General features: G+C 43.8%; 4 protein-coding genes and 2 long non-coding RNA genes across 9 annotated transcripts in view; 4 read left to right on the plus strand and 2 right to left on the minus strand.

Annotated features, from left to right (window-relative positions):
* Nucleotides 1-1,346, plus strand: part of LOC111934318 (uncharacterized) — an 8,347-nt gene extending 7,001 nt beyond the window's left edge. The window contains exon 4 of the mRNA XM_023934368.2: nt 1-1,346. This exon is cut by the window's left edge and continues 567 nt beyond it. The gene's annotated coding sequence lies outside the window, so the exon portion shown is untranslated.
* An 18,905-nt stretch (nt 1,347-20,251) lies between these two features.
* LACTB (lactamase beta) lies at nt 20,252-39,628 on the minus strand. Of its 3 annotated transcripts, XM_086848840.1 has the most exons (7): nt 31,459-31,717; nt 30,424-30,490; nt 28,544-28,734; nt 27,861-28,206; nt 26,432-26,597; nt 24,073-24,163; nt 23,250-23,984 (listed from the first exon to the last, which is right to left on the minus strand). In XM_086848840.1, the coding sequence occupies exons 1-7, from the start codon at nt 31,705-31,707 to the stop codon at nt 23,955-23,957; spliced, it is 1,140 nt and encodes a 379-aa protein (XP_086704966.1). In that variant the 5' UTR covers nt 31,708-31,717; the 3' UTR covers nt 23,250-23,954. The 3 variants fall into 3 exon arrangements, with proteins under 3 accessions (XP_086704965.1, XP_023790149.2, XP_086704966.1); XM_086848839.1 differs by lacking the exon at nt 31,459-31,717 and adding an exon at nt 39,495-39,628 and having other exon boundaries at nt 20,252-24,163; XM_023934381.2 differs by having other exon boundaries at nt 20,252-24,163.
* A 97-nt stretch (nt 39,629-39,725) lies between these two features.
* Nucleotides 39,726-42,147, plus strand: LOC111946003 (uncharacterized). Its single transcript, XR_002871908.2, has 5 exons — nt 39,726-39,847; nt 40,007-40,155; nt 40,678-40,795; nt 41,306-41,422; nt 41,558-42,147. It is a non-coding gene; the product is annotated as an uncharacterized LOC111946003 (long non-coding RNA).
* A 22,040-nt stretch (nt 42,148-64,187) lies between these two features.
* Nucleotides 64,188-68,106, minus strand: LOC111922575 (uncharacterized). 2 transcript variants are annotated; one of them, XM_023918118.2, is made up of 6 exons: nt 67,588-68,106; nt 65,827-65,891; nt 65,568-65,717; nt 65,230-65,378; nt 64,799-64,855; nt 64,188-64,508 (listed from the first exon to the last, which is right to left on the minus strand). In XM_023918118.2, the coding sequence occupies exons 1-6, from the start codon at nt 67,712-67,714 to the stop codon at nt 64,454-64,456; spliced, it is 603 nt and encodes a 200-aa protein (XP_023773886.2). In that variant the 5' UTR covers nt 67,715-68,106; the 3' UTR covers nt 64,188-64,453. The 2 variants fall into 2 exon arrangements, with proteins under 2 accessions (XP_023773886.2, XP_023773888.1); XM_023918120.2 differs by lacking the exon at nt 64,799-64,855.
* Nucleotides 68,107-80,722: 12,616 nt separating this feature from the next.
* Nucleotides 80,723-86,256, plus strand: LOC147650761 (uncharacterized). Its single transcript, XR_015275782.1, has 10 exons — nt 80,723-80,947; nt 81,294-81,365; nt 81,751-81,822; nt 82,025-82,096; nt 82,184-82,285; nt 83,242-83,426; nt 83,767-83,837; nt 84,141-84,242; nt 84,872-85,037; nt 85,570-86,256. It is a non-coding gene; the product is annotated as an uncharacterized LOC147650761 (long non-coding RNA).
* An 8,161-nt stretch (nt 86,257-94,417) lies between these two features.
* LOC147650762 (receptor expression-enhancing protein 3-like) lies at nt 94,418-122,968 on the plus strand. The gene is made up of 8 exons (XM_086848859.1): nt 94,418-94,600; nt 94,715-94,948; nt 103,186-103,262; nt 103,758-103,878; nt 105,170-105,283; nt 111,269-111,416; nt 116,013-116,164; nt 116,906-122,968. Exons 2-8 carry the CDS (start codon nt 94,931-94,933, stop codon nt 116,960-116,962), a joined length of 687 nt encoding a protein of 228 aa, XP_086704985.1. The 5' UTR covers nt 94,418-94,600; nt 94,715-94,930; the 3' UTR covers nt 116,963-122,968.
* Nucleotides 122,969-142,502: the final 19,534 nt, after the last annotated feature.

The raw sequence follows: 142,502 nt of genomic DNA on the forward strand, positions 1-142,502 counted from the left end.
CATGGAGTTACTTTACCTTTAAGGGAGTTGGAGTTGCTGGGAAGTGCTTGGAGTCTTTTCTCCTGACCAATTATTGGTCATTGCTGGGAATTAACAGCAGTTTAGGCCATTGAAAAGTGGGATCAACTTGTGAACCCTACCTTAAAATGTAAAAGCAGAGCTCTGTGGGTTCTCTTTGTTTTCTGGCTGTGGAGGGTGGCGGAGGTCCAGGCCTCCCGTCCCTGCCCAGGCCATGCGGCCGGGCGGGGATGGGGCCGGGCCTGCCCCGTCTCCCGGCCGGGAAATGGGGGGGCCTGGGGAAGGTTTTCCCCGAGCCGGGCCGAGCCGACCTCTGGCTCGGCTGCAGGTTTTGCTGTAACTACATTCACTAGAAACTGCCCAGTGAAGAAAGAGAGAGGCCCTGGACTTGCAGCGGGTTGGAGCAGCGACTACACGCTCCAGAGCAGCCATGAGGAACTTCCCATCGCAGACGGCTCCAGCTCCTGTTCGGCAGAGATCCTCGAACCATCTACAAAAGCCTGGGCAAGATGTTAACTCTTTCATTACCCAGATGAGACTTGCAGATTAATCTTTTTATCCAGAGAGAGAGAGAGAGAGAGATCAACATGAAAAGAGACTTTATAAACTACCAGTGACAGGAAAGAAAAGAAGCTTCAGGAAAGGTAGAGAATTAAGAAGATGCTTTAATTAAGCTGAAATATCTCCCTGTTAAAACTATGGAGATGGACAATGAAGTCCTGAAAAGAACTCCTTTAATTCATGATATAGGATCTAGAGAGGAATAGTGTTCAAAGTGTAAATTTGAGTAAAGAGTAATTATAGTATAGTGAAGTGCTGGGAGATTAAAAGCCTTGAGAGGCAATGAGAAAACTGTTGAGAGATTAAAAGCCTTGAGAGGCAATGAGAAAACTTTTTTCTGGTGAAGCTCACAGAAACAGATGAAGAAGACTTTTTTTGTCTTTGAATAACTTATCCTTAAAAACGCTATCTCTAGACTCATGGCCCATACATACTTCAGAGTGATGTGAAAATGGGAGGAGTGAACTCTAATAATAGCAGCTCTGAGCAGCTAACATTAGATCAATAGAAAACTATAACAAAAACAGTTTTCTTGTGAAAAACTCCGTAAATTAACAGGAAGAAACCTCTGTTTCTCTATAAAGACTGGTGAAAATACTAGCAAGAATTGGGACTGTTTTAACCATCAGAGTTCCAGAGTTTTTGTCTCTGTTGTCATGTGAACAAGGGAATAGTGGGTAGATAGGGGATGGAAAGGTTTTTCTGGAAGTTTATTCTGGTGTTCTTATTATTGTGGTTTTTCAATAAACTTTTTTTTTCCCTTTTAAGTTGTATGCCTGTTTTGCTCTTGTTCTAATCCATATCTCACAGCAAGAAGTAAGTAATTTTCTTAGTTATTGGTTTAAAACCATGACAACTTGGTATTCTAAACTGAGATTTCTATCAAAAAAAAAAAAAGAAAAAAAAAAAAGGTACTCCTTTGCAAAGCACTGAAAACATTCAGTATATAGAAGGCTATTGGCATATAAAAGTCATGGAACCACACTAAGAGGTGTGAATGGTTATCTAGGCACTAGTACAGCAAACCCAAGCATATTGTTAGTATTGAATACTGTCATTAAATAATTGCCTTCTTGCAATAAGGAAAAGGGTTTAATTAGTTTTTGAAAGCCATGCCTTTCTAAATGGCTGGTAAAAATGGATTTTGTTTTTAACCATGAGAAAATATTCAAACAAAATCTTACATATGTAATACCTCAAGCTATGTATCAACATCTCTTTAAAAGTATCTGGTCTCTTGGTGAGCTAATTATTGTTGGGATTTTCTAATTAACTAGTATTCTTTTTATGACTTTGAAAAGTTGGATATGTCTAGTCATTAAAATAAACCAAAACCCTGATACCACAATTTGTTGTGTTTGCAAGGTAAGTTTTATTTCTGTTATTTCAAACAGCAAACATGTAATTACCATATGCAGAAGGAGGTGTTTGATACAGAAACAGGTGTACCAATGGAATACACATGCCTTCTAAGAAAAGTAGAGGTTTGTCAGTGCCACTCACAACAAAGGTTCACTGACAAGTGAGTTTATAGTGGAAGCTGCTTTTAATTGACCAGACAGTTTCCCACATACAATGCAAGCCCATCAAATTACTGGTTTTAGAGCAAAGTAGCAATATTAGTTGTGACCTGAATACCTATGCTAAGGCCAGATTGATTCCTAGTCTCTCGTATCTCTGCCTTCTCTGCTTTAAAAGATAAGAACTCATGATTAATTTAATACCAAAGCAGAGACTGTAAGGGACCCATTTTGTTCCAGGTAGGAGAAGATGAAATGTAGACACCAGAGCATCTCTAGTACTACACATGTAACATTACAGGCTTTTTAAAAGCCTTAACTTACAGGAGATCAAGTATAAAGAACACAGTGTGCAAAAAAAAAATAAATGGGTGGCTAAACATATTCTGTGTGGGGAGTGAGACACTGGCATTAATATCGTGGTATTAGCAAAGCCTTAGCTTTTACCTCTTACTCATTTTCATACATACTTCAAGTATTTACATTTGTTAATGTTTGGTCATATGCAAACAGACGTAACAGTAAACTTACACCTTCTACATTCTCAGTCTTTGTGTAATCTTTGTGCTGACACAACAGTCAGCAAGTGAAACTTAATTTCTGCCAAGTATGCAGAATGGTTTTAAAAAATAAGAAATACCATTTGCAAAACAGGTGTATCATATGTTCAAAATCCTAAAATAAGTGTTACTTTTCAGATTTTCTGTATTTAAAATATTGTGTTTGGTCTATTTCTATTCAGATGTTCAACACAAAACCAGAAGTTCTTATTCCCTATCTAAAACTAGCACTGAATTCTGCTGTATACCCAGTCAGTAGGTGCTCAAGGCTGGGGGAGGAACCCCAGTACTTCTATATTGGAACTGTCAGACTGAAACACAGTTTTTTTTCGTTGTTCGAATTTATTCTTGTTTGATAATAAATTTTCTCTTTGGCCACTCTTTGTCCTTTGTCGAGCACCCCCGAAGTACCCACAGTTAGGTTGTCCCAGCAACTAATGGGTAAAAATTCCATGGGCAGGCCAGAACAACAAAAAAACAACAAAAAAAGGACACCTAACCCTCAACAGGTTGGAAGGTCAAAATGAAGAGAAGCTGTATACGTTCCTCTCTTCCAGGACCCCTACTCATAAAAAGACCACCGACCCATTTCAAAGAAGAAACCGTGCATGCTTAATTGACTTTTACCTCATTAGCATGAGAAGCGCAGAGTGGGTGGTAACTGGGTTAGGAATATGTATTTGTATTCAATATTTCTGTAAATAAAAAGCCTGTAATCACCTGTACTCGGGGTCGTGCCTATTAGGGGTGATCCAGCACCAGTCCAGCGATGACTAAATGTTATAAATGCAAAGGCAATTTCGGGTTATATAAAAGAGAAAATTTATTATCAAACAATAATAAATTCGAACAACAAGAAAAAACTACAATAAAATAAGCAGCGCAGCGCTGGGTGGACAGGGTCTATACGCAAGGTATAGGTGCTCCCAAATCCACGCCTGAGAGTCCTTTGGCCTGGGTTTTTATAGGAAGTTTGTGTCCCGAGGCCAAATTCCAAGCAGGCACCCTTTGCTAAGAGGTTCTTGATTGTTCGAAGAATAGATTTCCTGGCACCAGAGAATAGGGTCAATAGACGTTGGGCAGAGGCTCCTCATATGTAAAGAGGTCCAGGATGTCTTTTTGATATCATTTTGGTCCGGGCCATTAGGGTGGAGTGGTGGAACCCATCCTGGAGCCGATGGCTATCTCGGCTGGCTCCTCTTCCTTTGTCTAGTTTTTCCATTTCCCCAACACAGGCGGGCAGGGCGGAGGTGCTCGGGTTCGGTGATATCTCGTCCGTGCCCGTTCCTTTGTTTGTTTGATGGCCCGTGTCCTGCCCACTCTTTCTGGGCTGATGTGCCTGCTTGTGATTGTTATCTGGGTACTTGGCTGCAATCTGTTGCCTCTCGGAGGAGAATCACGACCAGATCCGGAGAAGGACTTATTCCCATTATATGTTATATTTTTTATGACATCACAATCACATATATATTTTAATTATACTTTTACAAATTTTTACTCATAGATTAATTTATTACAGTCCCCCGCCTAATAATTTATCACATTAAAAATTCGTATTTTATTAAACTGTTACTGTAGGAGGAATATTTTACATTTCCCCTAATCTATTTTGTTTTCTTCCCAATCTGTTGGCGAATCCCTATTACTTTCTTGAGACAACATATGTTCATTCTCAAACTTTTCCAAGGCTTTAAGTGCATTTTTATTTTCCCTTTCCTCTTCTAACTTCATTAGTTTAGAAAGAGGGGCTGTTTTCCCTTGTGCTTTTTCCGGGTCTATTGGGAGGGCGGCAATTTGCATTCCTTGTACTACCGAATGTATCAATCTGATCAGACAAGGAATTAAACAAGGTAGAAAAACAATTCCAGCAACCGAACACCTTATAAAGAACACTAGTTTCTTCCACAAAGCCCCCTGTCCAAAGATTTGCTCCCACCAGGAGGCTTGTAAAATGGAATTCCATTTCTGGACCGGCACATGTGCCACCTTTTTTATTTCAGCTGCTAGTCCCTTTATAGTTTCTCCGTAATCATCTATCTCCATGCAACACTTGGATTCATTGTATCTTCCACACACTCCTCCCTCCTCTGATAGCAAATAGTCGAGAACCAATCTATTTTGATATACAAAGGCTCTCATCTGCGAATGTTGTTTTGCTAGGAGTCCTAGGGCTTCTGAAGTGTGGTTTGAGACTACTTCTACTACAGCCTGCAACCTAATAAGCCGATTGAGGAGATAAATGGGAGTTCGGTAACCCCAACTGCCGTCATTTGCCCATGTGGCGGGCCCATAATATTGAATGATCCTCTCTGCAGGCCATTCCTCCCCTTTCCACTTATGATTTGCCTCCGGCTATCGGTAGTTCTCGCTTTAATTCCCTCTTTTGTCGTGCTAACGTTTCAAAGAGGGGAGCACCTAAAGACTTACTTTCGTCTTTAGGTAACGTAAAGAAAAAGGGCCGAATTATCCCAAGTGTGCAGGATCCTTTCCATTTTCTTGGTAACTCACTGTATGCCTTTTTCCCGCATATCCAGTAAATTCCGTCCGGTGCCTCCCAACCTTGGTTTGTTTTCGCCGGATCCTCCCAATATTCCCTCAGACCTTTGAATGCATGGAAGGCATTGGCCCCAGGATTTTTATTCCAACAGAGTCCAATTATGTCTACCCATTCGCAGTTATTCTCCCGAGAGTGGCTCCAATAACCCTCGGGTGGTTCTGGTTGCCAGACCTTTGTTTTGCTATCTGAATTTACCGTGAGAGTATTCACACACGGGGTGTATCCTACCAAATCGGTAAATTCTCTCCCTTCCCGACTAATGCAGAAAGTTCCAATTATTCTTTTATCAATTACCCATCCCTCGGGTCTTCGTGTAGTTCTGGATAATTTTAGTCCCGTCCATTTTAGCAATTGTTCTGGGGTTATTTCCTCTCCCTTCCATGGCCATCTTTCGGCTGATTTTAAACCACCACATATCCAACAGTTAGATAGACCTAATTCGGTGGCAATTTCTTGCATCAGATCTATAAATAGGTTCTGGTTGGGGCTGGGCAAACCCCAATTATCATATTGTTTTTCTAATTGTTCATACTGCTCACTGAGAGAGCTTAGTCTCTCTTGTTCTAATCTTTTTTTCTTATTTTCCATTTCTCGCCTTTTTAGCTCCAGTGTTAGCTGTTTTATTTTACTTTCAGGGTCTAACCCTTCCTCATCCTTAGAAAAACAGAATACCTGGTCGAACTGTAAACATACTCGATCATCATTGCTTTTTAACAAATCTAATATTATAGGTTCGTTATTATAAGAAGTTTTCATTTCGTGTTTTAAATTTTTCCCTTCCCAATACATTTTTCCCCCAATAGTACATGGTTTTAAGTTTGCTTTATTGTAGCAAAGAGGGTTGACTTGGAAATAAGCTATAAAAGTTGATTGCCTCTTCCCCCCAATCCAGACAGTTTTGTTACACTGTCCGCAGACCGAAATTGGAGGGACTCCCTCTATCTCTCTTTTGTTTCGGAGGTGGGTCGTCTGAATCTTTTGTTCTTTTGGGATCCGAAATTTCTTTTCCATAATACTTGCTCCTGGGTTGGAGCACCAAACCTTCTCCTTTAATTTACACAGATTCAATTGGGAATCATTCGACCAGCATACCCCTGCGTGCAGTTCCGGAGGACAGTCGATCAATCGCTCGGTTTCTGTGTCAGTCTGGCACTGCTCACACTTCCCCGGGGGACTCTCCCCCAGAGGCGCCTCGGGACTCGTTCCCTCGGCCAAGCACATGGCTAGGTTCAGGATCATCAGGATTCCCCACCATTGCATCCCTCTGCCATGCCCTTCGCCCGTATAGGAACATACGGCGGGGGTAACCATCTTCTCGGCAGCAAGGACTGTCTTCAGGGGCCCTTGAAGTCCTGATGGCGTACCTTCTCTTAAAGGTAGCCCACCGAGATGCTTTGATCGGATCAATCCTACACGGTACTTTTACTGTTCGGCGGCACTCAATCACTAGAGGTTCTGCTTTGCAGTCGAGTTTCCCTCTCAGCCCTTTTTGGAAAAATTGAAACCACTCAGGAGAGTCTAGTTCCAACAAGCCCGCCCGGGTAGCAAGTATCAGGAAACGATTGGTCTGGTCTAATTCCTTTTCTAGGCACTGGTTACACAAACCCCTAGGTTGGTTCCCTCCCAGGCAATGAGCCACCCAAATTTGCTTACAATAAGCACACTCAAAGTGTACAAATGGAAAACAGTAACAATCGGGATGTATACAACTTATCTGTCCTTTGCTTGTCATTTGTGGTGACGCCGAAACTTGATTTTCAATTCTCCCAGAGGGGTAGTGACCTTCCACTCAGAAGAATTGTAATCCGTGACCTTTTTTGCCCGAGAAGAGTGTGTCCACCCCTTCTCGGCAGTTCGAATTGCGGTATCTGTAGTCAGAAGGACGAGAAATGGACCTTCCCAATGAGGACTGAGGGGGAGCTCTTTCCACACCTTGATCAGTACTTTATCTCCCGGTCGAATCTGATGTATTGGAAATCCCAATGTTGTGCTTTGGGGAATCAATCCTCTTCTTCTTAACTCCTGTAAGTTTTTATTGATAGAAATAAGATACGGTTGGATTCGCACATCCTCTACTTGAGGATGTGCTACCGGCTTATATGGCATACCATATAACATTTCAAAGGGGGATAATCCTGTTCCAGAATGTGGCATGGTTCTGATATTCAACAATGCCAGGGGAAGACATTTGATCCAGGACATCTTTGTTTCAATCATCAGTTTAGATAACTGTGATTTCAATGTCTGATTCATTCTTTCCACTTGCCCTGAACTCTGAGGATGCCAGGGGGTGTGATATTGCCATCTTATTCCTAATGCTTCTGATAATTGTTTTAATGATTTTTGAAGTAAAATGCGTGCCTTGATCTGAATCAATATGGTCCACTATCCCATATCTGGGAATTATTTCTTCTAGTAAAATTTTTGACACCGTTTGGGCGGTAGCCTTTGCTCTGGGAAAAGCCTCTACCCAATGTGTTAACTTATCTACAATTACCAGCACATATTTATTCCTACCAATTTTTGGTAGTTCCGTGAAATCTACTTGGATTCTTTCAAACGGCCGGTATGAGAGCGGCCTGCTTCCCCAAGTTGATTGTTTAAAATTTGCCCGATTCACCTTCTGGCATATCACACACCCCTGTACCTCTTGCTTTGCAAGTTCGAAGATTCCTTTGCATCCAAAAAACTTTAAGAATTGTTCTGCCAATGCCCTGGTTCCCCAATGTGTCTGTTCGTGTAACCTTCTGAGTATTCCCTTAGCTATTCCCTTTGGGACTAACTCTCTCCCGTCCGGTAACCACCATTTACCTTTCTCGAGGTAGCCTCCTACCCTTTTGAATTCTTCCAGCTCCTTTTCCGAGGGGAGTATGGAAACCTCTGGTGATTCCTTTGGGACTATCTCAGGAATACTTACTGTTAACAAAGCCGCTCGTTTTGCTTCTTTGTCTGCCCAATTGTTCCCCCTTGTGTGGAATTGCCACCCCATTTGGTGTCCTTTCACGTGAACAACCGATATCTCTTGTGGCTCTCTGACTGCTTCCAAAATTTGCCTGATTATTTCTCCGTGTATTAACCCCTTCCCTTTTGTGTTAATCAAACCCCTTTCTTCCCATATTTTTCCAAAAGTATGAACCACTCCAAATGCATACCTTGAATCCGTGTAAATGGTCCCCCTTTTTCCTTTTAAACCCTGAAGAGCTCTTAGGAGAGCATACAGCTCACAAGCCTGTGCAGACCAGCTTGCTTGCAGGGGACCTGATTCTATAGTTTGCCCTGTCGTGCCGTTTATGATGGCATATCCTGATTTTCGCTTTCCTTCAACTACCCTTGAGGAGCCGTCAATGAACCATTTCTCCCCTCCTTCCAGTTCCTGATCCTGCAAGTCCAGTCTTACCTTGGTTTGCAGTTCTACTGTCTCAATACAATTATGAATTAGCTTTCCTGTTGGTTCCCTGTTATAAATACAACGGCAGATTAAAGATTAACAAAGATAAATTTATTATAAATTAATAAAGCAACAAACAGTGAGGAAAAAACCACAATAAATGGACAGCGCAGCGCTGGGTGGACAGGGTCTATACGCAAGGTATAGGTGTTCCCAAATCCACGTCTGAGGGTTCTCTGGCCTGGGTTTTTATAGGGATTTTATGTCCCCAGGCTAGAATTCCAACCAGTTTCCATTCACCAAATGTCCCTGATTGTCTGGTGAATGGATTTCCTGGCCTAGAACATTGAGTCAGTAAGTATCCGGGCAGAGTCTCCTCAAATGCAAAGTGAGTCTGTATGTATTTTAACATATTTCATCACAGCAGAATCGAGAGATCCGGGCTAGCGCCGATGGATATCTCGGAGGAGTAGTCTCTTCTTTGTCTTTCTTGATTGAGTTTCTGTAGTATGGGTTTGGCGGGTGTGGTGTTCGATTCTGGCAACAACCATCTTCCTGGGGCTCGTCCCTTTTGTCTTGCTTGATGGTCTCCGGCCGAAATCGGCCGGGCGTTGCCTTTCTCTGGAGGTAGACTTTCAGGCTGGTTCTTTTGTTTCTATGATGGCCTGTGTCCTGTCCTTTCCTCCGAGTTGATGAGTCTGCTGAAGCTTGTTATCTGGGGGGGTTCTTTTGCAATTCGTGACTTTGGAAAAGGAATTCTACCTCGACCTGGAGGAGAATTCCTTATTCCATATTTTCATTTAGTTATAATTACACATACTTTATTTAAACTTCTTATTCCGAATTTTTATTTACCCAATTCTTTATTACAGTCCCCCACCTAATAATTTGAACACATTAAAAATTTGTGTTTTCATACTTTTTCAGAGGAATATCAGGTTAGATAATGTCGTTTTCCTCTCGGTCTAACTCTTCTATATTTTCTGGGGACAACATATGTTTGTTTTCAAATTCCCTCAATGCTTTAACCGCATTTCTATTCTCTTTTTCTTCTTCTAACTTCATGATTTTTGAAAGAAGGGTAGTGTTTCCTTGTGCCTTTTCTGGGTCTATTGGGAGAGAGGCAATCTGCATTCCTTGAACGACAGAATGTATCAGTCTGATCAGACAAGGAATCAGGCAGGGTAGAAAGATGACTCCGGCAATAGAACATCCTATAAAGAATACTAGCTTTTTCCACCATGCCCCTTGCCCAAAAATTTGATCCCACCAGGAGGCTTGTAAAATCGAATTCCATTTCTGGATGGGTACATGGGCTACTTTCTTTATTTCAGCAGCTAGACCCTTTATAGTTTCTCCGAAGTCATCTATCTCCATGCAACACTCTGACTCGTTATATCTGCCACACACTCCTCCCTCCTCAGCTAGCAAATAGTCGAGAGCGAGTCTGTTTTGGTAGACAAAGGCTCTCATCTGAGAATGTTGTTTTGCTAGGAGTTCCAGGGCTTCTGAAGTGTGGTTTGAAACAACTTCTATCACAGCCTGTAACCTAATGAGCCGATTGAGGAGGTAGATTGGGGTCCTGTATCCCCAACTGCCATCATTTGCCCATGTTGCCGGTCCATAATATTGTATGATCCTTTCGGCGGGCCATTCCTCCCCCTTCCACTGGTGGTTACCTCCGGCTATTGGTAGCTCCTGTTTCAATTCCCTCTTTTGTCGGGCTAGAGTTTCAAAGAGGGGAGCACCTAAAGACCTGCTTTCATCTTTAGGCAATGTAAAGAAGAAAGGCCGAATTATTCCGAGTGTGCATGACCCTTTCCAATTTCTGGGCAATTCACTGTATGCTTTCTTTCCGCATATCCAGTAAATCCCATCCGGTGCCTTCCAATCTCTGTTAAGTTTTGCCGGGTCCTCCCAATATTCCCTCAGGCCGAGAAAGGCATGGAAGGGATTCGCCCCGTCCTGTTTGTTCCAACATAAACCAATTAGATCTATCCATTCGCAATTATTTTCCCGAGATTGGCTCCAATAGCCCTCGGGTGATTCCGGCTGCCAAATTTTTGTCTTTTTATCTGAATTTACCGAGAGAGTTTTTACACACGGGGTGTAACCAACTAGCTCAGTGAATTCCCTTCCTTCCCGACTGACACAAAAAGTTCCAATGATTCTTTTATCAATCACCCACCCCTCTGGTCGCCGGGTTGTTTTGGATAATTTCAATCCTGTCCACTTAAGTAATTGTTCTGGGGTTAATCCTTCTCCCTTCCATGGCCATCTTTCGGCTGATTTCAGGCCACCACATATCCAACAATTAGTCAATCCTAATTCGGTAGCTATTTCCTGCATCAGATCTATGAATAGATTCTGATTAGGGCTAGGTAGCTTCCAATTATCGTATTGTTTTTCTAATTGTTCGTATTGCTCACTGAGAGAGTTTAACCTCTCTTGTTCGAGTCTTTTTTTCTTATTTTCCATTTCCTGCCTTTTTAGTTCAAGAGTTAATTGTTTTATTTTATTTTCAGGGTCTGAACCATCCTCGTCTTTTGCGAAACAGATCACCTGATCAAACTGCAGACACACTCTGTCATCGTCATTTTTCAGTAAATCCAAAACTATCGGTTCATTACTGAATGACACTTTCGTTTCGTGTTTCAGGTTCCTCCCTTCCCAGTACAATTTCCCCCCCATGGCACAATATTTTAAGTTTGCTTTATTGTAACACAAGGGGTTGACTCTGTGATACGCAATGAACGTCGACTGTTTCTTTCCTCCAATCCAGACAGTTTTATTACACTGCCCGCAGACCGAGATTGGGGAAACCCCTCCTATATCTCTCTTATTTCGTAGATGGGTCGCTTGGACCTCTTTTTCCCCTGTGTTATGGGGTTGCCTTTTTCCAGTACCTATCCCCGGGATGGAGCACCAAATTTTTCCTTCCAGCTTACACAGGTCCATTTGGGTACCGTTTGCCCAACATTCTCCTGCGTGCAATTCCGGAGGGCAGGTGATCCATGGCTCGGTTCGCGTGGCAGTTTGGCACTGCTCACACTTCCCCAGGGAGGTCGTCCCCGGAGGCGCCTCGGGGCCCATTCTCTCGGTCCAGCACATGGCTAGGTTCAGGATCGTCAGGATTCCCCACAATCGCATCCCTCTGCCATTCCCTCCGCCCGTACAAGAACATACGGCGGGGATAACCATCTTCTCGGCAGCAAGGACTGTCTTCAGGGGCCCTTGACGTCCTGATGGCAAACCTCCTTTTAAAGGTTGCCCACCGAGATGCCTTGATCGTGCCGCTCCTGCACGGTACTTTTACGTTTCGGCGGCACTCTATTATTAGAGGTTCCGCTTTACAGTCCAAATGGCCTCGTAATCCTTTTTGAAAAAATCGGAACCACTCAGGAGAGTCGAGTTCCAAGATACCCACTCGGGTAGCAAGTGCTAGAAAAAGGTTGGTCTGTTCTAATTCCTCTTTGTAACACGAGGCACACAACCCTCTCGGTTTTTGCCCTCCCAAACAATGAGTCACCCACGTTTGTTTACAATATGCACACTTAAAATGTACAAAAGGAAAACAATAACATTCAAAATTGGTGCAACTTATCCTGTCTTCGCTGCTCATTTGTTGTTCCGCTGAAGCCTGATTTTCAATTCTCCCGGAGGGGTTACAATTTTCCACTCAGGGGAGTCGTGAACCGAAACTTTCTTCACTCGGGAAGAGTGTGTCCAGCCCTTTTCAGCCGTACGAACCACGGTGTCTGTAGTCAGGAGGACGAGGAATGGTCCTTCCCAGTGAGGACTGAGGGGTTGCTCTTTCCACACTTTGATCAGTACCTTGTCCCCTGGTTGAATTTGGTGGATCGGAAATCCCAACGTGCTGCTTTGAGGAATCAATCCTCTTCTCCTTAACTCCTGTAAGTTTTTATTTATAGAAATGAGATAAGGTTGGAGTTGCACATCCTCTGTTTGAGGATGTTCAACCGGCATACCATGCTTGTATGGCATTCCATACAACATTTCAAAGGGGGACAGCCCTGTTTCTGAGTTCGGCATGGTTCTTATATTCAACAACGCCAAGGGGAGACATTTGACCCAGGACATTTTTGTTTCAATTGTCAATTTGGATATTTGTGATTTTAATGTCTGATTCATCCTTTCCACTTGCCCCGAGCTTTGAGGGTGCCAAGGAGTATGATATTGCCATCTGATCCCTAACGCATCGGACAACTGTTTGATAATCTTTGAGGTGAAATGTGTACCCTGGTCCGAATCAATATGGTCTACAATACCATATCTAGGAATTATTTCTTCCAGTAGAATTTTAGACACTGTTTGGGCCGTAGCCTTAGCTCTGGGAAAGGCCTCTACCCAATGTGTCAATTTATCTACTATGACTAACAAATATTTATTTCTGCCAATTTTCGGTAATTCTGTGAAATCCACTTGGATTCTTTCAAATGGTCGATATGAGATTGGCCGACCTCCCCAATTGGTTTGCCGAAAATTCGCTCTGTTTACCTTTTGGCATATCACACATCCCTGTACCTCTTGTTTTGCGAGCTCGAAGATTCCTTTACACCCGAAGAATTTTAAAAATTGTTCAGCCAATGCCCTGGTTCCCCAATGGGTTTGTGCATGTAGTCTTTTGAGTATTCCTTTTGCTATCCCCTTTGGGACCAACTCCCTCCCGTCGGGTAACCACCATTTACCCTCTTTGAAATGTCCCCCTACCTTTTTGAAGTCTTCCTGCTCCTTTTCCGAAGGAAGCACTGAAACCTCTGGAGGTTCCCTTGGGACTAGCTCAGAAATACTTACGGTCAACAATGCCGCTCTTTTCGCCTCTTTATCCGCTAAATTGTTTCCCCTTGTATGGAATTGTCGTCCGGTCTGGTGTCCTTTTACATGAACCACAGATATCTCCAGTGGCTCCCTGACCGCTTCTAAAATTTGTCTAATTATTTCCTCATGTACCAATCCTTTTCCTTTAGTGTTGATCAGACCCCTTTCTTCCCAAATTTTCCCGAAGGTATGCACTATCCCAAATGCATACCTTGAATCGGTATAGATGGTTCCCCTTTTTCCCTTCAAGCCTTTGAGGGCTTTTAGGAGAGCAAAGAGTTCACATGCCTGTGCTGACCAATTTGCTTTTAGGGGACCCGATTCTACAGTCTGTCCTGTTATACCGTTTATGATGGCATAACCCGATTTACGTTTTCCCTCCATCATTCTCGAGGAACCATCGATAAACCATTTTTCTCCTCCTTCCAATTCCTGATCCTCCAGATCGGGTCTTACTTTAGTCTGTAATTCCACTGCTTCAATACAATTGTGTAGTAGCTTTCCCGTTGGTTCCCCGTACAAAAATTGCGCAGGGTTTTGTGCAGAGGTTGTCCTTAATTCCAATCCTGGCGAACTGATTAACATGGCTTCATATTTCAGAAGCCTTGAATCGGTCAACCATTTCTCTGCTTTTTGTTGTAAGATGTTTCTTACATCATGTGGAGTATAAACTATCAGGGGAGCTCCAAACGTTACCTTTTTGGCTTCCCCAACCAACAGTGCTACTGCTACAATTGCTTGCAGACACGTAGGCCAGCCCCGACTAACTTGATCTAGGATTTTGGACAAAAACCCTATGGGTTTCTTCTTTTCTGCCCATTCCTGGGTCAAAACTCCCTGTGCTGTTTGTCCACTTATATCGACAAACAGTTGAAACTCTTTTCTGATGTCTGGTAATGTTAGAACTGGAGCAGTGACAAGGGCATTCTTTAGTTCTTGGAATTTAATTTCGTCTTGCCCTGTCCATTTTAATCGATCTGTATTTAGCCTTTCATACAGAAATTTCACCTTTTCACTGTATCCTTCAATCCACTGTCTGCAATATCCCATGAGCCCTAAAAATTGCCTAATTTGTCTCTTGGTTTGTGGGGCAGGAAGTTCAAGAATTCCCACCACCCTCTCGGGATCTAATTTCTTTTTCCCTTGTGATATCCAATGTCCAAGATATTTTACTTCGGGCTCTGTGAATTGCAACTTGGATTTAGATACTTTCAACCCTTTTTGTCCCAGAAAATTCAGCAGGGAAATGGTACATTTCTTCACCTGCTCTTCCGTGATTCCGGCGATTAGCAAATCGTCTACATATTGTAATAGTTTTGTCCCCTCCTCTGGAGTGAATTGAGTGAGTAGCTGCTCTAAGGCTTGTCCGAACAAATTCGGAGATTCAACGAATCCTTGTGGAAGGACCGTCCACCGCAATTGCTGATTTCGATTGGTATCTGGGTCCTCCCATTGGAAAGCGAAAAAATTCCTACTCCCTTCATCCAGAGGACATGTCCAGAATGCATCTTTTAAATCAATTACACTATACCATACATCCTCTGGTGAGAGTCTGTTTAGTAGAGTGTAAGGATTTGCTACCACCGGAAACCTGGTTCGGGTTCTAGCATTTACAGCTCTCAAGTCCTGAACCAATCGGAAGTTCCCATCGGCTTTCTTTACTGCCAGGATGGGGGTGTTATGTGGGGACATGCAGGGCTCGAGCGTGCCTCCTTTGAGCAGCTCGTCAATTATTAATTTCAAACCCTTCCTCCCTTCGGCTGGGATGGGGTATTGTCGGATCCTTATCGGATTCTCTGGATTTTCAATTTCAATTTTGATGGGAGCAATATCTAATTTTCCCACTTCCCCCTTTGAGTGCCATACTCGGGGGTCAATTTCTTTTTCATCTTTTGAAGTTAAATGCAACACCTTCACTACTAATTCTGAATTTTTCACAATGATATTTATTCCTAAAGCTATGATCATATCTCTTCCCAATAGATTGTAGTCTGCTTCTTCTACAAGCAACAAATTTCCTAAACATATCTTATTTTCTGACTCGATTTCCACCTCCTTGATTACCGAGACTTTAAATGGATCTCCTTTTGCGCCAATTACAATTACTTTTTCTTTACTCGTTTCACACCCTATAGGCAACTTCTGCAGGGTGCTTCTCTCAGCCCCGGTATCAACCAGGAAACTCATTTCCTGGCGGTGGGGACCCACCTTCAATTTTATCAAGGGCTCTTTTGCTGTTACTGTCCCCATTTGAAAGAGCCCAAGACTTCCCTAATCTTCTTTAAATATTTGTTCATCTTTTATTCGTTTCCTGCAATCCTTTTTCATGTGTCCTACTTTCTTACAGTAGAAACACTCTGGAGGATCCTTTCGAGGAGGAGTTTCCTCCTTTTGAGATCCTTTTTGTTTTTTAGGTATCTGTTTACCCTTTTTCTGTTCGTGTTTTTGAACTTCTTTTACTGCAGCCACTAATATTTTGGCTTGAAGTTTCTGTTTTTCGTCTTCTCTCCTCATATAAACCTTCTGAGCTTCCCTTAGAAGCTCTTGGAGACTCTTCTCCTGCCATCCATCAATTTTCTCAAGTTTCTTTCTAATGTCCTCCCATGATTTAGCCACAAACTGCGTTTTAAGCAGGACCTCCCCCACCGGAGAACTGGGATCAGTCCCGGAGTAAATCTGCAGACTTCTCCGCAACCTTTCTAACCATTCGGTAGGGGATTCCTCTTTTCCCTGACATTCCCCAAATACTTTGCTAATGTTCTGTCCTCTGGGGACCGCCTCTCTTATTCCTTGCACGATGATATTCCTCAAATCCATCATGCTTCTTCTCCCTTCCTCGGTCTGGGCGCTCCAACTCGGGCTCACACTCGGCCACTTTTGGTCACCGGGTGTTCCCTGCGGGTGCCACCTTTCCCAGTCAAAACTCCTTGTGCTGTTTGTCCACTCACGTCCACAAACAACTGGAACTCTTTATTGGTATCTGGCAAAGTTAATACTGGGGTAGTTATGAGGGCATTCTTTAATTCTTGAAATTTAACTTCATCCTGCACCGTCCATTTCAATCTATCAGTGTTTAACCTTTCATACAGAAATTTTACCTTTTCACTGAATCCTTCAATCCATTGTCTGCAATATCCCAGGAGCCCCAAAAATTGTCTTATCTGTCTTTTTGTTTTTGGGGCAGGGAGTGCAAGAATCCCTGCCACTCTCTCAGGGTCTAATTTCTTTTTCCCTTGAGATATCCAATGACCAAGGTATTTTACTTCGGGCTCAGTGAATTGCAATTTGGATTTAGATACTTTCAACCCCTTCTGTCCCAAGAAATTTAGTAAAGAAATCGTGCTTTTCTTCACCTTTTCCTCCGTTGTTCCGGCAATTAACAAGTCATCTACATATTGTAACAATTTTGTCCCCTCCTCTGGAATGAATTGGGTGAGTAGTTGTTCCAGGGCCTGTCCGAACAGATTTGGGGATTCTACAAACCCCTGCGGGAGGACCGTCCACCTCAGCTGTTGCTTTCGGTTTGTGTCCGGGTCCTCCCACTGAAAGGCGAAGAAATTTCTACTCTTTTCCTCCAGAGGACAAGTCCAGAAGGCGTCTTTTAAATCAATTACACTATACCATACATCCTCAGATGAGAGTCTGTTTAGCAAAGTATAAGGATTCGCCACTACCGGGAATCTGGTTCGGGTCCTAGCATTTACTGCTCTAAGATCCTGGACCAATCGGAAGCTCCCATTTGCTTTCTTTACTGACAGGATGGGGGTGTTATGTTGGGACATACAGGGTTCGAGAGTACCTCCTTTGAGAAGGTCGTCAATTACTACTTTCAGGCCCCTTCTCCCTTCTATCGGGATTGGGTACTGTTTGACCCTTATTGGTTCTTCGGGATTCTCTATTTCAATTTTAATGGGGGTAATATTCAGCTTTCCCACCTCCCCTTTAGAGTGCCACACTTTGGGGTCGATTTCCCTTTCATCTTTTGGGGTTAATTTGAATATCTTTATTACCAATTCGGAATTTCTTACAGCAATATTTATACCTAGTGCAATAATCATATCTCTCCCTAATAAATTATAATCAGCTTCTTCTACTAGTAGCAAGTTTCCCAAACATACCTTATTGTGTGATTCAATTTCTACATCTTTTATTACCGAGACTTTGAAGGGCTCTCCCTTAGCACCAATTACGACAACTTTTTCTTTGCTTGCTGCACATCCTTTTGCTAACTTTTGCAAGATGCTTCTTTCAGCACCCGTATCAGCCAGGAAGTTTATTTCCTGGCGGTGGGGACCCACTTTCAACTTTATCAAGGGCTCCTTTGCTGTTTCTGTCCCCATGTGAAAAAGCCCAAGACATCCCTAATCCTCTTGAAATACCTTTTCATCTTTTAATTTCCGCCTGCAGTCCCTCTGGATATGCACTACCTTTTTGCAGTAGTAGCATTCCGGAAGATCCTTCCGGGGAGCGGGACCGCCTTGATAAAACCTCTTTTGCCTTTTCGGTACAATTTTTAACTTACCGCTTATCTGATCTTTCTTTTGTACTTCCTTTACTGCAGCCACCAATATTTTAGCCTGGTGTTTCTGCTTTTCATCCTCTCTCCTCATGTAAATCTTTTGAGCTTCTCTTAAAAGCTCTTGGAGACTTTTCTCCTGCCACCCATCTATCTTTTCCAATTTCCGCCTGATATCTTCCCATGATTTTGCCACAAATTGGGTTTTAAGCAGGACTTCCCCCACCGGAGAGCTAGGGTCAGTTCCAGAGTAGATCTGCAAACTTAACCGCAATCTCTCTAACCATTCGGTAGGTGTCTCCTCCTTTCCCTGGCATTCCCTAAATGCTTTGCTAATATTCTGCCCGCGGGGGACTGCCTCTCTTATTCCTTGCACGATTAGATTTCTTAGATCAATCATGCTTCTCCTACCTTCCTCCGTCTGGGCATTCCAACTCGGGCTCATACTGGGCCACTTCTGGTCACCTGGTGTCCCCTGTGGGTTACGCCGTTCCCAGTCTCTGATACCTGCCTGTTTAATCATTTCTCTTTCTTCTTGACTAAACAGTGATCTCAGGATGGCCATGAGATCTTCGTATGTATATATGCTACTTCCCAAAAATTCATCCAACCTCTCAGCCACTCCAAACGGATCATCTAACAATTGCCCCATTTCCTTTTTAAACGCCCGCACATCCCCTGAATTGAGGGGAACATTTACAAATCCGATAACTCCTGGGGCTGTTGGTACCTCTCTGAGAGGGAACATATGGTGTCCATTCCCAATCTCTCCCCTCTCTTCACCTCCCGTTTTTACCTTTAACCTGGTTCTACTCGCAGGAGGGGAACTGTGGTTTGTGTGGGCTCGGTTTCTTGTCTGCGGGTATTCTGCTGCTACGTGATTACCCGAAGGGACTCTCTCATTTAGAGATGAGTGCCCCGACTGGGACAGCCAGTCTGGTAACTGTGGGTAACGTGCTCCCCAGCCTTGTGCCTGCAGTGACTCTGAGGAGATTGCAGCAGCTTGATTTTTCCCAGGCGGGGGCAAAGGAGTGCTGCCGGTACCACTGCCGGTGCAGACTCCCGTGCTAGAGATGTGAGTACCTCAGCTGGCTGTTCTGCGGAGCCTGCGGGTGCCGATGGCACCACTTGGTCCGCTGCAGGGGGCCCTGCCGGTCCATGGTACGGAGGGGGCAATTGATCAAGGGGTTCCCAGTTTTCGGCCCTTGATCCCTGCTTTTGTTTAACCGGGAATAGCCCTACTCTGGCGGTTAACCAGAGCCTGGCATATTCCTTCTCCTCGGGATCCGAGGGAACTTTGCTCTCTATATGAGAAAGCAACTCATTACAGGTCCACCTCTCAAATGTGCCCAACACGGGCCAAATGAGGTGGTTTCTTAGTTCTTGTCCTCCCCAGATCTCAGAACAATACTTGATCATTTTTGCTTTTGATCTCTTTTTCCTTTCAGGGCAATTTTCCCAGTATTTTAACATCTACCCCAAGGGACTTTCTGGTGGGATGTCCAACGATCCCTTCACTTGTTCGGAAGGACCCTTTTCGCCCTCTTTCCTCTGTATTTTACTTTTCCTTTGTCCCATTATAAAAAAATTCCTTACCTTTCCTGCGTTGTGTTCCTTCTTTTCCTTTTGCCAGAAAAATCAAAGTTTCTTGCCAATACTCACCACTCAGTTAGCTGTACTGGGGACTCTTGTATTCCGCACTCGATTTTCCTGCTGGACCTCTACCTAGGACCGTTGACTGAAAGGGTTTACTTATTCCCGAGCTCGACAGGACGTCCTCTTCCCCTTTCAGCCTCCTGTGATCAGTCCCCCAGGACCTCCTTCGTCCCGGGTTTTTACAACCGTGTAAAGAGAGACCTTTCTCACCCCGAATCGCTTCCTTCTCGGCCGGCCAATTCCCTCGCGGGAGGATGGAACCGCGACCTTGAAGTCTGCACTCACTTCGTGATCAGATCACGTCTCACACAATCGCCCAATCACCAGCTCAACCTCACAATACTTACAGCTATTTTCCTGCGAGGGTGTCTTCGTGCACAGATGACTTTTTACGAGCTACCAAGCCGCGGCTTTCTTGAAGGCTCCGCGCCTTCCCGAGCTCTCTGGATCCTTTCTCCCTTTTTATTGTGGTTTTACCTTAGCCTAAATTTGGTTCGGATATAGGAATGTGCTGCGGAGGTTCTCGGCTCACCAGGCCGCTAAAATCAGCGGGGGTACCCGTCCTGGGTAGCGAGATTCTCCTGCAATTTCTCCTATCTGAGTCACGGCACCAATCTGTTATAAATGCAAAGGCAATTTCGGGTTATATAAAAGAGAAAATTTATTATCAAACAATAATAAATTCGAACAACAAGAAAAAACTACAATAAAATAAGCAGCGCAGCGCTGGGTGGACAGGGTCTATACGCAAGGTATAGGTGCTCCCAAATCCACGCCTGAGAGTCCTTTGGCCTGGGTTTTTATAGGAAGTTTGTGTCCCGAGGCCAAATTCCAAGCAGGCACCCTTTGTTAAGAGGTTCTTGATTGTTCGAAGAATAGATTTCCTGGCACTGGAGAATAGGGTCAATAGACGTTGGGCAGAGGCTCCTCATATGTAAAGAGGTCCAGGATGTCTTTTTGATATCATTTTGGTCCGGGCCATTAGGGTGGAGTGGTGGAACCCATCCTGGAGCCGATGGCTATCTCGGCTGGCTCCTCTTCCTTTGTCTAGTTTTTCCATTTCCCCAACACAGGCGGGCAGGGCGGAGGTGCTCGGGCTCGGCGATATCTCGTCCGGGCCCGTTCCTTTGTTTGTTTGATGGCCCGTGTCCTGCCCACTCTTTCTGGGCTGATGTGCCTGCTTGTGATTGTTATCTGGGTACTTGGCTGCAATCTGTTGCCTTTCGGAGGAGAATCACGACCAGATCCGGAGAAGGACTTATTCCCATTATATGTTATATTTTTATGACATCACAATCACATATATATTTTAATTATACCTTTACGAATTTTTACTCATAGATTAATTTATTACACTAAACATATCCTTTCTAACTAAAACAGAGTCTTTGTCCATCATTGTTGGGTATTGATACTAGATCATATCCATACTTTTTGTAAATCAAGACAAAAGAAAAGACTTCAGAAGAAGAGGAGATAATTTATTGCCTGACCAATGAAAGTTAATTCAGAAGTATTCTCTCTGTTGTTTTCATTAATTGGATATTCTTGAGATAAAGACAATACATTATTAATGAATAAAAAAGAGAAATTTTGGTGAGTGGGCCAGAAACTCCAAGCAAATAATTTTTAAGGTACAACAATGATTGTAATTATGAAGAGTATACTAAACTAATCTTACTAGCTCCAATTTAAAATGTAGGTAAAACACTGACTCCTCAAAATACTAAATTTCCCAGTTTCTTGGTTTTGGGTAATAAATATTACCATAGGCATAGTGGAAACAGAGATGGAAGCATGATGTAGCATCACAGGGCAGGTAACAACTATGATGATAATACTAAAAGCATGGTTGTCTTCTGCTAGATGCTATCCAAGACATCTTGCTCCTTAAATTCAGAGAAGCAGAGCTGCTAAGCAGTGTAGAAAAGGAAGTAGTGAAACCTTTCCTGAAAGATACTTCTGTTTTGTCTCAGCCTGGAAATACTGTCTAATGTAACTGCAGGGCAAGTGAGGTGGGGGTAAATCTTTGAGATTCAAATCAATTCAATTGAAATTCAAGATCACAAAGATCTTCAATGCCATTGTGAAATATGTAAAATGAACACTTCAGATGCTACTTTATTCCCATCATAAAACTGAAGATTAGAAAATCTCACACCTCTAGTCTCACATCCAACTCTGGGCCCCTCACTTCAAGAAAGACATTGAGGAGCTGGAACATGCAGAGAAAGGCAGTGGACATTCTGCCTTCTCTGGGGGAAGGGTCTGGAGCACAAATCTGATGAGGAGAAGCTGAAGGAGCTGGGAGTGTTAACCCTGGAGAAAAGGAGGCTCAGGGGTTACCTTATCACTCTCTACAGCTCCCTGGAGAGCTGGAGCTGAAACAGAAATTAAGAATTTAAAAAAAAAAAAAAAAAAAAAAAAAAGCTTAACTAAAAGGGGTGTCTGACAAAAACCAGACCCTGACACCCTAATCCACAAGAAGAGGAAAAAGAGTCAGACTGCAAGATGAGATAAGGAGCTGGAATACACAAGCAAGATGCAAAGACAAAGGCACCACAGGATAAAGGAGATTCCTCGAACCCTAAGCCAGAAGAAACGGATTTAAAGTCCCAAAAAAAAAACAAAGCGACCTAAGGACTGAAAGGGGCACGGGGCTAATTGTAATATGAAGTGAAGACAGGTGGGGTTAGGAAATTAATATGTATTAGGCATATCGTGTAAACCTGGTCTGTAAAGGATAAAAAGGGAAAACCCAGTCAAAAAGGTGTGCATGCTTTTTGGAGGAGATATCCCCATGCACCTCAGCGCTGAATAAATTCATACCTGCTCTTATAACTACTCTGCGAGTTATAAGGTTCCTTTTATTCTGCACTTCAGAGCCAGGGGAGTTTGACATCTTTTCACAGAGAACAAGTGAATGGACAAGAGGACATGGCCTCAAGCTGTACCAGGTGAGGTTCAGGTTGTACAACAGGAAAAATTTCTTCACAGAAAGGGTGGTCAGGCATTGGAAGGAGTTCCCAGGGAGGTGGAGGTGTCCCCATCTCTGGATGCAGCACTTAAAGCTATGCTGCAGACACCGTAGCTGTGTTCCACTGGTGAGACTTTGACTCCTGACTTCAAGAATGGGCTTTAAGTTGTATTGAGCTATTTGACTTCCTAATTCCTGTTTACAAGGGAATATCTACACTACGGAATACAGTGTTGTTTCTGGCTACCAAGTTAGCATGTAGATCACTCAAATGGGACAGTTTGACAGCTTGCCACGCTGTGCTATTTGGGTGGGTTTGACTCTAGAAATAATACCTTTATTGCACAGCAAACTAGTTTCACACATTCTCTGTGTCCAATAAAAATGGATGACAGAACATCTAAATTACAAAGAGTTTCACTTACATTGGCTCTAGATTCATTCTTTTCTAGCTCTTAATCCACAGCTCTGATAAAAGCCTGCTTCTGGTTTAAGTCTGCGTTTTGGAGGTAGCTTCAAGGTTTGGGTTTTGTTGTTTTTTTAAGCAAAGAAGGGAAGTGGTAGGTGAAAACAAAAAGTAATGGTGACACATTTTTTTCTTCAGAAAGTAATACTGAATAGTTTTGGCAGACTGGAACTGTGCGAGTAATCAAGATGTGAAATTTTTCAAAAGTTTAATGTTCAAGGTAGATGATTTGTACTTAGTGCAAAAAAAAAAACCAAACAATTTTTTTAATCCTGGCCAAGTGTTTCACTAGTTGATAAAAATAACCTGCTAATATAATAATGTTTTATGCAGGTACTACAGAAAGTCACCTTTGACTGTTACATTCTCATTTTCTGTGAGTTAAGAACTTCCCTGAGAGATTAATTCCAGTTACACGTAAGTTTAGCACCACTAGCAAAAGTTAATTAAGTGATTTTTTTTTTTATGCTTTTTCTTCCCATATTCTTAGGAACTTGAAGTCAAATTACACCCTTCTCCCTTTGTTTTTCAGTACATTGAGTTCAGTCACATACATCTCTTTTAGTCCATATATTGTGCCCGTTTTTCTTTATCAAATTCCCTTGCAATCTTTAAGGCAGTGCTGTTGAGCGAAACCGACTGCATATTACAGATAATAGTGACAATGACTCCTCTTGGGGGTGCTACTGGCCAAGTACCCAGAGCTTCAGTATCCAGCTCTTCAGGCAGAATGAGGAGGACACTGCTGGCCCCCACGGCCCCCCCAGTATGGGATGCATAGTGTCTCTGCTGTCTGCAGCAGCCATACTGTTGGTTTTTCTCTACCACAGCCCAAGCCATGGCATATTTACCATCCCTGTCCCACGACACTTCTGTTTTTGGCACTGGGGTCCACATCATTGCAACCGTGCCTGGCTTGAGGTACCCTGGAAGAAGTTTGCAATTCCTGTTTTTAAATTGTCCGGCTTGATAACTGTACAACAAGGCATTTCCAAATTTCAGGAGGTCACCTACTGAAGACAGAAAGCCACCACCAGCCCACTTGTAAGAGTTGTCCACATACGGTGCATTTACCAGCCGTCCCTTTTTGTTGTAAACGTAACACCTAAAAATTCAAGAAAATTCATCTTGTCATTCTCATGTACTATGCACAATGATTTTAAGCTACCCTACCTTAAAAGAGCAGACAGAGCAAGTATTAGCTTGTTCTTGCAACCATTTAGGGGTTTTTTAATATATATTTTTAAAATATATTTATTGCAAAAAAAGAAAAATCAACAAGTAATTTAGACAGAAAAACAAAAATTAAGGTGACTTCTTAGGTTAGAAGCTTAACTTCAAGAAAAGTACTAATCCTTCTGCTTAGTCTTAGGATATACTAAGAATAAAGACAATATACAAATAAGAGATGGGACAGAAATAGATCAGCCAACACAGATTTTTTCTTAATCCCTATACTAGATATGAAGTGTTTTAAAGAACAAGGAATTCTACAGCTGAAGCTTAGGTGACTGCTCTCAGACAGTAGTTTCCATTTATGGCTGATTTCCCCCCAGTGCCCCATTATGGCTGCCATGCTGTACAACAAAGCAAGAAGCATTAAAGTCTTGCATAACACAAATTAGAAACTGCCAACCAGAGCTGCAGAATAAACTGTCAGGTGCAATACAACAGAAATGCAGAACAAATTATACTTTTGAAAGAAACAGTCCAATCATGACTTGACTGATTTCATACAACATGTGAAAAGGACTTGTTGAATAAGTATATAGCCCAAGGAATTTCAACCTTTAATATTTAGACCAAATAAGGTCCATGTGCTACTTGGAGAGTTATGAAATGGAAAAACCCTACTCAGATTGCACTTGTATTTGAAAGCCTTTTAGCAAACTTCTGAATAACTTGTAACACTGAAAGTCAGAGCTTGAAACAAAGGAAGAATGATGAATCCAGATCCAGGATGCAAGACTACCGTCAACTCTGACAGTGAGTTAGTATCTTGTCCCCATAATGAGTGTTTTGATCACAAAAAACCCTGTTACAAAGACATTGACTTAAACCTCTAAAAGATCTGGAACATGGATTTTTAAGCATTTTCTTATTAAATAAATATAGTATACCCAAACCATTAAACAAACCTTAATGCATCAATACATTCTATTTTGAGGCATCAAACTCCAATTTGTAGAAGCAAACCCATCAGTGTCTCAGTTTTGCTTAACAGTAAGTACCTATAAAAAGACTCCCAGAACAGCATCTGTCCAAATTCTTTGATCCCTCCCATATTTCAGTTTATAAAAAGGATGAACATACACATGTTCTAAAAAACCTTGACTGTACAGGGTTCATAATTTATGAGAACATCACTATCATCGAGATAAGCCTCTGAGCCTACAGCCAGAGAGCCTCTGAAATTTTGCAAGCAAACTAAACACCGGAACAAAGCATCTCAGAATAGATCAGTAAAGCTGTGCACACACTTTCAATATATACTTGTACTTAGTATAAACCTCAGCTTCAACATGTTCAGTATTCTTTGAGAGCATTTTAGAAACCAAACTTTTTAAGTCTGACTCTCATTTTCAGTTGAGACTGTTACTAGAATCTGTTTTGTCATTCAACAAATGAATTCTTGTCCCACACCAAAATTTAACCAGGGAGTCAATAATCAATTTCTAAGCCCAGACAGGAAAGTCGATAAAATAAGACAAGAAACTCTAGCCTAATTCCCTATATTGGAATGGGTTATCCAGTTACATAAATTTCCCTCAGCTTGTTGTTTTGTGGGCATCTTTTGCTTTCTTTGTGTAGGAGTAAGGGGGGCAGGGCGAGTTTTGGGGTTTTCTTCCTATGTTAAATTAATTTAAAATTCAATTGGTATTAAACAGAACTTTAATTCTGGTCAAGATTCATACTGAAATTTGATTTATGATTACCTTGTGTTACTGTGAGACTACTACAATTCCATGGAACCCTTTAAATGCCAGTATATTAAGCAAATTAAGGTAACTATATATTCCAACATAATCTAGTTACTCCTTATTTTATTTGCATTTATGTGCTTACTTGTACCCAAAGTAAATGTAAACTTTGAAGTCACTCCTATTACTTCCCATGCCTCCCATATTCACACTTAGAACAAGAAATACTTATTTCTTATTCTGTAATTTTACATGCTAATTACTGAACCTATACCATGGCCCTGGAACCAGCTACATGAATAATGTTGAGGTAACACAGCACTTCATTCAAATGTTGTTCATTCAAATTCTGGGAAAAGAAAAATCACACATTCTTAATTCAGCTGTCCTAATTAAAATAGAAAGGGCAAGAAAGTTGTTGTGGAAAAATTAAGAGTTCCACCCCTGTTTACCTTGCTCGGTTATATATCATTGCTTCATTGTCATCCAGGACAGTTGACAGCATATCCAAATCACGAAACATTTTCAGCATATAATCTGTAAATTTTTGTCCTGAAGCTCTCTCCACAACAGCACTTAAGAGAGTAAAGCCATACGTTGAGTACAAGAACTGGCTACCTTGAAGAAACAGTGAGAAAGGGAAAAAAACCCACATTAATTGCATGATGCTTAAATGGAATCATATGTGCAAATAAAACTATATATAGCAATTAATAATCAACTATTGTTGATCCTAGCCTAGGAAATTCTCTACTGCAGCAAACACAGATCCTGGTAAGAGAACAGCACTAAAACCTTCCAGGGATCTCTGTGCACAGTCAAGTTTCATGCCAAGATGTCAACACTGAAATTTAACATCCTTTCCCATGAGATTTACCACATCGTGTCTAACATGTCTGGATTTGGAAAGCTGACACAAGCCATAAAATTACTGCTTAAAAGATGCTCAGCTATGTAACTTGTTTGTGTGTCCATACCCTGGAGAAGGGAAAACAACAAAGTATTCACATTCATCACTTTTAGCACAGTGTTTCTAGTTCTAGAATATCCCAAAAGATTATATGAACACAAGCATGCATATTATTTAAGACAATAGAATTTATTTACAAAACAATGTTTCATTTTTAAAAAATCTCATCGTTATGCTAATGCCTTCTATGAAACATTTACATACTGAGCAACTGCTAAAGTGCCTACAGTTGAGACATCTCTTACTTGAAGTGGTTCCTAGAGCTCTCCAAGATGGTGAGTGTTCAACTTCTCCCTCTTCCTATCCCTCTCCCCTTAAATGCACATTATTTACTGTTTATCAGCAATGCGTATGATTTACCTTAACCTAACTCATTTAAAACTTACACCCAAAGATCCTCGAAGTCCTCTCTAGACCTAATTTAAATAATCCAAATAATAAATTATTTCAGTAATTCTGTGATTCTGTGTTTTTCCTGTAGATTTTTTTAGGTCTGATTTAGTGTCTCAGTAAAATTTTTGCTTTTGGTTCCTATCTAGAACATGACTACAGCAAGTTGGTATCAGCTTACAAAATGCTTTGTAGATACAAATTTGTTACCAGAATTACATTCTGCTTGAGCATTTATAAATCCACTAACTGGTGTGTTTCAGAGCACTTACTGCTCCTGGGAGAAACGTCTTATACATAAATATTACATGACCAGATGCTTCGTGCAGAACAGACCAAATACTTCTCTGCTGAGCTTTTAATGAGGCATGTGGAGGAAAAAAAAAGGGAGGGAAGCAGAACAAACCAAAACCTCCACACAAACTCTTCTCTGGACTCTACTACCATCATTACACGTAAAACTATTTGGAACAAAACTCTCACCAAAAGAGCATATTTTGTCTGCATTAATAGGAACTCACCTGGTTTAAAGAATAAAGGATCATTTTTAAATATCTTCAGTGATTCAATCACACTTTCAAATTTTTCCTTCAAATAATACTCTTCCTGTTCAAATTCCTTGTTGATCCTGCCAGGCTTTGAATGCTGGATTTTTGTCTCACTATTATGTTCTTTCTTCTGTTTGACACAATCAGTTTTTTCAATCCCTTTACCTTCTTTTTCTTTTTGTTCTTTATCCTGACAGGATTTTGTTAGCTTAAGTTCTCTGTTTGCCTTTTCCTTTTCTTCTTTAACTTTTGTAATATCTTTTTCATAGTGACGAATCCCACTCATGTGTGAAACTAACAGTCTTGTGGTAATAGTGACCTAGGTAGACAGAACTACGTGAGCTCTCTTCACTAAAAGAAAAGCACTAAATCACCAAAAAAGTAAAATTCACCATGACAAAGAACAGACAAAGGTGTAAGACCTTTTAAATATCATCTATTAAACACAGTATTAAAAAAAAAAAGTATGTGTGTGCACACTACACACTTGATATAAAGTGAAGATCCAAATATGCTTTTTTGAGCAGGAAACATCAGTCCTTGTCTAAATGTTTTTGAGTGTTTTGTAGGTCCAGATCAGGCACCTGTACACAGATAGCTATGCAGTGACAGGAACAAAAATAAAAAAAACCTCTTATCAGCAAACAATTACATACCTTTTCACCCTCATAGACCTTTTCTGGAAATTCAGGGACATATTTCTGCACTGGAGCATCTAAATCTAGTTTCCCCTCTTCCCACAATTTAGCAACAGCCATCATTGTAAGACATTTGCTGATACTGGCGATGCGCATGATGGTCTCTGGCTTACACACCACACGGTTCTCTACATCAGCATAGCCCAAACCTTTAAGGAAATAAAAACACTCTGGTAAATCCTTTGCACAGGGTCATGCTGAATTAATTATATGCAATGAATTAGATTTACTGGACCTTTAAAATATTTTTCTCCAGCTAAACTGGGACACAAAGCATTGGACTATCCCAGCCCCTGCTTCAATTCAGTTAATAATATTTTACTGTAGTAACAGCAGTTAATCACAGACCATTGGATTAGACAATGGCATCCCAAGTTGCTGATTAAGACTACAACAAACATGATAAATGAGATTAAAGACAAAATTCACACTCCTTAGGTTAAATTTTCAGTGTAGTAAACCCAAAGAGACCAAAACCTAGACCATGAAATAATTGACCAGAAACATTCCTTTTATTGTTCTGAATTAATGGCTGAAGCAGAAAGGGTCTTATTTTACCAATACAGAAACTGAGGGAGGAAATCACTCACAAATTCATACTAATTACGGAACTGTAGGTTTCACAAAACTGAGGTGTTACTATGTTTCAACATCACTCAGCATGACTTCCATTAAAATACAGCTTAACAGTCTCTGTAACAGTGTTTTCCTATGTAACCAACCCACAAGCCTGGTAGCAAGAACTGGGTTAATAAGGCATTATCAAGCTGCCAAACTAGTCTTCAGTTTGAGCCAGGTTTGAAGAAAGTGCAAGTGATGTTGCAGCATAAAAGCAAGAAAATGCAGCAAGGACATAATTGCAGTTTTCAGTACAAGAAAGGCCTGCAAGCAACGCGCCTCTGTCTATATAAAACTGCAGTATAACAGAGAACTGCTCAAGGAAAACCCCAAACCTTGGCAAAGTACAAGAAATAAAGCAGATGACATGCCATTTGCCCAAGACCCTTTCTCTTATATAACTGCTACTCAAGAACCTGATGCTTGTTAATGCAGGTGCTTTTCTCCCCGGTGAAAACACCTTCCAAACCTCACACAGTTCCCATCATCTAGAAAACAGGTTTAGTACTGTGGTCACTGAATACATGCAACTTACACCTGTTCCTACTTTGCCCCCCATGGAGAAAAGAGGAGACCCAAACAACCCAGAACTGGTCTTTTTGAAACTCATGAAGATTTTTCTGAGAACAGATACACATTTTGATAGGTTTTTTATGAACATCAAATGTCCACATGATATGAGAAGTACTAACAGACTCTACTTAAAACTAAACTGTGTGACCAGAAAAATCAATTGCAGTTTCTGGAAGGATAACACCTGTTAAATCTCAGTACCTTCCCAGTAAAATTACACCTCAGCCCACAAACAGGTCACCAAATGTGAGCCGTTATTCCTTTGACTACTAAGGAAGTTTCTGTGGGGAGAACAGTTCTTTACCTCCTACATGCAGGGCTATCAGACCACTGTACAGCTATATGCCCAAAGTACATTCAAAGGCTAATCTGAAAAATTAGTGGAAGAAAGGTTCTCCAGTCTAACTGTTGAGACATACTAGCATATTCAGGAAGTTAACAAATTATCAATTCCTGGAAACTATTGAAGTTTCCCAAGGAAAGTATCATTTGATACTACATAAACACACATTTCTGGTTACTGTCCAGAGACAGTATGGATGGGATATCAAGCAGATGAAATCCCAGATTAGCCTGTTGAATTGGTCATTTTTAAAATGTTCATCAGTTCTTGACAGTATACACAACTACTACTCCCACATACTAACCTTCTGACCAGACTTCCTTTCCATCTACAGAAACTCCAACTAATATACCTGGGATTCCTGCTTCGTCCTGCCAAAAAAAAAAAAAAAAAAAAAAAAAAAAGAAAAAAGGCATAAGAGATTTAGAAATATCTTTACAATTAAACACCTCCTCCCAGGAGGTTCAGGCCCTTGAACTGAAAAAGCTATAAAAACCCTACAAATAAACCTGGGCATTGTTGTCAAATTATAGTTGAAATTTGAAATTTTGTTATGTACCAGTTTGGTTCTGGTACAAACTGCTTTTGCAAAGGTGACATTTTAACTCAGCTGTTGGGGAAAAATATACCTAAGAAAAATAGCAAGGTAATATTTTTGCTTTAATAATTCAATTAAATTGCTGAACGGAATATGCAAGAGAAATAAAACATGGCACAGTTAATACGCAACCTGCAAATTGCATCACCAACTGGCAGGCAAGATTTCAAAGAAGCTTCAGCTGGATTTTCAAAGTAACTACTACGTGCTTTTAAAACACAGTCACAGAATATCCTGTGTTGGAAGGGACCCACAAGGATCTTAGAAGCCAACTCCTGGCCCTGCATAGGAGAACTCCAGGAATCCCCCCCTGTGCCTGAGAGCGTTTCTCAAACGCTCCTTGAGCTCTGTCAGCCTTGTGAGCCATAGTCACTTCCCTGGGGAGCCTGCTCTGTGCCTGACCACCCTCTCAGTAGAAGCCTTCTCTTAATATCCACCTAAACTTCTCCTGACAAAATTTCCTGGCATTGCCTAGTCACAGAACGCAGGGTTCAGTGCCTGCTCCTCCGCTTCCCCTCATGAGAAAGCTGCAGTCCGCAGTGAGGTCTCCTCTCCTCCAGGCTGAATAAAGTGCCCTCGGCCGCTTCTCCTATGGTTCTTGCCTCTCCTTCCTACAGCTTTTAAGGCCTCCCCGTTGTTCTCAGATGCCCCATACTGTGCCACACTCCCACAGACCACTGTATCAAGCTGGCCTAAGCTGCGCCGGCACCGATAGACTTCAGCCGTCCCCCCGCTCAGCACCTTGATCCTCCGAACCAGGTCCCTGCTCCTCTCCACGGCCGCGCCGAAGCCCCGCGGGGTCGGCGGCTGCTTCTCCTCTCGCCCGTTCTCTGACTCCCCTCCCGCCGGCGCCGCCCGAAGCCCCAGCGCCAGCCCCAGAGCCAGCCCCCAGCCCCAGGGCCGCGCCCCGGCCCCGTCGCCCTCTCTGCGGGGCGCGGGGAGCCGCCCGAGAGCCGCCGCCCGCCGCAAGGCCCGCACCAGGCCCGACATGGCCGGGGCGGACAAGGCACCGCCGGGCCACAGGCACCGCCTCGCCGGGCCGAGCCCCGAGCGCATCGAGCGCCGCCGCCTTAGGAGCGGTGCCGCTGCAGCGGCGGGAGCGGGGCAGCGGCGGGACAAGCCCCGGGCAGCGGCGGGAGCGGGGCAGTGCAGCTCGCCCGTGTTCACCAAGGGCTGCAAATGGGTTCGCTCCGCGCAGCGGGACTCGCCGCACTCGGGCCGCTCCCCTGGGGCTCGGCAGGACTGGCCGGCCAGGGCGATGAACAGAATCACAGGAAGACCTCTGAGATCAGCGCTAACATCACCTTATCAACTAGACCATGGCACTAAGTGCAACTCCCAGTCTTTCCTTGAATACCTCCAGGGTCTAGATGACTCCAAGACCTTTCTGATCAGCCCATTCCAATGGCTCTCTTTCAGTGAAGCAATTCTTCGTAGTGCCCATCCTAAACCTTCCCCGGCATAGTTTAAGACTTATGTCCTCTCATCCTGTCACTTGTGTGGGAATAAAGTCCTGGTGTAGGGAATTCTAGAGGGCAATAAGGTCTCCCCAGCACCTCCTTTTCTCCAGGATAAACACCCTCGAGCTGCCTCATCAGACTTGTGCTCCAGATCTTTCCCCATCTCCTTCGTCCTTCTTTGGACCCACTCCAGCACCTCAGTGTCCTCATTTTGAGGGGCACAGAACTGGATACAGCACTTGAGAGGTGGCCTCACCAGTGCCAAGTACAGGGGACTTAGAGCTCCTTCCTTTAGTTAAGCACCAAAAGCCACCAGCTGTGTCCACGGTCAGTTACAGGTGGTATTTGGCAAAATGAGTAAAATCCCTGTGAATCCTTCCCGAGGTTTTACTCTTTGAAAATAAAGGTTTTTGAACCACAAGTCCTCTCTGCCAGGTAACTGGAATGCCCAGAGACCCCAGCAGGCCCAGCATCACTCATTCTTCCTCCTGATGAAGGTAAGGTTGCAACTCCTACCAGCACCAATTTGGCTCTGACAAAATAACCTGTTTTTAACCAACACTTTCACTGCACTGATACATAAGAAAAAGAGAAGGTGAAGAATGCTTCAAGCCACAAAATACTTTCTTAACTCTGCACTCCCCAGGAAATGTCTGCAGGATCAAATGAAAAAAGCTTGCTGCTAAACCAGGCAGAAGTACAGCAAGCTAGGCTAACACTCAGATAAAACCTTTTAACTGCAAGATGAGCATATTTAAACTAGGTGTGTCAGGAATTACAGCAGCTGAATCTTCCAGCACTGGCAGTAGTGTCAGGTTTCAGCCTAGAAGAGTGTGGATGGCACAGCTGGCATATGCAGAGTTCTAAAAGGACAGACTCTCCACTTCTGCTTACAAGTATAGCTCACTTTTTTGAGATGCTAACCTAGGGACTTCAATCTTCTTCATGTCCGATGATCTCAAAAAGGGCAGGATTTGGCAGAAAGTCAGGCTAAATAGCTTTCATGTGTGAAGTCAAATGCAGACCAGATGCTACCCTTTCCACTGCAGGCTTTTGTTTCTCATTAGTATTTTCTCAATAGAACTCCATTGCTTATCACAGTACAACTTCATACCAAACCTGTACAAAATGATGTATGTACTTTCTTGTAACTCACATTTTCGCTGTGTTAAAGTGTCTCTGGGAGCATTTTGCAGCAGGATTCTCTGCATTCTCACATTAACCTGCTCAGCACAAACACTCTTTGACATCAAACTTTTGAATGGGTATTGAAGTACAAAACACTCTCTCTCGGTGAGAGACTTCTCCAGGGTCAAGCTGTTCAGGTATAAGCAGTTTATTACATGGGTAAAGAGAGGGAGAGACCCGTGTCTGCCACCAGCCTCGGTGTCCACGCGGTCAGGGTGGGAGAGAGTGTGGGGAGAGCAGGAGAGGTGAGGTTAGAGACGGGGAGGGAGGGATCAAGAGAGCATGAGAGAGATCAGGGAGAACCAGGGAGGCTTATGAGAGAGGGGGACGACAAGAGAGGGGTAAGAGGGGGAAAAACCAAGAGGGTAAGAGTAAGAGAGGGAGAGAGGGAAAAACAAGAGGCAAGAGAGCGGGGAAAACAAGAGGGTAAGGGAGGGAAAAACAAGAGAGAGCATAGCTCCTGTTACAATGCAATACATCTTTTTCTATAGTGACTATTCTAATTCCCAGTAACCAATCACTATGAGATACACCCACTAAATAATTTACATACAGCCTATAAGAATTACTACATTAACATACAGTGTTGCATTTCAACTTCTAAAAGCTTTACAAATTCTTCCCTTGCTTCTTGACCTTTGGACTTTCTATCAGCAGAAGGACATTGTTTCATCAACAGGGATTCTCCTTTAGCTGGCTAGGCTATTGTTCTTTGGTCACATAGTAACTAGTACTCAGCATCTTATGACTCAAAGCAAGCTTTCATTTCTATTTCAATTCCAGGCTTCATATTTTCAGAATTTTCTGCCAAACAATCACATTCATAAGGTTTCCCTGTTTCATCCTCCCCAACAAATGGGCTTGCCATTTTTCTCTGATAGCCTTGAAGAGCTTTGTGCTAAGTTCAGTGGCACAACCTGGCCTATTGCTATCTGTTTTATCATCCTTTAAACTGCTGGGTTTGCTAACTTTCAATTGAGGTATCAGGCTTACACTATTTTGAGGGGTTTTGCTGTAAATATTCCTCTACTCTTTTTCTACTGATAGCAATAGAAAATGAGGACTGTTGGAGTCTGAGATACACAGTGTGTGCCCTTGTTTCTAATACTTAGTTCTAGGATTCAAAGAAACACTGAATTTCATATAACATGAAATTCGTGAGCATGTTTTCATGGTGATACATGAAAACAAATGTTAAAGTTAGATAGAAAAAGCTAAAAGTGTAAGTGTGTAGATTAGAAAGTTTCTTAAATCACTGGGTGAAAAAGTAGTTTAGAGAACAGGAGACAAGATGGAGGATTTAGGGTGTTGTCTCTTGTCCTTCTTCTTTCTTCTTCCTGATGTTCTCCTAGGGGTTTTTTGGGTAGTAGTAAGTGATTGGATAGAAAATACCGTAGTGCAGCACAGAGTCATTGGGTCACTAAGAAAAATAATTGAGTTTGCATCTGTTAAATGGGTAAATGGACATATAAGAGACCTTGAAGAGGATCTTTGTTAGCCATTTTACCCTTTTCTATCATAGTGCACATAGCTCCTTGTACCTTGTAATGCTGATAAGAAAAGAATAAACAACTGAGACTGAACAAGAGAAAACTGCCTCCCTCTCGTCAATCTTCAGTTCAAAGGGAAAAAGAACCCAAACCCAAAAGTCCATAATGAGACATATTTGAGGGCCCCCTAAGGCTTTTCACAACCACAGTAGATGCATTTACATGTCTCACAACACACAAGTGCATCTAGAATGCTCACAGAAATGCCGTGCAATTTTGCCTCTCACGAACCCAGTTGTGAATCATAATAATAACCATAACTCAGGGTGAAGCCACAGACTCAAGGACCCAAACACTCTTAGGAGAGGGCAGGTAGCCAACTTGTTGGGATTTGGCCCACGTGCCACTAAACTTGTCCATTGATTTTGGTCAGAGCTGCAGGAGGGGTGGGGGGGAGGTGGCTTGGGGTACATTTTGCTGGCTTTCCCAGGGAGAATTTCAGCTCTCTGCAGCTCTGGCTGAGTGCTGCATGGAGTTTGGGCTGAGCCAGCTGGGAGCGGAGTTGAGGGGGAGTGCAGGTCACATCCCTGCGAGCTGCCCAAAGGACAGTGTTGGCAGCAGCCCTGTTTTCCCTGCATGTGGAAGCAGCCTCAGTGTTGGCAACACAGGGCAATTTCTATGGGGTTGGAAGGAAATGTGCTGTTTCAAGCTGGGATTGCTGGCTTCTCTGGGTGGGAAAATCTTGACGACTCAGCTGAGTCCTTCCTGAGAATTGCAAGGCTCGTGTCCCTTTGATTCTTGAGACAGGGTTTAAGTAGCTGCCATCAACTCTAGAGAGCATTAAGTGGGTTTGTTCGAGTGGCAGAAATGGTTTCTGTGCTTGGAATAAGGTGTCTTGGGATAAGCAACTCTCCTTTGTGGCAGAATGAACTGGTCTTTTACCTTTTTCTTTCTTTTTCCTTCTAGATTGCGGAGCATTGGAGACCGGTGGCTCTGTGCTGCTGTTTGTTCACCTGTTGTGCTTGGAAGAGACTTGAAATTGCAGGGAAGCTGCGCTTGCCGTAGTGACCGGAGGGAGAAGCACCTTGTCCATCTTGCTGGCCCCTGGCGTGGTCCTTTCCCCTCTGGCTCCTTGATTCCCTCTTGTCCAATCAAGGACAGAAGCCCTCTGTCCTTGCTGTGTGTTCTGCACTCAGCCTTTTTCTCTGTCCTTCTCCGTGGCTCACTCACGTGCCTTTTTTAATTCTGTTTGTCTCCACTGCTCCCCGTGCTGTTGTTTCCCAGTGGATCCTTGTGTCCCCTTCCTTGTCTCTGTTCTTTTTCAATCCCTCTCTGTCTTGCTGCCCATCCCAGGTTTTGGGTTTGGGTGGGGGTTTTGGTTTTTGGTGGTTTTTGTTGGGGTTTTTTTGTGGTTTGTTTTGGGTTTTTTCAGTTTTTTTTTGTGGGGTTCTTTTTTTGGTTTTTTTGTTTTTCTATTTCATCCTACAGCCCATTCTTTTGTTCTTTCTTTTCCTGTGTCCTCTCTGCCACCACTCCCTCTTTCTGCCTCTGGCCTGTGCCTGGGGTTTTGGGGGAGGGATTTCTAGGACCTGCCTCCCTTTCTTGTTGCAGCAGAGCTCCTTTTTGGGAGGGGGTCTAGACCTAGAAGGGCTTCCAATAAAGCAAGGTGCTGCTGTCCAGGGCAGTTGGAGTTGTTTTGTGCCTTCTTTGGGGGTGAGGAGCAAAGGCTGAGGGGGACGGGGTGGAGACTGGGGGGCTCCCGTGTCCCTTGGGGCACGCCGAGGTCCCCATGAGAGGGAGGCACACACTGCGCTGGAGGAGCAAGGTGAGCGGGGAATGGGGAGGGCTCGTGCTGGGTATCCTTCCCCAAAGAGGAGCCCGAGCTGCCAGGAAATTGCCTGGGAGGGCTGGGTGCAGAATCCAAAAACCTCTCGAGTTTTTCTAGTTTTTATGGTAGGTATTGGCAAGGAATAGGAATTGATCTCTCTAAATTCCTTTGGAAAGAAACCCCCTCTCAGTGCACTCCGTTGTTAGGGTTTTGTTATGTCAGGAATGGCTTAGGCTTAAGAAAGTGGGTTTTGTTTTTCCATGTCTTACTTACCTGTAAAATGTGAGTGTATAAAACATATCGGTGCATCAATGAGGTATTAAAATGCACCGAGAGAAATTTCTGTGTCTAAGTTCCATAGAGACTAGCGCATTCTGCACTCGGGGTAGAGTAAGGCTTTATATTTTTGTCATTCTGACGTGTTAGCTAAATGAATGCGTAGAGTTTCCAAGAGAAAGAAATGCAAATTTCAAAAAGCAGAAAATGAGAAAGAGAAATATATAAATACATACATGTAAAAATAGAAGGACCTATAAATAGAAAATATGTCATATAAATAATGTCAATAAATAAACACATCTCAAAGGTAAGTAATATTATGTATGTTATTGTAATATGCTTTGACCTATATTCCATAGAATTAATACAAGAATATATACACAAAATAGAACATAAATAAAAACTGTAAGTTGAAAAGAATTATTTCAATCTAGTTTAAAGCAAAGGCTTGCTTGCTTTCATCTGGGGAGAGGTAGGGCTTTAAAATCAAATGTCCAGTATACAAACATATGTTAAACATATAAAGATATTTAAGTGTTATAAATAGATACAAATAGGATTATATTTAATATATAATATAAATAATAGATGTAAAGTTGTTAATAGAAATATCTTTTAATATAGGATACCTTGTGTGTTCTACCTAGTTCAGTATGGTATATAAATATGAATATACATTTGATAAAAATAGGCACTAAAAGTATTTAAATAACCATTAAAGGTGAAGGGGATTTTTGTTTTTTATTTGATTACAGGCAGGGTTTTTAAATGAATAATCTAGAAATGAAAATATACAAGTCTATAATAAAGAAATAAATGTAGGGGAGCTAGGTAGATATATATAGAGAGATAAAAAATAAATACAAGTAATCCAAATCTAGACAATTAGATTAATATTCAATAGGAAAAATATAAGGATAGATGCTAATATATTTTAATATCTGCTATGCATTATATCTATGTGTATAAATCTAGAAGATCAATACGATAGAAATAGATATTAAAAATACTTAAGTGAAGGGGTTTTTGTTTTTTATTTGGTTAGAAGCAGGGATTTTAAATGAATAATATAGAAAAAAATATACACATCTATAATAAAGAAATAAATATAGGGAGAGATACATATATATAGCCATAAAAAAGAAATAAATACAAGTAATATGAATCTAGACAAGTAAATTAATATTCAGTGTGAAAACTATATAGATAGATGCTAATATAATAAATTATAATATCTATTATGCAATATATCTATGTGTATAGTTTTCGAGGCAGAATCCAAATTTCAGCCACAGCACCTGGAAGAGGAGGCCAGTTCTTTATTGTGGAAAGGAAAGCCCAGCACCCTGGTGTTTCAGGGACGGACAACGGGACAACTAGGGGATGTAGGGGAGGGAATGACTGGCAGGACCTTTCTCCACCCCACCCCTACCCCCACTCCAAGGTGCAGCAGCCCCAGGTGTGACCGGTGAGGACGAGAAGGGGGCAGCTCCTGGCAGAGGCAGTCTTCACAGGGTTATCCGGGCAGACCCATGCAGGGAGCCGCTAGAGGGGCCAACAGGCATCCCCCGGGAGTTCCTCCAGGAACGAGGGTTGTGGCACCCAGCAGGGTCTGGGGGAGCAGCCGGATGCACCCGGGTGGGGAGCGTCACTTTAAGAGAAAGCCGAGGGAAAAGCCGTCCTGCTGAGCGGCAGCACCTGAGCAGGTGGGGAATCATGTGGGGGCCTGGGGGGCGGGGGGAAGCAGTTTTCAACTTTCCCCGTCTACCTCGCCACTCCCTCTCCAGAAAAGGGATGGGTCATTAGGAAAAAAAGGGGTTTAAACTGAGGGAAAAAGCTTCCTTTTCCACAATCACCTGTGTTCGAATTGAAGAGAAATCCACTTCCTCTGCAATTTTGATAGTCTCAACTGGAGGTAACAATGCCTTTTCTGTGCTGTTAGAGGTATTAATTGATAGGGAATCCCCATTTCCTATTTTTTTTCCACTTTAAGTGGAAAGGAAAAACATGGATACTGCTTTTTTTATGGACCTGAATTAAGGGGAAAATGCCCCCTTTCCTATCACCAGAGAGATTTAAAGTGAGGAAAACCACTCTTTTCCCCAATATTTGAGGGATTTAAATTAAAGGGGAGAAGCCATTTATTTACCACTGTATCTGTTTAAGTGGAGATAGATGCTCCATTTCCTCATTTTAAGCATTGCCTTTTCCAGCATTTCAAGGGTTTAAAGCTGCATTTCAGGGCACTTCTACCCAGGCCCCAGCACCAAATATTTCCAATGGGAGCTAGCCCAGCAGGTGTGTAATACTAATTGCATCTGGGAGTATATTCTTTTCCTTATTTTCATTTATAATGTAGAGAGCCCTGATTAGAGGTCCCTATAAGACACCATTCATATCGATATTATTCTTCTCTACCCTAATTAATCACAGGTGGAATGCTACTTAGTAATCACTAAAAAATAATTATGCAAGTCCATAAATTATCCAACTTAGCTGGCAATGCTGCTGAAACACAGTTTTGCTCCTTACCTTTTTTTTTTTCCTTGGCTCCATTGCACTGAGAAATTGTAGAAAAAAAAAAAAATAATAAAAAATTGTCTTTTCCTGAAAAGTTTTCCTCTTCATGGAACTCCTTACCTCAAATTTAACTCAGAGAAACCAAACAGCTACAGTGCCTCTGAGGGCTTTTATAGCCGGTGGGATTTGCCGCCTCCCTTTTCCCAGGCATCATGGGAAAAAGAGGCGGGCCCAATCAGGGCTATATTAAGCCCCGGGTGTGCTAAGGGGCATTATTCCCTCCTGGGGAATCAGCTGGGATAAAGAGCTTGTCTCTCATTTCAATGAAGAGCCCCTTTCAGTTTACGTCAGCCAGCTCTTAGCAGGTATCTTTTGGGCATTTGAAGCAGCAGAGGTTTTAAAGACACCTTGAAGAAAAGAGTTTTGAACACAGGGAGTATTTAAGTTCATGATTTTTGGGTTGGGGGTTCAGGGGTAATAAGATGCTTTCATAATGACTCTTCCTGTTTTTTTTTTTTTTTTAGGAGGATTGTAATTTCCTGAAGTTCTAGGTCACATCAAGTGCAATACTTCAGATTCTCTCAGCAGATTCATTGTAACACAAAAGGGAACTGCCTCCACAGTAGCTTTCCTTACACAAAATTGGTCTCCCGCACAGATTTGCTTTGGACAGGTAAGTCAAGGGCCGTGATTGCAGAGAGGATCCAAGCAAGGCGGTGGGTGTGGATTCACACTGGTTAGGGGTTTTGAGTGAGCTTTGGGGATGGGGAGGTTCTAGAAATGGCCCCTTAGGCCACATTGAGGGAAAGCCCTCACTTTGGCTCGCAATGCTGAGGCGGGCAGGGCAGAGCAGTCCCAGGGTGAGTTGTCACTTGTCTATTGTGACTTCTGTGCATCTTGTGTAGTATGTCTCTTGCCTAAGCCCTCCCAGGGGCTTATCAGAAACCCAGGGGTCATTCCAATCATCTCCCATCTATGCATTCTGTGGCCTGGCGCCGACACCAGCGAAGGTTCGATTTGGGAGCTTGGACACGCATCGCAATCGCATCTCTCTTTAGAAGCATCCAATTGGATGTCTTTTTAGGTCTTGTTCTGAGCTGCGTCGACAGCTATATGCAGCAATGTTTCTTTACAGTGGATAAGGACTTATTATTCTTTGGCAGAGCCATGGTTACATTTTCCTTTTTCTTTTTAGTTTCCATGACAAAAGGCAGAGCTGAAGTTCGTAACTGGCTGCACCGAAACCAGTGTGGGGGATGTCTTGATGTCCACATCCTATAGAGGACATGTTTTGTCAGATCATTTTACAAAAGGTAAGGGTCATGGGTGGAGGTTGGGAGCCCAGGAAAAGCCTTTATAATCACTGGAGGCAATTTGAAATTAGTTTAGAGGTCAGGGCTGCAGTGGGATGGGCCCCTCTGAAGTCAAGGGAGAGGGTTTCTTTTCAAGCTCCCCAGGCCTTTTGCAGGGCAGGGCCGTTTCAGGCCATCTCCTCATTGTCATGTATTTTACGTTGTCGGCCATCTCAGCCTCTCAATGTCATTGTGGGCTTTATCGTCGAGGAAGCTGCCTTTGCATCTGCCATTGCCATGTTCACCTGGCAGACATTGCCTGCACCTGGTTGAACTGTGCTTGCCTTTGTAAATGTATAGGCTTAGAGCTGGCCTGCCCTGGCACATAGTTTACAGTTAGAAAAGTGGAAGTTTAACATTTTCTACCTGTTCTACCTATGAGGTTTTGTGTAGAAAATGTGTGGGCCTAGAGGGCGGCTGAGTCCTAGCTACCATAAAATCCCTCAATGACCACCTTGTGCTGTCTTGCAGGTCTCCAATGCCTATTTTTTGAGAATCTACCAATCGATGTTGAGCAGCAGCAGTGAGAAGATATCTTGGCAAACTTTGTTCAGCACAGGGTTTCCAAATAAGGGTTGTGGTCACTGTGTAAGTTAGAGTCTCTTGCTGTGTGTGAGAGCGTGTCTGTCTGTGGGAGTTGGTCTGTCCCGGTCTGCTCGCGTATGACTGTGAGTGTGTGGGTTGACTGCTTCTAATATTGTGTGTATGTCTTTTGCTTTTCAGGTCTTGAAAGTCACTTTTAAATTTAGAATAAAAAAAACCCAGCCGGGGGTGGTTTCCCCCCCAGCTGAGGTTTTTTCCTAGGTCCTGGCAGGTCTGCGAGGTGACTTTCATTGCCAAAGTTAGGGCACGGCCCAGCCCCGACCGGGGTTTTCATCAGGCAGGCCAATTTTGAGGCTCCCGGGAACCACGTTCCTGATGACTGCTGACAGCAGGGTTATAACGGAGTGGTTGAGAGGAGAGTGAAGGTGAGTCGGTGTGCAAGCTGAAGCCGGCTTCTGTGGCAAATGACTATTGGGTTTTCTGTGTGCTCCTTCTGGTTTGGGATAGCAGTAATAATAAAACAGCATGTATTGAACTTTTCAGAAATACAGAAATGGTTATATTAGGTTGATATGTATTTGGCATGTACTGTTCTGTATTTGCATTTGCTGCCTTGTTTCTCTGTATTAGCCTGTATGTGAATTAGGGGTTTTTCAGTGTGTACATGAATTGTATTATATTGTATAGCATTTGCATTGCTATCCAGTCTATATGTGTTTTGCTGTAGTGTAAATAAATTTATGCAATAAAGGTGAATAAACCCTAATAAAGATGATCGACCCTGGCTCTTTTGTTTTTGTTGTGGTTGAGTCATTATTTTCATTCTATTTCTTGCTGTTCTTCTCACTTTGCTTTTCAATCTCTTTCTAACTTTATTTATGTCTGTCACATTCTGTAGGTCTGTGTCACTGTTGCTCATCACATTTTTCTGTTTCTCTTCTCTCCAGCTCTAACTCTCTTTTCTGTCTGAGTTAGAGAGAAGAGAAATAGAGCTGGAATGAAAAGAAATTCACTATTTTTTTTCCAGTCTAAGTCTACTTCCTTTCCCTCAACCTCTGAGTTGACAGAAAGCAAATGGAGTTGATTTCTTTCCATTGTCCCTCTATTTTGTTTCACTCCCACTCTTTTCTCTCTCACTCAGAGGGAAACGAAACAGAAATAAGAGTTTATTTTGTTCCACTGTCCCTCTCTTTCTTTTCCTTCTAACTCTGTTGCCTTTCCCTCTAACCCTGAGAACTTAGAGTTTATTTCCTTTCCCTCTGAGTTACAGAAAAGAAACAGAGGGAGAAAGAAATAAACTCTATTACTTTTCACTCTCTCTGAGTGAAAAGAAAGAGTTATAGTTTGAGTTACAGAAAAAAGAAATGGAGTTCAAGTTTGAGTTTATAAATCAATACCATTTACTCCCCAGGAGCCTGAAACCTCCTACTGCTGCACTGGACATTCAATAATAATATATATATAAAATTATTATTATTGAATTTTGTACCATAGAAGAACTCTGTATACCCATGCACACCTGCACTACACCATACTGACATACCAACCCCTATATAGAACCACCCTACCACCACCTAATACACCACTTACTCTCTAAACACTCCCACTGATGATGTCACACGGCTGCCTTGTTTACAGAAATCACATTACTGAAATTTTTAATAAAATATACACGAATAAAAAAACCCAAAATGTTTATTAACACAAGAACCCACATATCCCCGGACCATGCCACGTGAAAAAACTCGTCCTGCAAATGCACAATGAATAAAAAATGCAGCCGATCATGCAAGTGCCATGCCGCCACTGGCAAAAACCCTAGGCATGGGCGCTGCCATATTGACCGGAAACATGTCACGGCAGCCATGGTAACCCCCCTCACATCTCATCCGTGCATGCCCAACGCCATTGGGTCCAGTAAACAAAGCACGCAACCACCCCTGAATGCCGCACCATGTGGAGGCGACTAAACGCGCAGAAATGCTGTGTTGTCACGCGGTATTTCTGTGCGTTTTGTTGCCTTCGCACGGTGCCGCGTTTCAAAACCACAAAAAAGCACGGCGCTCTCTATACATGGAAATACATGGGTGCTGCCATTTTTAACCAGAAATACATGAGTGCTGCCATTTCTAACCGGGAATATATGGGTGCGACCATATTTTAGGGTTGGGGGTTAGGGGTTAGGTTTAGGGGGTTAGGGTTAGGCTCACTGGGACACACTCAAGCACTCCTGGGCATTCCTGGGCACTCCTGTACTCTCCTGGGCACCTCTGGGCACACACGAACACATCTGGGCACTTCTGGGCACACATGGGCCAACCTGAGTGCATTAGGGACCATTAGAGCACACCTTGGAACATGTGGGTCTATCTGGGCCTTCCTCTGCATACCTGTGCACACCAAGGCACAGCTGAGCACACCTGAGCCCATCTGGCCATACCTGGGCTCTCCTGGGCACATCTGAAAATACCAGGGGTCACCTGAACACTATCAGGTGCACCTGGGAAGACCCCAGCACACCTGGCCACAGCTGCGCACTCCTGGGCTCTCCTGGGCACCTCTGGACACACCAGAGCACACCTGGGCACACCTGGGACCACCGTGGTACAGCTGGGCACAGCTGGGCTCCACTGGGCACTCCCAGGTATGCCTGGACATACCCATGCACACCTGGGCACTCCTGGGCACACCTCAGACCATCTTGGCACACCTGGCCAAATCTCAGCACATCTGGGCCCACATGGGCTCACCTGGGCAGACTGAGGCACACCTGGGCATACCTGCAAACACACATGGGCACACCTCAGACCCCCTTGGCACACCTGGACACATCTGGGCCAACATGGGCACACCTGGGCATACATGGGCACACCTGGGCAGGCGTAAGCACACCTGGGAACTCCTGGGCACACCTGGGACCACCACGGTACCCCTGAGCACAGCTGGGCTCCACTGGGCAATTGCAGGTACGCCTGGACATACCCATGCACACCTGGGCTCTCCTGGGCACACCTGGGACCACCTTGGCACCCCTGGCCAAATCTCACAACATCTGGGCCTACGTCGGCTCACCTGGGCACACCCAAGCACACCTGGGCATATCTGGGAAGTCCTGGGCACACTTTGGACCACTGTGGTACACCTGGGCATATCTGGGCACATCTGGGCACACCTGGGCCCACCTTGGAACTCCTAAGCACACCTGGGTACCTCCCGGCACACCTGGGCACACATGGGAACTCCGAAGGACTCCTAAACTTGCCTGGGCACATGTGGACCAACATGGGCACATCTGGGCCAACATGGGCACACCTGGGCCAACCTGGGCACACCTAAGCACACCTAGGCGTACATGGGCACACCTGGACATACCCAAGCACACCTGGGCACACCTGGGAAGTCCTGGGCACACCTGGGACCACCACGGTACCCCTGAGCACAGCTGGGCATAGCTGGGCTCCACTGGGCACTCCCAGGTACACCTGGAGATACCCATGCACACCTGGGTACTCCAGGGCACACCTGGGACCACCTTGGAACCCCTGGCCAAATCTCAGTGCATATGGGCCCACATGGGTTCACCTGAGAGCACCCAAGCACACCTGGGCATACCTGGGAACTCCTGGGCACACCTCAGACCCCCTTGGCACATCTGGGCTTACATGGGCCCATCTGTAAATTGGGCCTGTCTCTGATGTGATGTCACAGAGAGAAGCATAATTGATCTGTGATTGCTGTGGTGTCACCGAGAGGTGTAAATTAGATTTGCCACTGCAGTGATGTCACAGAGAGGAAAAAATTGAGACTGCCACAGCACTTCTGTCAAAGAGAGGTGTAGATTGGGCCTGTCACTGCTGTGATATCACAGAGAGGGGAAAACTGGGGCTGTCACTGCTGCGGTGTTACAAAAGGAAAGAATTTGAAGCTATCATGACTGTGATATCACAGAGAGGGGAAAACTGAGGCAGCCACTACTGTGGCGTCACAGAGACGTGTAAATTAGAGTTGTCACTGCTGTGATGTCACAGGGAGGCGAAAATTGGGCCTGTCTCTGATGTGATGTCACAGAGAGGCATAATAGATCTGTGAGTGCTGTGGTGTCACCGAGAAGCGTAAATTAGAGTTGTCACTGCAGTGATGTCATGGAGAGCAGGAACTGGGTGCCTCATTGGTGTGATGTCAGAGAGAGGGGAAAACCTGAGGCTGCCACTACACTGGTGTCACAGAGAGGCATAAATTGGGCCTGTCATGGCTGTGATGTCGCAGAGAGGGGAAAACTGGGGCTGTCACTGCTGTGGTGTTACATGAAGGCCGAAATTAAGGCTGCCATGGCTGTGATGTCACAGAGAGAGGAAACCTGAGTCTGTCACTGCTGTGGTGTCACAGAGAACGTTACACAGGTGCTATGACTTGTCTGTTGCCACACAGGGAATGGAATTGGGGTTTTTAGAGCTGTGATATCACAGAGAGTCTTAAATTGGTACTGTCATGACTGTGATGTCACAGGGGAATAATGCATCTGTCACCACTGTGGTGTCACAGAGAGGCATCAATTGGACTTGTCACTGCAGTGATCTCAGAGAGAGAAGAAAACTGAGGCTGTCACTGCTGTGGCCTATCAGAGGGGATGAATTCAGACTTGTCTTTGATGTTATGTCACGGAGAGGAGAAAACTGGCACTGTCACTGCTGTAGTATTACAGATAGGTGTAAATTTGGCTTGTTCCATCTGTGGTGTGACAGAAAGGGTGAAATTTGGCCTGTCAGTGCTGTGATGTCATCATGGGTGGAAAGTGCGTGTTTCACTGCTGTGCTGTCACAGGCAGGCGTAAATTGGGCTTCCCACTGCTGTGATGTCACAGAGAGGGGAAAACTGGGGCTATCACGGCTGTGGAGTCTCAGAGAAAGTATCACAGGTGTTATGACTTGTCTGTTGCCACAAAGGGAATGGAATGTGGGTTGTAAGGGCTGTGGTATCACAGAGAGTCTTAAATAGGTTCTGTCTCTTCTGTGATGTCACAGAGAGAGGAATAATGCGTCTGTCACCGCTGTGGTGTTACATCGGGGCTGAAATGAAGGCTGCCATGTCTGTGATGTCACTGATAGAGGAAACCTGAGTCTGTCACTGCTGTGATGTCATAGAGAGGGGAAAACTTGAGACTGCCACTGCACTGGTGTCACATAGAGGCCTAAATTGGACCTGTCATGGCTTTGATGTCACAGAGAGGGGAAAACTGGAGTGATCACTATTGTGCAGTCATAGAGAAAGTAACACAGGTGCTAAGACTTGTCTATTGCCACAAAGGGAATGGAATTGGGGTTGTTAGGGCTGTTGTATCACAGAGTCTTGAATTGGTTCTGTCATGACTGTGATGTCACAGAGAGGGGAATAATGCGTCTGTCACCACTGTGGTGTCACAGAGAGACGTAAATTAGAGTTGTCACTGCAGTACTGTCACAGAGACCTTGAACTGGGTCCCTCATTGGTGTGATGTCACAGAGAGGGGAATACTGAGGCTGCCGCTGCTCTGGTGTCACAGAGAGGTGTAGATTGGGCCTGTCACTGCTCTGATGTCACAGAGAGGAGAATAATGGATCTGTCACCGCTGTGGTGTTACATCGGGGCTGAAATTAATGCTGCCATTGCTGTGATGTCACAGATAGAGGAAACCTGAGTCTGTCACTGCTGCGATGTCACAGAGAGGGGAAACCGGGGCTGTCACTGCCGAGGTGTTGCAAAGGGGATGAATTTGATTCTGTCACTGCTGTGGTGTCACAGAGAGTGGAAAACTGGAGTGATCACTTTTGTGCAGTCACAGAGGAAGTTACACAGGTGCCATGACTTGTCTGTTGCTACACAAGGAATGGAATTGGGGTTGTTAGGGCTGTGGTATCAGAGAATTCTTAAATTGGATCTGTCATGACTGGGATGTCACAGAGGGGAATAATGCATCTGTCACCACTGTGGTGTCACAGAGAGGCGTCAATTGGACTTGTCTCTGCAGTGATCTCAGAGAGAGAAGAAACCTGAGTCTGTCACTGCTGTGGTGTCACAGAATTTTGTGGAATTTCTCTAGAATTTTGTGGGATATTGAGGAGATTTTGTGGAAGTTACTAGAATTTTGTGGGATTTCGAAAAGACTTGAAGAATTTTGAGGAATTTTTCTTAGATTTTGTGGGAATTGGAGATTTGGTAGGATATTTCTGGAATTTGGTAGGGTTTTGAGAAGATTTGGGGAATGTTGTGGGATTTTCCTTGAATGTTGAGGATTTCTCTTGAATATGGTGGGATTTGGAGGAGACTTGATGACTTTTGTGGGATTTTTCTTGAATTTTGTGGAGATGTGTGGACATTTTGTGGGATGTTTCAGGAATTTTGTGGGATATTGAGAAGATTCAAGGAATTTTGAGGGATTTTTCTGGAATTTTGTGAGGCTTCTCAAAAATTTTGAGGGATTTTGAGGAAATTAAGGTATTTTGTGGGATTTTTCCGGAATTCGGTAATGTTTTGAGAAGATTTAGGGAATTTTGTGGGATTTTTTCTGGAATATTCTCAGGCTTCTCAAGAATTTTGTATGAATTTAAGGAGATTTTGTGGGATGGTGCTGGAATTTTTGTGGGATATTGAGAAGATTTAGGGAATTTTGTGGGATTTTTCTGGAATTGTGCAGGGCTTTTCAAAAATTTTGAGGGATTTTTCTTGAATTTTGTAGAAATTTATGGAGATTTTGTGGAATGTTTCTGGAACTTTGTTGGATATTGAGGAGATTTACGGAATTTTGTGGGATTTTTCTTACATTTTGTGGACATTTGTGGTGATCTTGTGGTATGTTTCAGGAATTTGGTAGGGTTTTGAGAAGACTGAGGGAATTCTGTGGGATTTTTCTGGAATTTTGTGGTTCTTTTCAAGAAGTTAGTGGGATATTGAGGAGATTTTGTGGGATGTTATGGAATTTTGGGGGATTTTTTGGGGTATTTTTCAGGAATTTTGCGGGGCTTTTCAAGAATTTTGTGGGATGTTGAGGAGATTTCGTACGATGTTTCGGGAATTCGGTAATGTTTTGAGAAGATTTAGGGAATTTTGAGGGATTTTTCTTGAATTTTGTGGACATTTGGGGACATTTTGTGGAATGGTGCTGGAATTTGGTAGGGTTTTGAGAAAATTGAGAGACATTTGTGGGATTTTTCTCGTATTTTGTGGAATTTCTCTAGAATTTTGTGGGATATTGAGGAGATTTTGTGGAAGTTACTGGAATTTTGTGGGATTTGGAGGAGACTTGAAGAATTTTGAGGAATTTTTCTTAGATTTTGTGGGAATTGGAGATTTCATAGGATGTTTCTGGAATTTGGTGGCATATTAAAGAGATTTGGGGAATTTTGAGGGATTTTTCTGAAATTTTGTGGACATTAGTGGAGATTTTGTGGGATGTTGACGGAATTTGGTTGGGTTTTGAGAAAATTTAGGGAATGTTGTGGGATTTTTCTTGAATTTAGTGGAATTTCTCTGGAATTTTGTGGGATATTGAGGACACTTGAAGGATTTTGAGGAATTTTTCTTGAATTTTGTGGTAATCTGTGGTAACTTTGTGAGATGTTCCAGTAATTTCTTTGGTTTTTGAGAAGATTTCGGGAATTTTGTGGGATTTTTTCTGGAATTTTCTCAGGCTTTTCAAGAATTTTTTGGGTGTTTGAGGAGGAGATTTTTGTGGGATCTTTCTGGATTTTTGTGGGATTTTTTTGGGATTTGGAGGAGACTTGAAGAATTTTGTGGATTTTTTCCTAAGATTTTGTGGGAATTGGAGATTTGATAGGATGTTTCTGGAATTTGGTAGGGTTTTGAGAAGATTTGGGGAATTTTGTGGGATTTTTCTTGAATGTTGAGGATTTCTCTTGAATTTGGTGTGATTTAGAGGAGACTTGACGACTTTTGTGGGATTTTTCTTGAATTTAGTGGAGATGTGTGGACATTTTGTGGGATGTTTCTGGAATTTTGTGGGGCTTTTCAAGAATTTTGAGGGATTTTGAGGAAATTAAGGTATTTTGTGGGATGTTTCCAGAATTTGGTAGGGTTTTGAGAAGACTGAGGGAATTTTGTGGGATTTTTCTTGAATTTTGTGGACATTTGTGGACATTCTGTGCGATGATGCTGGAATTTCTTCGGGTTTTGAGAAGATTTAGGGAATTTTGTGGGATTTTTTCTGGCATATTCTAAGGCTTTTCAAGAATTTTGTGGTAATTTAAGGAGATTTTGTGGGATGTTTCTAGAATTTGGAGAAATTTTTCTGAAATTTTGTGGGAATTTTGTAGACGTTTTGTGGGATGGTGCAGGAATTTTGTGGGATATTGAGGACACTTGAATGATTTTGAGGAATTTTTCTTGAATTTTGTGGAAATCTGTGGTGGTTTTGTGGGATGTTCCAGTAATTTCTTTGGTTTTTGAGAAGATTTCAGGAATTTTGTGGGATTTTTTCTGGAATAGTCTCAGGCTTTTCAAGAATTTTGTGGGAGTTTGAGGAGGAGATTTTTGTGGGATCTTTCTGGATTTTTGTGGGATTTTAGTGGGATTTGGAGGAGACTTGAAGAATTTGGAGGAATTTTTCTTAGATTTTGTGGGAATTGGAGATTTGGTAGGATGTTTCTGGAATTTGGTAGGGTTTTGAGAAGATTTGGGGAATGTTGTGGGATTTTCCTTGAATGTTGAGGATTTCTCTTGAATTTGGTGTGATTTGGAGGAGACTTGATGACTTTTGTGGGATTTTTCTTGAATTTTGTGGAGATTTGTAGACATTTTGTGGGATTTTTCTTTAATTTTGTGAGATATTGAGGAGATTTTGGGGGATGTTTCTAAAATTTTGTGGGATTTTTTGAGATTTTTTGGAATTTTGCTTAGATTTTGTGGGAATTGGAGATTTTTTCAGATGTTTCAGCAATTGGATCAAGTTTTCAGAAGATTTAGGGAATTTTGCGGGATTTTTCTTGAATTTTGTGGAAATTTGTGGAGATTTTGTTGGATGTTGCTGGAATTTTGTGGGATAGTGATGAGATTTAGTGAAGTTTGTGGGATTTTTCTGGAATTTTTGTGGAAATTTGTATTGATTTTGTGGGAGGTTTCGGAAATTTTGTGGGATATTGAGGTGATTTAGGGAACTTTGAGGGATTTTTCGGGAATTTTCTGGGGCTTTTCAAGAATTTTGTGGGATTTTTCTTGAATTTGGTGGACATTTTTGAACATTTTGTGGGATGTTGTGTGGAAGCTAAGGCCCAGCGCTCAGAAGATGTCGGGATGTGACAGGAAGATAGTAACCCCCCCTCCTCCCCACAGTATGGTAAGGCCCCCTGCAATTAGCCAATAGCACCTGGCTGTGATGAAAGCAGATAGGAGTAACACAGTGACCCTCGGTTATAAAATGTCAAATTCTCCAGCAATAAACGCCATTCTGGCAACCTTCACATTGGTGTCATGGGTATTGGACCAAGTGGCCAAAGATGCTGGCCACCGTGCTGTTCCTTGAACCAGGGTGTCTGCCTTGCTTAAAAGATGACAAATATCCCACAAAATACCAGAAACATCGCACAAAATCTACACAAATTTCCTCAAAATTCAAGAAAAATCCCACAAAATTCCCCAAATCTTCTCAAAACCCTACCAAATTCCTGAAACATCCAACAAAATCTCCAATTCCCACAAAATCTAAGAAAAATTCCTCAAAATTCTTCAAGTCTCTTCAAAATCCACAAAAATCACACAAAAGTCCCATAAAATTCCAGAAACATCCCACAAAATCTCCTCAGTATCCCACAAAATTCCAGATAAATTCCACAAAATTCCAATATAATCCCAAAAAATTTACTAAATCACCTCAATATCCCACGAAATTTCAGAAACATCCAACAAAATCTCAACAAATTTCCGCAAAATTCAAGAAAAATCTCACAAAATTCCCTAAATCTTCTCAAAACCCAACCAAATTCCTGCAACATCTCACAAAATCTCCACCAATTCCCACAAAATCTAAGAAAAATTCCTCAAAATTCTTTAAGTCTCTTCCAAATCCCTCAAAATTCAAGAGAAATCCTCAAAATTCCAGGAAAATGCCACAAAATTCCCTAAATCTCCTCAATATCCCACAAAATTCCACAAACATCCCACAAAATGTTCAAAAATTTCCACAAAATTCAAAAAAAGCCCCACACAATTCCAGAAAAATCTCACAAAATTTTTTACATTTTCTCAAAACTTTACAAAAGTCAGGAAACGTCCCACAAAGTCTTTACAAATTAACACAAAATCTAAGAAAAATACCTCAAAATTCTTCAACTCTTTTCAAAATCCCATAAAATTCCAGAAAATTCCAAAACATTCCATAAAATTCCACAAAATTCCAGCAAAATCCCAAAAATTACAGAGAAATAAAAAAATATCCCTAAATCTTCTCAAAACCCTTCAAAGTTCCAGCAACATCCCACCAAATCTCCACAAATGTCCACAAAATTCAAGAAAAATCCCACAAAATTCCCCAAATCTTCTTAAAACCCTACCAAATTCCAGAAACATGCCACAAAATCTCCACCAATTCCCACAAAATCTAAGAAAAATCCTTCAAAATTCTTCAAGTCTCCTCAAAATCCCACAAAAATCCCATGAATTTCCAGAAACATCCCAAAAAATCTCTTCAATATCCCATAAAATTCTTGAAAAGCCCCTCAAAATTCCAGAAAAATCCCACAAAATTCCATAAATCTCCTCAATACCCAAAAAAATTTTTGAAAAACCCCTCAAAATTCCAGAAAAAATATCACACAAAATTCCCTAAATCTTCTCAAAACCCTACCAAATTCTCGAAATATCCCACAAAATGTCCACAAATGTCCACAAAATTCAAGAGAAATCCACAAAATTCCAGTAAAATCTGATGAAATTTTTAGCGTTCAGGAACACACATCATCACAGGATGATTATATGAAGGTGCTTTATTGAAGAGCTCTGGGTGTCAGGGGTACACAGACCCAAATCTGACCCATCTTGCTTTTGAGCTGAACATGTTTTATACTCTATCGTTATACAACTTACATGTTAATTATTAAACTTACACTGTTCTATTGTATGCATTGTTTTTACCCAAGCATGGATTTCTCGTGTTCCCCCTTCAAACCCCCTAACATTGTTCCTCATGTTCTTTAAACAATAATTATATCTAATCACATCTAACAATTGTATCATTTATCATATATTGATTACACAGGTGCAGTTTGACCTGATCTTTAGCAAGCACAAGGCCTAACATTTCCCAGGGCCTACTTTTCCCATGTCTTTCCAAACCCAACTTTCTTTCTATGTCCCCAAATTTTCTAAGATTTTAAGACCTTTTACTATCAGTTCCATCTGATCCAGCATGCCTTTTCCTTTCTCCAGAGAACGATCAAAAAGCTCTGCTGAAGGCGGTGTTTCCCAGAGGAAGCAGTGGCCCATGGGCAGCCTCTGTTGCAGGAAGGGAGGCCATGCCAGGCACAGTCCCAGGAGGTAATTGCTGTGCCTCTGGGCCTGAGCCCTGATGAGGCTTGAGCTGCCATCTCTGCTGCTTGGCTGTGCCTGCCCTTCAGGGATGTTGCACAGAGCATGGAAAGGGTGTTGAGAGTAACCAGAGCCAGCCCAGAGCTCCCCAGGCCCCTCTGCAGCTTTGGCCATGCCCATTGACATCTGGCTCCCACAGCCTTACCCGACCTCCTCGCAGTGCCCAGTTCCCTAAGGCAGAAGGGGATCTCAGCACACCATGGAATGGTTCTGATGTGTGCTGCCTTCTAGATTGGAACCGTGACATGGATTATCTGGAAGTGCTGGTTAATGGTGGTTTGAAGTCCTTGCCAGATGCTGGAGGCAAGTTCTCAATGTCCCTTTCCACACAGAATAATCAGTGTCAATGTGGCCAGAGCACACTCACGTTCCATTTCCCTTAAGAGTCTGAAGGTTGATGGATTCTGGAAACCTCACCCTGCTCCCTTCTGGAGCCCTGAGTGATCCCACAGCATTGCTGTCAGTGGGAGGAGGGAGCATTTAGTTGTCAATTTTCTTCCCGTGTGCAATGCCAGTCTCTCCTTCTGTGTGCTCTGTGCAGCCACGGAGAGGAGCAGAGAGGGACGGGGCTGGACCCAGGGCTGTGTCCCGGGGCTGTGCTTGGTGTGGCTCCTTTGCCAGCCCCAAGGAGCCTGAGCTGCTCCCACTGCTGCTGCCAAGCCCTGGCCCTGCCTGGGGCTCAGTTCAGAGCTGCTGGCAGCTCCAGGGAGTCCTTTCTCTCCTGACTGCCATGCAAGAAGCACCTTCCATCCCAGTGTGGGCCCACTGTAGGCACGAGGTCTCCCTGCTCCTGCTCCAGTTTGCAAGGCAGAGATGAGGGAGTGCCTTGGAGGGCACCAGTCACCCAGGTGCACTCACTGCCACTCCGGCCTGAAGGAGAATCTTCAGCCGTGTCACGGGAGCTGTTCTGTCCTGCCTTTCTTTGCAGATGAACTTGATGATGAAGATGATCTGGATTCCTAGTCCATATCAGTTACTGAGCCTGATGATGAGGAAGATGATGAGGGTAGGTCAAAGCCTTTCCTTCTGGGAGACCAATGGAGGAATTCAAACATCTGGACATAATCCTGAGTGATCTGGAGAGATGCCGTGGTGGGTCCATGTCCCTCAGCCTTCTCCTGAGACTCAGCAGCCGGGGGCTTTCTCTGCACATCTGGACAGGCCGTGCCCAGCATGGCGGGAAGGGATCCATGGCAGCCTCGCTGCTCCACTGCTGCTTTCCTGGCCTGCAAGGCTGTTTCCCAGCCAGGCCTGGCTGCAGCTTCTCCCCAGCCTCTGCAGGAAGACATTTGGCATCAACTGACAGGGAGCCCAAACGGCAGCACAGGCCATGAACACTCTGAGATCCCCTGCAATTTCCCGGTCTCAGGGTAGATCAGGTGTAGGGGCTGTTTGCAGGACGGAGGGCCGTGGAGCAGCTTCAAAAGCCTGGGCATTTTCCTGATCCTTATCCATGTCTTTGCAAAGTATTGCCTGGAGAAGACCAGCACAGCACAGAGAAATTGTGCCGTGCAAGCTCAGGGGCTTGAGCAGTCTTGTGCCAAGGGGTGGCAAGGTGCCTGCAGGCCCCAGCTCTGGGGGAAACAGAGAATGTCCTGGCCGTATCCAGCGTGCTGCCAGCTCAGCAGTGGAGCACAGCACAGGCTCACGCTGCCCATTGCTCCCACAGATGCAGCCGGCACCACAAGACATGCTCAGAATATCTGGGAGAGCATGAGAAGAGTTTTCTACCAGGGAACACATGGTTTGATTAAGTTAATGGCCATTGTGGCTGGTAGAGCACTTTTCCTGATGATGTGCTATGCAGGAATCTGGTATTGCTGGAAGAGAAAAGGGTGAGTGTTTTGCTGATCTCGGCCTCAAACAGCTTCTTGAAAGGCTGGTCATAGTCGGGAAACATTCCCAGTGAGGCTGCTGTGCACTTCTGGCTAGTTCTTGGTTGCCCAAATAACTGTGCTGAGAGTTCTGCTGCTGCCCAGGGCTTTCATTGGCCTCTTAATTGCTGGGCCTTGTCCTGGGGAGCCCGCTGGGGCTGCAGCCAGTGCTGGCTCCCACTGAGGCTGCCTGGCCAAGAGCAGCCCCAGGAGCAGCGGGCAGAGGCAAAGCAAGGTGGGCAGGAGAAAGAGTGGGGACGAGATTGCCCTTGAAAGGCAGAGGTGCTCTGGGGCCCGCTCCTGGCCAGGGACCCTGCCCAGAGCCATCCCCTGCTCACCGGGGCCTTGAGGGGCAGCTGTCCAGCTGGGCCAAGCTGTGCCAGCTGCTCCAGCCGTGCTGGGGAGCCTTGGCCGCTCTGGGCCCTGCTGTGCAGGAGGGTCCCTGCGTGCCAGCGGCAGCTGGGGGCCTCAGCCACCTCCTCTCTCCACAGGAGCACCTCTGCAGCTTCAGAAGAGCAGCCAAAGTCTTTAATCACTTGAGAAGCTGACCTGTCATCCCCGCTCTTCACCTCTGTCTCCCTCTGCTCTGCTGTGGCTCCATCCCTGTCTTGAGGGCATCCCAAGACCCACACCTGCAAAGTGAGAGCCTCTACCCCTGAGCCCCCTGGCCCTGGTCCCTGGCCAGGACTGAAATTGGGCAGCCCCTGTCCACCAGAGCAGGGCTTGGCCCATGGTTTTTGTTCCAATAAAGAGATGGAGCTTTCACCTCAGTGTCTGGCTGGTACCACCAGCAAAGCCCACATGGCACCAGCCCCAGCTGAGCTCCATGTCCAGGAGCAGCGGGCTGTGCCCACGGTGTGGGCAGGCAGGAGCCAGGCAGGGGCTGCCATGACCAGTGGTGGGGCCACGAGGGGCTGGGGGAGCCCATGCTGAGCATCCCTGGGCTGTGAGGGCACATTTCCTTCAGTGGCATCAACTGGGCCTGCACCTCATGTGGCACCCAGGGCTAATTTGGTCTCTCTCCTAAGGTGTGCAGGGATCCCCCAGGAGGTGTGCAGCAGGGTTAAATTGAGAGGGTTTTTCCTCTTCTCAGCACAGCAAAGGGGACACTCTTGGCTGAGGTTTTGCAGAGCTGGGAGGAAGCCTCTTGTGAGCCCTTGGGCCCGGCCTGTGGGCACAGCGGGCAGGCAGAGCCCATCCCTTGAGGCCAGTCCGGGCTGCTCGGGCCGGGCCGGGCCGGGCCAGGTGAGGGCTCCGGCAGGGAAGGGCCGTGGCCGTGGGCTCTGATGAGGCTGCCGAGCTTCACCCTGGCCCTGTGCTGCAGCCAAACACACATTTACAGCCACAGCCATTCTCTGAGGCACAGGAGGCACCCGGGGCTAGAACTGAGGCCGTGGCTTCTCACCCTGAAGGGAGGCTGGCTCTCTTGGTTCAGAGGGCACTGCTTAGATCCCAGTTCCCTTTGTAAACCTGCTGGGGAAGTGTGGAGGGGCAGAGAGTTCCAACCCTTCTCATTGGGAAGTGTGGCTGATGCTGTGGGGTTTTAAAATTTTTTGCCCTCTAAATTTGTGTCCTGGCAGAGGGTTAAGTTTGCTTGATCTCACAAAGGCCCTTTTCTTCTTGGTGCTCAGTGGCACTGCAATGCAGCCGGGGTTGAAGGAGGATCTGCGGTCGCTTGAGCCATGATTGTGGGACACCGTGTGGGACCTGCTGCTTTTGGCTGTGATTTGTGGTGCTGCTGGTTCAGGCCTTTTACAGTAACTGGCTTCAGTTCGTTCATCTTGTCACCAAAGGTTTGGAATAAATCTCTTGAACACCCCTGTAGTACTAAGAGGCAGGCATTGCTTTCTTGAAGTGCTGCATACACAGGCCATGGGGATCACAGGGCCTTCTTGGTGGGGTCTTCAGGGAGCCTGGTGGTCATTGAGGGAGGAAGCTGATTCTGCTGGAAAAAAGAGGGTTTTCCATGTGTGGAAAAGAACAACCTCTCACTTCCCCATCCCTTTCTATACAAAGTTATACAGGCAAGTGCATTCAAATATCTCTATCTGCCATGTCAAACTATTTTTCTTTCTATATCTATCTATCTATCTATCTATCTATCTATCTATCTATCTGTCTGTCTGTCTGTCTATCTATCTATCAATCTATCTACTTTACTAATCTATGAAATATTTTTATGCACAAGATTTTGTTTATTTATAAATTATAACACATCTATTAAGAGCTGGAAAATAATACATTCCATCTTATATATAGCAAAGCTTGTGTTTAGGAGCAGACATGAACTGTGATTTCCTTCCTGCTAGACATATGCTGGCTTGTTTAGATTGACTTTGAACTGATGCCCTGCAAAGCTGGAGAATGCCTGGTGGCCATTGCTGTGATATCCTTAAAAGTTCTTTCTTAATTTTAATATTTTTCTTTTGTGCTGGTTGGTAAATACCTTTCTTCCTTGAGCTGTGTGCTGGCAATATTGGAGGTAGAAAACAACAGAATACTGCATCTTTTAGATACTTGATAGTTGTCCTGTGAAATTTTATTGTAGTATCTTCTGTCTAATACCCACTCAGAATTAAATCAGCTGAGCACAACTTACTGCACAGCTGCAGCTCATGTTTCCACAGTGCAAGTGGCTTTTTCTTCTTCTGCATGTGTATCAAACACAACCAAGTGCAAGGCTGCTGACAGAGGAAAGAGCCTTGTTTAGTGGAGCCTGGACTTTGGGAAGGTGGTAGCTGTTAGATCAATACCCAGCAAACTGCCTAAATTCCTTTTTGTGACTGCTGTCTGGTGACTTTGGCCTGGCTTCTTGAGGAGGTTCAATTTTCATTTAGAAATGGCACGAGAACACTCCGTGTGCTCCCGTGGAGCCAGGGCTGTCCCAGGACACATGGAGCTGGGACAAACAGCACATTGATTTTCATCTCAAGAAGCCACATGAGCTCCTCATGGCAGCAACCCCACGCACTGCTAATGGATCCATTACAATTAACTCAGCACACAGCTTGGAACTTGAAGCTCTGACATAAGGAGCTTGTTCAGTTCTGCCATGGAGGAATGGAGTTTGAAAACAAAGAGGTTTAGCAAGGAGATAGATCCACGCACAGCTAAACTCTTTGTACTCTAGCAAAGGAAGTCTTAGGATGTAAACCCTCATCCATCCTCTGGTTTTACCCCTCCATTGAGCCAAATTCTTGGTCTTCATTCCTGTGTCAGTAGGAAAATATGACAGGGAAGTGGAGATCCTCCTTGGCTTCTTCAGCTGGCCAGCTTGTAACCTCATCCTCTGCCACAAACAGGAACAGACAAACTAGAATTTTGTTATGAAACCGTATGTTGTGTTTGTTTTCACACAGAAGTAACTGAGATTCACTGGAATATTTACAAGCCATAAATGATGGATTTATTGTGGTTGCTAGAATCTTTCAGATTTTACAACTTTTCTGCTGCACAAGAACCTGGCACTTGCAGAACTCTTGCCCCATGCACTTCTCCAGTGCTTCTTGCAGAGAAGTGCTTCGGGAATAATCAGGATGAGTGCCACGTTCACGTGTGGTTTATGGAGCCCACAGGACAGGGAATTGTCTTTGCTGAAGGCACTGGCTGTTATTCCAACACCTGCATCACTTTTTCTACAGTAATCCTTGTGAGAAAGGTTGTTTTTTGCCATAGAGATTTTTAGTCGACATTTTTTATCTCAAACAGCCAAAAGTTTTCCATCTCACACGTTTCTGATGCTGATTTTTCCATTCCAGTCTGTTGTTGGCCTTATCGGGAAAATTCATCTACAAACACCAGAGGTTTATGTCTAAAAAGGAGACAGAGATTTTACTTGATTTGAATAAAGGGAGAGGCCATGGGCCATTCTCCTGGGGTCTCTCAAATTTTTGGAGGACACAGCCTCCTTTTTATCTGAATTTCTCAGCCACATCCCTGTCTCTTTCCCCATTGGCTGAGGTACTTGAGAGGCTCAGACTCCCCAGAGTGCCTGATACCTAAGATTCCCCTCTAATGTATAACCCTCCTTCTTCATTTTTAATTCTTATGGAATTTATGTTTTTTCCCCATCGTTTCTTTCATCTTTCAATATCAAATTTCATTTATCAGCAAACTTACAGTTTGTTTGTAAAGGCAAATATCTTTTTTCCATTCATCAATCAGAGGAATCCTTCCCATTGTTTCTTTTATCTCTCAGTGCTAGTTTTATTTACCAGCAGACCCACAGCTTGTTTCTAAAGAAAAATCTCTCATTCCTCTCAACCTCTCTATTTTTAATTTTTTAATAATTGTCTTTACAAACTTTAGTTGTCATTGGCTTAATTTCCTATTCCTGGATTTTTTTTTGTTTGTTTTGCAATTATTTGCAGTGACATCAATTTCTGTCCTTTTGTAGCTATTCCTGGATTAGTAGCTATGGCTACTACCTGCACCCTTTTTAGCACACGTTTAAGAAATTGTATTAAGCAAGGGATCATGCATGCTAAAAAGATTAGAGTTGCTACAGCACAAGAAAAGCATTTCTTAAACCCATAGTTTACAAGATAACCACAAAAACACCTCTTATTCTCATTCTTTCCATGTTTGGACTGATACATGAGTTAACTTTCCTATTACTTTTGTAATTTGTTTCACCACCTTTTAGCTATCATTTAATTTGCCACACTCTCTCCCTTCTTCTGCTGACAGTGTTTGCATTTCTAAGCTCTCACACGAGGCTTCTACCTGCAGTTCCATTTAAATCTGTGTTGTTGGATCTGGACCAGAACCTATTACAAAGGATTTGAGTTTTGTTTCAGTGTTGCTACTTCTACTGATCATCACGGACAACACGTGTCCTGCTTGTGGAATTGTTTTGGGGGCAGCTTAAAAATAAGGGCTCCAAAAAACCTTCTCTTTCCCCTCTGCTTTATAGGCTTCAAAATCTTTTTTGGTAATTATGGAAGGAACACCTTGCTTAGCTGCTAGTAGTGACCTTAACAAACATTTGATTCTATTTGCCTTGACATCTGAAACAATTATAAGGAGGGAAGTTGGGGGTCTTATAATCTAAACCTAAAGTCTAGTCAGAAATGCTTTTTCCCACGTATGTGCTTCTTGTTCTATTTAGACAATAAATGCTTTTTTCAGAAGAATGAAGCCACCATGGACTTCCTTCTTCATCTCAAAATCTTGTTTATTATGGACCTAACTCACTGTTTTGGTTTTACTGAGAGACCTCTAGCTTTTTCACCACTCTTCACAGAAGTATCAGTGAACGCTGTTTATTTCTATCTTTAGCACACTTTTATAGGATTCTACAGGGTCCGCAGGCTAAGCAAGTTATTATTGGCTAATACACACAGGTTTACATTTTTTCTCTTATTCACAAGGATATTGTTTTGCTTTACTCTTTCTTCTGCTTCAAGAAAGGTTTCAAAGGTTCAAAGGTTTCAAGGACTTTAGCCTTTAATATCACGACTTATTTCAAAGACTGGTTTGTGCAGACAGGCCCTTACTAATATATAAAATATATCAACAAACAACAACAAAAACAGTCCTGCCCTTTTGCACTAAGAGATCTCTTGTGAAATTCTGCAGACAGAGCCCTCAAGTGAGTGTGGGGTGCTTTTCACCTCGGCGTGTGCAGTTTGCGGGAAATTCGAGTTGCCCCCCTTGCTCTCTAGACACCGCTCACTCTTTTGGGAGTGTCGGACTAGGTGCGGCTGGAGCAAAACATCTTTCCCCTAATACAGACTGCACAACAAACCTGCAGCCCTTTCTGTCTGTCAGAAATCCTGTCCGTAACTCCAGTTTAAATGTCATGATTCGCTAACGCCAGTGGGAGTCGCGAGAAGTTTGTTTGATCTCCGAGTGCAAAAAGGACACAAGGGATTTCAGTTTAAATCACAACAGCAATAATGTACCTTTATTTCAGTGATAACAAGGGTTATGTGATAGATGAGAGGGATGGTGAGAGAGAGATAAAGAAAACAAAGTAAAGAAAGAGAGAAGAGGAGGTTATAGCTACCAACAGATGAGACGGGGTCACTGGAGTCTTTTTCTGTAGGGAGATCTCGCCAAAATCAATTTAGCCTTATGTAATTCTTCCCCAAAGTGACCTTGTTTCCAATGTGCTAATAAACACCCCAAAGGAGAAGTACCTGCTATGAAAGCATTGCTGCCCAAAACCCCTTTAAGCTTCTCCATGTCACAACTACAATACACCACAAATGCCGATCCTGCAACGCTTTCGCAGTCGTCTGACAGACGGCGCCCAGGCAATACCAACAGGAATTCCTTTAGCCCAACCAAGCACAGCTTTTGCTGCGTCTTATTGGCAGGCACCCAAACCAAAGTAAAAGCACCTTACCTCTTCTCCTGGGGACGCTGTGAGCAGCGGAGACGGCCGCGGCCGATGGGCTCCCCGAGAATCCCTCGGTGCTGGCTGGAGCAGGATCGGGTCACGAGCTCGCTCAGCAGCACTCACAGGGTCCCATCTGGGTCACCAAAATTTTAGAGTTCAGGAACACACATCATCACAGAATGATTATATGAAGGTGGTTTATTGAAGAGCTCTGGGTGTCAGTGGTACACAGACCCAAATCTGACCCATCTTGGTTTTGAGTTGAACATGTTTTATACTCTATCATTATACAATTTACATATTAATTATTAAACTTACACTGTTCTATTGTATGCATTGTTTTTACCCAAGCATGGATTTCTCGTGTTCCCCCTTCAAACCCCCTAACATTGTTCCTCATGTTCTTTAAACAATAATTATATCTAATCACATCTAACAGTTGTATCATTTATCATATATTGATTACACAGGTGCAGTTTCACATGATCTTTAGCAAGTACAAGGCCTAACATTTCCAGGACCAACTTTTCCCGAGCTTGCCAAGCCTAACTTTCTTTCTGAGTTCCCGGATTTCCTAAGATTTTAAAATGTTTTACTATCACCTCCAGACAAAAATAGTCCTCCCTGAACAGTCAGAGAGCTACATCTATTTTTAATTTTAACTCTTTTAAAATTTTTCCAGAGCCTGCTGGCTGTGTTCAAGGTTTTCTCCCTAATTTCTCCCTAATGCACATTCTCCAGAAATTGTGCTTTTACATCATTTTGCATTGATTAAAGTTACCTGCAATGACCAGTCAATCCAAACCCTGGGAAAACTCGAACTTCAGGCTATACCCAATCAAAATATTTACCTCCCACATCTGAAGCCATGACCTGCCAAGTACTGTCCCCACTGTCATACCCTGTCCCCTGGAGGTCTGCTGATGCCATTTCAAAGGGGTTGCCAATGAAAACAAGTTTGAATATTTTTGTAGTTTCCACATTGGCATTAAAATCCTTGACTAGAAAAATCACAAGATTTCTAGGATTCTTCCATACTGTCATTCTCACCCGGGATTTTAGTGTGTCTGAACAATCAGACAAGGTTTTAGTTTTAGACACTACAGACAAAGTCCCTGCTGTTCAGTGATCCCATTCCATCAGCATATAGTCCTGATGATTCCTTTAGGCAGGAGCAGAAAAGGCAAGAATGAGCCAAACAAGCTGTTCCTGTGTTCTCATGTCCTGCACAGCAGTAACTGGGAATTCACGAATGGATTCAGGAGACAATGGGTGCACAGGGAGCCACAAAGACTTTGGGATGCTGAAATGGACCAGCCTGGTGCCTGTGCCCGGGCTGCACTGGGCTGAGCTCCAACTGCACAATCTAACAATGGTTGAATGGACACACCATGGGCCACTGGAGACTCCTACTCCTAGTTCTGTGAGCTACACTATTCACCAGTCATTCACCAGATGATTTTTTCATCTTTGCTTGAAATCCAGGAGAGGAAAAGGTCAACATGGAAAAGTATTCTTCCAATTCTAGTGACAGCTGTGCCTGCACACCACCTGTGCCCATGGCAGGGTGGTTGGAGACTGGACGATGTTGATGATACTTTGCAACACCAAGTGCTCTGGGATTCTGGGATTGCCCAAGTGGAGAGCAAAACTGATCTGTGTAAGTCCCTGCTTTTTTTCAGCACATGCTGTTTCTTCCTTTGTTCCAAGCAAGTCCAGGATTTTGTTTCATGTGTCTTTAAGGTGCCTGGACAGAAGAGAGGGAGGGCAGCTGCAGCACAGGGCTCCTGCCCATCAGACTCTTTCTCTCACTCTCCCTCTCTCTCTCTCTCTCTTTCTCACGATGGCGCCAATGCCGCTGCCTTGGGACACTTGAGTGTGGAGGGCGAGCTCACCCTCAAGCACGGCCATCCAAGTCAGTCACGGGCACAGGCTACAGCTGAAGCTGGCAAGCGTTACTGTGACGCTGCAAGTGAAGAGAAAGCCATTGTGGCCAACTCTGCTGAAGCCTTTTGCCAAAGCAAAGGCAATTGTGCCCACAGCCTCCCCCGGTTTGGCACCCGGCTGCTGTGGATGCCTCAGTGCGCAGGTGCTGATGTTGGGGCTGCTGCTGTTCCTGGGCACACTCTGCTGCTGTTTCTGTGGGCTCCAGTGCCGCTTGGGCAGCAGTGACTGGGCAGCCCTGCTGGAGGAGACATTGCCACCATTGCCATGGTGGCAGCAGCTCTGTGGGCCCCAAGCTCTGTGTCAGGGGGGCCTCAGTCACAGCAGCATGGCCTGGGCAGCCGTGAAGGCCTGGGCTGGGCGCCAGCCCTGCCTCTGCCCACTGCCCCTGCCTGGAGGCACCCAGTGGCCATGGCCTGGCAGCACCCCCCTGCCCTCCATGTCCCCAGCCAGCCCAGCCTGGGCACCTCGGGCTGTCCCCACCCTCCCACTGGGGTGGTGTCCCAGCCTCCAGGCCTTCTGCTGCAGGCCTGGGGGACATTTTGCAGAAGCACCAGAGCAGTCGGGTGTCAGGAACCAGGCAGCTGCTCGGGGGCTGCTTATGGCTTCAGACACCCAATTCCTCAGGGCTTCCCACCACCCCAGCTCCTACAGGACCTTCTGTCCCCTTGGAACCTCCTGCTACCCACTCCCTCCTACATCCGCCTCATGCCTTCCCACTGCCTTGTCCCGTCTGCGCCTCCGCAGCCCCTCATCCCTTCACGGCCTCCCAGCACCCTGTCCCCTCAGGGGCTCCCCCAGCCTGGTCCAGCAGCAGCGCTGCAGCCCCACAAGAGCTCCAGCAGCTCCTCAGCCATCACGGCAGCAACACATGGGCAGCAGGACACAGATGGCGCTTCCTGCCTGCCACAGGGCTTGTGGCTTCAGCACAACCACCAAAGGCCAAGGGGCTTGGGGCCATTTCCCCTGCACCACTGCACACCCCAGCAGGTTGCTGAACACAAGAACCCTTTTCCCTCTCTTCCCTGATGCCCCGCACACCCTGGGCAGCAAAAGAAAGGCCTTGAGACTCTTGTGTATTTTAACATATCCTATATTATTTACATACTAAAAAGAAATAAATAGAACAAAACAATTCTTATGAAATAAAAAATCCTGGCTGGCCCAGGTGGCTCCAGTAGCCAGAGCCTCCAAAATCAGCACTGAGCACATCTCCAGCAGCGCAGCCAGCCCAGGCCCGACAGACGAGGCCGTGTCCTCCATGCCCTGAGGATTTGGTCTTGCATCCTCTGGAGAATGGAATATCGGCCACTCTGGATGGCCCAGAGGACATAGAGCGTTTCAAGTGCCAGGTCTGACACAGCACAGCTTCTGTCCTCTGTCAGGCATTTGAGGGCTGGAAGAGAGACGAACAAAGCCACGGTCAGATCTCAGAGCTGTGGGGGCCCAGCGAGAGCCCCCTGCCAGGGCCATGCCAGCCGGCTCTTGCCTTGGCCAGGAGGGAGCAGGGACCAAGGGGCTCAGCTCGAAGCTGCTGGCCACAAATGCCCCACGTGGCCCTGAAATCTCGCTGTGCTCTGCCCACACCGCCCCTCATCGGCACAGGGAGCAGAGCCCTCCACAGCCAGGCCAGGGCTTGCAGCTGCCCCCGACATCCACCGCTGTCAGCCCGCTGCCCTGGCTCACCTCTGCACAAGACCTGGAGCTCTGCCTGCTGCCCCCTCAGCTGCTCCCCGGCCATCCCTGACAACACAGAGCCTGTCAGGGCCCCAGCAGCACAGCTCCCTGCCAGCGGCGCTGCGCAGCCATAGCAGCTCTGCGGTCAGACACAGCACCGTGGGCTGGGCAGCAGCGGGGAGCTGAGCTACCCGCCAGCTCTGCCTGTGCCCACTGCCCCTCAGTGGCAGCAGCAGCCAGGCAGCCCAGCTCTGTGGGGACAGGCCCCTGAGGGGCAGGCTGGCAGCACGGCAGCAGGCTCGGGGGCCGACTTTTTAGCAGGGCTGGCAAAGGGAGCAGCCAGAGGCCCTGGAACTCTGTGTTGCTCACAGCCCTGGGCTGGGCTGTACAGGGTGATGGGCTGGGGAGCCCTGAGCCCTCGGGGCAGGTGGGCCCCATACCTGTCACACGTTGGGGCCACCCGCAGGAGAGTGATGGCCACATCATCGGGCTCTGCCTCAGCCACTTGCATCAGGGCCCAGTCCATCCTGTGCTCAGCAGCCTCATTGGCCATGAGCCACTGGTGGATGTACCTCACCACGGTGGGCACCTGAAGAAGGCACAGGGAGACTTGGAATGCTAGCAGAGGGAGTCAGCAACGTACCCAGCTTCTTCCCCAGACAAGTGCTTCTCTCCCACCACGCTGCCATGGCCTCAAAAACTTCAAGTGAGCAGCAGGCGTGGCTTGGGAAAGCCAAGCAATTGCTGGAGGATCAAAGGCTGGCCACAGGCTGCTTACTTGCTCTGGACTGAAAAGAGCCGTCTCTACAAGCAAATCCAGCTGGGCAGCGCTGCTCTGTTCTTCCAAGACCTCTGAGGATGCTTTGACCTCAGTGTCCATGGGACTGGTGTCTTCCTTGCCAATTCTCTTGACGAATTGGTAAAGAAACTGTAGGAGAAGGGCAGGAAGGCAGGGAAGTTGCATGGAGTGCTCCCAGTGCGGTGCTGGGCTGAGCAGTGCCAGCAAGCCCAGCCCAGGTGGGGATGGCTGCAGGTACCTGTGCTGCTCTGCAGAAGCGGCCACGGGCGGTGTCCTGCTCTTGTGTCCCGTCCATGGCTGCATCTGGCAAAGAGCAGCCAGAGCTGAGGGGCTGCGGGAGAGGCTGGAGAACACAGCCCATCCCTGCGTTCCTGTCATGGAGTTACTTTACCTTTAAGGGAGTTGGAGCTGCTGGGAAGTGCTTGGAGTCTTTTCTCCTGACCAATTATCGGTCATTGCTGGGAATTGACAGCAGTTTAGGCCATTGAAAAGTGAGATCAACTTGTGAACCCTACCTTAAAATGTAAAAGCAGAGCTCTCTGGGCTCTCTTTGTTTTCTGGCTGTGGAGGGTGGCGGAGCTCCAGGCCTCCCGTCCCTGCCCAGGCCATGCGGCCGGGCGGGGATGGGGCCGGGCCTGCCCCTTCTCCCGGCCGGGAGATGGGGGGGGGGGGCCTGGGGAAGGTTTTTCTCGGGCCCGGGCCGAGCCGATCTCTGGCTCGGCTGCAGGTTTTGCTGTAACTAATTCACTAGAAACTGCCAAGTGAAGAAAGAGAGAAGCCCTGGACTTGCAGCGGGTTGGAGCAGCGACCACACGCTCCAGAGCAGCCATGAGGAACTTTTCATCGCAGACGGCTCCAGCTCCTGTTCGGCAGAGATCTCCGAACCATCTACAAAAGCCTGGGCAAGATTTTAACTCTTTCATTACCCAGATGAGACTTGCAGATTAATCTTTTTATCCAGAGAGAGAGAGAAAGAAAGATCAACATGAAAAGAGACTTTATAAACTACCAGTGACAAGAAAGAAAAGAAGCTTCAGGAAAGGTAGAGAATTAAGAAGATGCTTTAATTAAGCTGAAATATCTCCCTGTTAAAACTATAGAGATGGTCAATAAAGTCCTGAAAAGAACTCCTTTAATTCATGATATAGGATCTAGAGAAGAATAGTGTTCAAAGTGTAAATTTGAGTAAAGAGTAATTATAGTATAGTGAAGTACTAAGAGATTAAAAGCCTTGAGAGGCCATGAGAAAACTGTTGAGAGATTTGAAGCCCTGAGAGGCCATGAGAAAACTGTTTTCTAGTGAAGCTCACAGAAACAGATGAAGAAGACTTTTTTTTGCCTTTGAATAACTTATCCTTAAAAATGTTATCTCTAGACACATGGCCCATACTTACTTCAGAGTGATGTGAAAATGGGAGGAGTGAACTCTAATAATAGCAGCTCTGAGCAGCTAACATTAGGGCAATAGAAAACTATAACAAAAATAGTTTTCTTGTGAGAAACTCCATAAATTAACAGGAAGAAACTTCTGTTTCTCTATAAAGACTGGTGAACATACTAGCAAGAATTGAGACTGTTTTAACCATCAGAGTTCCAGAGTTTTTGTCTCTGTTGTCATGTGAACAAGAGAATAGTGGGTAGATAAGAGATGGAAAGGTTTTTCTGGAAGTTTATTCTGGTGTTCTTATTATTGTGGTTTATCAATAAACTTTCTTTTTTTTCCCTTTTAAGTTGTATGTCTGTTTTGCTCTTATTCTAATCCATATCTCACAGCAAGAAGTAAATAATTTTCTTAGTTAGTAGTTTAAAACCACGACAGTTCCCCAGGCAGGGACAGTCCCAGGATGCCCCAGGGGATGCAGCATGGTCACTGCGGGGAAAGGCAGCCCTGGCCTCTCTTCCATCCTTTCTGTGGCCTTTGCCAGGGGACGCAAAGGAAAGGACAGGATGGGCCAAGCTGGCCACAGGCAGAACCCTGTTGGCCAGCTCTGCCACTCACCCTCCTGCAGTGGCTGGAACAGCTGCACCTCTTCAGTCTCCTGTTCTAGAGCAGTTTCAGGGCCTTCTTCCTCCTCCTCCTCTTCAACCCAGGCCAACTTGGGCACTCTGGTGGGTCGCCGCTCCATGGCAGTGACTGGATGTCTGGGAACCTGCAGGAGAGATGCCTGGGAGAAGTGCCGAGGCAGCAAGTCCTGCAGATGTGCCTTGAAGGCACCTGCAAGACTCAAGTCCTGGCAAGACTACAGGACAGCAAGTCCTGCACTCGGCTCTTGAGGGCTCCTGCCACAAGGACAGGAGTCTCCTGATTGTGGTGTGGCCTCAGGGGCAGTGACTGCAGGGATTAGAGATGCCTGGGACAAGCTCCAAGTCCCCAAGTGCTGTGGTGTGGTCCTGAGGTCAGCTGCAGGAATATGGGCTCAGAAAGGCTCCGGGTCAGACACAAATGAGTGTGCTGTGCAGGGGCTCCTCACAGCACCGCTCTGGCGCGTCCTGTCCCGTCGTGTGCACCGAGCACTGTGGCGTGGCCCTGTCACCGCCAGCTCCTATGTCAGCACGTGTCACAAAGGGCCCTTTGACATCTGCTCCCGTTGCCACCATCCCACGGTGACCGTGCTGCAGCGTGTCACAAAGGGCCCTTGCACACATTGCCCTCCGCCCTGGGGCTGCCCCCATCCCCCCACAAGTGGCCCAGCTTGGAAGGAATCCCTTGCCCAAAGTGTCTAAGACAGCCTGACGGGATCTTTAGGAACAGCTTGTTAGAAATGAAATGGAGCCAAATTTATCAATAAGAACTTTATTGAAAACTTTGTAAAATTTACTCATGGAAATGTCTTGGTTTTGGGAGACAGGTGTCTGCTAGGGAGGGCAGGAGCCTGGCACTGCCACAAGTTCCAGCAGGATAGGGGGTGTGAGGCCACCAATGAAGAGAGAAGAAGTAGAAGAAGCAGCAGCTCCATCTGAGTGATGGTGAAATTCCTTTCTCCCCATTGCAACAGCTCTGCACCCAAAGTGTTCTTCTCCGAAGCTGAAGAAGCCTCCAAACTGTCCCCACCCTCCCCTTTTCCTGCCCCCTTCCTCCCCTGGGTCCAGCTGAGCTCTTTGTCATTCCTGAAGCACCCACCAAGTACCTGCAGTTAAGTTTTCCCTGCAAGTAATGAGTAAAAATTCCACAGGCAAGCCAGAACTAAAAAATAAAAGACACCTAACCCCCAACACCTGTAAGTTGTATCTTGAGAGTCAGCCAGGATCTTTGTTTGCCAGAAACACCTCTGAAGTTTAATCAAGGCATTAGTCATCAAAATTATTTTGAAAATTTAAAGATCAAAGTAGCCAAAATACTCAATGTAACTAATTGCTGGGTATGTTCTCAGCTCAGGTTGGGAGGAATGGGGTTCCCTCGGAGGGCTCACCCTGTGGGGTGGCCAAAACTCTGTCAATGGGCTCTGACTCGTAACGGATCCAGAAAACTATGCTGTGGAACACAGGAATGCAGTTATCAGTTTTACAGGATTGATTGAGATTTCCCTTCAGGAGAAACCAAGCCCTGTTCTAGAGGCCACAATGTGAAAGGATTTCTGTGCTTTACCATTACAAGCTTACTCATTCTTTTTCCTCACTCTCATTCACGTTAGGAACAATAATTCTGTTGTCCATGGAGCTGGCACCTTTTGAATTTCAGAATAATGTCCCCATGGTCCTTTGCTGTTCAGCTTTACCATGCTGTCTGTGGCTAACAAGGCTTGCTGGGGTCCTTTCCCCTTCGGCTGGAGAGGTTCTGGGTACCAGTCCCTGAGGGACAGCCAGGCTCCTGGCTGGAATTGGTGTGGAAGTCCCTCAGGGTCACATCAGCCTTCACATGGAGCCCCGTGGATCTGAGCATTTTCCAAAGGGGCCTTTGGGGCAAACAGGGAGATTTGGTCTGGCAGCATCTGTAAAACAATATCCCATCCCATCGACTTGTTCTGGCAGAGAACACTTGGCTGCAGGGACATATTCCCATTGTTCCTGCCCAGGTCTCAGGATTCAAACAGTGTTGTCTTTGCCCAGAGCTGTTCCTTCAGCTGGCTTGGGAGGGCCATTTGGCCTCTGGACCCACACTCTGGCTCCATTATTAGGACTGCTGGATCCAAATCTTTTATCTCCACAAACAGTGCTATTTGGAGGTGGATCTCCTTCTTTCACAGTCATTTTTAAACTGCAATATCAATATTTGTGCTAACCTGTCATGGGGTTGAATCATCCAATCTTGTTCATTATTTTTTAACAGAATTTCTTTAATTTCTCCTTGATAATCTGCATCAATTCCTCCTCCCGTGACATGAACACTTTGCAAGGCCAAACACCAGTGAGCAGTTACCAAACCAAAGTGTCCTGGAAGAATCTGAATTCTTATTCCTGTATTGTAAACTCTCATTTGCTTCTGATTTCTCCTAATGAATTCCAGTGCATGAAGGTCCAGCCCTGCAGCCTCTAGGGTGGCCCTGGCAGGGGCCATCACACCCAGAACAATTTCCCAGGCAGTCCAAGTCTCACTGTCCATGGTTGTGTTTGCAAATTGGGTGCAGCCCTGCACACCCAGGGGTTTTCATTTCCCAGTGGGCCCATTGTTAAGGGCATGGAGCCCATCTGGGAGATGGGTTCTCCACCGGGACAGGTTCCCATCTCCTCATTTTATCGACTGCTCTTTTAGCAGCCTCTTCAGCCATTGAACCAATCCTGCAATTTGTGGATAGTGTGGTACATGAAAAACCCAGCAGTTTTATTCACTGTGTTTTTCCCAGGAACAGACAAGGCATTGCACATCACAGCATCGGCAAACCATATAAAAACAGCCAACTTCACCCCTTCCTCCTTTATTCTGTGTATACAATTTGCAAAGTTTACCACTGTCATTTGGATTCTGGCCAGTCCTTTTTTGTAGGATATTTTAGTGTTACAGTGAGCAACCAAAGCTCACAAATTAGTATTGTCAACATTATTTCACATGAACAATTTTTAATTTTGGTTATAAATATGTATTATTGTGTATTATTATTATTATTATTATTATCATCATCATCATCATCATCATCATCATCATCATCATCATTGTTGTTGTTGTTGTTGTTGTTGTTGTTTCACTTGCACAAACAAACCTGAGCTCAAGACTAAAACCTTCTGTACCTTCACATGGGAGCATTCCAAAAACAATTGTTCCTTGTCTTGGTGCTGTTTCCAATGTGCTGTTAACAAAATCCATCCTCATCTTCCCAAACCCACAAGTTCTTTTCCTTTTTCCACATGCAGTTTTTGGATGCATTCTAAGACTGATTTACTAAAATATGGATATGATCTAGTATCACTATCCAATTGAGACAGACAAAGACTCTTGAACTGTTTTAGGGTTAAAAAGTGTATGTTTATTAGCAGCACTGGGCCGATGTGTCAGATCACCCCTTAATACACACGGCCCCGAATACAGGTGAATACAGGCTTTTTATTTCCAGAAATATGGAACACAAATGCATATTCATAACCCCATTGCCACCCACACTCTGCTTCCTTTGCTAATTAGGAAAAAAGCAATTAAGCATGCATAGTTGGTTCCTTGAAATGGGTTGGTGGTCCTTTTATGAGGAGGGGTGAGAGAAGGGAGGGAAGGGATATGGCTCTTCCTCCTTCTGACCTTTCTACCTTTTCAATGCAAAGTGACAAATGGACCCTTGGCTGGGCTAGTTTCATGTCTTCAAAGAGTTTCTGATTTGCAATTCTCTTCTGTTCTTGAAGTTCCTTACCAGATTCATTGCTTCTCATTATAAGCCCAGCTGAACAAGCATAGAGTTGACAGACAATTAGTTATTAGCCAATGATTAACCTCTAATTTTAGCAAAGCTTCTCTAGCTCCCTTTAATTTTAGTAAGGCCCATCTATTTATTTTATTTAGATTTAGCAAGGCTTCTTTCTAATTAAGGCCACAGCTTCTCTAAAATCTTAAATTCTTCAAAGTTTATGTCTCAGAGTTATGACTGCTTTAAGGATCCAATGGAACCTCCATAGCCCCTGGCACCCCCAGAGTTCTGGCTGAGAAGAAAAGATGAATGGGGAAATAAAGAAACACCTTCTGAAGCTGGTGATAGAAACTAAGATGCCAGCTCTTGCCACTGGCTTGGGCAAGAATAAGGGCCAGACCCAGTGGGGATACTCAATTATCTCCCTTTGAACTGATGTTTAGAATTCCTTATCCTGGTAATCCTCAGCCTTGAGAATTACCTGGGGGGTAGGGATAAAGGATATCTATTGGAAACAATATGTAGCCTGGATACTGTCTCTTGTAAAAGCTCTTTGACAAGAAGCTCAGCTAGCACAGAGCCTGCCTTTAGACTTTGCTGCTCACAACATCCAGCCAGGAGATTGAGTCCTAGTGAAGGAGTAGAGAGAAGCAGCAGAAGCAGCAAAGTAGTGTAGACCTGTGCAAGTGTTGCTGAGCACAGAAACAGCTGTCAAGAGAGCTGAACACGGGTAGAGCCATCACTCTCGAGTCAAGGTCTCTAAGGCCCCAGAAATTCAGACATCTCAGCTAGAGGAGAAGCTCAGCAGGCTGCCACTGATGCTCCACAAGAGGGGACTGGAGCAGTAGCCAGGACATCAACATCAGGGGAAGCCCCGTGTGCCTCCCACAGACTGGCTGCTGAAATAGTTTGTGTGGGCATCCCTTCTCTCAAATCTCCAGTCATTAGAGGCCAATCCTCACTGTCATTGTTTTCTTTATGTTAAAGCTCTTTCTGTGCCTTCACTCGCCTTTACAGGTCGTGTAAAGACAACATGAAAGTAAAAGTTAAGTTAGGAAATTAAATTACACCATTAAAACGTTTGCCTTAATAATCTTACCTTGATATTGTCAGCCAGTTGAAGTTGAAGCCAAAAGTAGAAAAGTAATTTTTAACCATAAGAGAAGAAGTAGCAAATCCTTTTACCTGAAAAATTGTGAAGTCTGTGGAAGGCCAGGAAGATCTGAAGACTGGCCATGGGTGGCCAGCCCAGTCAAACCCAACCAGTGAGTTAAGTCAATAATAAACAAGATTTTGAGATGAAGAAGGAAGTCCATGGTGGCTTCATTCTTCTGAAAAAAGCATTTATTGTCTAAATAGAACAAGAAGCACATACGTGGGAAAAAGCATTTCTGACTAGACTTTAGGTTTAGATTATAAGACCCCCAACTTCCCTCCTTATAATTGTTTCAGATGTCAAGGCAAATAGAATCAAATGTTTGTTAAGGTCACTACTAGCAGCTAAGCAAGGTGTTCCTTCCATAATTACCAAAAAAGATTTTGAAGCCTATAAAGCAGAGGGGAAAGAGAAGGTTTTTTGGAGCCCTTATTTTTAAGCTGCCCCCAAAACAATTCCACAAGCAGGACACGTGTTGTCCGTGATGATCAGTAGAAGTAGCAACACTGAAACAAAACTCAAATCCTTTGTAATAGGTTCTGGTCCAGATCCAACAACACAGATTTAAATGGAACTGCAGGTAGAAGCCTCGTGTGAGAGCTTAGAAATGCAAACACTGTCAGCAGAAGAAGGGAGAGAGTGTGGCAAATTAAATGATAGCTAAAAGGTGGTGAAACAAATTACAAAAGTAATAGGAAAGTTAACTCATGTATCAGTCCAAACATGGAAAGAATGAGAATAAGAGGTGTTTTTGTGGTTATCTTGTAAACTATGGGTTTAAGAAATGCTTTTCTTGTGCTGTAGCAACTCTAATCTTTTTAGCATGCATGATCCCTTGCTTAATACAATTTCTTAAACGTGTGCTAAAAAGGGTGCAGGTAGTAGCCATAGCTACTAATCCAGGAATAGCTACAAAAGGACAGAAATTGATGTCACTGCAAATAATTGCAAAACAAACAAAAAAAAATCCAGGAATAGGAAATTAAGCCAATGACAACTAAAGTTTGTAAAGACAATTATTAAAAAATTAAAAATAGAGAGGTTGAGAGGAATGAGAGATTTTTCTTTAGAAACAAGCTGTGGGTCTGCTGGTAAATAAAACTAGCACTGAGAGATAAAAGAAACAATGGGAAGGATTCCTCTGATTGATGAATGGAAAAAAGATATTTGCCTTTACAAACAAACTGTAAGTTTGCTGATAAATGAAATTTGATATTGAAAGATGAAAGAAACGATGGGGAAAAAACATAAATTCCATAAGAATTAAAAATGAAGAAGGAGGGTTATACATTAGAGGGGAATCTTAGGTATCAGGCACTCTGGGGAGTCTGAGCCTCTCAAGTACCTCAGCCAATGGGGAAAGAGACAGGGATGTGGCTGAGAAATTCAGATAAAAAGGAGGCTGTGTCCTCCAAAAATTTGAGAGACCCCAGGAGAATGGCCCATGGCCTCTCCCTTTATTCAAATCAAGTAAAATCTCTGTCTCCTTTTTAGACATAAACCTCTGGTGTTTGTAGATGAATTTTCCCGATAAGGCCAACAACAGACTGGAATGGAAAAATCAGCATCAGAAACGTGTGAGATGGAAAACTTTTGGCTGTTTGAGATAAAAAATGTCGACTAAAAATCTCTATGGCAAAAAACAACCTTTCTCACAAGGATTACTGTAGAAAAAGTGATGCAGGTGTTGGAATAACAGCCAGTGCCTTCAGCAAAGACAATTCCCTGTCCTGTGGGCTCCATAAACCACACGTGAACGTGGCACTCATCCTGATTATTCCCGAAGCACTTCTCTGCAAGAAGCACTGGAGAAGTGCATGGGGCAAGAGTTCTGCAAGTGCCAGGTTCTTGTGCAGCAGAAAAGTTGTAAAATCTGAAAGATTCTAGCAACCACAATAAATCCATCATTTATGGCTTGTAAATATTCCAGTGAATCTCAGTTACTTCTGTGTGAAAACAAACACAACATACGGTTTCATAACAAAATTCTAGTTTGTCTGTTCCTGTTTGTGGCAGAGGATGAGGTTACAAGCTGGCCAGCTGAAGAAGCCAAGGAGGATCTCCACTTCCCTGTCATATTTTCCTACTGACACAGGAATGAAGACCAAGAATTTGGCTCAATGGAGGGGTAAAACCAGAGGATGGATGAGGGTTTACATCCTAAGACTTCCTTTGCTAGAGTACAAAGAGTTTAGCTGTGCGTGGATCTATCTCCTTGCTAAACCTCTTTGTTTTCAAACTCCATTCCTCCATGGCAGAACTGAACAAGCTCCTTATGTCAGAGCTTCAAGTTCCAAGCTGTGTGCTGAGTTAATTGTAATGGATCCATTAGCAGTGCGTGGGGTTGCTGCCATGAGGAGCTCATGTGGCTTCTTGAGATGAAAATCAATGTGCTGTTTGTCCCAGCTCCATGTGTCCTGGGACAGCCCTGGCTCCACGGGAGCACACGGAGTGTTCTCGTGCCATTTCTAAATGAAAATTGAACCTCCTCAAGAAGCCAGGCCAAAGTCACCAGACAGCAGTCACAAAAAGGAATTTAGGCAGTTTGCTGGGTATTGATCTAACAGCTACCACCTTCCCAAAGTCCAGGCTCCACTAAACAAGGCTCTTTCCTCTGTCAGCAGCCTTGCACTTGGTTGTGTTTGATACACATGCAGAAGAAGAAAAAGCCACTTGCACTGTGGAAACATGAGCTGCAGCTGTGCAGTAAGTTGTGCTCAGCTGATTTAATTCTGAGTGGGTATTAGACAGAAGATACTACAATAAAATTTCACAGGACAACTATCAAGTATCTAAAAGATGCAGTATTCTGTTGTTTTCTACCTCCAATATTGCCAGCACACAGCTCAAGGAAGAAAGGTATTTACCAACCAGCACAAAAGAAAAATATTAAAATTAAGAAAGAACTTTTAAGGATATCACAGCAATGGCCACCAGGCATTCTCCAGCTTTGCAGGGCATCAGTTCAAAGTCAATCTAAACAAGCCAGCATATGTCTAGCAGGAAGGAAATCACAGTTCATGTCTGCTCCTAAACACAAGCTTTGCTATATATAAGATGGAATGTATTATTTTCCAGCTCTTAATAGATGTGTTATAATTTATAAATAAACAAAATCTTGTGCATAAAAATATTTCATAGATTAGTAAAGTAGATAGATTGATAGATAGATAGACAGACAGACAGATAGATAGATAGATAGATAGATAGATAGATAGATAGATAGATAGATATAGAAAGAAAAATAGTTTGACATGGCAGATAGAGATATTTGAATGCACTTGCCTGTATAACTTTGTATAGAAAGGGATGGGGAAGTGAGAGGTTGTTCTTTTCCACACATGGAAAACCCTCTTTTTTCCAGCAGAATCAGCTTCCTCCCTCAATGACCACCAGGCTCCCTGAAGACCCCACCAAGAAGGCCCTGTGATCCCCATGGCCTGTGTATGCAGCACTTCAAGAAAGCAATGCCTGCCTCTTAGTACTACAGGGGTGTTCAAGAGATTTATTCCAAACCTTTGGTGACAAGATGAACGAACTGAAGCCAGTTACTGTAAAAGGCCTGAACCAGCAGCACCACAAATCACAGCCAAAAGCAGCAGGTCCCACACGGTGTCCCACAATCATGGCTCAAGCGACCGCAGATCCTCCTTCAACCCCGGCTGCATTGCAGTGCCACTGAGCACCAAGAAGAAAAGGGCCTTTGTGAGATCAAGCAAACTTAACCCTCTGCCAGGACACAAATTTAGAGGGCAAAAAATTTTAAAACCCCACAGCATCAGCCACACTTCCCAATGAGAAGGGTTGGAACTCTCTGCCCCTCCACACTTCCCCAGCAGGTTTACAAAGGGAACTGGGATCTAAGCAGTGCCCTCTGAACCAAGAGAGCCAGCCTCCCTTCAGGGTGAGAAGCCACGGCCTCAGTTCTAGCCCCGGGTGCCTCCTGTGCCTCAGAGAATGGCTGTGGCTGTAAATGTGTGTTTGGCTGCAGCACAGGGCCAGGGTGAAGCTCGGCAGCCTCATCAGAGCCCACGGCCACGGCCCTTCCCTGCCGGAGCCCTCACCTGGCCCGGCCCGGCCCGGCCCGAGCAGCCCGGACTGGCCTCAAGGGATGGGCTCTGCCTGCCCGCTGTGCCCACAGGCCGGGCCCAAGGGCTCACAAGAGGCTTCCTCCCAGCTCTGCAAAACCTCAGCCAAGAGTGTCCCCTTTGCTGTGCTGAGAAGAGGAAAAACCCTCTCAATTTAACCCTGCTGCACACCTCCTGGGGGATCCCTGCACACCTTAGGAGAGAGACCAAATTAGCCCTGGGTGCCACATGAGGTGCAGGCCCAGTTGATGCCACTGAAGGAAATGTGCCCTCACAGCCCAGGGATGCTCAGCATGGGCTCCCCCAGCCCCTCGTGGCCCCACCACTGGTCATGGCAGCCCCTGCCTGGCTCCTGCCTGCCCACACCGTGGGCACAGCCCGCTGCTCCTGGACATGGAGCTCAGCTGGGGCTGGTGCCATGTGGGCTTTGCTGGTGGTACCAGCCAGACACTGAGGTGAAAGCTCCATCTCTTTATTGGAACAAAAACCATGGGCCAAGCCCTGCTCTGGTGGACAGGGGCTGCCCAATTTCAGTCCTGGCCAGGGACCAGGGCCAGGGGGCTCAGGGGTAGAGGCTCTCACTTTGCAGGTGTGGGTCTTGGGATGCCCTCAAGACAGGGATGGAGCCACAGCAGAGCAGAGGGAGACAGAGGTGAAGAGCGGGGATGACAGGTCAGCTTCTCAAGTGATTAAAGACTTTGGCTGCTCTTCTGAAGCTGCAGAGGTGCTCCTGTGGAGAGAGGAGGTGGCTGAGGCCCCCAGCTGCCGCTGGCACGCAGGGACCCTCCTGCACAGCAGGGCCCAGAGCGGCCAAGGCTCCCCAGCACGGCTGGAGCAGCTGGCACAGCTTGGCCCAGCTGGACAGCTGCCCCTCAAGGCCCCGGTGAGCAGGGGATGGCTCTGGGCAGGGTCCCTGGCCAGGAGCGGGCCCCAGAGCACCTCTGCCTTTCAAGGGCAATCTCGTCCCCACTCTTTCTCCTGCCCACCTTGCTTTGCCTCTGCCCGCTGCTCCTGGGGCTGCTCTTGGCCAGGCAGCCTCAGTGGGAGCCAGCACTGGCTGCAGCCCCAGCGGGCTCCCCAGGACAAGGCCCAGCAATTAAGAGGCCAATGAAAGCCCTGGGCAGCAGCAGAACTCTCAGCACAGTTATTTGGGCAACCAAGAACTAGCCAGAAGTGCACAGCAGCCTCACTGGGAATGTTTCCCGACTATGACCAGCCTTTCAAGAAGCTGTTTGAGGCCGAGATCAGCAAAACACTCACCCTTTTCTCTTCCAGCAATACCAGATTCCTGCATAGCACATCATCAGGAAAAGTGCTCTACCAGCCACAATGGCCATTAACTTAATCAAACCATGTGTTCCCTGGTAGAAAACTCTTCTCATGCTCTCCCAGATATTCTGAGCATGTCTTGTGGTGCCGGCTGCATCTGTGGGAGCAATGGGCAGCGTGAGCCTGTGCTGTGCTCCACTGCTGAGCTGGCAGCACGCTGGATACGGCCAGGATGTTCTCTGTTTCCCCCAGAGCTGGGGCCTGCAGGCACCTTGCCACCCCTTGGCACAGGCTGTGCCCCCCAACAAAGCCCAGAAGGCTGAGAGCAGAGCCCGGGGGAAGCACAGCTGATTTGGGCAGTGGCTCCTTCCAGGGACACGGGCCAGACCCTTCCCTGAGCAGCCACTGCAACTCCTGACTCTCCCTTCCCTGTGACAGCCCCACTAGCCCAAGGAGAAAAAAAACTGTCCAAAAGTTGCTTTGTTTATTCCCACTACCTGGAGGGTCCTGTATATAGTAATGGTCTTGAGGATCTGATTCTTTTCAATTTTTTTTTTTTTTTCTTGGTATTGAGACAGATGAGGCAGCCTTATTGTTTTTAGATTTGGTAGGGTTTTTTTCTTTTCTTAGTATGATTGTTTTCTTATAAATCCACATGTTAACTTATTTTGATTTAGATATTTTTGTTTCCTAAGCAAGTATTTTGACAATCTGTTGTTCACTTCTTGGTTAATGTTCTATCTATAAACAATTTTGACTCTGTTTTTATAGGAATAAAAAAGATCTCAGAAAGCTGTATTTTTAATTTTGTTCACATTCTCCCCGCTCCCAGCATTTACTATGATACTTTTGGAAACATCCCTGAGGATAGCTACAGTTATTTGGGAAATGCTTGGCTTAACCTGGGAAATGGATTATTATATTTGCTGCTCTAAACCTACATTGTTCCAAGCTTCGCAGCCACTGTCCTGATGGATACCTGTGTGAATTAAAACAATGTTTGTGAGGCAGCTGAAGAGCTCAGACTTCAGGGATTAAAATACCTTGGAGAAGGAGGAGGAGGAAAGGATAAAACAGCCTGTTTCCATGGCTGTTTTTTCATTTCTAGTATGCCAAAAGTATGGTAGGCTACACCTGTCTTCAAATGTCATTGAATTAGAGAAAAACTCTCTCCAAGGAAAATGATGCAACACTTTGCCTCACAATCCATCAGCCTTAATTACAGTGAGAGGTAGGTCTTAATTATAATCTGATTAGAGCAAACCAACATTGTGTGAATGGCAAGAAGAATTTGCTTGTCAACAGATGAATATGTCCCACTGAAGAATGAATAAATCTGCCTTTACTTGGAAGAAAGGAGACATGGAGCAATGCAGTATTTGGGGTTTATCCAGTGATAAATGGGGAAAGAAGCTGTAACAACTCACCTGTTTTACAGAACACAAGCACTGATACAGCAATAGTGCACCCACACTGAAGGGATCTTCAGAACATTGCTTTATTTCTTAACAAGGAATGGGCAGCAAAATGCTGGCATTTATCTGAACTGGAAGCCATGTTCCTCTCCTGTTTCTCCTTGAGCACACTGTTCTTTGCAGACTTCACTGTGCAGCCCATCAATCCTCTCTTGTCAAACAGCTAAATGGCACAACTACCAAAACACAGGTGCCAGCATCATCACCCCAGCATTATTCCAGCACTGCTCTGCTGGTGCACAGCAGCACAGAATGGCTTGGCTTGGAAGGGACATTTAAAGGCCATCTAGTCCAGTGCCCTGCAGTGAGCAGGGACACCTTTGGATCAGGTTGCTCAGAGCATGAGCTTGAATGTCAGCAGGTATGGATGCCCACCTCTCTGGGCAACCTGTGCCAGGGTTTCAAAACTCACAGTGTAAAAATCATCTTCATTATGTCTAGTCTGAATCTACTGTCTTTTAGATTGAAAACATTCCCCTCAGTCTTGTCACAACAGGCCCTACCAAAAATTCTGTGTATTGAGAGACCGCCAGCTATTCACCAGTCTTCACAGAAGTAATTGTGAATGCCGTTTATTTCTATCTTTAGCACACTTTTTTATAGGGTTTTACGGGGTCCACAGGCAGAGTAAGCTACTATTGGCTAACACACACAGTTTACTTTTTTTCTCCTACACACAAGGATATTGTTTTGCTCTACTCTCTCTTCTGCATGAAGGTTTCAAGGATTTTAGCCCTTAATATCACGACTTATTTCAAAGGCTGGTTTGTGCATACAGGCCTTTACTAATATATAAAATATAGCAACATCTGTGCTGTCTTTTTGACAAGCCCCCTTAAAGTACTGAAAGGTAGCAATCAGGTCTGCGTGGAGCCTTCCCTCTTCCAGGCTGAACACCCCCAGCTATCCCAGCCTGTCCCCAAAGCAGAGGGGCTCCAGCCCTCAGAGCATTTTGTCCCTCCTCTGGACTAGCTCCAACAGGACCATGTCCTTTCTGTGCTGGGCACCCAGACGTGGATGCAGTACTCCAGGTGGGCTTACACCAGAGCAGAGGGGTGGTGGAATCACCTCCTTCAAGCTGCTGGGCAGCCTCCTTTGGAGGCACATGGCTGGCTCATGTCCAGCCTCTCTCCTTGCAGCAGCCACAAGTCCTTCTCAGCAGGGCTGCTCTCCATCCCTTCATCCTTCAGCCTGTGAGATCAGCTGGGCTGGGACCTTGTCATAGCCCTTGGACAGAGCTGCTGGGCAGGATGAGCTCCCTAGTGAAGAAGGCAGTTCCCATTCCCCACACAATTCCACCCTGGCCATGAGGTCACAGCAGGCTCTGAGGTCACAGAGGTCCCAGAGCCCTGTGGTTGCACAGCACCACGAGGACCGAGCAGTCAGTCCTTGACCACGACTGTTGCGGCAGCAGCGGTGGTGGCAGCAGAGGTGCTGACATTGGGACAGCGGTGTCAGGACAGTGGTGGCAGCAAGAGCTGCAGGACTGGCAGAGGGCAAGGCACCATGGCCTTTGCTCTGCGCCTTCTCCTCCTGCTCCTCCTGGCAGTGGCCCTGCCTGACAGGGCTGCCCAGGCTGCTCCGCAGTGAGCACAGGGAACAGGTGAGCCTGCGGCCTGGCTTCCCTTTCCTGGGACAGCACTTCCTTCTCCCTGGGAAGAGTTGGGGATGGTTTTCCACGGGGCTTTAGGGAGGGTTTCTTCTGTGGGAGGGAGAGAGTCCCCAGTGGCCCTGGGCAGGTCCTGCTGCCTCTCCAGGGATGTTGCACAGGGCCTGCAAAGAGGGTGGAGAGTGACCAGAGCTCCTCAGGCCCCTCTGCAGCGTTGGCCATGTCCATTGACATCTGGCTCCCACAGCCTTACCCAAACCCTTTGCAGTGACCAGTTCCCTAAGGCAGAAGGGGATCCCAGCGCACCATGGCCATGGTTCTGATCTGTGCTCCCTTCTAGATTGGGATCATGACTTGCATTATTTGGGATCGCTGGTGAATGAGACTTTGAAAATCTCAGAGAATGCTGGAGGTAAGTTCTGAATTGCCACTTGTACTGACAGAATAATCTGTCAAGGTGAGAAGTGCTCACTTATGTGTCGTTTGCGTTAAGGACGCGTGAGGGTTAAAGGATCCTGGAAATTTTTCCCTGCTCCCTTCTGGAGCCCTGAGTGATCCCACAGCATTGCTGTCAGTGGGAGGAAGGAGCATTTAGCTGTCAATCTTTTTCCCATGTGCAATGCCAGTGTCTCCTTCCATGTGCTCTGTGCAGCCATGGAGAGGAGCAGAGAGGGAAAGGGCTGGGCCCAGGGCTGTGCCCCTGGGCTTTGCCTTGCGCAGCTCCTTTGCCAGCCCCAGAGAGCCTGAGGATCTCTTACAGATCCACGGGAGCTCTTCTGTCCTACCTTTTCTTGCAGCCAAGCCTCTTGCTGAAGGTGATCTGGCTTCCCAACCCACATCCAGGACTGAGGCTCTGGGAGATGGTGAGGGTAGGTGAAGGCCTTTCCCCCTGGGAGAGCTGCCAGCTCAGAGCCCAAAGCTCAGCCAGGGCAGCATCGCTGCAGGTGCCAGGACAGAGCCATGCACGTGTGTGCCCTCGCCCTGCGCTATCCCCTCACTTCTCCCATGGCTCAGTGCTGCCTGTGCAGATGAGCAGAGATGACAGAAGCTTCTGTGGCTGTTGAGTTACAGGTGTGTCTGCAGGGAGGACTTTCCCAGCTCCTGGGTTGGTAACTGTACGCAAGCCTGGCTCCCATTGCAGGGGTGAGTGGTGTGTCCCTCCTGACCCCACAGGCTGAGCACTGGTTTTCTGGGATCCATTCCTGCAAAGGGGAACTATTTTCTCTTAAGGTGCTCCAAGTGGAAAGAACAAAGCTACAGGACACCAGAAACCCCATGTGCCATTGAAACCCATGAGGCAAATGCTAAAGAAAATGCTGCAGGGAGGACAAGGTGGGTCCATGCCCCTCAGCCTTCTTTGACTCAGCAGCCAGGGGCTTTCTTTGCATAGCAGCAAGCGGATCCATGGCAGCCTCGCTGCCACACTGTTGCTTTCCTGGCCTGCAGGGCTGTTTCCCAACCTGGCCTGGCTGCTGCTTCTCCCCAGCCTCTGCAGGAAGGCATTTGGCATCAGCAGGCAGGGAGCCCAAAGTGCAGCAAGGGTCATGCTCACACTGAGATCCCCTGCAATTTCTCGGTCCCCAGGTAGATCAGAAAGGGCAGCTGTTTTGATGAGGTTAGGCCTTGGCCAATGCCAAAAAATTTTCAGGGATTCCTGATTCTTAACCATGCCTTTGACAAGCATTGCCTCCTGAAGTTTCCCCAGTGGGGAATGGTTCCATCTGATCCAGCTGCCCCTTTCTGCAGAAGTGGACAGAGCAGCTGTGCTGAAGGCAGCATTTCCCAGAGGAAGCAGTGGCCCATGGGCAGCCTCTGCTGCAGGAAGGGAGGCCATGCCAGGCACAGTCCCAGGAGGTAATTGCTGTGCCTCTGGGCCTGAGCCCTGCTGAGGCTTGAGCTGCCATCTCTGCTGCTTGGCAGTGCAGGCACAGCCTGGACAAGACCGGCACAGCCCAGAGGAATTATCCCCAGCAGGCTCAAGGCACTCTGCTACTGAGCAGTCCTGCTGAGGTCCCTCCATGGGAGACACGTCCCAAAACCTGACAGGGACTGAAAAGGGGTACCCATGGTGGGGAATGGGTAGAGGGGGCGGAAGGGAGGGAGTTTTGTCTGAGAGAACCCACAGGACCCTTGCTCTGGCCCTCCCACCTCCCCTGGGATGTTGCACAGGGACTGCAAAGAGGGTGGAGAGTGTCCAGGATCCAGCCCAGAGCTCCCCAGGCCCCTCTGCAGCTTTGGCCATGTCCATTGACATCTGGTACTCACGATCTAACTCAAACTCCTTGCAGTGCCCAGTTCCCTAAAGCAGAAATGGATCCCAGCGCACCATGGAGGTGGTTCTGATCTGTACTGGCTTCTAGACTGGAATCAGGACATGGATTATCTGGAGGCCCTGCTAGATGACAGCTGGAAAGTCTTGGAGAATGTTGGAAGCAAGTTCTCAATGTGCTTTTCCTGATGGAATAATGTCAAGGTGGCAAGAGCTCACTCATGTGCCATATCCCTTAACATAATCTCAGGGCTGAAGGATTCTGGAAGGCTTGCCCTGCTCCCTTCTGGAGCCCTGAGTGATCCCACAGCATTGCTGTCAGTGGGAGGAAGGAACATTTAGCTGTCAATCTTCTACCTGTGTGCAATGCCAATGTCTCCTTCCATGTGCTCTGTGCAGCCACGGAGAGGAGCAGAGAGGGAAGGGGCTGGGCCCAGGGCTGTGCTCCTGGGCTGTGCCTTGCACAGCTCCTTTGCCAGCCCCAGAGAGCCTGAGGATCTCTTACAGATCCACGGGAGCTCTTCTGTCCTACCTTTCCTTGCAGCCAAGCCTCTTGCTGAAGGTGATCTGGCTTCCCAACCCACATCCAGGACTGAGGCTCTGGGAGATGGCGAGGTAGGTGAAGGCCTTTCCCCCTGGGAGAGCTGCCAGCTCAGAGCCCAAAGCTCAGCCAGGGCAGCATCGCTGCAGGTGTCAGGACAGAGCCGTGCACGTGTGTGCCCTCGCCCTGCATGATCTCCTCACTACTGCTCAGTATTGGCAGCTTTTTGGAGGAGGGAGGGCCCTGGCCCTGGCCCAAAAGCCAAGGCATTTTTTGAACCTTATCCCCGTATTTGACAAGCATGAGGTCCTGAAAATGCCAGCACCCAAATTAAGAACTTTTCCATCTGATTCAGCTGTGTCTCTTCCTTTCTCAAGGGATGGACCAAAAGACCATGCAGGTGGAGACGTTTCCCAGAGGAAGCACTGGCTCATTGGCAGGAAAGAAGGCGATGCCAGGCACAGGCCCAGACACAGGAGGTAATTGCTGTGCTGGGCTCAGCCCTTGGTGGGGCTGTGCGCCAGCAGCTCTTCCCCTAGGGCTGGCCCTTGCATGACCCAGCAGCAGCCAAAGCTGGAGGCACCTCGGCTTCCAGGCCTCTGGAGCTCATTTCCAGCTCCTGGGAAATGGGACTTATGCACCAACATCTATCCGACTGCAGCTGCTCCCAGAGGTAGCCATGAGCGCCCAGAGGCTCAAGGCACAGGAGCAGCCCCGAGCGGGAGCCCTGCCACGAGCCCAGGGCCACAGCCAGCCCTGGCTCCCAACTGGGCAGGGGCTGCACTGGCCCCTGACAGGGCCTGGCTCTGTCCCCTTGGGCTGGGGGAGATGTCATGGAGAAGGGAGCGTCAGGGGTGGCAGTGGCTGCTCAGGGATGGGTTTGGCCCGTGTCCCTGGAAGGAGCCACTGTCCAAGCAGCTGTGCTGCCCCCGGGCTCCGCTCTCAGCCTTCTGGGCTTTGTTGGGGGGCACAGCCTGTGCCAAGGGCCAACAAGGTGCCTGCAGGCCCCAGCTCTGGGGGAAACAGAGAACATCCTGGACATACCCACCATGCTGCCAGCTCAGCAGCGCAGCACAGCACGGGCTCTCACTGCCCATTGCTCCCACAGATGCAGCTGGCACCACAACATGTGTTCCCAATTCCCAGAAGGGCATCGGAAGAGGTTTCTGTCAGGGAACACGCTTTTGGCCAGAAGTAATGGCAGGCCTGATTTGTTTGGTGCATTTATTCGTTTTATATGGTGCTGGAATCTGGTATTGCTGGAAGAGAAAACAGTGAGTGTTTTGTTCATCTTTCCCTCAAACAGCTTCTTTTGAAAGTCTATTGTAGAATAGAAACATTCCCAGTGAGTCTGCTGTGGACCTGTAGATAGTCAGTGGTTGTCCAAATAACTCTCCTGAGAGTTCTGCTGCTGCCCAGGGCTTTCATTGGCCTCTTAATTGCTGGGCCTTGTCCTGGGGAGCCCGCTGGGGCTGCAGCCAGTGCTGGCTCCCACTGAGGCTGCCTGGCCAAGAGCAGCCCCAGGAGCAGCGGGGCAGAGGCAAAGCAAGGTGGGCAGGAGAAAGAGTGGGGACGAGATTGCCCTTGAAAGGCAGAGGTGCTCTGGGGCCTGCTCCTGGCCAGGGACCCTGCCCAGAGCCATCCCCTGCTCACCGGGGCCTTGAGGGGCAGCTGTCCAGCTGGGCCAAACTCTGCCAGCAGCTCCAGCCATGCTGGGGAGCCTTGGCCGCTCTGGGCCCTGCTGTGCAGGAGGGTCCCTGCGTGCCAGCGGCAGCTGGGGGCCTCAGCCACCTCCTCTCTCCACAGGAGCGCCTCTGCACCTCCAGATGTCCTGCCAAACACGTTAGTCTGGGAGACCTGCACCCGTCTTCCTCCATCACCAAACCAGTGTCCGTTGTCCCTGCCACAGCTGCATTATCAGCTTATTGCTGTGCCGCCACCACCCAGAACAGGACCCTCTGTCCCTGCAGGTGCTGGCCCTGGTGCCTGGCCAGGCCTGAATGTGGGCCCCTCCTGCCAGGGAAGGGCTTGAGCAACACCTTTGGGCTTCTGCTCTGGGCTCTGGCTGGTACCACCAGCACTGGCACAGCTGCTTGGCTGGCCACAGCCTTGGCTGGACAGGCAGCAGCCGGGCATGAGGCACCATGTTGTCTTTGTTTTTCATTTGTAGAAATTAGAAATTTTTAGAACTCTTTAGAATTATTATTGGTAGAAAGTAATCCCCAAATGATTCTTTCACAGTTTCCATAGTTGTTTATGTTTTTTCAAAGGGGTTTTAGAATTCTGAAAAGGTGACCTCATTTTGTCTTTGCTTTTCATTTTTAGAAATTTGAAATTTTTAGAAATATTTAGAAATATTTTTTGTAGAAAGAAATCTACAAACATTTCTTTTCCATTTCCATAGCAGTTCAGGGCTTTTCAAGGTAGTTTTAGAATTCAGAAAAACTTGGAACATTTTTACACTTCTAGAATAAAAACTGAAATTGCATTCAATTGGTAATCTTTATTCTAGGAAGAACTAAGACACCCCAAAACACCCAGCCTACTGGAGAGGCTCTTTTCCCGCTGGAGATTTGTACCTCGTCTCAGCAACTAACCTAAGACCTTTTCCCAGATATTTTTCAGGACTTTTGACAAGCTCCCCTCTTAGTGTTCAGAGGGAATCTTTGAGCACAGTGAGAATCTCCCGCTGTGCAGGAGGGTCCCTGTGCCAGCTGCAGCTGGGACCTCAGCCATCTCCTCTCTCAATAGGTGCCCCTCTGCAGCTTCACAAGAAAGGCCAAACACCTCCCTCAGGGACACCTGCACCACACATTTCACATCTCCATGCCCATGCCCAATGTCCCTGTCACAGCTGCATTACCAGCTTGCTGCTGTGCAGATGCTGCCACCACCCAAAGCAAGGCCCTGTGTCCAGAAGGGACCCACCCTGCTCTGTGGCCTGGGCTGAAGGTGGGTCCCTCCTGCCAGGGCAGGGCCCAGCACAGCTCTTCTGCTCCAATAAAGAGATGGAGATCTCACTCACGTGTCCAGCTGGTACAACCAGCAAAGCCCACACAGCACCAGCCCTGGCTGAGCCCCATGTCCAGGAGCAGGCAGGACTGACCAGAATGTGGGTAGCAGGAGCCAGGCAGGGGCTGCTGTGACGAGCAGCGGGGCACTGAGGGGCTGGGGGAGTCCATGTTGATTGTCCCTGGGATGAGGGCACATTTCCTTCAGTGGCATCACCTGGGTCTGGACCTCCTCTAGTGCCATGCCCAGGAAAAGAGGAAACCATCAAGAGCATCTCCCAGGACACCGCCTGACCAGCAATGTCAGCAGGCAAAACCAAGGTTTTGTTTAGCAATGACCCTTTGAAGAAGTCAAAGATTGATAGTCAGGGCAGTCCAGTAGTACAGATGGGAGTACTTCCCTCTGGGAAGGGGCTCCTGTCACTTCACAGTCTCCATCCCCCGCCGGGAACCGCAGAACTCTGGCCAGCCCGGCTCCCCCTGTGCCCTTGTCCGGCCTGGGGGGGAGGAGGATGAACCGGAGTCCTGTGACCTCTTCAAAAGCCAGAAACCAAAGAGAAAGAGGAATTCCTGGGATTAAGGTTTAAAGGGTGGTGTTCACAGGTTGATGTCACTCTTCAATGGTTAAAACTACTGTCAGTTCTCAGAAATGGCCAGTTAGTGGCCAGGAGGAAAACCTCCCATCAGCCTCCAGCAACCTTAACTTCCATAGCTGTTTCTCTTTTTTTTAAATGTCAATATATCAAACACCACAGCAGTGAGAGCCCCAATTTCCTTCTCCCTCTTACACCTGTCGTGGTTTTAAAGCATTAGTTAAAAAATCACTGGAAAACTTATTCATTTCTTGCTGAGAGATGTGGATTATGAGAAGGGGAAAAGATGCTTAAAATTTAAAAGGAATAGAGTAAGTGTCGTGGTTTTAAAGCAGTAACTAAAAAATTACTAGAAAACTCACTTATTTCTTGCTGTGAGATATGGATTAGAACAAGAGCAAAACAGGTTTAAAACTTAAAAGGAAAAAATAAAGTTTATTAACAAAACTACAAGAATAAGAACACCAGAATAAACCTCCAGAAAACCTTTTTATCCCCTGCTACCCAACCATTCTCTTGTTCCCATGACAACATTGAGACAAAAAGCTTTGGAACTTTGGTGTTTAAAACAGTCCCAATTCCTGCTAGAGTCTTTTCATCAGTCTTTGTATAGTAACAGAAGTCTTCTTCTGCTAATCTCTGGAGTTTCTCACAAGAAAACCATTTCTGTTATAGCTTTCTATTTCTCTGATACCAGCTGCCCAGAAAAAAATCTGTCATCAGTCCACTCCTCTCATTTCACATCACTTTGAGGTGTGTATGGGTCAATGAGTCTAGGGATGTCATTTTTAAGGATGAGTTATTCAAAGGCAAAAGTTCTCTTCACCTGTCTCTGTGAGCTTCCCTGGAAACAGAAGTTTTCTCTGCCTCTACAGTGGCCCCAAATCTGCAACTATTACTTCTCCCCACTCTGTTAAAGCACCTCACTGTATCACAATTACTCCACCTTTTGCTCAAAATCCACACTTTGAACACTCCATTCCTGCCCAATATACTCTGTCATGAATTAAAGGAGTTTTTTCAAGACCTTATTGTCCATCTCCATAGCTTTAACAGAAAAATAATTCAGCTTAATTAAAGCATCTCCTTATTCTCCACCTCTTCTGAAGCTTAATTCTTTTCTTTACTGTCTCTAATAGTTTATAAAGTCTCTTTACATGTTGATTACTCTCTTTTTTTCTCTCTGGGTAAAAGGATTAATCTGCAAGTCTCATCTGTGTAATGAAAAGGTTAAAATCTTGCCCAGGCTTTGTAGATGGTTCTGTGATCTCTGCCGGAGCAGCGGCTGGAGCTGTCTGCGATGGAAGATTCTTCATGGCTGCTCTGGAGAGTGCGGCCACTGTCTCAGCCCGCCACAGGTCAAGAGCTTTTTCTTTCTTTCCTCGGCAGTCTGTGGTGAATTCAGTCCCAGCAAAAACTGCAGCCGAGCCAGGGACCGGCCTGGCCTGACCAGAGCCCAGGGCAAGCCCCGCAGGCCCCATCTCCCGGCCGGGAGCTGCGGCAGGCCCAGCCCGGTCCCTGCCCGGGCCGCATGGGCTGGGCCAGGGACGGGAAGCCAGCTGGAGCTGAGTTACCTTTCACAGCCAGGAAACAAAGAGACAAAGAAATTCCCAGCCTTAGGGCTTAAGGTGCTGTTCACAGGTTGATCTCACTATTCAATGGTTAAAACTGCTGTCAATTCTTAGAAATGGCCAGCTGTTGGCTAGGAGAAAAACTCCCATCAGCCACCAGCGCTTTTAACTTCCTTAGGTGTTTCTCTTTGTTTTCTTCAATGCCAATCTATCACAAAACGCTACCAAATTCCAGAAACATCCTGCAAAATCTACCAAAAATCCACAAAATTCCAGAAATATCCCTCAAAATTCTTCATCTCTCCTCAAAATCCCACAAAATCCCATAAAATCCCACAAAATTCCAGAAATATCCCACAAAATTCCCTAAATCTTCTCAAAACTCTACCAAATTCCAGCAACATCCCACATAAACTCCACAAATGTTCACAAAATCTAAGCAAAAACCCTCAAAATTTTTCAAGTCTCCTCAAAATCCCACAAAATCCCATAAAAATCCCACAAAATTCCAGAAACATCCCACAAAATTCCCTAAATCTTCTCAAAATCCCACAAAATTATTGAAAAGCCTTAAAATATTCCAGAAAAAATCCCTCAAAATGCTTCAAATCTCCTCAAAATCCCACAAAATCCCATAAAAATCCCACAAAATTCTAGAAAAATCCCACAAAATTCCCACAGCTCCTAAAAATCCCACAAAATTCTTTAAACGCCTTAGAATATTCCAGCAAAAATCCCACAAAATTCCCTAAGTCTTCTCAAAGCCCTACGAAAATCCAGAAACATCCCACAAAATCTCTACATATGTCCACAAAATTCAAGAAAAATCCTACAAAATTCCCTAACTCTCCTCAAAACCGCAAAAAATCTCCATAAATGTCCACAAAATTCCTAAAACATCTCACAAAATCTCCACAAATTTCCACAAAATCTAAGAAAAGTCCCTCAAAATTCTTCAAATCTCCTCCAAATCCCACAAAATTCTTGAAATCCACACAAAATTCCAGGAAAATCCAACAAAATTCCCTAAATCTTCCGAAAACTCTACCAACATACAGAAACATCCCACAAAATCTACACAAATGCCAACATCATTCTTGAAAAATCTCACAAATTTCCCTAAATCTCCTCAAAATCTCACAAAATTCTTAAAAAGCCTTAGAATATTGCAGAAAAAAATCCCAAAAAATTCCCTAAACCTTCTCAAAACCCTACGAAAATTCCAGAAATATCCTGCAAAATCTACACAAAAATCCACAAAATTCCAGAAAAATCCCACAAAATTCTTTAAATCTTTTCAATATCCCACAAAATCTACACAAAAAATCACAAAATTCCAGAAACATACCACAAAATTCCCTAAATCTTCTCAAAATTCTACCAAATTCCAGAAACATCCTACAAAATGTCCTCAAATATCCACAAAATTCAAGAAAAATCCCACAAAATTCCATAAATCTCCTCATTATCTTACAAAATTCCTGAAACATACAACAAAATCTCCACAAATTCCCACGAAATTCCAGAAAAAACCCACAAAATTCCCTAAATCTCCTCAAAATCCCACAAAATTTTTGAAAAGCCCCACAGAATTCCAGGAAAATCCCACAAAATTCCCTAAATCTTCTCAATATCCCCCAAAATTCCAGAAACATCCCACAAAACCTTCAAAAATTTCCACAAAATCTAAGAAAAATCCTTCAAAATTCTTCCACTCTTTTCAAAATCCCTCAAAATTCTTGAAAAGCCCCACAAAATGCCAGAAAAATCCCACAAAATCCTTAAGTCTTCCCAAACCTCCACCAAATTCCAGAAACATCCTACAAAATATTCCCAATATCCCTCAACATTCCAGAAATATTCCACAAAATCTTTACAAATCCCACAAAATTCCCTAAATTTTCTCAAAACCTGACCAAATTCTGGAAACATCCCACAAAATCTCAACAGATTTCTACAAAATCTAACAAAAATCCCTCAAAATTCTTCAAGTCTTCTCAAAATCCAAAAAAATTCAAGGAAAAGCCCACAAAATTCCCTAAATGTTCTCAAAAACCTACCAAATTCCAGAAACATCTCACAAAATCTTCACAAATGTCCACAAAATTCCAGAACAATCCCACAAAATTCACACAGGTCCTGAAAATCCCACAAAATTCTTTAAAAGCCTTAGAATATTCCAGAAAAAATCCCACAAAATTCCCTAAATCTTCTCAAAACCCTACGAAAATCCAGAAACATCCCACAAAATGTCCTCAAATGTCCATAAAATTCCAGAAAAATCCCGCAAAATCATCATCAATTCCCACAAAATCTAAGAAAAGTCTCACAAAATTCTTCAAGTCTCCTCAAAATCCCACAAAATTCCAGAAACATATAACAGAATTCTTAAAAATTTCTTAAAATCTCACAAAGTTCCAGAAACATCTCACAAAACCTCCACCAATTCCCTCAAAATATAAGAAAAATCCCTCAAAATTCTTCAAATCTCCTCAAAATCGTACAAAATTTCAGAAAAATTCAGAAAATTCCAAAAAAATCCCATGAAATTCTAGAAGCATTCCACAAAATTATTTAAATTTTCTCAAAATCCCACAAATCTCCAGAATAATCCCACAAGATTCCATAAATCTTCTCAAAACCCTACCAAATTCTAGAAACATCCCACAAAATCTCAACAAATTTCCACAAAATTTAAGAAAAATCTCATTAAATTCTTCAAGTCTCCTCAAAATCCCACAAAATTCCAGAAAAATCCCACAAAATTCCAGTAAAATCTGATGAAATTGTTGGCATTCAGGAACACACATAATTTTTTCCCATGGCTGCTGTGGGGAGTGTGGCCATTATCTGAGCACAAAGCTGCAAGCTGCTATCTTTCCCTGCCTTTAGTGGCAGCCTGTGGTGAAACTGAGCAGCGGCACAAAGTGCAGGCCAGGCAGGGAGCGGCCTGGCCCGGCAGCCCCGCTGTGCAAGGCCCAACCAAGCCTCTGAGAAGGGGCTCCTGGCACTTGCCAGTCTCCATCCTCCCCGGGAAGCGCAGAGCTGCGGCCAGCCCCGCTCCCCTCCCGTGGGCCTTGGCTGGCCTGGGGGGAAGGAGGCTGAAGCGGAGCCCTGCTACCTCTTCAAAAGGCGCAAAGCAAAGAGAGCCAAGAGAAATTGCCGGCCTTAGGTCTTCAAGTGCTGTTCCCAGCTTGATGTCACTTTTCAATGGGCAAAACTGCTGGCACTTCTCAGCAATGGCCTCTTATGGGCCAGGAGAAAAACACCTCTCAGCCTCCAGCACCTTCAACTTCCTTAGGTGTTTCTCTTCGTTTTCTGAAATGCAAACCCATCACATGTGGGATTTTGAGAAAATGTAGGAAATTTTGTGGGATTTTTGTGGAAGTTGCTGGAATTTCTCTGGAATTTTTTTTTATTTTTGTGGAATTTTGTGGATTTTTTCTGGAATTTTGTGGAATATTGCAGAGATTTAGGGAAATTTGTGGAAGATTTCTGGGATTTTGTGGGATTTAGAGGTGATTTAGGGAATTTTGTTGTGGTTTTTTTGTAGAATTTTGTGGATTTTTTCTAAAATTTTGTGGGATTTTGAGAAAATTTAAAGTATTTTGTGGGATTTTTTATCTGGATTTTTCTAGATTCTATTAAAATTTGAAGAATTCTGTGGGATTTTCGTAAATTAACGTGGGATTTTTGTGTCATTTTATCAGATTTTACTGCAATTTTGTGGATTTTTTGTGGAATTTTGAACATTTTCTGTGGAATTTTGTGGGATTTTGAAGAGAATTAAGGAATTCTGTGAGATTTTCCTAGATTTTTGTGGAGCTTTTCCAGAATTTTGTGGGATTTTTCTTGAATCTTGTGGAAATTTGGGGAGATTTTGAGATGGTTCTTGAATTTTGTGGGATTTTTGTGGGATTTTGTGGAATTTGTGGAATTTTGAGAAAATGTAAATATTCTTGTGGAATTCTTGTAGAATTTTGTAGGTTTTTTAAAAATTTTATTCAATTTTGAGAAAATTTAGGAAATTTCAAGGAATTTTGAGGTGATTTGGGAAACCATGGGATTTTTCTGAAATTTTGTGGAATTTTGGGGAGATTTAGGGAATTTCATGGAATTTTTCTGGAATTTTGTGGGATTTTGTAAAGATGTGGGGAATTTAGTGGGATTTTTCTGGAACCTTGAAGGATTTTTCTGGAATTTTGTGGATTTTTTCTGGAATTTTGTGGGTTATTTCTGGCCGTCTGTGGAAACTGGAGGAGATCTTGTGGTATAGTTCTGGAATTTGGTGGGATTTTGAGTAGATTTAGTGAATTTTGTGAAGTTTTTCTGGAATTTTGTGGGAATGTAAGGTTATTTAGAGAATTTAGTGAAGTTTTTTTGTAGAATTTTGTGCATTATTTGTGGAATTTTATGAAAGTTTTCAGGAATGTTATGGAATTTTCTGAAATTTTGTGTGATTTTGAGGAGATTTCAAGAATTTTGAGGGATTTATATTGGATGTTGTGGGAATTTGAGGAGATTTAGGGAATTCTGTTGGGGTTTTTTGTGGAATTTTGTGCATTTTTTCTAGAATTTTGTGGGATTTAAAGTAAAAATTAAAGAATTATGAGATTTTTCATTAATTTTTGTGGAATTCTTTAGGAATTTCGTGGATTTCTTCTGAAATTTCATGGATTTTTTTCTGCAATTTTTGGGATTTTAAAAAAAATTTAGGGAATTTTATGGGATTTTTCTGCCATTTTGTGGGATTTTTGTGGGAATTTTGTCAGATTTTACTGGAATTTTGTGGGATTTTTTTATTAATGGAGAAGACAATAGATATTTGTCCAAACCTCCTTTCAAACAACAAAACTTGGGTTAGCACGACAGAAAAGAAGAAAAGAAAATCTTCGCCAGTTAGAACAGAGCCAGAGTCCCACCATTTCCCCCTCCACTTTTCTTTCTTTTCTACATTTAGAGGCAAAGCTTCCATCTCCAAAAGCTTCCATCTCCCACTTCCTGATGTAGCCATTTGCTACCCTTTAGCCTTGACTGCCAAGCATCGGACTGCTGTCTATGTGGGGCTGGGGATGCTCAGCCTGGAAAGAGAAGGGGCTGGCGAGGCCTCCCTGCAGCTCTAGGAAAGATGGGCACAGAGAGGAGAAGCCTTTCAACTGCAGGAGTGAGCTTGAAGTTGGATCTAATGAAGCTGCTCATTTCCACTCCGGCTGCTGGGGCACTGGCCCAGGCTGTGCACAGAGGCTGGGGATGCTCCATCCTTGGCAACATCCAAGGCCAGCTGGGAGCAGGGCTCTGAGCAACATATTCTGGGGGAAGATTGCTCCGCTTGGAACAAGGTGGTCTTTAGGGTCCCTTCCAAGCCCAGCCACCCAGGGATTCCGTCATTCATTCTACGGTCTCTGTTGTCCACTTCAGCCTGGGCCTGGGCTCCTGGCAGTGATGTCACAGTGCACGCTCCAGCTAGAACTTCCAGCATCCAGCAACTGCCACAACACAACCCTTGGCTCCTTGTGTCACAACGCTCTTCTCCGTGCTCCAAGCCTACCCCTGTCACCTTGCTGCCGCCTGCTCCCTGATTGCCCCAGCAGTCCCCAAAGCTCGCCATTGTGTGCATTTTCTTCTCCATCCCTGCACGATGTCGGCATTTGCTCCAAAGAAGGTATGGTGTGACTATTCCACAGAGGTGGACACCCCGCAGCTGCCGGGGTGGGCTGGAGCTGCGTGGGACAGTGTGGGAAAGGGACCCCACTCGGAGATTTTGCTACCTCTGCAGTCTGCCACAGAGAGAGAGGAGGAGATGGAGATTGATACACCAATGAATAGTGAAGAGAGAATGGAAGTGGATGGAGAGAACAGTGGAGATGAAGAGATGGACGTAGATGTGGATGAGACAGAAGAAGAAATGGAGGTGGAAATGCAAGACGATATTGAGGAGATGGAAATTGATCTAGAAGACGAGGAGGAGGACATGGTTTTGGGATGAAGACCGATGCCAACAGCAGAACAGGCAGGTGCTCCCCACGGGCAGAGTGGGTCCCCTGCTGCCAGGCTGGGGCTGGGCTGGGCACTCCCTGCTCAGGGACACGCTAGCCCATGCTAGCATGCACTGGATTCTGGTGGCCATCCCTGGCCAGGCCTGGGCTTGCTTTGGGCCACACAAGCCCTGTTCCAGTGCCTGGGCCACAGCCCCCAGCCCCAGCCAGGCTCCCTTCTGGCAGCAGAGTCCCACTGGGCCAGTGTCCCAGCCCGGCAGCACATGGAACACCCCTCCATGCCTGACTGCACTGACCGTGCTACTTGTTTTTCTTCCAGGACAGAGGCACATCCCAGACAGAGATGGCACTCATCTGCCATATACCATATACGTTTTAGACTTGTTGTGTTCAGAGAGATGTTTTAGAGTTTGCTGTAGTGTTGTGTAAATATGTTTCATATAGTTTTGTTAGGTATGTTCTTAGGTAAATAGGTTCTAGAGTTTGTTGTTGTTGTTGTTGTTGTTACCAATATTCTGACAATGTAAATATGTGGTGTAGTTCATTCTTGTTCCTTTTCTTCTACAAATAAACGTTCTTTGTTTTTCACACCCCAGTTCTCTTTGCATTTTCTTCGGGCACATTTGCAAAGTTGTGGATTGTTTTGGGAACAATGTTTTCAGGACTCTAAAAAGAATATCAAAACTGCTCTGCCACACTCTCAGCTCTTGCAGCCCCAAAAAGCACTGGCTGTCTTTGCTCACAGAATCACAATTGTGGTGGCTTTCAAGAATTTTGTGGGAGTTTTCTTGAATTTTGTGGAAATTTCTTGAGATTTTGTGAGATGTTTCTGGAATTTGGTGGGATATTGAGGAAATTCAGTGAATTTTGAGGGATTTTTCTGGAATTTTATGGAAATTGTTGGAGATTTGTGGGATGTTGCAGGAATTTGGTAGGGTTTTGAGAAGATTTAGGGAATTGTGTGGGGCTTGTACAGAATTTTGTGGGATTTGGAGGAGACCTGAAGATTTTGGAGGGAATTTTCTTAGATTTTGTGGAAATTGGTGGAGATTTTGTGAGATGTCTGTGGAATTTTGTAATGTTTTGAGAAGATTTAGGGAATTTTGTGGCATTTTACTGCAATTTTGTTCGGGCTTTTCCAGAATTTTTGGTGATATTGAGGAGAATTTGTGAGATGGTTCTGGAATTTTGTGGGATTTTTGTGGGATTTCGAGGAGACTTGAAGAATTTTTAGGGATTTTTCCTAAATGTTGTGGAAATTGCTGGAGATTTTGTGAGATGTTGCAGGAATTTGGTTAGGTTTTGAGAAGATTTAGGGAATTTTGTGGGATTTTCGTGGAATTTTGAGGATTTCTCTTGAATTTTGTGGGATTTGGAGGAGACTTGAATAATTTTGAGGGATTTTTATTGAATTTTTTGGAAATTGGTGGAGATTTTGTGAGATGTTGCAAAAATTTGGTTGGGTTTTGAGAAGATTTAGGGAATTTTGTGGCATTTTTCTGAAATTTTGAGGGGCTTTTAAGAACTTTGTGAGAGTTTTCTTGAATTTTGTGGAAATTTCTTGAGATTTTGTGAGATGGTTCTTGAATTTTTTGGTATATTGAGGAAATTCAGTGAATTTTGTGGGATTTTTCTTGAATTTTGTGGACATTTGTGGAGATTTTGTGGGATGTTGCAGGAATTTGGTTAGGTTTTGAGAAGATTTAGGGAATTTTGTGGGATTTTCGTGGAATTTTGAGGATTTCTCTTGAATTTTGTGGGATTTGGAGGAGACTTGAATAATTTTGAGGGATTTTTATTGAATTTTTTGGAAATTGGTGGAGATTTTGTGAGATGTTGCAAAAATTTGGTTGGGTTTTGAGAAGATTTAGGGAATTTTGTGGCATTTTTCTGAAATTTTGAGGGGCTTTTAAGAACTTTGTGAGAGTTTTCTTGAATTTTGTGGAAATTTCTTGAGATTTTGTGAGATGGTTCTTGAATTTTTTGGTATATTGAGGAAATTCAGTGAATTTTGTGGGATTTTTCTTGAATTTTGTGGACATTTGTGGAGATTTTGTGGGATGTTGCAGGAATTTGGTAGGGTTTTGAGTAGATTTAGGGAATTGTGTGGGGCTTGTACAGAATTTTGTGGGATTTGGAGGAGACCTGAAGATTTTGGAGGGAATTTTCTTAGATTTTGTGGAAATTTGTGGCGATTTTGTGAGATGTCTGTGGCATTTTGTAATGTTTTGAGAAGATTTAGGGAATTTTGTGGCATTTTACTGCAATTTTGTTCGGGCTTTTCCAGAATTTTTGGTGATATTGAGGAGATTTTGTGGGATGTTTCTGGAATTTTGAGGGATTTTTCTGGGATTTGTACGAGACTTGAAGTAATTTGAGGGATTTTTCTTGAATTTTTTGGAAATTGGTGGAGATTTTGTGAGATGTTGCAGGAATTTGGTTGGGTTTTGAGAAGATGGAAGGAATTTTGTAACATTTTCCTGGAATTTTGAGGATTTCTCTTGAATTTTGTGAGATTTGGAGTAAACATTAAGAATTTGTAGAAAATTTTCTTGAATTTTTTGGAAATTGGTGGGGATTTTGTGAGATGTCTGTGGAATTTTGTAATGTTTTGAGGCGATTTAGGAAATTTTGTGGCATTTTTCTCCAATTTTGTGGGGATTTCCAGAATTTTTGGTGATATTGAGGAGATTTTGTAGGATGTTTCTGAAATTTTGTGGGATTTTGTGGTAATCGGTGGAGATTTTGTGGGATGTTCCTGTGAATTGGTATGGTTTTGAAATGATTTAGGGAATTTTGTGGCACTTCCCAGGAATTTTGTAGGATTTTTCTGGAATTCTGTGGGATTCTGAACAGACTTGAAGAATTTTGAGGAATTTTTCTTAGATTTTGTGGAAACTTGTAGTGGTATTGTATGATTTTTGTGGAATTTTGTGGGATATTGAGGCGATTTAGGGAATTTTGTGGCATGTTCCTGGAATTTGGTATGGTTTTAAGGGGATTTAGGGAATTTTGTGGGATTTTTCTTGAATTTTATGGAAACTTGTGTAGATTTTGTGGGATGTTTCTGGAATTTTTTAAGGTTTTGAGAAGACTTTAGGATTTTTGTGGGATTTTTCAGGATTTTTGTGGATTTTTCTGGAATTCTGTGGGATTCTGAGGAGACTTGAAGAATTTTGAGGAATTTTTTTTTTAGATTTTGTGGGAATTTGTAGAGATTCTGTGGGATTTTTGTGGAATTTTGTGGGATATTGAGGCAATTTAGGGATCTTGAGGGATTTTTCATGTATTTTGTGGGAATTTGTGGAGATTTGGTGGGATTTTTCTGGAATTCAGTTGGGTTTTGAGAAGATTTAGGGAATTTTGTGGGATTTTTCTTGGATTTTGTGGACATTTGTGGACATTTTGTGGGATATGTGTGGAACTTTGAGGGACTTTTCCAGAATTTTGTGGGATTCTGCAGAGAACTGATGAATTCTGAGGGATTTTTCATGTATTCTGTGGGAATTTGTGGAGATTCTGTGGGATTTTTGTGGAATTTGGTAGAGTTTTGAGAGGATTTTGTGGGAATTTGTGGAGATTTTTCTGGGATTTTTCTGGGATTTTTTTGGATATTGAGGACATTTTGTGGGATGTTTCTGGAATTTGGTGGGGCTTTTCAAGAATTTTGTTGTATTTAAAAAAGATTTAGGGAATTTTGTGGTGTTTTTCTTGAATTTTGTGGGAAACTGTGGTGATTTTATGGGGCGTTTCTGGAATTTGATCGAGTTTTCCAAAGATTTAGGGATTTTTGTGGGATTTTTGTGGGATTTTCTGGGAATCGGTGGAGATTTTGTGGGACATTCCTGTGAATTGGTAGGGTTTTGAAATGATTTAGGGAATTTTGTGGGACTTCTCTGGAATTTTGTGGGGATTTTTCTGGAATTCTGTGGGATTCCGAACAGGCTTGAAGAATTTTGAGGAATTTTTCTTAGATTTTGTGGGAATTTGTGGAGATTCTGTGGGATTTTTCTGGAATTTTGTGGGCCTTTTCAAGGACTTTGTGTGGTTTTGAGGAGACTTGAAGAATTTTGAGGAATTTTTCTTAGATTTTGTGGAAACTTGTGGAGGTTTTGTGTGATTTTTGTGGAATTTTGTGGGATATTGAGGCGATTTAGGGATCTTGAGGGATTTTTCATGTATTTTGTGGGAATTTGTGGAGATTTGGTGGGATTTTTCTCGAATTTGGTCGTGTTTTGAAAAGATTTAGGGAATTTTGTGGGATTTCTCTGGAATTTTGTTGGATTTTGTGGACATTTTATGGGATGTTTGTGGAACTTTGAGGGACTTTTCAAGAATTTTCTGGAATTCTGCAGAGAATTGACAAATTATCACGAATTTTTCATGTATTTTTTGGGAATTTGTGGAGATTTGGTTGGATTTTTCTGGAATTTGGTAGAGTTTTGGAATGATTTAGGTCATGTTGTGGGATATTTCTGGAATATGGTGGGGCTTTTCAACAATTTTTGGTATTTTGAAAAGATTTAGGGAATTTTGTGGTGTTTTTCTTGAATTTTGTGGGAAACTGTGGTGATTTTATGGGGCGTTTCTGGAATTTGGTCGAGTTTTCCGAAGATTTAGGGATTTTTGTGGGATTTTTGTGGGATTTTGTGGTAATCGGTGGAGATTTTGTGGGATGTTCCTGTGAATTGGTATGGTTTTGAAATGATTTAGGGAATTTTGTGGCACTTCCCAGGAATTTTGTAGGATTTTTCTGGAATTCTGTGGGATTCTGAACAGACTTGAAGAATTTTGAGGAATTTTTCTTAGATTTTGTGGAAACTTGTAGTGGTATTGTATGATTTTTGTGGAATTTTGTGGGATATTGAGGCGATTTAGGGAATTTTGTGGCATGTTCCTGGAATTTGGTATGGTTTTAAGGGGATTTAGGGAATTTTGTGGGATTTTTCTTGAATTTTATGGAAACTTGTGTAGATTTTGTGGGATGTTTCTGGAATTTTTTAAGGTTTTGAGAAGACTTTAGGATTTTTGTGGGATTTTTCAGGATTTTTGTGGATTTTTCTGGAATTCTGTGGGATTCTGAGGAGACTTGAAGAATTTTGAGGAATTTTTTTTAGATTTTGTGGGAATTTGTGGAGATTCTGTGGGATTTTTCTGGAATTTTGTGGGCCTTTTCAAGGACTTTGTGTGGTTTTGAGGAGACTTGAAGAATTTTGAGGAATTTTTCTTAGATTTTGTGGAAACTTGTGGAGGTTTTGTGTGATTTTTGTGGAATTTTGTGGGATATTGAGGCGATTTAGGGATCCTGAGGGATTTTTCATTTATTTTGTGGGAATTTGTGGAGATTTGGTGGGATTTTTCTCGAATTTGGTCGTGTTTTGAGAAGATTTAAGGAATTTTGTGGGATTTTGTGGGAATCGGTGGAGATTTTGTGACGCATTCTTGTCATTCCATTGGTGATTGGGTTGACTGTCCAGATACGTCTCAGGGATGATCCATGGCTGTCGTCTTCCCAACTGGGAAGACCTAACCCTAACCCTAACCCTAACCCTAACCCTAACCCTAACCCTAACCCTAATCTTCTTTCACAGTAAAGGTTTTAGATTTAAATGTAGCTTTCCAAATGGCACAAGTCTGCCGCCACTCACATTATGGTCCAAGCACAACTTCCTTTCCAGGGTTTTGTGTGGCTCAGAAGCCATCTATGTTTGTTGCTGAATTGATAAGAGCTTTGTAACAGTAAAATATTTTACCCAGCCACTACTTCCACCACTAAAAACCAACCAAAGAAAAAGAATAGACATCTAGACTTGTTGTGTAGGTCATGACGCAGAAAATTGGTCAAAGATTATTTCGGGGGGGAAAAAAGGTGTTGTGCTGCTTATGGTAATTTAAAAAACTTACGGACTTCAGTGCTAAAAATTAGAATCTAGGCCTTTGAGGAGATTTATTTGTTCTTGCAATTATCCTTGTTTAATGGAGTTGACTAAGATATTTGAGATGTTTTTTCACTGTATTGCACCAAAGCACTTGAAATAAGCATCTGAAATGTAGTTTTTATGTCTGAACAGACCAGCCTTTTCAAATACTGACTTCAAAATCCTGACCTGAAAGAATGTGCTTCAGACAAAACCAACCAAGATGAGCTTAACACTTGAATGCTAGGAAAAAACCCCTCAACTAAACAAATCTGTAATCACTTTTTTTAACATGAAAAATAAAACTTGGTTGAAGATTCTGTTACTTAAAGTAGGTGATAGTGTTCAGTAGTGTGAAATCTGACCTTCAATTTTTCATGTCCTTTTCTCTTTTTTTCTGCTATGAAAACCCCTCTAAGTCACACATGTTCATTTGTTACATCATTGAAACTTGTGGTACCTACTGCATTAGTTACTGCATACTAGAATATGATTTGTGGTTTATAGAATCTTTGCCCAGTCCTCAGGAGGTCTCCTGGCAGATCTCTTGTGCCCTCCTGCAAGACATTTTTACTGTTCCTAGAAGCCCAGGAGAAATTCCACTTACACTGTTCTTAATTGGATTAATAGATGTTGATTTAAGAAGGAACAACCTAGATAAATTATATTGGGGAAAAATACAGTCTTGGAAGGATTCTTAAAGGTTGCATTGCATTCTGCTTAAGTTGATGGGGCAAGGTTAGATTTGATTTTCATTCAGGTGTTGACTCTGGTTCATGGAAGGGTCACCAGTCTAAATATCACATGGCCTGTCAGCAATGACTTCAGCTGTTGTGTACATTTGTCTTTGTTTATTCAACCCTAAAATATCTAAATCCTCTGAGAAATTGAAAAATGTTATCACATGACTGAGTTTCTTGTCAAACTGAAACACAGAAAAGCATTTAAGAGAAATGGGTCTCAGGTTCTGACAGAGGAAGTGGTTTTAAACAATAATGCACATCCATGAAATAGGCAGCAGTGTATCATTAGGTTTAGAGTAGTTACTTAAGTCCACTACAAATAAGATTGTTTTAAAAGGGAAGATTAAATCTGAGTCACATCCTCTGTGGGAAGGTGTGTATGTATGTATATATATATATATATATATATATATATAAAAGGAAAATATAGGTATATATATATATACATATATACATATATATATATATATATATACACACACCTTCAAAGGAATATATATATCCTCCCTTTGAAAGAGAGTACCGTGAATTTAGGGCTCAAACTAGTCTCTAACTGTTGTGGTGGTTTTGTTTTACTGTTTGCTGGTTTGGTTTTTTGGGGGGGTTGTTTGCTTCTAAATGGTTATGTATTGTTGCAGGGTATTTTCCTAGGAATTTAAAGAACATGTGGATGTTCAGTTTGTACAAATAACCAGTGGTGGTTTGCAGTGACCCATTTTGGAAATACATTGCATTTGGCATCTCCTAGCTTAGGGAAGACAAAGGCATAGGAACTATTTCTGTAGTATTTATTCTGAAACATGTAATCAGCTTATGCAACCAAATTTGAACAAATGCTCAAGAAAAAGGAGTGATTATCTTACTTGTTATAAAACAAATTATACTATTTTAAGAACTTTAAGTCTGATTTCAAAGCAATGATATATAGTATAAGCCATAAACAAAAATAGGTTTATACCTGTAAATCCCTGAAGCATTAACACATAAACTTTTTAATTAACAAGAATTTTGTAGTTCTTGGCATATAAATAGAATTAAAATCTCCATGCAAATGCTCTTTATGTTGCCTTGCCTCCGTGTTAGTACCATACCAGTAATCACACACGTGGAATGTAATGGTAATGTGAAGCTGAATAACACATACTGTGAAATGAAAGCAAGGGATGCTTCACTTTCGTGTGCATGGTATGAACATACGGTTGAGTGTGGAAGAGAATGAAATATCTGTTAGTATTATGGTGGGATTTGTTTTCCATACTTAGGATAAACTACTGATCTCGCACTGTTTTTTTTATATCGCTAAAGGTTTGTAGAGAGAGAATCAAATCTGTGAAATCAGCCTATTTGAGCTTGTGATCCTGGTGACACAGCCATTTCATTGAGCTTGTTGCAGCTGCCACCAATCCTACTTATGAACAGAAATCTTTTGGAATCTTCACCTGATCATTTCACCTGATACCTGGTTTATGAAGACTGAGATACTGTTGAATGTCTTGCAGTGCTAACTCTGAAAAAACTGTACTGTGTATAGTATATTATGTCTAAAAGTGAAATTAAAGCTCTTTGTGAAGATGCTATTTTAATTTTCAGGTTCGCTGGATGATGTACTGGATTGTGTGTGCTCTTTATATAGTTACTGAAATGATAACTGACCTAACAGTCTCTTGGTAAGACCCTGCTTTTTATGAACTGTAGAGGAAACCATATTTGTTTCTGATGCTTTTTGAGCTGTATTGATTTAATTTATATAAAGAAGTCATGTTAATTTAATAGCCCATTTTACAGGAAAAGATCTTGGTGCATAGATGAACAGCATCTGCTTTCAAATTTGCTATACACTGTTACTTGAAGTAGGGATTATAACATTTCTAGCTCCACTGTAGAAACTGAATACGAGAATGAAACTCTTATAAGGATGGCCTAGAATTTCTCTGTGTAGGAATATATAATGAAAAACAAGCATATTAACTGTTTTGATTGCTTAAATGACAGTCCATAAATCCGTAACTCATTTAATTTTTGTCTGATGTAACTTCTTGTATTTGAAGAATCCTAAATGCTAATATAATTGTGGTTTTTTAATAGATCTCTTTATAAAGATTAGTTACTGTGCATTTTCTACTGCAGTTGTTAATTTTGTGCAACCTTTAACTTGTCTGTAGGTTTCCACTGTACTATGAATTGAAGATAGCTTTTGTTATCTGGCTCCTTTCCCCATATACTAGAGGGACAAGTTTAATCTACAGAAAATTCCTCCACCCACTGCTTTCTTCTAAAGAAAGGGTAAGAAATAACTTCTCAGATTTCTAATGCCTAATATGCAAACAACATATGCTGAAATAAAAGCTGTTCCTAGATACAGTGTAAGAGCAGAGAAGCTTGTTACTGTCTTGCCAGGCAGCATGAATTTGGACTAGCATAAGCAAGTGCACATGATGGTCCATGTCTATGCTTTTGTTTAACTTGCCTGAGCAGACCAGGTCCTGCTTCCTATTAACATGAGAGTTTCGTGTGCCCTGCTCTACCTGATGCACTCTGAGGAGCCCAGTTAAGTGGAAGTGATACAGTTTAACTTTCTACTGCAAGCATGTGAATGTATGAACACAGCTTTTCTAAAAGCTGTTAATGTTAACATTTCTTTCTAGCATAAATGAGGAGTAACATTTCTCAGGATGATTGACATCAATGACTTTTTTTGGTTTGCAAACTGACAAGAGGAGAGACTTGTTTAAAGGGTAAACCAGTCTGCAGCAGTAAATACCCAAACATAAAAATAGCCAGAAGATGGTTTGCTTTAATCAAAGTATGACAGGGACACAGCTCTGCTTAGCTCTTTTTCAGCATCCTGTTTGGATGAGGGGAAAGAGCAATTAGCAAAGGTCTGAAGACAAGCACTGAGAAACCTCACACTACAGAAAAGAGCATTCCTGAAGGTCAGTGCTAGGCTTGGCCTTTATTAGGTAAAGCAGGTAGTAAGATTGTCACTGATAGGAACAGCGCAAGTATCTTGACATTCTGAATGTTGTGCAATAAACAACTTGCAACTTTGTGAGCTAGAGGGATACTTCCCTGTACTCTGCAAACTATTGGGAAGTACCTTGCAGCCTTCAACTCCAGGCATTTACCAGAGCTGGAGATAAATGTCCTAACTGTTTTGTCCTTGGTACTTAACTATTTCAAAGCTGTGGTTTTGGAAGTTCTTTGCAAGTTGACTCTACCTTTCTAGGGAGCTGACTGAGTTCTTCATGTAAGATGATGGTATTTCTTGAAATGCATGATATTTCTTGAAAAACTTCTATCCAACAAGTTAAGCTTACACTCTCTAGGGAACATTTTGCAACGTTTCTGAGCGGTACTGAAGTGATGTACTTCATCTTCTTGTTTGACCACATATAATAATTTTTTAAATGAGAGAGTTGTAATGAATAAAACACCTGTATACAAAGATATATCCCATTAAATATTTTCTTAAATATTTTTTCTGTCTTCCTTTACTGATGGGAAAATAATACTGTGGGGTAACTTTGCTCTCTTATGAACAGCCCTCTAAAATTTAAATACGTTTTTCTTTTAGGAGATTGATGAGTACATTGTCCAAGCCAAAGAAAGAGGCTATGAGACCATGGTGAATTTTGAAAGGCAGGGGTTGAATTTGGCAGCAACTGCTGCAGTGACAGCAGCTGTAAAGGTAAGTTTCTGCTTGCATTAATTGCTTTTGAGCTTGATATCAAACAGTGTCATTGCACTGGGGATTTACCACTCTTATATAAAAAAGATAAATTCTGCAAGTGTATTGAAATCCTGGGACACACTTAAAGGCTTGCAGCCCTCTTCTCATAGTACGTTTGTTGTTTTTTTGTTTCAGATGGCTTGCAGTTATTTCTTGGATTATGAGGATCGGTTTACTCTAAATTCAAAAGTTACCATTCAGTTTTCTGTGCAGGCTTTTAACATAGATGTCCATTGTTTCTTTTCTGTCTGTGTTGTTCTTTCTTACTGATAAACAAACTTTTTAAAGGACTTCTGGCTTTTCTGCTGTTTTTCTCCAATCATCCTGAGGTAATGCCACATAATGAATTTAGGCATGAAGGACTGCTACCATCGATAAAAATTATCTTGACACAATTAACCTGTTTGCAACTTGAGTGAATTATTAAATTATTATGCTAAGCATAAGCCTGCCCTTTGGTGTTTAGAATACATTTGCTTTGCCATGGATTTGCCATTAAATTATGAAGTAATCTGTCATTTTTTCTAGATTACCTTCCCGCAAAAATTCACTACCTTTAATATTTCAGAGGGCTCTGGGTCTAGAAAGACAAAATACAGGCTAATATGTAAGATTGTAACCAATTTGTACACCACTGAAGGGAATATACTTCAGACCATGTGTATCCTACCTAATAGTAATTCAAACCAAAACACACACACACACACGCGCACACACACAAAAAAAAAAGAAAAAAAGAAAAAAATAAAAGGTAGAGAGAAAAAAAGTTGTATGTCCAAGTGAAATCACAGGTTTAAGGCAATCATGATTAATTTCTTCCTGGGAATAAATGGAACCATTGTGCTCGTAGTAACAGCACTGAAAACCTGAACACTGTCTGTAGATAACAGAAAACAACGAAGAGATCCCTGGCTGTCAAAGTCGAGTATGTACAGCTGGCATTAACTTAAATGTCTGGATTTCTATGTGAACTTTCTGCATTATAAATAAAAGACATTCCTAAAAACTACGCTTTTACATGCTACCTCAAAAAGCTTTGGAAAAATAGTCATGTATATCTTGTTTGCTCATTTTCTCTGTTCTTAAAGATGCATGTGGGTGGTATAGCATTGTAACTTTTTGTTTTAAAATATGGTCATAATGAGCCTAAAATACTGAGAAAGTGATTGCATTTGATCACTGTGGGTTTCTTCTTCATTATTCAAATTCTTAATAATGCCTTAAGACATGAAATAATTTTGAATGCAATAGAATGCACCTCCAAAGGAATTAAAGTACCCAGAGTGAAAATAGGTTATTTAAACAAGCCAAGGAAACCCAACAAACAAACAACCAAAGTGCTCTATGGGGAAATCAAGTTTAATTGCTAAATGCTAAAATTCAAGTTCTTTGTATTACAAATTTATTACAAGAAGCGGCTGTAAGGATTCCTAGGATTTGTGTGTGTTCTTCATGTTTGGCTATGGTTGGATATTTCTTTGGTAACTTTTAGGGTGTAACTGAAGTACTGTAAAATAAATAACACCAATATCTCCTGAATCTTTTCTGAAATAATGAATAACTTTTTCTGAAATGTCTATGTTTAGACTTCATTGCTATTCAGCTGTGACTCGCAAGATGCCTGCTCTTTTTGTTAAAACTTGTTAAACACACTCATGAATATTTGTACAGAATTAGTTCAGTGCAGATCAGATGCTTGGGAAAAAAAAACACCACAATACCAAGACCTAAAATAAGCATGATTTTTAAACAGATGAAAGAGAAGACTCACTGAAAAAAAATAAATAAAATCTTTATTTTGGCATGTTAAGCCTCTTATGTTTGTCATTCCAAAAGGCTGAGCATGCCTGCTTCATGCAAGCAAATGGACACAATGCATGCGTTCTTGATTTTGTTCCCTGTTTTTCAAGAGTTAACTGCTGCCTCTAGCAGGTGAAATTATTATCCCTTCACCAAGAGCTGGTGGAGCATGCTATATGATTTCAGGAATTTAATTGAGGTAGTGGGATCAGGACACACTTTCATCACTATTATTTTTTCTTTTTTTTTTTTAAATAGAGCACACATGCTTATTCTGACATAGCAGATCTCGAATTAGGAGAGGGGGAGAGGCTAAACATGTGCAAGATTAAACCTATGTCAAAAGACACTAAAGTGTCCAAGAAAACTGCTTATAGTGACTTTAGGAAGGTGTTAAAAATGGCTTGGAAACTTGCTGAAATATTTTGAATATCAAATGTGGAAGAGAGTGATTTTCTTCAAGGGTTGTCAAAGGAATAGGGGATTACCATTAAAAGGCTTGCTGGTTCTGTTAGGGAGGTTGGAGCAGCCAGCCAGGTGAGTCTACTGAAATTTGACATAGATTTAAACCCTCTCCCCTGTAGTTAAATTTAAATGTATTTGGCAAGAGTATTGACTTACAGCTTACATTCTCATACTGTATTTTTATCTGGTACTAGTTAGCCACTGGTCATATAAAATGTAGTGTTTCAAAACCTACTAAATATCTGAGCAAAATAGTGTTAAATAAGCATGTCAGAAAACAAATCATTGTGAAATCCTGATTTCAGGAAATTTAGAGATGATAGTCTGTTCTGAATTTGTATATAAGGAAATTATTAGTTAAGGAATCAAAAACAAGATACCTCAATAGCTCAGTTGTTTATGGATTTGGGGGAATTATATTCACAGCGCTTAGGTTCCAGTGCTACATCTCATACTTGGATACATCTCATACTCCTCTGTTTTTCAGGTCTTCTGAGATGATGGTTACCTCTGTGTTTCAATTTCTGCCAACCCATGCATTCAGATTTCTTGAGCTACTAGTGAAATCTGGTGTCTTTATCATTATGAGCAGGGGGACTGCTAATTAAGCTGTGAAATACTCTGGGGGTATTTCACAGCTTATGGGGTTACACAAATAGTGTTAATTTGTAAAGTGTTATTGGTGATGATAATATGTTTTGAGGGCTGTGTTTTCTGAATGTGTTCTAGTCATCCTGAATCTGCTGCCCTTTTGCTAATTGAGTGTTATTCTCCTGGCCTTGCTCACACTTCCCCTTGTTCCCACTCAGGACATGGCAGAGGAAGGAGGTATCTTGCAGCCAGCTGTGGCACACAGCCAGTATCACTATGGGGAGCAGTACTGCTTTCATCCTCCTCCCTGCTGGGACAGCCTGTCATGCTGCGGAGGTCATTCACGGGACAGGAGTCCCTCTCCAGGTTGAGAGGGAACAGAAGTCATTCCCTGTCAGCTTGGATTGGATCAGGGAGAGAACAGCTGAGAATGTGGGTACTACATGCTGTAGAGTCCATTGAGGACTCGTCCAAGGGAGGCAGGCAGCTTCTGTCAGTGATCCTGGCCAGTGGGGGGTGCAAGTCCAATTTAAAGAACAAAGAGTCCCTGAGGCAGACAAAGTGGTGTTTGTTTACTTCCCTGGCTTAAGCATACAGACTGTAAAAGCACATGCTCAATAACAGAATAGAAAATGGAATTTCATTTATGAGGGTCAGCTGATGAGACTGCATACTAATTACATACCAGAGGCTGAGTAGTCTTGAAAGGAGACCCTTAAATAGGCTTTATTTATTTTTAAAAATTGATTTAAAAACATATTATGACTTTGGTCATGTTGGTCACTGTTAATGAATGTGGACTCCAAAAAATGGTTAGTATATTTTAGGAAATGCTATTGAATAATGAAGAAAAATCATTCTCAAAGACTTGCATTTTCTTTAAGACAACACACAGACTTCACAGTTCATCCCTCTTCAGTGTTTGCATACAAAGAAATTTTAGTGCTAAGTTGTGTGATTTTTTTTTAATTTTTTTTTTCTTCCCCTGGCATTGTAAATATATGTGTCTCAATCTTTTATGCTGTAATTTAGTCACCAGCCTCTGGCCTGAGTGCAACCTAATGTATACCTTCCTTACTGGCAGGAACTGTCAGTATAACAGGCCACCAGTGGTAACTGCTCTGCCATCTTCTCCTGAGCAGCATCTTGGAGTGTGTATATCTGGGGAAAGCTGGCACCTTCTGCCATATCCATGGCATGGGAGTGGAAGCAGGAGGTCCTCTTCAGCTCCACCTACAACTGAATTTCAGTTTTTAGGGCAAACATGTTGCTTTCAAGCTGTAACTCTGACCTTTCAAACAAAATATCAAAGCTCTTAAAGCATTATTTTAAATGTGAATGTTACTCTCACATTTCCTGCAGTGGAGAACATTTAATCACACATTTCCTGCAGTAGGAAAGAATTTAAGATTTTTCGGCCAGACTTTTATCCTAAGCTGATAGTAATCCAGACTTTCACAGAACGCTTTGCTTCAGCACAAAGCAATTAACAGCTGCTTTTGAGCATGGGGGTGGAAGAATCTTAAGTCTTACATGCAGTGTGAGCACAGTGATATGTACACTCCCACAGAACACCTTGAATTTGTCCTTCAGTCTATGCAGTGGAGTTTAAGTAGATATCAATCTTGATTTGGCTAGACTGGATGTTCCCAGGGGTGGGATAGAGACTGGAGGCACTGCAGGGAGTATCTACATAGGGTTAGTATGTGTGATGGAGACTGTCCAGTTGTTGTGCAACTCCCATTCCTACTGTGACTCTCAGGCATGTGTACTGCATCATTATTTGTATACATATCCTTTCAAACTTCTCAATGTTTTCTGTGTGTAACTGTGTGTAACTTGAGTAAAACTTTCCATCTTGGCAAGTAGTTCTGAAACGAAGGGCCCATTTACATCCTCTCTGAGGCGCCACAGGAGCTCCAGCTCAACCATGCAGTTTGGTTAAGGGCACAATGTTATTTTATGGCACATACTTGACGGCTGTGGCCAGCAATACCAGAATTGCCTTCTGCTGGTGCTGTTGCAGAAAAAGTTGTATGGAATTGTACCCAGGTTTCTGCTCCTGCTAGCTAACATGCTGATCAAACAAAGAATTTTACTTAAAATCTTCATTTGTAAGAATGAAATTAACTATTTTAACACTTGCCTGAAGTGGAATTCATGCACAGGCTTGTTAACCTTTCCCTAAAATGGTTATTTTTTGCCTTATGCCAGAGAGGGAAGAATTAGGTGTTATTTTAACATGACTTTGAGTACTTTACTCGTGGTCATATTCTTTTAGTTGCTTGTGTAATAAATTAATCTTTAATGCTTTAGTAGTAACATCATCTAATGTAAGATGAAAGAGCTGCTGGATGACCTTTCTTTCCAACAGGGAAATTTCCATATGTTCCATACAGAAAAGAAGTGAAGACAATTGGAGAAGGAATACTTAATGTTCATATGTGATTAACTATTCTCCTGTGTAGCATTCGATTTTGCATTGGTATTATGTCAGTAAAGCTATACTAGTAAGAGAACTTGCTATCCTGTAGTCCAGGCTGGACCTCTTTGGTTTGCAGTTTCAAGTTTCTGTCAACTGGAGCTCCTTTTGTAGTGCTGCCAGTTTCTCAGTTATTTGAATTAATGTTACAGAGTGTATTTTTAACATGTTTCTCCTTCACTTTATTCAGATTTGTGGAGGATAAAATATAAAATAGCAGAAGAAAACTATCTTCAACCATACTCTTTAAAATGCAGGTGTTACTGTCATGCTACCTTGAGCTGCTATGTTTGAAGTTAACATTTCTGATGTGTGTTTCTTTTAAACACTTGCCCTCACCCACGTCTTTATTTGCTCTGATTAAAGGAGTGAAGTGCAGCATTTGTAATTAAGCTGCTAGCTTGTGTAACTTTGTCATCTGCAAGCAATGCACAGTTAAGCATGGGTAAAAGTAATACCTAAATCAGATGTAAAGCAGCTGCATGTGTATGTTCAATGTATTTTGTTGTGCAGCAAGGAAGCATGGGCTTAAACATCTTAACCCAAGCTGAGCAGCAAAGTTAAACCTCTGCCTGGTTTCCGAAGATACTGTTGTTGTATTTCAGAGCCAAGGTGCAATAACTGAGAAACTGAGAAGTTTCAGTATGCATGATTTGACTACTATACAAGGAGATGAATCTGTTGGACAGAGACCTTATCAGACATTGCCAGAAGCTAAAAAGAAAACCAGAGCCTCTGCAAGTGAATCTTCAGGTATGTATCTTTTCTTTTCCCTGCCTAAAAGAACAATTCACCCAAAGCGAAAGTGGAAGAGCAGAAATACATTTACCCTCTTTCTAAATGGAAAAGGCCTCAAAGAACTCCAGTAGACTTAAACAGAGTACACTCAAAGTAAATTATGGCAGTTCAATTCTTCCTGAATTACTTTCTTCTCTCATCCACTCCCAGTGTAATTGTGATAAACGGGCCAGGAGACCAGCTCCTTTTAAAAAGGCCTTTATTAAGCAGCACAGCTCTGGGGTGGGGGCCTGAGGGGTCGCGCACACCGCCACTGCTCCCACTGGACACCGCAGAAGAGGAGGATCCATGCAGCTCTGTCACTAGGGCAGAGCTGGGCCTTCCTTCCTCACGGGAGTCCCCAGGAAGACTCGTCCTTTAGGGCTCGTAGTCTAGGCTGTCATCCCAGTCGAGTCTCCTCGAGGTTACGTCGGCCTCTGGAAAGAAGTCAGGGGACTCCTCTGGGTCTTCCTTGTTAGATGGTGCTGGTTCTATTCCTTCCCTTTTGCGTGGCTCGTTGTTTTGGGGTCTTTTCCAGTCTGGGTGCATCCCATAAGTCTCTGGTCTCTCTCGTTTGCATAAAAGTCCGTATGTCATCTTCCTCCTCAGGACGGTACAGCAACTTGGGAAAGGGATACAATGTTGCCATGTGGGAGTCTAGGAGCAGTGGGGGCAGTGCCTGGCTGAACACAGAACAAGAAACACAGGGTACAGCAACTTGGGAGAGGGGGCAGGGCCTGGCTGAACAAGGAACAAAAATATGGGGTACAGCAATTTGCGACAGGGGTACAAGGTAAGTAAACCTGGGACAGGGGTACAAGGTAAATAAGGAGTTTACAAACAGCAACTGTAACATATTATTCTTAACAATATCCTGGGACAGGGGTACAAGGTAAGTAAGGAGTTTACAAACAGCAACTGTAACATATTATTCTTAACAGTAATCACACTGTATTCATTACTCCTGTCATTGCCAACTGGCAACAAGAACTTATTACCAAAGTAAAACTTAATTGGAAGTCAAACGTTATATGATTAAGTAGTGTTTCTGTGACAAATGTAAAAGAAGTTAAACATGAAAACATATGGAAGCTCAGTAAATAAAAGAGAAAAATTAATAGAAATTACTTCACCAGGTGTCCTGGGGTGACTTTATGATACTAGTATTCCCAATCTCCTGCTTTATATATATCTGTTAAGTTCTTCACCTTTAATATTAGCTTTGAGAGCTAGGGAAGTTAAAACTGCTGGAGGCTGATGGGAGTTTTTTCTCCGACCAATAACTAGCTATTTCTGAGAACTGACAGTGGTTTTGACCATTGAAAAGTGAGATCAACCTGTGAACATCTACTTTAAGACCTAAACCCGAGAATTTCTTGTGTCTCTTTGGTTTCTGGCTTTTGAAGAAGTAACAGGTTCCGGCTCAGCCTCCTCCTCCCCCACAGCAGGCCAGACAAGGCCGCGGAGGGGAGTGGCGGGTAGGTGAGCAGGCCCAGGCCGGGTCAGGCCAGTTCCCCCGGCTCGGCTGCAGTTTCTGCCACTGCTGAGTTTTACCAGAGACTGCCAAGTAAGGAGAGGCCATCGCAGACAGCTCTAGCCACCGCTCTGGCAGAGATAACAGAACCACCTACCAGGCCTGGGCAAGATTTTAACCCTTTCATTACCCAGATGAGACTTGCAGATTAATCCTTTTTTCCAGAGAGAGAAAGTGATCAGCATGTAAAAGAGACCCTATAAACTATCAAAGATAGTGAAGAAAGGAATTAAGCCTCAGAGGAGGTAGAGAAAGAAGATGCTTTAATAAGCTGAAATATTTTTCTGTTAAAGCTATGGAGATGGACAGTAGAGCTCTGAAAAAAACTTTAATTCATGACAGTATATTGGGAGGAATGGAGTGTTTCAAAGTGAGGATTTTGAGCAAATGGTGAAGTGGTTGTGGTACTGTGAGATTCTGGAACAGAGGGGGAGAAGTAAGAGTTGAAGATTTGCAGCCTTTAAGAGGCAAAGAGAACACTTCTGTTTCCAGAGTAGCTCACAGAGACACATGAAGAGAACTTTTGCCTTTGAATAACTCATCCTTACAAATGACATCCCTAGACTCATTTGACGCATAACACACCTCAGAGTGATGTGAAACGACAGGAAAGAACCGATGGCAGAATTTCCAGGCAGCTGGCATCAGAGAAATAAAAAGCTATGAAAGAAATAGTTTTCTTGTGAGAAACTCCATAGATAGCAGAAGAAGACTTCTGTTTCTCTACAAAGACTGATGAAAAGACTCTAACAAGAATTGGGACTGTTTTAAACAAAAGAGGTTTTTTGTCTCTATGTTGTCATGTGAACAAGGGAATGGTTGGGTAGTGAGGCAGAAAAGGGTTGTTCTGGAGGTTTTATTCTGGTTTCTTATTCTTGTAGTTTTTGTTAATAAACTTTCTTTATTCCTTTTAAGTTTTAAGCCTGTTTTGCTCTTGTTCTTATCTACATCTCGCAGCAAGAAATAAGTAAGTTTTCTAGTGATTTTTTAGTTACTGCTTTAAAACAACAACACCAGGTTTGTAGTAATAGATCAAAATGTAAAATTGTATATGGTGATACGAATAATAAAGGCATCAAGTTGTCATAATAGACTGATGTCTATTAACACTCAGAAGATGGTGTGTAGTGATCAATATATGGTTTTGTTGAAAGATAGTATTATTTCATTATTATGTTACATATACTGTTATTGTCATCATCACTTTGCCCTTGAGCTTGTGATGCTTGAAGGAAGTTTTTGCTGAAGGTCTGCTAACTACGTAATTTTGAAATAGCAAGGCTGTGATGTATAGGAACTGCTGTTTCCCACAAAAGAAGTGGGTCTGGGCTATTTCTTTTCACTTAAGACTGTCATTCCTTCTCATCCCCCCATTTTGGGGAGGGATAGCATTTGTGGGGTCCAGGGAATTTCATGAATAGTGTGCTAGCCCATTCTAAGGAATAAGTGACCAGCTGAAGGGACCTAATCTGAATTGGAGTTTCCAGAAAGTATCCTGTGCAGGGCAGTGTGAACTGAAGCCTCTGGCTGGAGAGAAAGCCAAGAATTCACAAAGAGCTGCACTAGAGATAATGTCACTGCAGCTGTTGTGCAGGATCTGTTCCTCAGTAAGAGAGCATTATTTACCTATCTGAAATAGCTTAAAAATGCTCTAATTTTTTTAAAAAACTTCTTCAGTTTATACTACATAAATAATCACCAATTGTGAGATTCAATCTCAAATGTCAAAAAGCTTTCTTACAGTTAGTTAAACTTAATTAATTTTTTCTGGTCCTGGTCTCATCTAGCATACACCTCTCATGTTTTCTTTGAATTTTCTTCAGCATTAGGAACTTAAAAAAGATCAAAAGTTCACATAGATTTAGGAACACTGTGTAGCAATATTCTCTTGTGCTGAGCTGGATCTTATTTTTTGTCTGGGCCAGGAGTTCTGTGCAAATTGATTTAAAAGGCCTAGTTGTAGGATGTGGATTGTAGGATGATGCTGAGCTGGCAGTGCTCTTGCTGTGAAAAAGGCAGATGGGATGCCGATGCATCAGGTATTACAAATGCAGATAAAAAAGTATTGATGTCACTGCAAACACTGCTACTCTGAAACAGAGAAAGAGATGTGATTCAAATCTTCTGTATTGAAAAAGATTAATTGAAACTGTACTGGAAGCAGAGACATGTTGCCTCTAAAATGGCAGAAGAGAATGACCGAATGTTTGTCTCAAGTAGCTGTGGAATGGATGATGTGATTCTAATTTCTAGGGAAAAAAAATTGATGAAAAAAATTAGATAAGCCTAAATAAAATATTGGCTTAAGATAAAATGTACACAGGTCATTGATAAAATTTGGTTTAGAGTCTAAAAGGTGTTCCTGAGTGTTACAGCCAGTAGATTCTGGGATAAAAGGAGTGTTCAGTGGAGGAAGGAATCAGACTGGATTTGGTAGCTTTGCGATAGGTCTGTGGTGGAGATTCGGGGCTGTTGGACCCCAAGGAGCTTTCGGAGTGTATTTTTAAGCAGTTAGTGCCCTCTAGTGAGAGTCTTAGGTAATAATCTTGGTCCTGGTTTTGTAGTATGTTAACAACTCTTAACAGTACTTTGGTGTGTTACCGAAATGAAAGAAGCTTTGGTATTAAAAATGCAGGAGGATGAGTGTATGAAGAAAGATCCTATGAATTCAAGTCATCAAGTGGTTTGTATTGGGAGGGATCTTTAAAGGTTTATTATAAGTGTAACCACCTTCTCATGTGGATTGTGTCCTAAAATCTTAGGTACTTCTTTAGACGATCACTCAAGTTTTTGCAGTTCAGTGTAAAGCAGAAGATGTCAGCAAACTTGTGATTTCAGTCTTGACAACTGAAGAAGCACTGCATTACATACCTGTGGAACCAAGTGGCAGGATTAGAAGTAACAAACTCGTGGCAAAGTAGATGTTTCTGTTTTGAAATAAGCACATCATCTAAAAGCATAAATCAAGATAAAAATCGCTGCTTTCTTAGAAGTCAAAAAGTTACAGCTACTATTTTTTAAATATTTTTTTTCTAAAGGTTACAAAACCCCACTGGAAAAAAATCCTGGAGATGATAAAACAGATGAAGAGATGGAGGGGACACATTCAGAGGATGAAATGTTTCCTCAGAGAGGCCTTCGCAGAACTCAGAGTATGAAGTCTGTGAAAACTATTAAAGGCCGTAAAGAAGCAAGTATAATCCTGGTTAATTGAGTTTGTTCTTTCAGTGTATATTGGCATTATTCATAGTGCAGAAATTTATTTTTATTTTTAATATTGGAGAAGTTGTCAACAGTAACTGGGTTCCAGAATGCTAAATGGGGAAGAAAGCATGTGACAACAATATCTAAGTTTGGAGCTTTTGTAGTTTGATGTGTTTAGGGGAAATATATGTACGAAATTAATGAAGCAAGGAGCAAGGGAGAGGAGACGAAACAGACTCTGTATTTGAAATGCTAATTTTGGCACCACCAAGCCTAATTTCAGGAAGTGTTCGCCTTGAAAAGGGTATGGATAACAATATCATCTGTGTGTTGTGCACACTAAAACATCTGCTGTTTAATAGATAAAGAATATTCAGAAATTTTTAGTTGCCATAGACAAACAGCCTGACTCTTTGTGATCTACAAAGAGAAGATCCTACTTAGCATCCTAGTGCATGCATCACAAAATTTAAAGATACTCCAGTATAAATCTCTGTGAAGTCTCATAAAAGTTTTTGGGTCATTCCAGGAAAACTATTGATACTTACTCTTCTTGCCCAATTCTGTTGAAACTTTATCTTATTCAGTCATAGGTAGATTCTCTTAGTGAAACCGGGTGTCCAAAGCACATTGCAAGACATTTGCTAAATAGGTTTAGTGGGGAGCTGAATTATATTTCCATTTCATGTGACTTAGTACTTCATTATAATTTTGTTTTTCCCCTCAGATACGATACGGATCACTAAAATACAGAGTAAAGAAGAGACCCGTTGTATACTTTTAAGTGTACTGCACAATTCCTGCAAGAGAAACTGCTGTACTATAGTAACTTGAATTCAAGTGTTAAAGATCTGTGTACAATGCCTAGAATGAGTCTGTATGAACAGATATGGTAGGACTTGGTTTTGTGAGCCCAAGTGATCAGATAAAGTATTACTCTGTTTTTCTATAATTGTGTCATGTTTAGATTTAAATCTGGACAAGTTACAGCATGGATTTCAGCACTCCTTAAATAGGAGTAAAATGAGTAATAGGAAATACTCCTTTGCCAGAGGTATTGAACAGGTTGAAATAATTGCAAATCAAATTGAATTAAGAGAAGCTGTAAGTATGTAGAGCTTGTGAAAATTGAACCATAGTGTCCCCAAGTTTACACTGAAAGATAAATATACTTGAAACATTTTTCTGAACTACAATTCCTGAAAAGGTCTTTGTGTAATTTTTAAATGTACAGTTTAAAGGACAGTGGGTGATGGTGGGAAAGGAAAAGGAAAGATGAGGTAGGTAAGATACATCCTTAACTTCATCATTTTGTGTCATATTGCCAAGCTTAGCAAACTGGGGTACATACAGCACTTTATGCAAAACTGTATAGTTTTGCACACTTAATGATTTACAACTGCACATCATTTTAGTGACTTGCTACATAGGCTAGAGTTACATTTTGAATGCCAGCAATTCTTGTATTTCATGATATTTTTAAAATTCATCTTGATTCCTTAAGTACACTTAGGATGCTGTAGATATCTGCTACTAATGATATTATCAGGTGCCTTTCTATGTATTACTGAGCTGTGTAGGTTTTGTGGTTTTGGGGCTTTGGTTTTTTTTTTTTTTGTTTGTGGGTTGTTTTGTTCGTGTCTGTCTTCCTCCATCTAAAGAGATATAACATGATTTAAGTCAGATTTTGGTTAAAATTGTGGTAAGTAAAACTTGTAGCAATTCCAGTGATGCACCTCAGGGATCTTATCAGCCCATGAGCTGTGTGTTCAAGTCATGCTGCCGTAAAGTCATATATGATAGGTTAGTCAGGCCCTGGTTTAGTTTTTCTCTGCATTGCTTTAAGAAAAAATATATTTTTATATATATGTACTTTAGAACATGTATGAGTGTATATTTCATACTATATGTGGATTCTAAGATGGTCTGTGTAGTACTTTTTTTTTATTGCTAAAGTTATTACTAAAATATTTGCATATAAATAGCTCCTTCTAAAGATCTAGTTGATTTAGTCAATCATTTTATAACCTAGAATCCCATGGCATATCTACACAGAGATTAATTTTGAAATGACTTTCAATGCAGTGATTTGTCAAAATTACTTTTTTAGGTCACCTTTGGTATTATTTTCTGCAGTTCTGAGAATTAGACTGATTCTAATTTTCTGTGTGACTATATTTCTACTGTGGCTTTAGGGAGAAACAACCCATTTCTTGCAGATAGTACTTTATTATGTATCTTTGGGACAGACCTTGTTACTTGCCTCAAAGAGAACATAGCATGGATTCCTCATATCCTTCGATCTCTGACTTCAATCCTCAGACCTTCCCCCAGGTATTGACAATCATCTGCTGTTGGTGTTGTTGCTCTCTAGCTGTGGGAAATGTCTGCAAGCCATGTGCAAAGCTGTGCTCAAAATGCAACAGCACTTAGAGCATCTCTGAGGAACCTCGGTGCTTTAGAGAGAAGTCCCAGTAGGCCATGTGTGATTAAAAGGATGAAGTTTGTAATACTTAACTCAGAAACACAGTTTGATACCAGAAGACAGGAAGGCTGCTGTCTCCCAAATGAGTACAGTGCAAAACTCCCATCCCCTAAACAAAACTGTACCTAGTTAGCTGTACCAGCTTTTCTAAGGAGCTGTAGGCAAGGAGTGATCAAAAAAAAAACCTCCCTGGGAGTGTGGGAATTCTGCCCCAGGAGTGTTTGTGTTTCTCATCTGTTTCCCTGAGGCTTGTCTGTATGTTAAGGTACATAAGAAATTAAGGAACCTAGAGCTCTTGTATTTGCATCTCACCAGTCTCTGAATAGTAGACTAACCAGGGCCTGAGATGGACACTCTTACTGTATAGTTGAGCATTTGCTGACACATTTTTCTGTAACTAATCATGCTTGTTTTACCAGCAAGCATTGCAAAAAAAGATCCTCTTTCTACAAGTCATAATCCTGCATGAAGGAGTAGGGTAAGCCATTTTTTCAGAATTACAGTTCCTCTTACAAGTTCATGTAGATCCTGTTTGGGGAGTTGTGTTTTTACCCCATCTCTAGGACTAGAGATCATTGAAGTATTTTAGGCTCTACCACACTCTTGTCAGGAAGTTGCTCTATGTGTCTCTATGTACCTGAGGCTGTAACTTCTGGCAGACTTAACTTGCCAGCTCAGTAGTGATAAAGACTAAATAAATACTCCTCTATCTGGAACTTGCATGGAATTAGGAAAGCTGGCAGTGTTATTAATATTCATTACTGTTTGCATAAAAATGTACTTCTTTCAGATCTTACATGATCAAATCTTCAATGTTTTCCTAGCTGTTGTCTTCATTCTTAATAGCCAACTCTAAAAATATTTTCTTTTTATATCTCAGACTGATTTTGATCTTTGAATTCATCCTCAAACTTGTTCACTGGATTATCTTAATTTTTTTCCTCTTACTGTTTATTGTTAGCTGATGCTAACAATGGCACACAATGGCATGATTAGCTTTCGTCCCAGTGATACATAGTTCTCCTTACTGAATTTAGTTTAGTTTGGGTTTGAAATATTACAATCTTTTAACTTTAGTTACAGGAAATTTTCAAACTTTTCTTGCCTTAGCAACTGCAGAAGTCATCTGTCTAGCTCTTACAGGAAACTTCCTGAAAAAAATGTTAAAAATTGATGTTTATTATTCATTGTGGATTTGGAATGTAAAATGTAGTTCATGCCAAATTATCTAATCTTCTGAAAAAAGTGTTTTCTGAGAACTGACTGACTGCCACCAACAGGACTGCTGGTGTAATTAAACAAAAACTTGGGGTTTAAAAGTGTTTTAAAGGAGAATATGTATTTCCATTTAAATCATATAAAGGTTTGAAGCTTTTCCAAAATATATCTGAACTGACAGCTTTCTTAGCAAGAGCCTACTGTACTTCTAAAATACCCAGTCTGAGATGAGGATTAAATTGGTGGCCTCAGCTGCAAATAAGCTTAGGCTGGACTTTGATTACAATGTAATTGCCAATATTGCTAATTCCTTTGCTATGTGAAACTAACCAAATAATATCCAACATACATTTTGCAAAATATAATGAATTTTAAAATAGAAGATAACTTAGTAAAAGAGAATGGTGGAGAAAATTCTGGACGCATTCAACGTACTGTTCATGACAAAAATATGTTTTACTTTTGGTGTTGCTTTTATTAATGGGAAGTTGGTATTTTAAGGTATTTTTTCTACAAAAATGTATGTGCAAAGGCAATACTTTAACATTTTTCAAGAACCTATACTGTTAAATGCTACAAACCACAGAATATACATTTGGACTGAAGGTAGTAGCTTTAAAAAAATGCAATGTAAGCTTTAATTTTTATATTATAGTAATAACTTGCTGTCAACTTGTTTACATATTTGTAGGATGGAAACTTCATTATGCATTGACTTACCTTGATGCTCTCTTTAATAAATACTGCTTTGAGCATGATGTAGTGGGTATTTTATTATCTGAATTACTATTATAAACCTAGTCACTATGTAATCTGTATTCTGTTACTTATTATAATGATTGAAACACAAAAACAATCTATCTGAAGTTTGGAGAAACTTTTAAAACTCGTTGAATTATGACTAAGCTACTCTTGATTTTCTGCCACCAAGTTTGAAGCTGATTTAGGCTGAAATAAAATGTACGCTGCCAGAGGCAACTTGAACATACTATAGTGTCACCTGGTTTGATTAGGTGCTTGGTTCAGAGTAAATTAAAATTGAATTGCTCAATGTCCCAAAAGAGTGTAACTTCCTGTGGAACTGCTGGACATGAAACTGATTTTGTTCTGTATTCCCTAGTCAGGGTTCTTCTGGTAGTCCAGAGGAGGACATGCACAGGTGAATTTGGCCCTTTTTCAAACCTCCCTTCAAGTAATCTGTTAACACCCCTACCAAAACTCAAGTAAAAACCTCAGTAACCACATTTTCTAGGCCTTGTTTGCAAGGCTTCCTCAAGGCTTGTTTTCAAGCCTCGATAAAATATATTTTTTATATGGTTCATTGAGGAGAAAGATTTAAAAGACAGTAAGCAATAAATGATTTTTAAGCATTATGAAAATCCATCCCAGAAGCACACACTGACTCTTAAGAGACCTTGTCATGATTCAGTTTCTGATGTCAGAAAAGTTCATGCAGTACAAGCACCCTGCCAAGAAATTGTGGATGTCTGAAAGTAATGCTGACTTTTTTCCTTTATTTCTTCAACTAACGTTTAGCAGGTAGTGGGAAAGTGGACTAAAAGCTGTCTACCTGATGCTGGTAAGATCCAATCGGGGAATAATCTGAAAATTCAAAACTAATGCTGGTACATACATCTTAGGTTAAAATGTTAATTATTCAGCAGCAGCAATGGTGACAGGTCTTTTATGGGGGTTTTGTTGTAGTTGTTTTGTTTTTTGTTTTTGGGGGCTTTTTAAATTCTGAGGCATTATGTATTTTCCTCACTAGTATGGGAAAACAAATGGTGGAATAGGAGGGCAAATCTAATATCTATTGTAAAAGCAGTAGACTTCCAAAATTATTTTCTTCCTTTATGTAGATGTACTCAGGGGACAGAATGGGAGCCTGTCTTATATCTGCCTGCCTTTGCCAAATTTCAGCAACAGATTGCTCTGTTTGCATTAGGATAGGAATCATGAAAGCAAGCTGAAGTAGAGACTACAAGGAGTCCAAAACAAAAGATTTCACTATTGTCTGCTAATGTACTGTGACTACATAGATAGGGAAAGTTATAAATGACAATATAGTATTGGCTTTTGTATTTATGTATTAGCTTTTGCATATTATTATTAGTCACAAATATATTGATATGGTACAATTTTCTTTTAACTGCTTTTTGGTATAGTATAACCGGTGAGTTTATGTATGCACCATATAGCTTATATAAAGAGCAGTGTGATAAATATAGCTTAAGCCATAGCGTAATATTAAAATAGAGACTGTGATATTAAAATGCACCACTCAGAAAATGGTGTAAGATAATTAGGTGGATTCTCACATTGGTGGATTATCCTATGTGAATGATAAGAGAACAGTGACAAAAACCAGAACACCAAGAAGAATTTACTGACTCTTTGTTAGCAGGTAGTGTAAAAACAACAGGATAGAACCACAAGAAGAAATAAAATATATTGATTTAATCTACAGGATGGCATGAAGACAAGTCAAAGGTTAAAACCAAGCAAAAGAAATTCCTGGAACATCTAAACTCACAGGTATGTTTGAAAAATGTATAAACTCTCATGAATATGCACATAACTCCTGTAATGTAACAGTATATAAGAACATTGCCTTAAGCAAATTGTGTGGTTTTGGCATATTGCCGAACACCACAGCCTGGATATTGTCCCTTTTATCTCTCATTCAACTTATTAAAAAAAACTTTAAATAGCGAAACTTGTTTTTCACGGGGAAGCTTAGAAATTATTTAGAAAGTTTGTTTTTTCCAGGCTGTAACAGTTCAAAGGTAAGGAGTAATTTGACCCTCACTTAGCTCTTCCTGTGTACCACACTCACTATGTTGCATGGCCCACACTGCTTCCTCAGGGAGCTGCACCACTCCAGACAATATTTCTACTAATTTTAGTTCTCCTGAACTAAGAATACTGAGGGAAAGTCATCCTACCTTACTAAAGGAAAACCACTTGGAATATTCACGGAGTCCTCATAGAGGTAAAAGTGAACTTCATTTATTGCATAACTCAGTACATTCTTATAGGGTTCTTTCAGGGTTCACGCAGCTTAAGTAAAACTGCTGTTGGCTAGTGTATTGTGTTGTAGTGTGTTTCTTGTTAATGGTATGTTCTGTTCTTACCCAAGTTGATAGTTTGGTCCAAATGAGACCCTCCCACCCCATGTTGTCAATCTACCCTGAGTCTCCTGTCAATCTGTCTTAAGCCCACCGCATGCTTGGAATTCCACTTCGGAAACCCCCTAAACTTCAGCGCTTGATTAGTCCATGTGACCCAACTTTCCCCCACTACCTCCACATTGGATGATGATTTTGTGAACCCTGCCTTTTACCCTCTCCAGGATATCTCTGATCAGCTGATGCTTTGTACGCTCCTTTTGAACTGCCTCCCTATTTCAGCTGTTGCATGCTTGCATTTTCTGTCTTTTGTCCCCAAGATTCCCCAGAGCAATAAATGCTTTATTATCCCATGCAAAAGACCTCCCTCCTGTCCTTGTCTCCTCAGAGCGCAGACTGACAGCCAAAAAGCCATTGAGCAAGTGCTCTAGTCGCATCTTGGGTCATCCTGCTCCTGGGTGTGACCCACTCCTGTTGCAGGCCAAAGTGACAGACCTCCAGCCCGATGCGATAGCTGGCGCCTAATGTGGGGCCCTGTGAACAGATCCCACAGATGAACTGTGGATTTTATCCAAGAAGTTCTGGCCCTCAGCTGCCTCTGAGTGCAGCAGAGTGGTTTTTCTCCTGTGGCTCTTGTGGGGAGGAAGTGATAACCCTCTAGCATCCAGAGGACCACTTCCCTGAGGAGGACTTCCCTGCAGCCCCTGTCCAGTGGACCAAAGGAGGATGAGTATACCCCAAGTTAGGCTGAGGGTGCTCACAAATTGTGGGAAGGGTGCACTGCTCCCCGGGAGTGGTGGAGGGGGTGGCCACGAACCTACAGGCCATGATAGTTGCCTGCGGAAAGCACCCTGTCCTGAGACTGGCCCTGGATCTTTTATCTTGAGCTTGTTGTTTCTTTTGCTGCAGAGAAGGGTGTATTTTTGCTGTGCCGGCAGCTTAACATCAAGGAAAATGGGTGTGAAATTGTCAGCACAGTAGAGAGGAACCTATTTTCAAATTTTGGGTACCCTGGAGGATGGGAAAGGAAAGTTTTCAAAAGGGTTGTTAAAAAAGTTTGTTCAATGGCTTTTCCTCCACTTTCCAAGGGTATCCCCAGAGGAAATACCAAGCATCCCCTTCTGGGATATAGCTGGAAGCAAATTAACAGCCTTGACAAATAAAGGTGATACATCAGTTGCTAAATTCTTTTCATTGTGCTAATTCGATCAGTGATAGTTGAAGAAAAGAAAGTAAAGGCTCAAACTAACCCACTCAGATCCAAAACCCTTGTCCCCTGATCCAAAATCCTTGTCCCTTGCATCAGGAAGACTGTGCCAGGCAAACTGCACAGGAGAGCTACCAACTCCCTGGCCTCCCACAGACTTCTCAGTACCCTTGCCTTGAGAGCAATGGTCATGCTGTCAAGGACCCTTTCCTAAACCCCTCTTTCCCAGTTGTTAATCCTCCAGTTCAAGTGAATGCCCACAAAGGAAATTCCCAAGTTTTCCCTGAGTCCTCTCCTGCCCCTCAGAATGACTCTCAAGAGACACAAGATGGTGGAAGCCACATGGCTCGGCCCCCACCTTGTGCTTCTTCTTCCCAGAATGCCTTTCAGAAGAGGTTCTTTCCAACCTCTTCTTATCCCCTGACCCTACCCCTACCCATGCCCCTCCTTCTCCTCCCCTCTCCCCAAACTCAGCCCCTTCCCCAGGCAACCCCTCTTCCTTTCCACTGTCTCCGCCTCCCATTCCCATGATATCATTTGTTCCCATGATGTGACCTGGGAACAGCAGCTCCCATTCCAATTGCTGTCCTACCCCTGCTCCCTCCTCCTTCTCTGGCAGCTCTCATCCTCTTCCAGCTTCAAATTCCCATGATGGCATGGGAACTGAAAGCCATGAGCCCAAAATGCAAAACCTGGAACTGGAGACCATCCCGTTCGCTGCACCTGTTTACCTATACCCAAACAAGAGGAACCCCTGAGTGGCAATCTTGATTATCTGCATAAAGAGGAGCTTTGCAAGGCTCAGAAGGAGTTTGGGAGAAAAAGTGAATATTTTAAAGGTCTTTTAAAGGACACGTTTTCCTCAAACACACTAGTTCCTGACGATATCAGGGATTTGTTTGCACATCTCCTAATCCAAACAGAGCATCTGTTGTGGGAGAGGACATGGAGATTATTACGAGAACTCTTTCCTGAGCTCTTGCAAAGCCCTGACTGTGCCATTGATGCAGACAACAACAAAATATCTCAATGGACCTCTTGTGTGGTGAAGGGGGTTAGTCACAAGCTAGAACTCAGGCTGAAAAAATACTGCAGCCTGTGTTGGAACAGGTAAAGAGAGCTGCAGAGAAGGTCTTTATCCTTATGCCCACCAAAGAACGTAAGCAAAGTTATGTGAATATTAAACAGTTTCCCTTTGAGGCTTTTATAGATTTTGTTGAAAGGCTCCGAGTCGAAGTAGAGAGGCCGGTGAGAGTTGGCAACTACAGGAACAGCTAATAATGGAAGTGGCCCAAGCAAATGCTAATGACATCTGTAAGAGGATCATCCTGGGTCTACCTTTTGAGCCACCACCAACCCTCGACTTGATCATCGAAGCCTGCACAAAGAGAGCCATCATCCCAGAGCCTCAAGAAAATGAGACAGAATGGAGAAAACAGCTGCTGCTGCTATTCCAAAAATACACCAACAGCCTTATCAGTGTTTTAACTGTAGGCAGGAGGGCCACATAGCAAAAGTTTTCCCAAAGACGCAGCTTCTGCAAAATAAACCAATAAGTTCTCAGGGGGGAGGGGGACAACCGCTTCTAAAAAACTAGATGGGAAGCGTGGGCCTGCTTCGCATGTAGACAAAAATGAAGCAGGTCAGAATGGGGACCCAGAGAAGGTTTGGAAGACACAAGCTCCCTTTAAGCTAGTTGTGACACAAAGTACATTCTTTAATACGGATGACTCGTAGCTTGTGTCAGTTGACCCACTTGACAAAGACTTATTTGCTGGACTAGACTGTAAGTATGTCGTTATCAGGGACACCAAGCACACAGCAAGAGATTGAAATCTCTCCGGCAATCATAACATCAGAGCCAGAGGCACTGATTCTCATGGCACGTTGTGTCCACCCACCCTTCTTTATGCCACAAGGCCAAATCATCACCCAGGCAATTCTGATGCCAAATGAAATGCCAGTAGATAATTCTTCACCAGATGTCCACTGGGCAGAAGTCATTGGAGAAGACAAGCCTTGGATGGGGTGTGGACTCTGGCGAGGTGAAGATTACCTTCACCTTGATGGAGTGTTGGACATGGGCAGATGTGACAATCATCCCAACCACCAGATGGCCGTCACATTGGGAATTGCAACCCGTGATAGGTAAAGTACAGGGCATTGGGGGTGCCCAATTAGCCAAACAATCTAAGAGCATCGTCCAAATTAAAGGGCTGGATGGGCAATTGGCCAGCTTACGCCCATTCGTTTTGAACTATAAAATTCCCCTGTAGGGGAGAGACACTATGTCCCAATGAAGAGTAAAAATTGAAATCCCAAAAACCCTACAGGATTTTTCATAGTGGCCGCTGATGAGTGACCTGCCCAGAAGCTGAACTGGGAAACAACATCCAATCTGGGTAGATCGGTGGCTGCTGAATAAACAAAAATTGAAGGCGCTCAATGAATTGCTAGAAGAGCAGTTAGCAAAAGGCAACATTGTGCCAACCACCAGCCCTTGGAATTCCCTGGTCTTTGTTATCAGGAAGCCGGGAAAAGACAAGTGGCAACTCATCCAGGACCTTAGAGAAATTAACAAAGTCATTGAAAACATGGGGTCTCTTCAGCCAGGAATGTCCTCCCCATCGATGCTCCCCCAAAATTGGAATTTGGCAGTTGTTGATATAAAAGACTGTTTCTTCCAGATTCCTCTTGACCCTGCTGATGACCCATGGTTTGCCTTGTCAGTTCCCTCCATCAATCGAGAAATTCCAATGAAGCGCTACCATTAGCGAACCTTGCCTCAAGGCATGAAAAACAGTCCCAGTATATGCCAGTGGTACATTGCTTCATTGCTGTCCCCAGTGCGTGCCTGTCATGGAGTTACTTTACCTTTAAGGGAGTTGGAGTTGCAGGGAAGTGCTTGGAGTCTTTTCTCCTGACCAATTATCAGTCATTGCTGGGAATTGACAGCAGTTTAGGCCATTGAAAAGTGGGATCAACTTGTGAACCCTACCTTAAAATGTAAAAGCAGAGCTCTCTGGGTTCTCTTTGTTTTTCTGGCTGTGATGGGTGGCGGAGCTCCAGGCCTCCCGTCCCTGCCCAGGCCATGCGGCCGGGCGGGGATGGGGCCGGGCCTGCCCCGTCTCCCGGCCGGGAAATGGGGGGGCCTGGGGAAGGTTTTCCCCGGGCCGGGCCGGGCCGAGCCGATCTCTGGCTCGGCTGTAGGTTTTGCTGTAACTAATTCACTAGAAACTGCCCAGTGAAGAAAGAGAGAGGCCCTGGACTTGCAGCGGGTTGGAGCAGCGACTACACGCTCCAGAGCAGCCATGAGGAACTTCCCATCGCAGACGGCTCCAGCTCCTGTTCGGCAGAGATCCTCGAACCATCTACAAAAGCCTGGGCAAGATGTTAACTCTTTCATTACCCAGTTGAGACTTGCAGATTAATCTTTTTATCCAGAGAGAGAGAGAGAGAGAGAGAGAGAGAGATCAACATGAAAAGAGACTTCATAAACTACCAGTGACAGGAAAGAAAAGAAGCTTCAGGAAAGGTAGAGAATTAAGAAGATGCTTTAATTAAGCTGAAATATCTCCCTGTTAAAACTATGGAGATGGACAATGAAGTCCTGAAAAGAACTCCTTTAATTCATGATACAGGATATAGAGAGGAATAGTGTTTAAAGTGTAAATTTGAGTAAAGAGTAATTATAGTATAGTGAAGTGCTGGGAGATTAAAAGCCTTGAGAGGCAATGAGAAAACTGTTTTCTGGTGAAGCTCACAGAAACAGATGAAGAAAACGTTTTTGCCTTTGAATAACTTATCCTTAAAAATGCTATCTCTAGACTCATGGCCCATACATACTTCAGAGTGATGTGAAAATGGGAGGAGTGAACTCTAATAATAGCAGCTCTGAGCAGCTAACATTAGGGCAATAGAAAACCATAACAAAAATAGTTTTCTTGTGAGAAACTCCATAAATTAACAGGAAGAAACTTCTGTTTCTCTATAAAGACTGGTGAAAAAGACTAGCAAGAATTGGGACTGTTTTAACCATCAAAGTTCCAGAATTTTTGTCTCTGTTGTCATGTGAACGAGGAAGTGGTGGGTAGATAGGGGATGGAAAGGTTTTTCTGGAAGTTTATTCTGGTGTTCTTGTTGTTGCAGTTTGTCAATAAACTTTCTTTTTTTTCCCTTTTAAGCTGTATGCCTGTTTTGCTCTTGTTCTAATCCATATCTCACAGCAAGAAGTAAGTAATTTTCTTAGTTATTGGTTTAAAAGCACGACAGTGCCAAAGCAAGAGAAACCATCATCCTGCACTACATTGATGATGTGCTCAAGTGTGCCCCCGATGATGATAGACTACAGTGTGCACTTGACCTAGTTGTCAATGTTTTGATTGCTGCAGGATTTGAACTCCAAAAGGACAAAGTTCAACGGCTGCCCCCTTAGAGGTATTTGGGGCTCCAAATTAGCAAGAGGACCATTACTCCTCAAAAACTGATGATCAGAAACAACCCAAAAACCTTAGCTGATCTCCACCAGCTGTGTGGGTCCTTAACTTGGGTCAGACCCTGGCTGGGATTAACAACAGAAGACCTAGCCCTCCTTTTCAGTTTATTGAAAGGGGGAGAGGAGCTGAGTTCTCCTAGGGTCCTGACCCAAGAGGCCAAGCTGGCTATGGAGAAAGCTCAAGAGGTGATGGCAACAAAACAAGCTCATCGCTGCCTGCCAGACTTGCCATTCAAGTTTATTGTTTTGGGAAGACTGCCACACCTCCATGGCCTGATTTTTCAGTGCGATTAGGGCCAGAGGGATCCGCTCTTGATCATAGAATGGGTATTCCTCAGTCACCAGCAGTCCAAAAGTATCACCAGGCCACAAGAGTTAGTAGCTCAATTGATCCAGAAGGCCAGGGCAAGAATGCAAGAACTGGCAGAGTGTGACTTCACATGCATCCATCTACCACTTACCCCAACATGAGGTAAGTTAACAAAAGTGGTTCTGGAGCAGTTACTTAGGGAAAATGACACACTCCAATTTGCTCCAGATAGCTACCCAGGACAAATTTCAATTCATAAACCTGGACATAAATTATTTAATTCAGCATTTAAATTAGTCCCCAAGGAAAAACAAAGTTGGAGGCCACTCAATGCTGTGACAGTTTTCACAGATGCATCTGGAGCATCCCACAAGTCAGTGATGACCTGGAAGGATCCTCAGACTCAGAAATGGGAGACAGATGTTAAAGATGTTAAATTCAAGAGGCCTCAACAGCTGTGAAGTGTGGCAGATGGACGTGACTCACGTCCCGCAATTTGGCAGGCTGAGGTATATTCATGTTTCAGTGGATACTTTCTCTGGAGCAGTCTATGCTTCTGCCCATACAGGAGAGAAGACCACAGATGCACAAAAACACTTAGTGCAGGCCTTCTCTGTGTGTTGGGGATCCCTAAAGAGATTAAAACAGATAATGGTCCCACATATACCTCCAAGGCCTTCCAGGAGTTCCTGCAGAAATGGGGAGTAAACCATAAAACAAGCATCCCTTATTCACCTACAGGTCAAGCCATCATTGAGCAAAACCATCAGTCGCTCGAGAGAGTTCTAGAGCAGCAGCAGAGTAATACCACCAGTGATCCACCACAGATTAAGCTTTGTAAAGCACTGTTTACCATAAATTTTCTAAACCGCTTATTTGAACACTGTAACCCGCCTGTTCGGCATCTCAGCAGTAACACACAGCTGAAATTGAGAGAACACCCCCCAGTTTTAATAAAGAGTCCTGAGACAGCAAAAGTAGAGGGCCCATTTGGGTTAATCACTTGGGATCAGGGATATGCTTGCATATCCACGCCCTCCGGGTTGAGATGGGTCCCTCAAAAGTGGGTCAAACCGCACATCCTGAAGCCCGTACCACCATCAGTCCAGTCCACCAAAGATGTAACTGTGGCTTCCCTCTGGAAGCACTGGCACCAAGGAACTAGAAAACCCGATCTCCTAATTGACTGTCAGATTATCCCTGACTGTTCTTTTTCTCAGTGATATGTCAGATTTTTTTAGTTAATATTTACCATATTGAAGTCAATCATATAGCAGTATCCACACAGCAATCCTCATGGAGAAACGTGTTCCCCTGATCAGAATCTATTCCTCAATGCCAAAACTCTCCTTCTTAAACAGAAAACGGGGAGATGTTGCATTGTGTTTCATGTTAATGGTATATTCTGTTCTTACCCAAGTTGATAGTTTGGTCCAAATGAGACCCTCCCACCCCATGTTGTCAATCTACCCTGAGTCTCCTGTCAATCTGTCTTAAGCCCACCGCATGCTTGGAATTCCACTTCGGAAACCCCCTAAACTTCAGCGCTTGATTAGTCCATGTGACCCAACTTTCCCCCGCTTGATTTTGTGATTTTGTGAACCCTGCCTTTTACCCTCTCCAGGATATCTCTGATCAGCTGATGCTTTATACCCTCCCTTTGAACCGCCTCCCTATTTCAGCTGCTGCATGCTCGCAATTTTCTGTCTTTTGCCCCCAAGATTCCCCAGAGCAATAAATGCTTTATCATCCCATGCAAAAGACCTCCCTCTTGTCCTTGTCTCCTCAGAGCGCAGACTGACAGCCAAAAAGCCATTGAGCAAGTGCTCTAGTCGCACCTCAGGTCATCCTGCTCCTGGGGTGTGACCCACTCCTGTTGCAGGCCAAAGTGATAGAGCCAGATAAGCTCCAGCCCCATGCGATATTCTCCTTCTTTGTTTTCATTCTTCACAGTGACTTCAAGGTCAGTGTAATCTGAGTTGTGCAAACAGGTTTTGAATAAAATGTTGTGTCTACGCCTTACTGCCTTAAACAATAGCATTTCTTCATATGGCTGAAAAGAAAGACTTTTTAAAAAAGTCCCAGTGGAAACCTAAAACTCTTTATAAAGTTAATGTGATTGTAAACAAATGTAATGCTAGGGAAAATGCAGCCATGACCACGTGTGTTAGTCTTGAAGGAATTCTAACAACAGCCACTCTCTGTGCTTTTGTCAAACCTCTTTCTGCCATGTTTAATTGAGAGTTGATGTCTTTATGCTTGCTAACTTGTTGGCAGCGAGTTTCTTGTGCTGTGCATAGGATGTGGAGCATTCTAGGTGTTGCTTTGCAAGCCCCTGGGTGAAGAGAGCACTTATAGTAGTGATAGTAAAAGATTTCCACAGAAAATTTGGGGAGTTAGAAAGAAAGTTAGGCTTGGCAAGCCCTGGGAAAAGAAGGCCCTGGGAAGGCCTCATGCTTGCTAAGATCATGTGAAACTGCACCTGTGTAGTCAAGATATGATAAATAATATAACTGTTGCTTAAAGAATCATGAGAAACTATGTTAAGGGTTTGAGGGGAATCATGAGAAATCCATGCTTGGAATCAATGTATAAAATATAACATTGTAAGTTTAATAATAATGAAAATGTAAGTTATATAGCGATAGAGTATAGAATAGGTTCAGCTCGAAACCAAGTCCGGTCAGATTTGGGTATGTGTACCCCTGATACCCAGAGCTCTTTAATAAAGAACCTTCATATAATCATTCCGTGATTATGTGTTCCTGAATGGTAGCTGCCATGGTGGGGTCAATGGCATGGGTGTCACGACTACTCTGAAGAAGCTGTCCTGAAAAGGACAGCCCAAGGGCACAGGCACGTCCCTTGCCCGGCGAATGATCTCTGCTCAGCGGCAGCTTGCAGGCGACACGGAGAGAGAGATTAGAGCGCTGTATGGCATTCCACTGAGAAATAGCCTTTATTATAACACAGTCCTCAGTGAAAGGAGCCAGTGACAGCAGCTCTCTTCAACTGGGGAAATACCACAGTATATATAGGGAAGAAGAGGGGCGGGGAAAACTTGGATACAAGTAGCAGGGTGGAATGACAATGCACCAATGGGGTACAACAGTTTAACAGAAAACAGGAAAGGGTGTCGGGGAGATACATTTCTCTCACTATGAAGGGAAGTGCCTGGCCTAGTATGAAGCTCTCCAGGGGAGCGTCAGCACTCATCTGTTTGCCGATTCCTTGGCCCCCACAACTCCCTTCTTTATTTAATAAAAATGCATCTTCCAGATGAGAGACCTCGCTAACAACCTTTTACAACAACTAAACATACAAAGTAAAATAATGATGATTAAGAAAATCTAGAAAATGTTCTTTAAAAGGGAGGAAGCCCACCCTCTGAGTCCCCAACTTCCAAAAAGGTCCTCAAACCATTGGGGCTCTTTTTCTCTTTTTCTTTTTCTTGAGTTCCTGGACCATGTTGCTGGTCTTCTGGATGCATGTGTAGATGCTCTCGCCATGGTTGGACAGGTTAAAGCAGTACAACCTGTCAAATTCCTTCTCCTGGGGCTGTGCTACCAGCCAGGCATCCACAACTGATGTTTCCAGAAGCATCGAGAGGGTCAGGAACTCAAAGATGGTTCTGCCTCCCATGGTCTATAATGGAACATAAAAAGTTTAACTTCTGGGTTTGGAGCAGGGGCTCCACCTTTTTTCTTTTAAAACAAAAAAAGAACAGGTATGGGTTGAGGTAGTGGTTTGCTGGTGGGGTCATTCTGTGCAGAGGGGGCACATGACCTGTCACCAGCAGCAGCAGCATTAAGGTGCATTGCAATTGTATAAAAGGGTAGGTTTTTGAGGAGAAAGGAGCATAGGGAACAGGAAGGGAAAGGGGAGGGAGTTTCAGGAGCTCTACTTATCCAGCATGGTCTCGGCTGTGATGTGGTGTCTCATTTGAGATTTGGTAACGATTGGAGTGGTTCTCTGCTTCAACTTCTTTTGGCAATTTCTCTGTCTCCAGGCAGCGGTGGCTTGTTGTTTTTGAGAACCTGTGTGGGTCTCAGGAGACGTTAAGATGTCTGTGTCCAGTACAGGGTTTGCAGGGCCTAGGTATGGTTTTATTTTTTTCCCTGGGAGCCACCTAGGACCAGATGGTGTTAACACACAAGCATACCCTCTCCCCCAGGTAATCAATGGGAAAGGTCCTGATGTCTGTTGTGACTCAGGATCCTTGATCAGCATTGGTGACCTCTCTGTGAGTTTGGCATGGGTCAAATTAGAGAAGTGCCATACTACGGGGGGGGTCGGGCTCTGTAGGTGAACAATTTAGAAAATTCATAACATACAGAGCCTTACAGAGCCTCTCAATGGGAGGAATGATCTTTGTTCCTCCCCACTGCTGATCAAGGACTCTTTTAAGGTTCTGATGTGTCCTTTCCACTATTGATTGCCCTGTGGGAGAGTGAGGTATGCCTGTGGCGTGCTTCACCCCGCACTGGCTGAAGAAATCTCTCAGTCTATGGGAGGTGTAAGCGGGCCCATGATCTGTTTTTATTTGTTCTGGGACTCCCAGGGTAGCAAACACAAGGAGAAAATGTTGGATGGTATGTTTGGCATTTTCTCCTGCGTGGGCTGAAGCAAACACTGCACCTGTGACCTAAGTCCCCATGGAGGCGGGATGGTAGTTTTTGCAGGAGGGATGGAGCGGTGCAGCATCTGATTTGATGTCAGTGCACGGGGCTGTCCTACGCTCTGATTGACGTTTCCTTAACGCCAGTTTGGTCTGGGTAACCATTGGTGGTTGGGTGGCTATAAAAAATGTCTCTCGAGGCAATCCTTAAAAAAGTGTCCAGGCTTGCCGCAGTTAAAACAGTGGCTTGAGCTTGAGTCCTTTATCATTTCAGCTGCATAGGCACCGGATATCCTTTCTGCCACCCCTTTAGCACCCGCAAGGGCTACTGTGTTTTCGGTAGAAGTAGAGACATGCTTGGTGCAGGCTTCAACCATTTGGTCTATGGTTGGTTCAGGGTCAAGTGGGAGGGCCTGTAAAACTGCTTTACATTCCATGTTGGCATTGGCCATTGCTATTTTTACCAACAATTCTTTTTGTGCCTTTGGGCACTCTATTTGCTTTTCAATGGCAATTTCAGCTTGTCTATATATTTAATGAAATACTCACTTGCCCCTTGCTTAATGTTAGTGAAACACAGCGTTGGCACCTTGTTACCTGGGGTGACAAGAAGAGATGTCTTTGCAGCATTGGCAATATCATGGAGAGCTGCCTCGGGCAGTTCTCAGGCCTGTTCCCATGGTTTCTGGAAGTCACTTTCTCCTGCCAACTGCTCTAGTGTTAAATTAGGTTTGTTGGCATCTTTCATATATGATGCGTCTGCTAATTGCTTAAAATGTTTCTTCCACTGCCTTTCCCACAACATATATTCTGATGGGGAGAGAAGACAGTTCATAATATTTTTAATGTCATGGGACACCATGACATGGGCTGCGAAGGTGGCTTCCAGTAAGTGTTTAAAAAAATGAGAGCCTTGACTATGCTCCTCAGTGGCTGCACAGCACCTGCAAATCCCTGTAGTGTAGGGACTCCCATACGTTTATGTGTCGTTCCGATTGGGAACGGCTAGGAAGAACGACAATGGACTCTCAAGGGAGTCACAACAGGAGAATTCCCTAGTTTATTGCTTCAGCTCTGTCTTATAGACAGATACGTGGAAAAGTACAGAAAGGAAACTCTTATTGGTTAACAAAGTACTACACCACCATCATTGGTCAGGGGCACTTGCCCCCCCTGACTGTCTCCTGCAAGGAGAAACAAGAAGCTGCAAAACAACACCTGCAAAGCTGTTTAGGATCTCTGAGAATTGTTTTAATTCCTTCTCATGAATTTCCCAGGCTAGGCTTCAGTCAGGCCTGAGAGCTATGTGGCCTGCAATAACTACAGGCACTCTGGTTCAGATTTAGCATCCACAATTCACCTTTTTCGCTTAGGAAAAAAAATAAAAATGTACTGCGTTTGTAATTTCCTGTTGGGCCCTTACAGGAAAAGGAACAAACACAGCACAAGAGGTTTCTTTTACTAGAAATTGGAATGGATGCTGATTTAGAATTAATTTAGAATTTTGGTTTATGTTTTGGTATTTAGGATTTGTTCTCCTTGCAAGGATTTGATGGTTGAGTCTAATATTTCTAATTCAGTGAATTAATACACACACTATACAAAACTATATACAACATTGTTAGTCTGTTCGAATTGACAGTCTAACATGTCAATAGAGTAGTTTGAAAGAATACCAAAGTGATAAAAACAATGCACAATGCAATTTATATGCAATCTGATCCCCTCTTCTTATCCCGCTTTTTTTTTTTTTTTTTTTCAAATACAATTGAGGGATTTTTGAGGGATTTATAAAGTTTATATGGTTGCTGTTGTTGTCCATCAGGTTTGAACAGTAGTTCATGAATTTCAGAAAGGTTTAGGGAATTTGAAGTTACCATCTCTTCACAGCTGTTTGTCAGTTCTGTAAACACAAAATTAAAAAAAAAAAAAATACAAAGTGAGTTAGTTTTGGGTCCCGCAGGGACTGCAGGACTTTGGCACGGCTCAGGCCGCTGGAGTTGACAGACTTCGTCGAGGTATTTCTTTGGGTTGGTGCAGAAGGTCCTGGTGGAGGGCCTGCCGCTGTCTTTCTTTCCCCCCGCCACCTTTATGGGTGCGGGGGGGCTGCTGCTAGAGTTCAGATTGGGAGCGGAGCACAACAAGCGCTCTCTTTCCCTCCCGCGCCTCTCCGCTGGAGCACGGGGGGACTGTGAGGGTGAGCCGTCCCGCGCACGCGCGGGGAGAGCGAGGTCGCCGGCCCCCCCCGCCTGCGCTTTCTCGCCGGTGTTTCGGACGCGCGGGGGGGGCGATGCTTGCCACGGGCCTGGCCTTGGCCCCAGATCTGGGCTTGAGTTCGGGTTTTTCGGAGTTCTCGCGGCCGGCGGCGGCGGGCAGGAGCAGGGGGAAAGCGAAGCTGCTGCTTTTCTTCTCCCCGCCGCTCCTCTGCCCGCGGTCGGCCGGCGGCCGGCCGGACCCCGGCTGGTGGCGGCGGGCAGGCGCAGGGGGAACGCGGCCGCTGCCTCCCCTCCCCCCGCCTCGGCGGCGGCGGCCCGCCGCGCTCTGGATCTGCGCTCGGACTCTCCGGCGGCGGTGGCCCGCGCGCCGGGCGCGGGGGAGCCGAGCGCCAACTCTCTCCCCCTCCCCCGCCGCGCTGACGGGCCGCAGCGGGGATGTCTGCGCTTTTGTTCGCGGCACAGAAGGAAGAAGCTCGGACAGCGCGAAGGCGCTGGAGAAAGCAGGTTCTGCGGCGGCCGGCGGTGGCGCTTTTGGCGCCGGTGGAGGCTTTGCGGGTGGCACAGGCGGAGGCGGGCAGTCTCTGCTTTCCTGCCGCTTTCCCGTTGGCAAAGCCCGCGCGCCGAGCTCCGCGGATGGCGGCCGCTCAAACCTCTCTGGAGAGGGAGATCTCTGGGCTGCGGGTTGCTCTCGCTCGCCACTAAAGTCCTCCGAGGGTCTGGGCAGAGCTAAAAGAGCACTATGCAGCTCATCTACGGTTTCATCTCCCAGTCCCTTATCTTGTACAAAGGAGGCACTCCCGGCATCTAAGTTTTTCATCCCGGTTTCACTGTCCTCAGACTGGCTCTGTTTCAGCGCTTTAAAAAGCACTCTCCAGGTGGCTGCTAGGCTACACACGCTGATATCTCCGTTCATGAATTTTGACCGTAAATGGTGCTCTATCGACAGCCAAAGTTCGAGATCAAAGGCATTGTCCATAGTTATAACAAAACCTTGCTCTTTCACCCACTGGAATAAAGTACGCATGGCATCTTCAGAAACACTGAGTCCCATGCGGGGCAGGGCATCCTGCCATGCAAGGTAGGCCAGCTGTTCATCAGCTGAAGTGCAGTCCTTCATTATGAGGACTTTATCTTGGCGGCTCCGCGAATGCAATTAAGCACACGCTAACGGCTCGGACCCGGGGATTTTGAGCTCTACTTCACCAAGATATGCCGTTCCAAGCCCGCTCACCGGCAGGGCTCCACTATCCCGTTGGTTTCCAGAACCAGCTTCCTCTTGGAAAGCCCGGGAGAATTCCACTTACCCCTCTAGGGGGAAGGGCTGGCTTTTTCCCGCTCGCTGCTTACCCTCAGGGGATTAGCAGATCACGTCAGTTGCTTTCTGACCTCGGGGGTCGGCTGCAGTTTATGTCGGGTTACCGGACCTCAGGGGTCGGTGTAGCATCACATCGGGCGGTCACCAGATGTCGTTCCGATTGGGAACGGCTAGGAAGAACGACAATGGACTCTCAAGGGAGTCACAACAGGAGAATTCCCTAGTTTATTGCTTCAGCTCTGTCTTATAGACAGATACGTGGAAAAGTACAGAAAGGAAACTCTTATTGGTTAACAAAGTACTACACCACCATCATTGGTCAGGGGCACTTGCCCCCCCTGACTGTCTCCTGCAAGGAGAAACAAGAAGCTGCAAAACAACACCTGCAAAGCTGTTTAGGATCTCTGAGAATTGTTTTAATTCCTTCTCATGAATTTCCCAGGCTAGGCTTCAGTCAGGCCTGAGAGCTATGTGGCCTGCAATAACTACAGGCACTCTGGTTCAGATTTAGCATCCACATTTATGAGTGCCCCTGCCCTGTTCTTCTTATATACCAAGGGAAAGCTAATCTTGTTTTAGACAGGACTGAGTCTCCTGCCCACGTGGCTTCCCTTTGTACCTCGGCCCAGTGGTCTTCACATTCAGATTCTGAATATGAGGGCTCACTGCTCTCATCTCCTGGGGGGGCTCTTGATGACAGTGCATGGCCGTTTCCGGCAACCGGTACTGGCTTGCTTGTGAGCATCTGAAGAAGCCAAGATGGCTTCCTTCCGGTTGCCGCCATTCTGACTTCCAGTCCTCATGTTGGGAGGACTGGAGGTTGGAGTGACATCAGGAGTGGAGCTCTGGTAGGAAGGGGCATGACTGAGGTCCACAACAGGGAGGAGTTTCCCGGTGGATGGGGAAGGGCCCAACGCGGTTACACCCAACGACGCAGTGGAAAGGGAGGAGGAGCAGGGCATGGCAGGAAGAGAAGGGGTAGAGGCGGGAAAGTGGCCATTTTGAGGTACAAGGGCAGGAAAACTGGCGTGTGAGGGAGACAAGATGGCAGGGCTGGCCATCTTACCAGCGCCATCTTTAGCATTATCATGAACCGTGGGGGATATAACTGGGTATGTAAGCATAGGGAGGAAGGTAGAGGAAAGACCCAGAAGGGCATGGCCAGTACCATCCTGGCAAGGGTAGAGAGGCGGTGGGGGGGTGTTAGAGAGACGGAAGCAACCCTGTGCCTGGTGGCTAGGTCCACCCACCAACTGCCCCTCAGATAAGGAAGAGGGTTTAAGGACACTCGGAGAGGTTAATGGGGATGGGGGTTTTAACTGGGGATTCGAAACACCCTCAACATTTTTCCCCTCTTTCTCAAATGAAAGAATAATAGTTTGAAACAAAGGAAAAAGCTTAGCAACAAAAAAATCTCCATCCGCTTAAACCGTGTACAACTTTCTCTCCACATTGTCCCAAAAATCTCCCAACTAAACAGAATTAGAATCAACTTTAAAATGCTTAAAAATCTAATGAATAAATCTCTCCAACTCCTCTTTTGAAAACTTAAATTTCCCTCATTAAGGGTGCCCACAACTTGGAGGTAAAAATCTCTCTCAAGAGGGCTTAGCTTGGGTCTAGAAAACTGATTCCCCATCCTTTTCACTCCCCACCCAGCAGCGAAATGCAAACTGAAATAAGAAAGGCCAAAAAAACCCTTGAGAGTATAAATTTACAACTTTTCTTCGGCCGATGCCAATGGAGCCAATGGAAAGGTGGTGGGCAGGTGGTCATCTGGCGGCCAGTCCTCAGGGGTTCTTCTGTCTTCTGTCTTCTTGGCCCCAGATGGTCAACGAGGGTCCCAGTCGCAGCCCTTCGGATTGCCTCTTGCTAGAATGCGAGAGGTTCTCCTCAAGGGGTGGCAGCTTCAACAGCAGCACACTCTGCAGTTAAAACTGCAGGTGGACGCTTCTTCCGGGGCTCTTCAGATGCCCCATGTTGAGCGTCACTTGCCGTGATGGGGTCGATGGCAGGGAGTGCCACGACTACTCTGAAGAAGCTGTCCTGAAAAGAACGGCTCAGGGGCACAGGCACGTCCCTTGCCCAGCGAGTGATCTCAGCTCAGCGGCAGCTTGCAGACGACGCGGAAAGAGAGATTAGAGCGCTGTATGGCATTCCACTGAGAAATGGCCTTTATTATAACACGGTCCTCAGTGAAAGGAGCCAGTGACAGCAGCTCTCTTCAACTGGGGGAAAACCACAGTATATATAGGGAAGGAGAGGGGCGGGGAAAACTTGGATACAAGTAGCAGGGTGGAATGACAATGCACCAATGGGGTGCAACAGTTTAACAGAAAACAGGAAAGGGTGTCTGAGAGATACATTTCTCTCACTATGAAGGGAAGTGCCTGGCCTAGTATGAAGCTTTCCAGGGGAGTGCCAGCACTCATCTGTTTGCCAGTTCCTTGCCCCCCACACTAGCAGTAGTTCAAAGTGATCATTGAATTGACAGGATAATCTCCTAGCCTTTGGAGAAGGCTATTGAGCAAAACAAACCTTTGGCAGAGGCCTGTAATTATCTAGTCTAAATTAAATCTTGATGAAAAGTAATGCTTCTCTTAAAATCGAGGTCATGAGAAAGAAGGAAAACTTCTCTCTTGTTGAAACAATGATGGATCAGTTACCAAGCTGTTCTGCTCTTCTCAGGGGTGTCTCTCACAGCTCCCCTTTGGAACGTGTTTGATGGAGAGATGTGGCCATATACCCGTGCATCCTGCCTGGACCAACTTCCTCTCTTGGCAGCCCTTTGTCCCTGGACCAGGGGCAAAGGCTTTCCCCACTGCCTGATGCTGCTGCTTCTCACTCTGCTCACCTCACTCCCTAGCTGCTAGGGCTCACCTGTTTTAGGGTAAAGAAATGGGTGCTTCAGGCTGTGCAGAGGCTGGTTCTGCCCACTGTGTATGAGCGCTTTACTGGCGGGGTGGGGTAACACAGATGTGGCTCTACTCCTGCTGGGGACGGAGATGGAGATGGAGGAGGCCTTTGTAGTGGCAGGGGTGTGCGGTGCCTCACGGTGTTCCTGGCGCTGCTGCAAGTGAGGTGGGGCCGCCGGGGCTCTCCACACAGCTCCGGACTCCAACTCCCTTTTCCATTTTCTCGACATTTGGGGAGCTGGAGCATGGCTTTAGTTTCTCTTTCCGCAGTGCAGGCAGCATCCCGGAAGGGTGCAGGCTGAGCCAGAACGGCAATGCTTCTTCCAGGCACAGGCTGCTGCTGACACGGCTGGCCGGCCCAGCTCCAGCCAGAATGCTACACGCCTGCTTCTTCCCCTGCTCTTGCCCCTCCCCGCCGCCATCTGCTGGTGGTTTGGGCATCCCTCTGGGGAAGGGGATCACACAGGACCCCAAGCTCTTCTGTCTAACTGTTATAAATCCATATTGTGATATTGGCTTTTCGCAAGTATTAAGATGAACGTTATATGTTATATGCTTTTGCTATGTCTTTTTCTCCTGCTAGCAAGCTTAGGTATAGGTCGAAAAGAATTCTGAATGTTAGAGCGAGATCCTAACTGTTACAAAACAAGATAACTTCCAGTGGACAAGATGATGGGGTCCAGACTGTTATCAGCACTGACCGCCTGCAGAGGAAGGAACCCCAGCCCAAATAAAATTATGAAAAGAAGGAATCAAGCTTCTATGATACATGCTCTAAAAAGATGGCTCCAAGGAGTGGTTATGCAAACTAGTTCTTGAAAAAGATGGAATATGCATTAAACTTCTACAGCAAAAATAGATAAAAGGAACATTCCAAAGTCACCAGGTGTGGTCTTGGCAGAGAGACAGGCACCTGACCCTTTTTTACCCTTTGATTTCTCCTAATGGTCTTTTTGTTTATATTAAACCTTTTATAATTTATAAAGCGAGTGATCCTCATTTTTCACATCCCCCACCTCCCCTGTTCCTCCGGCTGTGAAGACCTTTCCCCTGCTGGTCCTGGTGGCTGTGCCTTGCTCATGGCCTGCTCTGCTGGCTCCTGTGGAGACTGGCACAGGAGTCCTCCCTTCCCAACTCTGTGGCATCAAACATCCTGTTGGAGCACCACTTGGATTCACGGGCATTCCAAAACATATTTGTTTCTTTCCTAAGTTGCCAGTCAAACCTCTTGCTTACCTCATTGATGTCTTACATTCTATGCATGTCTTTTTGTCTAGTTCAATTTCTGAAGAGCAACTTTTAAACTTCTGCATACTGGAGGGAAGTAGGGAAGTGGAGTCTAACCCCACCAATTTTTTGTTTGTTTCTTTTTTTACTTCCTCTTCTTCAGTTGTGAAAGTACAATGCAGGGTGCTCTCTTTGCATGCTGAAGTGTGGCTACTATTTAAACCTTTATGTATCTGTCCTTTAATTTTCTTGTATCAGGCTACTTCCTATTAGTGTAGCTCTGTATTTTGAATTAAAAACTGTTGGGTGATTGGGCTGATTGCAGGTTTTTGTTTGTAATTTGTTTCTGCAAAAGCATCCACATGTGGTGGGTTTAGTGCTGGCTAAAATCACCAGTGTACCTACTACAAGAATGTACTCATTTCCTGCTGCGAGATACAAATTAGGAGGAAGGCAAAAGAGGCTCAGAACTTAAAAGGTATGAAGAAAACTATTAACAAAATTAAAGAATAATAAGAATCAAATTATACCTTCTCCTTCCATCCCCACAATCTCCTTGCTTTTCTACAGACAACGTAGAGAAAAAACCAAGGATTTTCAATCAGTTACTACTCTACAATAGTCTTTCATCAGTTCCTATATAGAGGGAAGTTTCTCTTTCCATGCCATAGAGACTTCTTCACAAGAAAGAGTTATCCTGTGTCTTCAACTTCACAGTTGTAAAAAACACGGACCATTCTCCTAATAAACAACAGGAGACAAAGATAATAAAGCAAAGGGTTAAAATGGCTGGGTGCTTGGCTCTCTGCCAACAACACACATGGTGTCTTAGAAACACCCTTTATTTATTGTGCCACGTGGACTTTCATGCATATGTAAATTTTTCCAGGAAATTTTTTGCATAGCCACTCCTTAGATCCGCCTTTTTAGAGGATGCTTATTTCTTAGTTTTGTGGTTTTAACTTCTCTCTTATTATCTTTTCATTTGGGCCTAGGCTTCTTCTTTCACAGGCAGTAAACATTGACAGCAGTGTTGAGTAGCCTGGGCCTCATTCTTCTGTTCACTGGAGGTTATCTTTCCTGTTGAAGTAAGACCTAAATCTAACATCCAAAATTCTTCTGACCTATGCCTAAATTCTAGCTAATAGCAGGAGAAAAAGAAAATTACATAGCAAAAGCTATTCTAACAT

Source organism: Cyanistes caeruleus, chromosome 13 (genome assembly GCF_971803275.1).
Source record: "Cyanistes caeruleus chromosome 13, bCyaCae1.hap1.1, whole genome shotgun sequence".
NCBI classification, from domain to species: Eukaryota; Metazoa; Chordata; class Aves; order Passeriformes; family Paridae; genus Cyanistes; species Cyanistes caeruleus.

What these genes read in the sequence shown, in the direction of transcription:
- LACTB (XM_023934381.2), bottom strand. Translation starts at nt 31,707, where the DNA reads ATGTCGGGCCTGGTGCGGGCCTTGCGGCGGGCGGCGGCTCTCGGGCGG. An exon ending in AAAGGAAGTCTGGTCAGAAG is followed by an intron (nt 28,735 to 30,423) that starts GTTAGTATGTGG and finishes ATTTCCTTAAAG; the next exon opens with GTTTGGGCTATGCTGATGTA. An exon ending in AGGTCTATGAGGGTGAAAAG is followed by an intron (nt 28,207 to 28,543) that starts GTATGTAATTGT and finishes CTGTCTACCTAG; the next exon opens with GTCACTATTACCACAAGACT.
- LOC111922575 (XM_023918118.2), bottom strand. Translation starts at nt 67,714, where the DNA reads ATGGAGCGGCGACCCACCAGAGTGCCCAAGTTGGCCTGGGTTGAAGAG. An exon ending in GTTCCAGCCACTGCAGGAGG is followed by an intron (nt 65,892 to 67,587) that starts GTGAGTGGCAGA and finishes GCTCTTTGCCAG; the next exon opens with ATGCAGCCATGGACGGGACA. An exon ending in GCTTCTGCAGAGCAGCACAG is followed by an intron (nt 65,718 to 65,826) that starts GTACCTGCAGCC and finishes CTTCTCCTACAG; the next exon opens with TTTCTTTACCAATTCGTCAA.
- LOC147650762 (XM_086848859.1), top strand. An exon ending in CAGTGACAGCAGCTGTAAAG is followed by an intron (nt 105,284 to 111,268) that starts GTAAGTTTCTGC and finishes GTTGTATTTCAG; the next exon opens with AGCCAAGGTGCAATAACTGA. An exon ending in CTCTGCAAGTGAATCTTCAG is followed by an intron (nt 111,417 to 116,012) that starts GTATGTATCTTT and finishes TTTTTTCTAAAG; the next exon opens with GTTACAAAACCCCACTGGAA.